At 49.2% G+C, this 101,074-nt stretch overlaps 24 protein-coding genes across 24 annotated transcripts; 11 read left to right on the forward strand and 13 right to left on the reverse strand.

Annotated features, from left to right (window-relative positions):
* Nucleotides 1–2,419: 2,419 nt before the first annotated feature.
* On the reverse strand, nucleotides 2,420–4,917 carry H6S33_006309 (uncharacterized protein; the record flags this gene model as incomplete). Its single annotated transcript, XM_044837995.1, has 5 exons — nucleotides 2,420–2,555; nucleotides 2,618–3,299; nucleotides 3,348–3,689; nucleotides 3,789–4,418; nucleotides 4,515–4,917. 5 exons carry the CDS (start codon nucleotides 4,915–4,917, stop codon nucleotides 2,420–2,422), a joined length of 2,193 nt encoding a protein of 730 aa, XP_044689836.1.
* Nucleotides 4,918–7,602: 2,685 nt separating this feature from the next.
* Nucleotides 7,603–10,134, reverse strand: H6S33_006310 (uncharacterized protein; the record flags this gene model as incomplete). Its single annotated transcript, XM_044837997.1, has 1 exon — nucleotides 7,603–10,134. The coding sequence occupies one exon, from the start codon at nucleotides 10,132–10,134 to the stop codon at nucleotides 7,603–7,605; it is 2,532 nt and encodes an 843-aa protein (XP_044689837.1).
* Nucleotides 10,135–10,594: 460 nt separating this feature from the next.
* Nucleotides 10,595–12,293, reverse strand: H6S33_006311 (uncharacterized protein; the record flags this gene model as incomplete). The annotated part of the gene is made up of 4 exons (XM_044837998.1): nucleotides 10,595–11,441; nucleotides 11,494–11,713; nucleotides 11,772–12,051; nucleotides 12,114–12,293. 4 exons carry the CDS (start codon nucleotides 12,291–12,293, stop codon nucleotides 10,595–10,597), a joined length of 1,527 nt encoding a protein of 508 aa, XP_044689838.1.
* Nucleotides 12,294–16,976: 4,683 nt separating this feature from the next.
* On the forward strand, nucleotides 16,977–26,144 carry H6S33_006312 (uncharacterized protein; the record flags this gene model as incomplete). Its single annotated transcript, XM_044837999.1, has 4 exons — nucleotides 16,977–20,142; nucleotides 20,195–25,599; nucleotides 25,656–25,869; nucleotides 25,930–26,144. 4 exons carry the CDS (start codon nucleotides 16,977–16,979, stop codon nucleotides 26,142–26,144), a joined length of 9,000 nt encoding a protein of 2,999 aa, XP_044689839.1.
* Nucleotides 26,145–26,750: 606 nt separating this feature from the next.
* Nucleotides 26,751–30,037, reverse strand: H6S33_006313 (uncharacterized protein; the record flags this gene model as incomplete). The annotated part of the gene is made up of 4 exons (XM_044838000.1): nucleotides 26,751–27,045; nucleotides 27,143–27,722; nucleotides 28,471–29,781; nucleotides 29,989–30,037. 4 exons carry the CDS (start codon nucleotides 30,035–30,037, stop codon nucleotides 26,751–26,753), a joined length of 2,235 nt encoding a protein of 744 aa, XP_044689840.1.
* Nucleotides 30,038–30,959: 922 nt separating this feature from the next.
* Nucleotides 30,960–31,614, forward strand: H6S33_006314 (uncharacterized protein; the record flags this gene model as incomplete). Its single annotated transcript, XM_044838001.1, has 2 exons — nucleotides 30,960–31,505; nucleotides 31,573–31,614. 2 exons carry the CDS (start codon nucleotides 30,960–30,962, stop codon nucleotides 31,612–31,614), a joined length of 588 nt encoding a protein of 195 aa, XP_044689841.1.
* Nucleotides 31,615–33,237: 1,623 nt separating this feature from the next.
* Nucleotides 33,238–34,530, reverse strand: H6S33_006315 (uncharacterized protein; the record flags this gene model as incomplete). Its single annotated transcript, XM_044838002.1, has 2 exons — nucleotides 33,238–34,272; nucleotides 34,342–34,530. 2 exons carry the CDS (start codon nucleotides 34,528–34,530, stop codon nucleotides 33,238–33,240), a joined length of 1,224 nt encoding a protein of 407 aa, XP_044689842.1.
* Nucleotides 34,531–36,460: 1,930 nt separating this feature from the next.
* H6S33_006316 (uncharacterized protein) lies at nucleotides 36,461–37,339 on the forward strand (the record flags this gene model as incomplete). Its single annotated transcript, XM_044838003.1, has 7 exons — nucleotides 36,461–36,467; nucleotides 36,678–36,689; nucleotides 36,758–36,827; nucleotides 36,914–36,930; nucleotides 37,044–37,106; nucleotides 37,195–37,267; nucleotides 37,330–37,339. 7 exons carry the CDS (start codon nucleotides 36,461–36,463, stop codon nucleotides 37,337–37,339), a joined length of 252 nt encoding a protein of 83 aa, XP_044689843.1.
* Nucleotides 37,340–37,871: 532 nt separating this feature from the next.
* On the reverse strand, nucleotides 37,872–39,798 carry H6S33_006317 (uncharacterized protein; the record flags this gene model as incomplete). The annotated part of the gene is made up of 4 exons (XM_044838004.1): nucleotides 37,872–38,995; nucleotides 39,054–39,226; nucleotides 39,313–39,510; nucleotides 39,599–39,798. 4 exons carry the CDS (start codon nucleotides 39,796–39,798, stop codon nucleotides 37,872–37,874), a joined length of 1,695 nt encoding a protein of 564 aa, XP_044689844.1.
* Nucleotides 39,799–41,269: 1,471 nt separating this feature from the next.
* H6S33_006318 (uncharacterized protein) lies at nucleotides 41,270–43,099 on the reverse strand (the record flags this gene model as incomplete). The annotated part of the gene is made up of 12 exons (XM_044838005.1): nucleotides 41,270–41,304; nucleotides 41,377–41,476; nucleotides 41,550–41,570; nucleotides 41,621–41,687; nucleotides 41,754–41,853; nucleotides 41,903–41,937; nucleotides 42,001–42,074; nucleotides 42,212–42,384; nucleotides 42,448–42,472; nucleotides 42,531–42,563; nucleotides 42,624–42,743; nucleotides 42,992–43,099. The coding sequence occupies 12 exons, from the start codon at nucleotides 43,097–43,099 to the stop codon at nucleotides 41,270–41,272; spliced, it is 891 nt and encodes a 296-aa protein (XP_044689845.1).
* A 1,099-nt stretch (nucleotides 43,100–44,198) lies between these two features.
* H6S33_006319 (uncharacterized protein) lies at nucleotides 44,199–46,221 on the reverse strand (the record flags this gene model as incomplete). Its single annotated transcript, XM_044838006.1, has 4 exons — nucleotides 44,199–44,998; nucleotides 45,057–45,630; nucleotides 45,681–45,970; nucleotides 46,035–46,221. 4 exons carry the CDS (start codon nucleotides 46,219–46,221, stop codon nucleotides 44,199–44,201), a joined length of 1,851 nt encoding a protein of 616 aa, XP_044689846.1.
* A 3,398-nt stretch (nucleotides 46,222–49,619) lies between these two features.
* H6S33_006320 (uncharacterized protein) lies at nucleotides 49,620–49,886 on the forward strand (the record flags this gene model as incomplete). Its single annotated transcript, XM_044838008.1, has 1 exon — nucleotides 49,620–49,886. The coding sequence occupies one exon, from the start codon at nucleotides 49,620–49,622 to the stop codon at nucleotides 49,884–49,886; it is 267 nt and encodes an 88-aa protein (XP_044689847.1).
* Nucleotides 49,887–50,759: 873 nt separating this feature from the next.
* On the reverse strand, nucleotides 50,760–54,341 carry H6S33_006321 (uncharacterized protein; the record flags this gene model as incomplete). Its single annotated transcript, XM_044838009.1, has 1 exon — nucleotides 50,760–54,341. The coding sequence occupies one exon, from the start codon at nucleotides 54,339–54,341 to the stop codon at nucleotides 50,760–50,762; it is 3,582 nt and encodes a 1,193-aa protein (XP_044689848.1).
* Nucleotides 54,342–57,658: 3,317 nt separating this feature from the next.
* On the forward strand, nucleotides 57,659–59,884 carry H6S33_006322 (uncharacterized protein; the record flags this gene model as incomplete). The annotated part of the gene is made up of 1 exon (XM_044838010.1): nucleotides 57,659–59,884. One exon carries the CDS (start codon nucleotides 57,659–57,661, stop codon nucleotides 59,882–59,884), a length of 2,226 nt encoding a protein of 741 aa, XP_044689849.1.
* Nucleotides 59,885–60,294: 410 nt separating this feature from the next.
* Nucleotides 60,295–63,813, reverse strand: H6S33_006323 (uncharacterized protein; the record flags this gene model as incomplete). The annotated part of the gene is made up of 1 exon (XM_044838011.1): nucleotides 60,295–63,813. The coding sequence occupies one exon, from the start codon at nucleotides 63,811–63,813 to the stop codon at nucleotides 60,295–60,297; it is 3,519 nt and encodes a 1,172-aa protein (XP_044689850.1).
* Nucleotides 63,814–63,851: 38 nt separating this feature from the next.
* Nucleotides 63,852–65,081, reverse strand: H6S33_006324 (uncharacterized protein; the record flags this gene model as incomplete). Its single annotated transcript, XM_044838012.1, has 1 exon — nucleotides 63,852–65,081. The coding sequence occupies one exon, from the start codon at nucleotides 65,079–65,081 to the stop codon at nucleotides 63,852–63,854; it is 1,230 nt and encodes a 409-aa protein (XP_044689851.1).
* A 3,358-nt stretch (nucleotides 65,082–68,439) lies between these two features.
* H6S33_006325 (uncharacterized protein) lies at nucleotides 68,440–69,352 on the forward strand (the record flags this gene model as incomplete). Its single annotated transcript, XM_044838013.1, has 7 exons — nucleotides 68,440–68,468; nucleotides 68,538–68,687; nucleotides 68,756–68,768; nucleotides 68,847–68,862; nucleotides 69,021–69,080; nucleotides 69,145–69,184; nucleotides 69,340–69,352. The coding sequence occupies 7 exons, from the start codon at nucleotides 68,440–68,442 to the stop codon at nucleotides 69,350–69,352; spliced, it is 321 nt and encodes a 106-aa protein (XP_044689852.1).
* A 123-nt stretch (nucleotides 69,353–69,475) lies between these two features.
* Nucleotides 69,476–70,876, forward strand: H6S33_006326 (uncharacterized protein; the record flags this gene model as incomplete). The annotated part of the gene is made up of 4 exons (XM_044838014.1): nucleotides 69,476–69,649; nucleotides 69,715–69,751; nucleotides 69,829–70,130; nucleotides 70,220–70,876. 4 exons carry the CDS (start codon nucleotides 69,476–69,478, stop codon nucleotides 70,874–70,876), a joined length of 1,170 nt encoding a protein of 389 aa, XP_044689853.1.
* Nucleotides 70,877–74,022: 3,146 nt separating this feature from the next.
* Nucleotides 74,023–74,348, forward strand: H6S33_006327 (uncharacterized protein; the record flags this gene model as incomplete). The annotated part of the gene is made up of 2 exons (XM_044838015.1): nucleotides 74,023–74,206; nucleotides 74,302–74,348. 2 exons carry the CDS (start codon nucleotides 74,023–74,025, stop codon nucleotides 74,346–74,348), a joined length of 231 nt encoding a protein of 76 aa, XP_044689854.1.
* Nucleotides 74,349–75,250: 902 nt separating this feature from the next.
* H6S33_006328 (uncharacterized protein) lies at nucleotides 75,251–78,663 on the reverse strand (the record flags this gene model as incomplete). Its single annotated transcript, XM_044838016.1, has 4 exons — nucleotides 75,251–77,405; nucleotides 77,472–77,752; nucleotides 77,823–77,893; nucleotides 77,973–78,663. The coding sequence occupies 4 exons, from the start codon at nucleotides 78,661–78,663 to the stop codon at nucleotides 75,251–75,253; spliced, it is 3,198 nt and encodes a 1,065-aa protein (XP_044689855.1).
* Nucleotides 78,664–80,916: 2,253 nt separating this feature from the next.
* Nucleotides 80,917–85,680, forward strand: H6S33_006329 (uncharacterized protein; the record flags this gene model as incomplete). Its single annotated transcript, XM_044838017.1, has 3 exons — nucleotides 80,917–81,477; nucleotides 81,550–83,191; nucleotides 83,309–85,680. 3 exons carry the CDS (start codon nucleotides 80,917–80,919, stop codon nucleotides 85,678–85,680), a joined length of 4,575 nt encoding a protein of 1,524 aa, XP_044689856.1.
* Nucleotides 85,681–89,040: 3,360 nt separating this feature from the next.
* Nucleotides 89,041–90,835, reverse strand: H6S33_006330 (uncharacterized protein; the record flags this gene model as incomplete). The annotated part of the gene is made up of 2 exons (XM_044838019.1): nucleotides 89,041–90,072; nucleotides 90,236–90,835. The coding sequence occupies 2 exons, from the start codon at nucleotides 90,833–90,835 to the stop codon at nucleotides 89,041–89,043; spliced, it is 1,632 nt and encodes a 543-aa protein (XP_044689857.1).
* A 6,816-nt stretch (nucleotides 90,836–97,651) lies between these two features.
* On the forward strand, nucleotides 97,652–98,660 carry H6S33_006331 (uncharacterized protein; the record flags this gene model as incomplete). The annotated part of the gene is made up of 6 exons (XM_044838020.1): nucleotides 97,652–97,701; nucleotides 97,775–97,789; nucleotides 98,153–98,163; nucleotides 98,328–98,389; nucleotides 98,499–98,555; nucleotides 98,616–98,660. The coding sequence occupies 6 exons, from the start codon at nucleotides 97,652–97,654 to the stop codon at nucleotides 98,658–98,660; spliced, it is 240 nt and encodes a 79-aa protein (XP_044689858.1).
* A 220-nt stretch (nucleotides 98,661–98,880) lies between these two features.
* Nucleotides 98,881–100,097, forward strand: H6S33_006332 (uncharacterized protein; the record flags this gene model as incomplete). The annotated part of the gene is made up of 2 exons (XM_044838021.1): nucleotides 98,881–99,335; nucleotides 99,392–100,097. 2 exons carry the CDS (start codon nucleotides 98,881–98,883, stop codon nucleotides 100,095–100,097), a joined length of 1,161 nt encoding a protein of 386 aa, XP_044689859.1.
* Between the last annotated feature and the right edge of the window lie 977 nt (nucleotides 100,098–101,074).

Here is a 101,074-nt window from a genome sequence, read left to right on the forward strand (position 1 = left end):
CCACTTTATGACTGCATATCTCATCTATATATGTATGCTGCGGTCTTTTTCATGGGAAACCTCATAGAAGACGGACTTTAGACTTACAAGCAAGCTGGAGTCTTTTTCTTTAGTGAACCGAGAACAACTACACATCCAGACTTGAAGATTTTCCTATTATAAAAATACGGGATAGGTAGATGTCGGTTGGTCATGTGTGATCACTCGATATCTATAAACCATAGTTTATAATTAATGAGACTTTGATGATAGAGGCTGTCCACACCACCGGCCCCCACTCTAGATCTGTAGATCTACGCGTACGTATATACCTTGTAGATAAGAGAATGCCCACAGCAAATATCAACCCCGTAACATACCTAGAGAACCATAAAGAACTATCGGTAGCACGAAAGCAATAGGCTGCATGATTCTTCTCCACGACTCCTACTTTACTAGCCTATATCATCGGCCGCGAAAATATTCAGGATTAGGGTTTGTCGAGCTTCGAACTTCCTGGGGTGCTGATGATAGAAGATATACTTGGGATGTTGTAAGGTGCTGGTATTAGAATATGTCCTGACAATTTGAGAATCGAATTCTTCGAGTCGACTTACGAGTCACATAGTATCTCGACTTTACACTCAATTGATTGATTGATTGATACAGCTGTACAGTCGACTCTCGCTATCCCTTAAGCTGTCGATGCTGACCCCCCTATAACAGAGGAATTAGATTTGTATGAGAGATCTATTATTTGATAAGAGAGATAACGAAATCTGTTAGTAAAGCCACACCAAATTTGCTTTTTTTTGGTGGGTCAGCATTTTCGCGACAGCTTAAGGGATAAGGATACGGAAATATCCAGGAAATATGACTTGTAGAGAACATACATCGTAGTACTTACATAGTATCGATCTCTCGCCCGCTCTCTCTGCCCGGCTACCCCTATCAAATGATAGTCCGTCACTTGGCGCCGGCCAGAAAGGGTACGTTTATGCCAGCTAGCTACTTCAACACTAGCTAGATTACCCCCAATTTCTTTCCTCTCCATGGATCCAGGTCAAGCACATAAAGCCAACCAAGCCTTGACTTTATAGTAGCACGAGCTTTTATGAGAACCTATGATTCGTTGGGGTATTGAATGAGGGAGTCGTAGTTGGACCTGGTGGCTAGGCCATTGGTGTCATGAATAATCACTCGAGATTTATAAGTTGACTTTTTTTTTGCAAAGGCTGATGTTCAGAGTAAATTACCAAGTCATCCAACAAGCACCAATATATTTGATTCGCATGTGGCAAAGAAAATGCAGGATACAAAATTCGAGAGTAGTTTCATCTGTCTACGGTGCGGCTGGTCTTGAAAGTGTATTAATCACAAGTCTATTTGGATCAAAAAGTATGTACTTTGACTCACCTAGAATGAGTACATGTAATTACCTTGATTTGAGCTTAAGTATATATTCCCCAATTGCAATTTCAATGTACTTGAATCCGGAGATCTGACAGGCCGATACAATACAAGTGGGTCCCAATAAAACACCGTTCCCGGCCAACCAAATGTTGTTGAGACCATGTAAACACTACAATCTGAAGCAGCGTATATATGTTGACCTTAGTTTAAACACCACTTTAATTTCTACTATTCTTTGCTGGCAACTTCCCAAGCAGTATAACGACAGAATTAACGCAAACCTACATCATGCAATATCACTCAGCCTTGGCACTTTACTCTACGTCATGGGCTGCACGACCTGGTGGGTGGCTACAGGGTAACTTTAGAAGTGCGGGTCCGTTCGTGTGCGTGCGCAGCTGGCATGGGTTCCTTTCCTCTAAGGCCTTGACCCTATGTATACTTATACCGCCTTTCGCCCTGATAGACTTCGATCCCAATATATTAGTATCATCACCACACCAGCTCTACGGCGCTAATCACTCAACTACAAAAAATTACTACTTAATCGCACAGTTATGGTCACGAACAACTGTTATAGAAATATCGATATCTATTTCTACTGATAATGGACGACATAATTATTTATGTAAGTAGCGATACGTAGCGATCGATTATGTATGTATATTCATCCAAAGATATACAGTACCGTTCATTACCACACTCTCATCTCTTCTTCCTTCCACTAATCTCCACGCCCATACTCATACTCATACTCATACTCATAGCCAATCCTATCCGCCTTTTGCGTTTTCTTTTTTCCTTCCATATCACCATCGCACATCATACATTTCATAAACTAACAATACAATCATAAACCTAGCCTAGATAACCCCCAAAGTGGAATAAGCAAAAATAAATAAACGACAGAACACCGGTGAAATCCAAAAAAGAGAAGAAAAGAAATGATCAAAAGGAATACCCGTATATCAGGGGCGCCGATTTTCGTAAAGGAATCCGACAATGCAGCCATCCAGTCCAGTCCAGATCAAGTCACCAAACAGTCTGGAATTTTCAATCCATCCTTCAAGTTCCGGTTTACATCCATGAGGCCCCATTTGTCCTCCCACTCCTTTCCAGGCTCATTGTACACCACTTTCCAGGGCTCATCAAATGCCGAAAACCTATTTTCTTCTGTTAATCCTCGTCCTCACCCATCCATTGACAAAGGGAAAATAGCACTCACCAGAAATACTCCGTCTTCCTTTTGTTCTCCGTACACAAGAAATCTTCCATAAACAGATTCATCTCGTCGATACCCGCCACACTCCCACGATCCTTACCACCACCACTCGGCCAGCCAACCTCACTGATCATGACCCTTGGTGTGGGCGTAACACCAGCCGTCAAAATCACATCATTCTCCTGGAAGAACGTGTATGTCCAATTCGCCGCTGTCTCCACCGTCACACCCGCGAAGAAGGGGTGCACGTTTGCCATCAACACATCGACGTATGGGACCATAGTAGATTTCCAGTTCGACCCTAGATCGGAGGTACCTACGGGAAGATCGATGGAGAGCGCGGTAAGGTTGGCACGCACATCGCCGATGGTTCCGAACAGTTGCGTTTCTGTTAAATCCTCGCGGAACAGGACTTCATTGCCTACAGCGACACCCTCGAAGCGGTCTGCCCCGTAGTTTGCGAGAAGGGTATAGAGATGGTTGAGCTGACGGGAATTGGTAGTAGTGTTGGAGTCTAGCCAGACACCGAGCCAAATCTTCATGGAGATTCCGAGGACATCGATGGCGTGAAGGACCATCTCGGTTTGGTTGCAGTCAGTTCCGTAGAGACGGAGCTTGTCTGTAAGGAGCGACATGACAGCGACATCCCGTGTGATGTTGTTTTGGGTCGGTGGGTTATCGATACCTGTACGGGTTAGTGGATACGAGTGATGGGATATGATGGGTAACTTACAGGCTGGATACTGCGAGTTCAACGGTGTGTAATCCATTCCATGGAATGCTTTCTTGAGGTTGGCATTATTCATGAGCGCAATGATCTCTTTTGAATCTTTATTGAGGTCGCCGTTTTGTTTGACGTCTTCGTCTGCGCTTAACCCACTTCCGCCGTTGGTGCTACCTGCACTACTTGTTGATGCGCCGCTAGAGTTGTTGTTCTTATTTCTTAGTATGACACCAGCCGCAGTACCGCCAGCTGCCGCAAGAATGATCACTAATATTACGATCCCCCAGATCCATCGTGACTTCTTCCGCTGGTGCGCCTGTTTCTGCATCCATTCCGAGGAGGGCGCCTTTTCTGTAGTCGTTGCAGGTTCCATGATCAGCGACTGGAATAAATGCGGGGATGAAAGGAGGGGGAGGATGGTGGGGAGGGTTGATCATATTATATACATACCGCTCATCATAGCTGCACCACCTGCACCACCTGCACCACCCAGCAACGCGCCCCCACCTCCACGACTTCTCGGCGGTGTGTTTGCACTTTTTCCAGCACCCAACCCTGCAGCGGCTGCGCCCCCTGTTCCTGCAGCTGCAGCTGCAATATAACCACCATTATTATACGCTGCCTGTTCCTCATCATCGCTAAATACGAAAGTTTCCGCATCCTTCGCTGTGCCATCAATTTGAACCTGGCTTGCTGACAGTTGCGGATCCCACGTGGTGCTATATCGCTTGTACGGATTATCAGTATAGTGGCCACCAACAGGGTCGTTAAGGACTGGACGGTCCGGTACTGATCCAGGCCTATATCCTTGGAGCGGAGTGGGTGGCAATGATCCTCTGATTTTTCCATGATGTAGTGGAGGAGGAGGCTGATTGTAGGCTGAGGGCGGGGATGATGGGTTTGTGAACCGATTCCCGGGGATCAGGGGAGTATTAATTTGCGATACGGGGGGCACGGAGTATCCCTGCCCATACTGATTATAAGTATCAGGTGACGGAGACGTATAGTACTGGTCGTCCGGCTCCATAAAGTTCGAAGAGCCTCCTCTTCTCCACTGGTCGTCTTCATCTCGATATCCACCTACTGGACATAATTGTTAATAAAGTTTCACGGAAGGTGCAAGTAGGCCTCGTGTCTGGGTAATGACACTTATGCCTGCACTTGGTCTCGTCTCACCTATGTTTCCACCTCCAACAGCAGCAGCGGCGGCAGCGATTGGTCTACGTGGAGCGTTATTCCCCATCGATTCTCGTTGGTGGTTCGTAACGTTTGCAGTCCTTGGCGCACGGCTAACAGACGAGTCTGTGAAACTAGAATCCGACGAACTACTACTAGAGGTTGAATCGTGTCTTGCATGCCCGTCCTGGGCGTATTGATTTAATCTTGGCTGTTGTTGCTGCTGCTGCTGCTGCGGTATTGGTGTGGTATACTGAAGACTATTCAACGGCTGTCGCTGTTCGTCATCGCTGTACCTGGGGGCGCTCTTTTGGTTCAATGGGGTGGGAGGAAGAAGTGGGTGAGTGCGGTCACGATATTCGGGGACATCGTCCTCGGCCTGGAACGAAAAGCTGCGCTGCATGGTTATAGTAGAGTATGTATGCGCTTCAAAAGGTTTTTATTTTTTGTTTTATCCAATGTAGCCCGGCCACGCAATTTCTTATTGGCGACGTGGACCGTGCAGGTAGTGGGGGGGGAGGGGGAGGGGGACTGAGTGTTTACAGTGGGAGAGACTCCTTGCTTTGTTGTTCTTACTCCTGCTTGCCTACACACTGGGATGGTGGGGAGGTCAGTGGCTATAGATTTAGGTTGTAGCTGGCACGAATAGAGTCAGCAAGTGAGAAAGATATGTGGGGGCTGGTAAGGAATAATAGTCGCATAAATGTATTAGGTAGAGGGGAAAGGGGGGGGGGGCACTTACTCGGAGAACAGACACTGCAACAGAAACACTGGGCAAGTCGAGTTCGTGTGATCTTGGGATAGAAAGGTTGTCGAAGAGGATGAAAGAAAAGAAAGAAAGAATGTCAATATAGGTCATGGAAAAGAAAAGAAAGGTAAATACACGGGAGGCCGCCTGCAGGGACAACCGTACCCACTAATTCTGGTGGCCAGCTCTTTGGCAGGAGGCTGGACGGATGACAGCAGGAGTTTCGACCAAGAGCTGCCGCTATGTTGTTGATACCATCACCAAATCTGGGGTGCGCCCGTTGCTCATGACAACCAGCGAGCGAGTTCCTGATGGGGAAATAGATGTACAATTGGCTATGGCCTCTCCCTTCTGCATGTCAAGTGTATACCTACTCTAAGTCGAAGTAAATTTTATAAGATCAGTCAGCGTTCCTGAATTCACGTACCAGCTGGAAAAGCATGACAATCCATCTAATGCCAGATCAGCTGAGACGACAGACACGCCCTACCCAGAACAACTTGAGAGTCCGCATCTCAGGAATATTTTCAGCGAGACCATTTGAGAATGAGAATTGGACAACTGGGGTTGGTCACAGTTGAAGAGAGCTTTGGCTTTGAAGGACTCGAAGATATCGATACCGATGCTGGATAACATCAATGACGTCGCCAGTTGTAGCGAGTTTCACAAACCCGGCCCTCCTTGGACCCCAATCTCTACCGTGCTAGATCAGTATGTATACAGTTTTCATCAGAACTGCCTGTACCTGCATTAAGACTCAACGGGAACAAAGAACACCCACCTCCTTCTCAGTTCTATTCCTGACCCTTAACTCAACAATACAGCCGTGATTAGTTTAATATCTATACGAGTTCATGTATATTATGAGCACGCGATTCTTACTACTTTATCCATTCCACTCAAATAGGTACCGCCCTTGTGTAACGTACCCTTCACTCTTCACCCTTATCCAGATCAGAACTCGGCTACCTGATATCCGGCATCGTGTGTTGTTGTTTTGCCTGCCAAATCTGGGGAAATCACGCTAATGCAACATCACGTGCTTGAGCTAACTTAGACTTACATAAGGTTAATACCAGATCGGCGACATGGACATGGACAGGGAAAACTCTGTCGGATGTTCGGGTAAAGTAGAATTTTAACACTCGTATTCCAAGGCAACTGCGATTGTACGTGAACTCGAAAGTATGTAAGTAGGTGTTTTTTACTCGATCTTTGGTTATCTCTCGTGGAGGAGATTTAACCTCTGTTTTTGGTGTGGTGTACCTACAGTTGCTGTCGTAAATTTGTGAACAAAAATGTTTGGTCATAAACAGATGTCATCCCTTTGTGGTGTAGTTGGTATCACACCCGGCTGTAATTGCTTGCTTACCGGTTGGTCACCAGTTCGACTCTGGTCGAAGGGACATATCTTTTTCCAACCTTTGACATTTTCATGTTTCTGTTTGTTGTTGTTGACGATGTTCTTTTTCAATGGCGTCGGCAATGATTGGTGGAATATCAAGGTGGTTGGTAGAGCGAGTGATTGGTTGTGACCGACAGACTTGCAACTAAACCAGTGCCAGCAAATCAAGGGTTGACAGATCAGTGGTTGGCTGGGTAGTGGCGTTTAGCCAATTGTTGATACACGGGCGGAGTCGCTTGATCATCAAATCTCTAACCGTTATGATCCAACTACATCATAAACATCAATAGCGGGTGGGCCTTCAATTGGTTCAACTGGCTTTGTGCAAGTGCATGATTTACGGGGCGTGGCTACACACAGTCAAATCAAGTCATCATAACCAACCTCAACCTTCCTCGTATTTCTTGGCATGGAATAATTTTCACATCTCACAAGTGGCGTTGAATAATTTTGGTTTTATGTGAGTGTCTGGGGGGCGGGTGTAGGTGTCACGTGCGTGTATAAGTACTTCTAGTTATGATAGTTGTTATATATGGCGGCCTGGTCTTGATAGGTCTTTGGGTATGAAGGGAATTCTGATCGAGATTGCGTTAATTGGTGGAGAACGCAAAGCGAAGAATACAGTAGATGAAAAGAAGGATAAGAGGTCTAGGAATGACTGTTATTCTCTGGTAGCCGAATTACAGTTCTCTTTTCCCCCTTTTGCAGCTTCCACGATGATGACCTCAAAAACCGAGTGATAATCTGTGATCACAATATTGCTATTTCATTTTATGAAAAGTCTAACTACAAGTATGTAGTGCCCATCGAACACTTCAACAATCTCAATGTGAGACTCGGATAAACCACAAAGCATACTATAAGTTAATAATAATAAAAACATCAGAATAACCGTTTCGCAAATTTGACTTTTCAAAAATGCACAAGCCCATCACTCAAATAAAAGCCGAGTGGCTTTCCATCCGCCTTTCCATAAAGACCCTCTCCTCCGCAATCGTTTCCTTCGATTTCCCCTTCCAACCCATTCCCTCCCCACCAACGACGGGCCCGAATTGCGTATTGACCGCATTCTCAATGTCCACCGTAGACATTTGAGATAGTACACTACGGGGCCTATAGACCACAGGTGGTATTCCATGCCCCTGGCTACCGGACCTGAGAAGAGCTTTGGATTTCCTTTTTCTATTCTCATTTTCGTTGTTAAGTTTGCTGCTGGTGTAGTTCTCGTTCATACCGATGCTACTAACTGTGTTTCTGGGAGTGTTCCTCGGGGTGTTGTAGTTCTCGTTCCCGGCGAGAATGCTTCTGTGATTCCAATTAGGGTTATAATCTTTGATCTTGAGACCGCTCCTGATCTTCATTTTTGGCGCAAGAGGAGCGATGGTCACTCCACGGTAGGTGTATTCACTCTGCCCCTGTGTTAGCGCTGCCATCTGGGGCGGTGGTGTATTCTCATTCGAAAATTTAGGCGTGACAGTAATGTCTGTGTAGGCACTTGATCTGCTATCGGTATCCATAATCCCCGTCGCCTTGCGGTAAGGGCTTGGAGTCGACTCCCTCACGAGTTCATCAACTGAGCTCGAGTACGGAAAAAACGTCGATGCGGACCTGGTTACACGCAGCCTTCTCCTTGCTGTATTCTGAGGGGTAATAGGGATATCCACTGGCGGCCCAGAATCTTTCTCAGACTTGATAGCCAAACCTGAAACTTGCTTAGCCAGCCCTGCAAGCTGCGAATCCACGCTCATCTGTCGTAATTCTTCATGTACAGGGGTACTAACAACCCACTCTTTCGTATTACTCTTGCTGCCCTCTCCTTGTTGATAAGACAATGGCCGCGCAGGCACAGGTGGTGGAACCCCGCCCCCGCTATTCAAGTCGCGCATCCACTTCCCACTATTCTTTCTAATAGTAGTTACTACAGTATTAGTAGATGCGGCTGTGTAGGGCCTCTCAAACATATTTTCTTCTTCTGGCCTCAAAGCTAACCCAGGTGCCATGTAGTACCCAGGTCCGTTGTACCCAGGGCCATGAACATACTCGGCTTCCTCCCTTCTTGCACTCGGCGAGCCCCGATCCAGACGTCTCATCAATGCAGAATAAACTCTCTTTGCTTCGTAGCTCTTTTGCACCTGCTGTTCTCCAACTGAAGGTGGAGAATAAATATTATCCTTGATCTTATTTGGCATGTTTTCGTCTATTATAGAGAGCCGCTTCTTCTTCAATGAAGCCCCTAATGTGGCATTCCATGTGGACTTACCATCTGTAGTCGTAGATGGAATTCTATGCGGTGGCTGTATTTTTATTGGCGGGGTTGCTTCCCCCAAAGACCCGGCGACGGAACGCAACATTTCACATGACGGAACATGTCTGAATGTCGGTGCCCTTGAGATAACAGCTGGACGGATCGTAAGATTATTCGGCTCAGGGATATCCATAATATCCTCGTGCAGCTCTGAAGGACTGACATAATCTCGAAAGTGTTGCCGGGTCGATGTGACATGTTGCTCGGGGAATGCTGGTTCAAGCTTGACCTTTTTCCCCAATGCTCTCCGCATAGTCCCGAAAAAAGAGGCTGACATTTTCCTCGCTTTTTCACCAACTGCCTTCCGTACCGAAAGAGACACCGATTGCTCTGGGTCCTTCTTTTTTCCGCGTACCGTTTCTGGAAACGTCCCATGTCTCTTAGACGCAGACAGATAAAAGGATTTACGTTCCTTTTGTGTATATTTCTCCTCCCCTAATTGCCTCCTTACTGATTCAGGCATGAAGTCTGTCCCTCCTCGTAAGAAAGATGTTGATTTTCTCCTATTCTTGCTGGACTTGCTATCGGGGGAGCGCTCAGATGAATATACAACGGAAGATGAATACTCATCCTGTGACGAATCTTTTGAGAACATTTGACCAACACTAAACATGCTTCGTGTTTTCTGGAGTCTTTTGTATGAGGATGGATTCGATGACTGGTAACTGCCTGGATAATCGTCGGTATCCGAAGTTGTGAAATTCATTGAACGGCGACCACGGGGTGTGAATCGTTGTTCTATGTTTTCATACAAACCAGATCTTCCCTCTCCTTTGGTGTTTCCCGTATCACAAGGTTCGGGAAGATCATAATCAGGAGAAGTATCGCCGTTTTCGCCCTCATTAACGAGCCTGATAGTCTTTCTCTTTGAATTCGAATTTGTAGTAGCTTGAGGATACTTAGTATCTTCAAGGTTTTCGCTACTACTAACGGGAGTCTCGAACCTGACAATCTGGGATCGACGACGCTGTATGTCATCGCCATACGCACGTTTTGCGGCAGCAACAGCCTGCTGGTTCCTTTCTTCAGGTGCCATCATTTCCGATTTTGTCAACACTGTGGCTGCATGAGAAACGGTCTTTGACCGATGGATTCGGCCATTACGGTGGATGGTCGCAGTAGCGGGGTTAGGTGATGAGACGGTGTTGCGGCGTTTTAGCATTTTGAGATGATAGGAGCACTCCCAATTTTTTTCCTGGATGTTTACTTATGAGGAGAGGAATGTAGAATAGGTGACGTATACAAAGAAGATGTGGAAGGACTCCAGTCGACACCTATCTAGAGTGGCATGTGCTCTCATCAGAATCATGAAAGATCACTCACTCACAGCATGACACAGTGTCGCGGTAACACAGAATCTTAAGCTGCACATTATTTCGAAAAACTGTTCTAGAAATGCAACATTATCACCTAGACACGGATGTACGCCAGTTGAAATCAATCATTAACTCGTTTACATGAAGATCTCACCGTTTTCGGAGAAACAAGAACAGGATGGCATTAAAGCAACAAAAAGAAAAAGAAAACCGATATCCCGCTTCCAACGTACACCATTAAGAGTAAAAACACAGTGACAGAATGAACTCCATCCCCATCCTCGCAAACCCACTATATACCTCGCCCTAAGCAAGACTTCCCATTGGATCCCAGATCGGCAATACAATTGGATCCTGTTTGAGTACGTCTAGAATCTCCTTACTAACAAATGCAGGGTCCACCACCGCTTGGTAGCAATACTCAGTCATCCAATCATCGCTCATTACCAAGTAGCCCTTCTCGCCAGAGTCTGCACCCCAAGAGTTTTCGATACGCCATTTCACGGGCTTGCCGTCGACGATATGCACACCAGTGAGGGCCATGGCATGGGTCATAGAAGACTCGTGGGTGAGGAGGCGTTGGGCTTTGTTCATACCCAGCGTGACGTTGAATCCAAGCTCGTAATCGAAAAGATTTGTATCCAAAATGCCTTTTTGGGTGTCTGCGAATTTTCCGACATCACAGCCAAAAAAGACAGGGCGCTGGGACTTGATCATGGCAATACAGGCGGCCTTCATGACGTCCATATCAACATTGACATATGTCACACCTCGAGCGCCAACAATGTTTCCAAGGCGCTCAACGGTCATGAGTCTATTGTAAGGATTTCTGGGGTCGTTGACAAGGGAGAAACGCTCGCCGATACCTTTGTCACTGCTGCTGAGAACCCCACTGACGGTATCCAACATTCCAGAAGCTCCCATAGAGCAGGTACCCATGTTGTCTTTATAGAAAGCGATTGGAGTGGTCGTAAGGGTATTGCACTTCCCGTCCTTTTCATAGTAGGTCCATGTAAACGTATCTTCTGGCTTCGGTGGGGCGCCAAGTGCGAGCACAAGGATTCCGTAGACTTGTTGGACAATCTTAGCTTTATAGGCTTGGAGCTCGTCAGACTTTTTAGTGCCAGCGGTCGAGGAGCCGGCGATATCACGGCTGTGCAAACATTAGTCTTGCACCGCACAGGGGGCAAAGTATTTACACTTACAGAACCAATGTTGCCTCACGCAGCTTTGCAGTTATGAGCCAGTTGATACGGGCCGATGCTTTGGCGTTGAAAGAATCGGGATACAAAGCTTGAGGGACCAAGCCGTATTTCTCGACTAAGTTGACCACCATGTCCCATTGGCCACCGTCGCCAACAGGACTCGTCAACAGGTACTGCATGAGTCTACCATCAAGCGGTTCATCAAGAGTATCGATAACCTCTACACAAACCTTTTAGTTAGTAATAAAGTTAGGGGGCCCTGGAGGAATTAAACTCACGCTCGAGGAAGAAGTTTGCCTTCTCGAGTTTGTCCCAGAAAAATAGGTAGCTCTGTGAAAGCTCAAAGCTTGAGAGTTTATACTTCTTGATCAATCCAATACGAAAGACATTGGTCGAAGCAAACAACCAGCATCTGCCGGACGAACGTTGATTTGTGACTGGTGTCCCCTCTAGCTCAATCTTATCACTGAATATGTGTGTATCGCTTAACAGAACGGATGGGTTCTGGAGAATCGATGTGGCTGCATGTGTACTGAGAGCGGCGAGAGCAAGCCGATTCTAGAGAAGCGTGAACGGCATGAGCAATGGTTTTATCACAGGAGGTATTAAGGGATGCCCACCTTGGGGTCTGAAAGGAGTCGCTCCTCCCACTTGACCACACTTTCTATCCGCACTGAAAGCGAAGGCTCTGCATCAATCTCTTGATCGTTTAGTGTGAGGTCGCTAAGCCTTGAATGTAACTTGGGTTTTTCGGGGTTAGGGTAGGTGGCAGAACGCGACTTGGAACTTGAGTTGCCCATTTTGTTTCTATGGCGAGGATATGGGGAATGAGCAAAATTCGAAGTGGTAGGAGAGGAAGAGTTGTTGTGGACGAACAGGAGGGAAGAGGGGAGATCACTGCTTATCAACCTCTCAAGTTACCCAGGATCACTTTCTATGCACAACCACTTGTATAGGTACGAAAACAGAGCAGATAGCAGTGTGTGATGCGGTCTAGCTATCTACACATCCGAGGGTGCTACCTAGAGTAGAGTAGAGTACATTTATGGGGCTGTAGATTGCGGGGATTGCCAGTCATTTTGCGCCCTCCAGGTCCTTTCTGCCCCTGCGGCGCGCGACATTTTTGATGTGTAGCCAACAAGGTGTTGATGGGCCCTGCAGATATCGGTGGAATCGTCCGATAAGGGAAGAGCTAGGACGGAACCCAGCTGTCACGAGTCCTTGATTGGTGCCAAGAGAAGGGCTACAGCAACACATACGGAGCGTACTCTACGCCCTGGTTTGGGGGTTCATGCGGTACAAAGAGATTTTCAGGAGGGATCAAGTCTGCCTATTATATAGATTGCTGAAGTATTAATCCAAACTACTGATCTCACTCGCAAAGGTCGCGTAGTAGGAGCCCAGTGAGCCCTTGTAATCAATGTTGTGATAGTAGCGGAATCTTGCATCAAGCGCATCTCGAAGCACTTGACTGGAACCCGATCTGGCTAAATCTTCCAAATGTTAGAAAACAAGTCCCGTGTGAAACCCCCACTCGATCACTACATCTAAGTATGTAGGTACATCTACGAAAAAGGAGCGATGCGCAGTCATACTATTGCCCAATAGCCACCCGTACGATCCTGTTGACGGGTGTATATTAATTACCTAGTGCCCGCATCTAGATTCTATATCATGGATTGGCTGTTTAATGTGGGCTTATCAAGGAGTACATGTACTGTACCTACTTAACTGGAGGCTTTTCTGGATCTATGGAGAAGTTTGGGTAGCTAGAATTCCGGACACGCTTAAAAGCTGAATCCTGGGTTTTGGACGACATGGATAGCAACATATATGTACATGGAATGTTTTTAATTAGTGGCACGGCATGTGTGTATGTACAACATAAAACACAAAGTCACCTATTATGGAGCTAGGTAACGAATTCATGCGCTACATGTATGTAGTATATGTACGGTACATTGGGTTCGATGATGGGATGGTTGGATCGGTGATGCTTAAACAGCTCGGTCATCAAATTCTGCAATCGACTGGTAAGATCGAGATGATCATCAAATAGGATTATGTGTTTTAAAACTTTAGACCTATAAAGCTTCACCTCTCAGCCGTACTGACAGCAACCAATGAGGTAATGGATTTATACCTCAAGAGCGCAAAATATCAGTAGGGGGAGGGAATAGAAAAGAAGAAAATAATATGTGGGGAATCGGATGAGGATTCACGGTGGTCCCCAGTGCTAGCTGGGCCTTACGTCATGTAGTCATGACTCATCACTCGCCAGCTCGCTAACAATGAAATAGTGAGAAAATGTGATTCCGTCTTTCCATTCCTTACATGTAGCTGGCTGGCCCTTTGATTTGTCGGGACATTCTCAACCTCAACCTCATCCACATCACCTCCGACTTATCCATCCACTATAAGTAAATATGAGCGAGGAACCTCGGCCTAGAGTTTAAAGTTTATTCAAGATTGACACCTTCACTTCGCTCCTTTTCTACCCAACACGCTCCCAGGCGGATTATATTTAACAATAGATAAACGTGTACAGTAGCCATATCGCTGGGGGTATAGATAGATCTATCATCAATGTTTTTGGAAAGTCGTTTAGATGCCAAATGACTAACTGATCAACACCGGAGTAATCAAGACCAAAGCACCAAAGTAGGCCACTACATTATGTACATGTAGCTATCAAACCGGAGAGGGCCCTTGGAGGTTAAAGTCAAGATGTAAATTTTATGTGTACTTAACCCAAGGAAATTCGCATGGTCGTTAGATCTCTCAAGTCTCTTGGAAGCTGCCGTGCACAAACCTACATGTATCCTGACTGTTTGAGGTCATTTGCACTGAAAGAAATGTCTTGGCAAAACAGCTAACGAGAATGGGATCTCTCATTATCTACGTTGCGTGTATAAAATCAAGAAGATCCCCTGGGCAGTATTTAAGCTTAATAGTAATGCTTATCAGGCCAAAAAGTGGATAGCTGCGGGATCTTCGGATAACGGTGCGGTTTCTTCTTTGCGCCATCGGTTTCTGTCTGGGTTGTTGAAACGGGGTTCGGACACCAGGTGAAACATCGCGTATAGGCACATGCACATTACCCGATGTCCAACTGGGCTGAATCCAGCATCGGCGCTTCCAGTCACCAGGACTTCCTCGGCTCGAGGTAACTGCGCGATGAATCTTCAAAAATCGAGGCACTAACTACAGTGCAGAGTCTACATTTCTATCTTCGTTGCGACTGTGAGGATTTGGTTTCACGCATGGACTACGTGTCTTACATATTTTTCAAGGTGTTCTGGTATCTTAGCGGCCGGGAAAACAATCCCATCCTTTACCTCCTGACGTTGAGGAATAGCGGTTACACATCTTACATTGGGTTTGCGAACTTCATTCTTTGCATCGACTCCATAGACACTGTCTCGCATATACAGCATCACTCCTGATCTACTCCTACGTACTAAGTTCTCCTCTTTCTCGTTTTGCAAGGTATACCGATGTCGTATAGTTATACTTTGACGTTTCCGTCTGTCATTCCGATACATCTCCAATAGACCCCAAAGATGAGTTCAAATGGTAGGTGGCCCATGCCGCACGTCGTTCCCTTCTCTCTCTTTCTTTCCCCGTTCACGCGTTCCAACGGTGACAGGCAAGCCATACTGCGATTTCCATTTTTACCTTGCGCAGGCTAGTTCTCTGCTGCATTCATACATTCTACGTTTTAATTTGTAACTTCAGGTCTTTAATTTGGTAAGTAGCTACACTTTTTTTTTTTATATTAATCAACTGTTTTTGTTTTTCTCTTCTCTTTGGCAGAAGGCTCCACTGCAAATAGACACTACACAATACGGGCCCAACGCGCCGTAGTTAAGTGGACTGAGTACATCAGTTGGATCAAGGGACCGCCTTGCAGTTGAGTTTGTTACCTGTTACCGCTTTCGTCAAGTTGGCCAATGATTTTTGCTTACTCGGGGTAGAAAAAAAGCCCTGGGCGCTTATTGTTATTCATGAGCTTACCACTCTAGGTTGATTGCCAGTAAGGACAGTAAGTGCAATAGTTATTAGTGCCCCATTCTTATCTCGTTCTTTCTTCTTTTCATTCTTCCTTTCGACTTCCGTTCTTTTTTCTGATTTTTTTTTTCTTGACGTCGTTGCTAGAGTCAACACGTACGACCAATAATTACGACTGGTTCGATTAATTCACACTACATTCTTCCGAGAAGAAGGTTTTTAATAATTGTGAATATTGTCAATAAGGAGGGATCACTCATTTAATATACCTTAAGCTGACTACGAGTGACTGAAGTCCAGTAACTTATCGGAGAAAACACGATAACAACAAATAAGCATCATGGAGGCTGCGGGCGTATTATCAACTACTTTTGGACTGTAACTGATCCATTTGATATATATCCACAATAATTCTGGTACTTAAATATGCTGACGAAGAATATTCATAGAGGGTTTCTCTTACATGCCTCCCAAGCCGCCTTCTTTACAGCCATCAATGGCCATATAAAGACATTGTTTCTCCACCGCCGAAGGCTGGTCCTTCTTTCATTCCTTTTATGCGTTTCAATATACTCTGTGTTTCAGTTTGCTACTCTGCTACTTCTGGAAGATGCATCCTGCAGCGTTATAGTCCGATTTACACTCTTTTTTGATCAAGCCGCTCGGGTATCCGTACTTGCACTTATTATTTGGAAGGTGTGTGACGAGACGGACAACACAACTGAAAAAATATGCTGGGTAGTGGTCCTTGGGCTACGGGTACTATTGGGTGGAATAATTGTTGGTTTTACGGGATGGACATTTATGCCTGTCTGCTTTCCACAGCCGATGCACTTGGCAACAGGAATTGTCAATGTGACCTTTGATGGGCTATGTTGGGGTTTTTTACTTTTTAGAATTGTTGCGATTTGGTCACTTTTCGCAGATCAAGGGAGGGGTGGGAAGGTGGACGGGAAGAGTCAGGGCTATGGGCTATTCTTGATCGTATTGAGTTTTATTGGGTGGACAGTTGTAAGTGCAGGGTTGTTGGGAAGGTGCTATTTTAAAAAGAAGCCGGGCTAATTGAGTTCAACAATATTAGGGAAGTTTTCCATATTTGATGAATGTGGGAGAGAGCATTTTCGTTAGGATGATCCCCTATATTATAACTCTCTCCTTAGCTCTTGGTAAGAATATAACCTATATTCTAGACGTATGGATAAAGAGAATAAAATGAACCTCAAACTTATCATATACTAGGTGTCCTTGGGTGCTTCCCTTCTATTGTATTCTCTGTCCCTATCTCTAGATCTAACGAATCATATAATCGGAAACTCGGTCGATTCGGCTCTTCGCCGCCCAGCATTTCAAGAGCAGGGCAGTCTATTACCTCACCCAACTCCAACCCTGGAGATATTGAGTCCAACAAAATCAATCGATTCCCGTCTCACGGAGTGGATATCGATAAAAACTTTAATGATGCGCGAACAAGTATGATGTTCCGGTCTATCATCGGTGCGCCGATAGTTCACCCTGGTACTGCCATTCCATGGTCACTAGAAACCAATAACGCGGAGAGCATTACAAGACCTAAACCTACAAAGGCTATGCCAGAAAACAGAAGACCTAGTATTGCGCCATCTCATGGTGCAAAACATAGTGTATCAAATCCAATGGGTTCAAGAGTGACAAACAGTTCAATTGACGCTGTAGAACGAATCTCTGGGGTTCCAACAAGTAATTCTTTTGGAAAGATGAGGACAGTAAGTCTGAAGACAGCAGCAGAGGCGGAACGACAACGTATCGATGCCGTGTTTGAGAGAGAGCAGGAACGAAAAAACTCCGATGCTGGGACAGTCACCACGTCAAAATCGGTGGCAGACTGTCTAAATACTGATCGTTCAACAAGCGTCAAGAGAAAGCCCTTGCTACCGCAGCTTCCGTCAGGAGCCGCTGCGCTTAGGGTATCTGCTGTCAAAAGAGAGGGAAATGGGCCAGCAAGCTCATCTAGTCTACGACAGTCTGAATTCGTAGCAGCAGAAGGGGGATCGGACTGGGGAACGAGATATAGTGTGGGTAGCCTTGGGACTGAGGATGATGATACGACGCGATATACGGCAATTTCCCATGCGCCTTACACTCTGGCTGCACCCCCAAGAATTCCAAAGATCGATTTATTGGATGATGATTCGAGGGTCATGTTTCTCAATGAAATTGTGTATGATGACCCAGCGTTGGTAAAGTCAATAATGGGGAAGACGGATATTGCTTCAACAACCTCCAGATACTCGGAATCTAAAACAGGAGCAGTCAGGAGGAGTCCTTCATCTATTACCAAGCGTCTTCCAGGTCTCTCACCGGCTAAGGAATCGAATGATTCTGTGGCCTCCTCACCGCCATACATGGATGCGTCGCCGGTTATGGACAGACCTAGGAGCGTGAAGAATATTGCGGAGAGGGGACTTTTCCCTCCGAATAGGGACTCTGACCTGGCGGCACAAATGCAATACAACAAAAAGCAGTCAAACATGCGGAGGGAATCGGAACTTCCACAAGTTGATTCAAAGCCACTACCCGAAGTTCCAGCCCAATTGCAAGGGGTGGGTACAGAAAAGAAGCGGGCAAGAGAAATTGTGTTTCCTATCCCTCCTCCTAGAGCTACTGCCAGGAAAGGCGCCCCGCCACCCATTACTGTCACCATTCCGAAGATTTTATCTCCAGAAATAATCCAAGAGATCACAGCTGCCGGTAAAGTTGGAATCACTCAGTCAATTCCCAGCCCCCAACCAGCAATTCCCGAAAAGTCAGAGAAGCGCTTGATGAGCCCGGCTACCAATGATCAAAGAGCTAGTTTTACTACTTATGAGACCGCGAAAGCGTGGGCTGAAAGCGTATCTGCTGCTAGTGATAAGCCTAGATATGCTGAAAGTATCATTGAACCTCTCCCCTCAATTGCATACGACATGTCAGACGACATAACCCCTAGAATAGCTGCAGCTATCTCGGACGGTAATCATAAGCGCAAGAGTCTGATCGCCTTGACAGTGTCCCCCCTCTTTCAAATAGAGGACGATGCGTTCACAGACATCGAAATCGACTCTGGCTCTGAGGATGGAGGTGACCAAGACCCGGAAGCGGCTAATGTGGAATCTGTATCTGATGAACAGACTCAAAGTGAAGCGGATGAAATGATCGTGAACGGAGGAGAGGGCTATTCCACAGAAGACGAGTCATATGAGGATTTCTTCACTGATAGCGAAGAAGGTTGCTACCTCGATGATGGGATCTTGATCTCGGATATGGAGGAAGGAACAAGCTATGACAAGATCACGGCCGCTGAACGAAAGCTTGATGCTAAGGTTCAAGAAAACACCGAAGCTTTAACAAACGCCACTCCCATCCCCATCCATTTTCACCTTGGAGACAGTATACCTACCTTCTCAGAGAGCAGGCGGAAATACGGAACCAAGAGGAAGCCACCACCATCTCCGATAGGTTTCTTGGTACAGCAGAAACGTATCTCTCAACAGCAGTCGATGGAGGCACGGCTAACAATTTTCGCTGGAACTCAACATCTTGCTCCTCTTGAAGATCTTATGAATAGGCTTCCAGTAAACAAGAAGGGTGACTCTCGTGTGAGTTACGTATCTGACGGTAGAAACTCTCTGTTAGCTCGGCTGGAGATGGAAATGGGACAGCAGGAAAATGAATGGATGGGAATGCATAAGACACTGGAAAGAAGCTCAATGGGATCAATCGAGGAAACTCCAGAGCAGAGAGCCTCCCGGTTATCCCGAGACATTTCAGAGTGCCGCTCATCCCTGGGAAAGGTTAATGAGGGTATTTTGATTAATAAACGGTTGAGTACTGTTGACACAGAGTCTGTTTGCTCAGATGCTCAACCGAGTGCGTGGCATGCTCAGATGAGTTATCTTGTTCAAGCACCGTTGATGAACCCTAGTGAGGTTCTAGCCAGACCGACTTCTATCCTCGAAAGTCAAAATACACCAATCTCAATAGTTTCAGACTCAGATACCGAGGCATATGCTTCCAGGGATGAGTCGCCATATGGTACAAATCACAGCGAGGTCCACACGGAATCGTACTATGGAAATGATACTTTAAACTTTATCATAGAAGAAAACGAGGGACTCGAGCACTATGCAGAATATCAAGAGACATTCGAGGACGACAGTGAGATTCAACTTCTTGAACCTACGGTGTATTGCCCGAGTACACGCTCTACCAGCATAATTTCTCATCCCAACTTTATATACTCCGTTACTTCGGAGTCATCCCCTCGAAGTGCAAGGTCACCTTCAATTTCATTTCTTTGGAACACCCGTCCCATCCAAGGAAGCTCCCCTCCCGTGAGTAGCCAGCTATGGTCATACCCTGTATTGCTGCCAAGGACCCCCCTAGCACTCCCTGCTGCATTAGATCTTCGCCCAAAACGCCGTATCTCAAGTACACCCATTGCAAAAGCTACCACAAGCCTCTGGGTAAAGGCCCACGGCCCTCAAATCCAACCCAATACAGGTTTGTGGAGAAGCCCGAGGGAACAAAAGCCGAAAAGCATCATCGCCGCTTCATTCGGGCATGGTAGAAGTCGCTCACTCAAGCTTAAAAGAGTTACATTTGTGGAGGAAGTGGTGACAGGTACTAACTCATCTTAACCTCTATTAATACCCTCATCTAATCAAGTGTGTAGTCGAGACAACTGGTTTATTCGGAAAACTTAAGAAACTTTGGGGGGGTCATACAAAGTCTCATTCAGTTGACAGTCCCGCTGCTCCAAGATATTTGAGGGATGTAGACACAGCTATAGACTCTGTTATTGTGAGATATGCAAACAAGACGCTTCCGCCTCTTCCGCCTCTTCCTCCAAGGACAGATATTATGAAGCACAAAGAGCCCGAGAATACGACCCGCAACCACCTGTGGTTACATCAATCCAGTCCTCCAGCCATTACTCAACCATCGTTACTGTGGAATCAAACACATGCACAAGAAGTCCAGAATACCCAATTGTTCATCAAAGACATCCCTTCGCTCCGTAGAAAGGCTCCTCAACAAACATTCTTGCCAAGCCTTACTTCGAACAGACTATGGGGATATGTTGAACAGCCGATGATGCCATCACTTTGGTCAATAAGCTCCGCTAGCACTAGGTATCTCTGGCCCTACGGAGAAAGAACAGCAGTTCGCAGTTATCTCTGGCCTTCTGCCCCGCCCGCCAAGAAAAATGAGGTTATTACAACCAGATCTCGATCACTCGCGATCACTCGCCTCACTCGCCTCCAGTCATCTTCGCTCTGGGTGGCTACTGCGGCTTGCAAGAATGGCGGAAACAAAGTTACTGCACTTTGGGAGCCCGCTGACTCTAGAGTAAATGCTGTAGGATCCCAGAAACATGAGCCTATGCTTTGGATTAAGAGACAGAATATTGTGCCCGTTGCTTCTGGACACTTATGGCCCAATGCGCCTGAACTTCCTATGTTACCGTCATCTTTGCTAGCTATCCGAGCTCGCGTTGCCTCAGCTGAACTCCCAATCCTCGAATCCAACCAACTATGGACCTTTGCTAAAGAAGCGCTCGGGCTGTGGTCACTCCCAGAAAGATCGACCGGGCTCTGGCCTCATGGAGGGCGTGAGAAAGTTGTTTCTTTCCTTTGGCCTTCCGCATTGACACTAAATTATATTCCTGCAAGAATTGCCTCGAAACGTTCACGGGTTATGGCAGCTGAACTTGAGAAACTTGAGTCGGAGCAATTGTGGTCCTATAGTGACGTCCAATTTGAGCCTGTTGAGGCAAAGGGAATGTGGAAAGCAGTAACTGTTGCAGTCAAGCCAACTATCGTCGAGCAGAATATGGAAACGCTCACAAGTCTACTTTGGACTGCACCCGAAGAAGTTCCGTATGTAGCTACTCCTAGCTATCTTTGGCCATTAGCTCACCCCCTTCCACCCCTTCCCTCCCCCCTCCCCCTCCCACGCGTTTCGCCTACAACGAAGGCTCGTAACCCAACCAAAAGCACAATAGTGTCACTCTCTGGAGGGCTTTGGAGCTCAGCACCAGTATTACTTCCACGTCTCTGGTCTGCGCCAGCAACTGAGTCTGGGCTCTGGCCGCACGGAAAGCTTCAACATGCGCAAACGAGGGCTCTGTGGCCGTCTGCACGCCCACTTGCGAGCACAGCGAACCAGAGTCTCCACAACGCTCGTATAATCATCACCGGCTTGCAAATAGAATCGTCGCGACTCTGGAGCGCAGAATCAGCAATAAAAGCGGAATTATGGGTTCCACCACCTAAGAAAACAGGATTGTGGCCCAATGGGCAGGTGGTTAAGAGCAAATCTGTTGGGTTATGGCCTTCTGACACTGAATTAAGGCTCCCAGAAATCGTGTTGATTCGCCAGGTCAAACAACGCAGCCCCATCAATCTAGCAACTTTGGAATCTCATGAGCTTTGGAGCAATTTCAATATCAAGCAATCACTCTGGAAACAAGCAAATGGTCAAAGTGGTCTGTGGCCCCAGGGCGCATACAATTCTGGAAAGCGGCAGCTTTGGAGCGCCGATAGTAATATGCAAACTGGCCTAAGAAGAAATCTCACATTGAAATTAGCAACTATCGAGGGAAGGAAAAGATATGAGAGAAAAGCAATAACGGCCATATTAGAATCGCGCGCGCTGTGGAGTCGAGCGGTACATATCCGACCAAAATCTGCTGGCCGGCTTTGGACAAAAGAGATTGAATATATCGGCGAATTGCCCAAAATCAAGACTGCTGAGCTGCAGGAGAAAGACGATGTCGCTTCAGTATCGCCCGGTTTATGGGCTAATCCATCTCCTGTTTCTTCTCCATCTCCTGCAAATCTAATGACGCCTGTTGCCGTACTTTGGACGGCATCCCCCCTCAAAGCACCCAGGATAGAATTCACAATCTGCCGGGAAACCATCGTAGTCGCAGTTCAACGAAGGAAGTCGGCTGGAGCTGCCAATTTGATGCTGACACCTCTGCAAGGCAATCTCTGGGTCGCAGGGATTCCGTCGCTTTTACCCGGAGGATCAACACCTCGCACCGGGATGAAGCAAGCTCCTCAGGATGGTCTGTGGAACTCGGCCAGAACGAATGCCAAGCTGGAGAAAAAAGTTCCTTTATGGCATAGGCACAATGTCATTGGCAAGGATCGAGTTGCGGTGAAGCAGCAAACATTGACAACAGACACCACTGGATCGTTCGTCGCCGTGAAATCCGATCAACTAAGGACCTTCATCTCTGCCGAAACAGAAGAGGATGGTGTCAATCATGTCCATCATGACGGGCTATGGCATCCAGCCGTAATGACAAAGCCGGCAAAAGAGAGGCCGCTCACTGCAGACACGGTTCCTCGGGAAAGGACATTTGTTACTCCGAGGACTTGCGCCCTCTGGCAAAAGAACAAAAGTGACAAACCCCTAGCACCGATATTTCCGACATCAGTAATGATAATCCCTGTAGTTCCATCGCGATCGAATAAGCGAGCAGCATCGAATATTCCTCCCCCGCTTTTCTTGGCGCCTGTAGGTGGCCCAATGTGGACGGCTGATAAAACGAGTGAATCCCGTCCGCGTGGACTATGGCGTCAAACGAAAAACGAGGGTACAGGGACGAAGAAGGGTCTTTGGCAACCCAACAACATTGATAAGTACAGCACCCTAACCGTAACCAACCAAGCTACCTTGCCGGAGAAAAAATCGAATCTTTGGAGTTTTTCCGGGACAAAACCAGAACGACAATCAATCTTCCAAAACCTGTCAGTTGAGTCCATTCGCAGGTCTACCTCTACAACCACCAGGAACCACAATTCTATCACAAATCCCATGGAGGGATCACTTTGGGTGAAATCACGCAATACTATTCCAGAAAAACCGAAGCTATGGCGCAAAGCAGAAATCCCACAGAGACTATGGTCAGCCGATAATAATGTTAATAGCAGCAGTACTTATATGACTATCACCACCAAAGCGGTTCCTACTGTCGCTACTAGGCATTTGTGGGGAAAGGACAATGTCACCACCACGCCTATTTTCGCCGACCTTTCGCTTGAGTCTTCTCGATCTCGCAGAGAGTTTACTCCCAAAGCGTTCTCTGCCCCGCCTGAAGGATTGTGGAAAATGGCACTAACCAGCGAACCGTTGGAGATGATTGCTGAAGTGCCGAAGATTGGTCTTTGGGGAGCAACAGACGCTGCCCCAATCATTGTCAAGAATGTCCCTACTAAGACACTTTGGAAGAAGGACAACACAGAAACTCCAATTTTCGCTGACCTACCCCTTGAATCCTTCCGCTCAAAGAAGGATCACTCTACGGCAACTCTTCCTGTCTTCTCAGAGGGCATGTGGAAGAAAAAGGTCGCACTCCCAGAACGCCCTCAGTTGTGGAAACCAATCCCCAAAGCAACAGGTTTATGGGACGCAAATGCAAAGACGAAAACTTTGGCTCAGATATCCTTGGAGAGGAAAGCAATGGGAACGAAGAGGCCATTATGGTCAAAGGAGAGGGCTTCAAGGACCACTGCAAAAGTTCCTCAACGATCACCGCTCGCCATTGTTCGCATCTCGGATGACCTAACCCTACCCAAAGCCACTGGTGATCTTTGGAAGCCAAAGTCTCCCGTGCGACAGGCACCAGTGCTTTGGACAGCACCGAAACCTGTTACACAGTCCGTAAAACCCGCAAAGCCAACCGCAACACTTCTCTGGGGTCAAGGGTCTGGGTCAAAGACAACTGCAGTTGCGGAGCGAACAAAGGTCCCCTTCATTCCCTCTGATGCTCCACTTGCTCAAGTTTCTGGCTCGCTGTGGGAACAAAAGTCGGCAGCTAAACCGATTGGTCTCTGGAAGCGTCCCATCAAAACGGTAGCGGTAACCACAGTCACTCCATCTGTACCTCTATGGACAGCAAGAACAGCCTCTAGGACCACCAGTGCCGTGCCTCAACGTTTGCCTGTTCCGAAAAAGAAGGATACAAGGAGTATCATCCTCCTCCCGGCAACAGGTTCGCTCTGGCAGCCGCCTAAGCGCACTCCCGAGAAGGGACTTTGGAAAGCCCCTGCCCCACCAACCCGCCGACCCCGTAGAGCAAGTCTTCTCTGGGAATCCCACTCAGCAGCACGCACAACTACTGCAACTCCGGTTCGGACTGCAGTGCCAAAACGTCTCATCGAGGAGCCCCTCAAAACTGTCAGTGGTACCCTGTGGAAGGCGCCATCCAATGAACCTAAGAAGGGTCTCTGGAAACGCACCATCCCAACAGTTGCGACATACCGCAAGACAAGTACAACTTCCCTATGGTCAAAAGAGTCCGCTTCTCGAACAACATCTGCAAAACCAGAACGTGCTCCTTTCGTTCCAAAGGTTATCGATGAAAAGTCTCTTACACTCCCACCTGCCACCGGAGATCTCTGGATGCCTACCTCGTCGGCAACACCACAAAAAGTCAGTCTCTGGTCTCGTCCAGCCACCCCCACCGGTGGTAGCGGCGTCTGGGATGCTCAAGGTCGTACGCCAACCCTGGCCGAAATCAAGCTTGCGCTTGCAACACGACGAGACAAGACAGAACTGTGGCAGCGTCGCAGCATCTTGACTTCAAAGCCCGCTATAGTTGATATCAGCAAAATCACTTCCTCTTCCACTGCCCCACAGAAGAAGGTCAAAACCGCCGAACCAACCCCCGTACCTCAGGTGGATGGCAGTCTCTGGAGACCCTGTGTAGATGGGAAGAATGAACAGGGTATCATGTGGATTACACGCTCCTCTCGTTCCTCCTCTCTGGAATCTGAGTTTATTTCTCCGGGCGTGAGCCGTGCTTCAACAATCAGCGACATGAGCGACGAGACCGAGTCCCCGCTGACAACAAGTAACGCGGATGCGTTTGAGCCAGAGGTCATGAGAATTCATAGCACAAAGGTTAGCGTCTCTTCTGCGGCTGGGGAGAATATGTGGAGGCCTATTGGGATGGCGGAGGGAAAGGGAAAGGGGGTCTCTAGGTCAGACCAGAAGGAGCAAGAGCTTCCTACGTGGGGAGCTTCACACTCGCTTTGGAGCAAACCGTCCACTGATGAAGAAAAAGTAAGAAATCCTCCTTTGTAGCTTGATAAAAGCGGGATGGCTGATTGGATTATTAGGCGGCGTTATGGGAAAACCCCAACTCATATGCATGCTCCTCAGTCTCCGACGAAGACTTCGCATCGGCTGCCTCCGAACTCAGTGAGGAATCCCACTATCACGATTTCGAAACAGGCCACGAGCCCGACAGTTACTTAAACAACATGTATCCCCCCTCTTCGTCTAACCCCCACGTATTCGTTGGACAGTTCCGTCGTGACAATTATCTTCTTCGTAAGAGTCCTCCCACAATTAGTCATACTTGACAGCAGACTGACAATCATTTCCAAATAGATCAACAATCAAACACCCAGCTCCCGGAAAACTCTCCATTTGCATCCAACCTCCGCATCAAGAGTCTCCGTCGGAAGCTAAGGCCCACGAACGGCGCCCCCGGCACAGCTGAAAGGAAGCGCCGCAACACTGAAGGAGAGGAAGAGAGAGAGCGGCTCAGGGTCGATAGTATCCCAATGGAAAGGGCGGTTTCCATGGGCGAGGAACATCTATAGGGAAATTAATCTATTTTTTTCTCACCAAAAATATATACAAATGTATTTTTCTTGTTATCTTTTTGTTAGCATGGGATCTACGGAACGGCAGGTTTTACGGAACGGGATGGTTGGCTTTTCAACGGCGCTGGGATGTTTTCTTTTGTGCATTTGTTTCACTAGCTTATTGTAATCTTTTTTTTTTCTTTTTCAGGGCTGGGTTAGTAGCTATGAGTTTATGTATATGGATTGCTGCGGATACCAGGGCATCGTCGCTCATTACGGGCTTTCTTTTGTGGATTGTTTCTTTTACGACCTGTTCTAGGAGTTTTATTTGTATAGTTAAATCTCTGAGATAAAGGTTGTTGCTCCAGTAATTAAGCATATCGCTCGCCTAATCTCGGTTCCAAGCTTTGAACTTTGATCTTTGATATCAATGCCCCTTTACGGATTAACCTCTTTGAATATGATCTCCACCTCGCAACTGATGTTTAGACATATCTCGCTGTAGTTGGCGAGTAAAACTCAACCTGGCCGGCTTTGGGTGTGCGTAGAGGGATACCCAACAGCCTAAAACACAAATGATATAATCACCGACAATCACTCAAGCCCGCGCCCACACCTTATCTAAAGAGCGATACTATTCATACCCTTGGCGACATCCTCTACATTTACTTCCACCCCACTCACCTTCTTTTTCCTATTCCTCCTATTCTTCTTTTTAATGGTGCCTTCTGCTACCTGCTCTTCCTTCACTGTCTCCTCCACCAGCGGCTTCTCACGGCGGACATACAGCGCCGTATGATTAAACGCCCTCCCACCACCAATATCCTCACTCCCATCCACGCCCGTCAAAACCACCGCATCACACTCCCGCAGGCAGTCCACAAACTCCGGATACGCTGCCGCCGCATTAATCTTCCTATCATCTCATCAGCACCCTCTCCCCTCCCCCCCCCCCCCCCCCCCCCAAAACCCCTACCCCACCAGCCTCCCCCACCGACAAGGGTAAAACTCACAAATCCATAAACGCCGCCACATCATTCGCCAGCACCACCCCCGGTCTTGCGCGCAACGCGCTCTGCAACACCTCATACTCCAAATGCGGCGCAAACAGCATCACCTCCGCGCCAATTCTTGCCTGTGCCTCAGGATCCACGAGGACCGTTGCGCCGAGCTCCTCTGTTAGGAAGCGTGTATCGGCGGTACTGAACGCGGGGTCCTGGAGGTAGAGCTTTGCATCCAGGAGCTTTGACAGTGCTAGCGCAAGAGAGAGCTGCAGTAAGCTACTGGTGTAGGTGGGTCCGTGGAGGCTTCCGAGGCCGAGGACGACGACGGAGGTGATGGGTGGTGTGGAGGTGCTTGTGAGGGCTGCTGTGAGAGTTTGGAGGAGGGGGGAGGAGTTTAGGTCGGTGGTGGCTGTAGCAAGGTTTTTGACGGCGGTGGGGTGCCAGGTGGTGTATTCGGGGGTGGTGGAGTCGGAGAGGGTGTTGTGGGGTTTTGTGAGCTCCGAGGGCTTCCGGAGGGGGGCACGCCCTTTGCCTACGATGTTGGACCAGCCATCGGCGCTGGGGGTGATTCTGTTGCGGCGCCGGGACACTGTGGGATGTTAGTTTTTGAGGACTGGGTTTTGGGGGCGGACATGTGTGACGTACTGGTGATGTTGGACCCGAGTGAAGCTTTCCGAGGCCTGGGATATGGGATTTTTCTGGAAGGGCCTTGCTGGCTGGTTACCCGGCAATTTCTGGACTGTGCAGGGTCCATCCAGGGAGAAGAAGCTTAACTCGACCTCTCCTCATGATGATGGCAGCATGCATGCGGAAGGTAAGCATCAATTTGCAGCATTTGTGGGTCGTGGTGTCAATGATCGCTTAACAGGTATTTTCTACTATGTCACGAAAAGCCACAAAAAACGAACAGAAAGAGTTTTTTTTACATCTAATATTGTTTATAATGAACTTCTAGGGAAGCTAAGAATTTTCTTCTGGCTCTGGGAAGTTTATAAACCGTCGCATTTTACAAAAACCACCCAAACTCCCCTAAACACTACGTTCCCCAAAATATACACCGAGGCCTAGCTAGCTAGCCCTGGGGCTTGAAGGAGGCTGATCTTCAGGCATCAAAAGATTGCCATATGTGCTTTGAAAAGCACGCATCCTATCACCCCCCACCAGTATAACTCTCTGCCAAGTAAACCATGCCGTGTCATGCAATATGTCTCCGCAATGTGATACAGCATTGTAATTGTATACTTCCCCCATACGTATTTGCCCATTAGGCTTGATATTTATCCGATAGAAGTTCAGATCTTGTACGGTTCGTTTTTGGTTTGTGATATTAAACCCACTCTTCGCATAGTAATCTTCGAAAAGAGTAGAGAGTCTCATTTCTCCAGGCGCCGCGATGGTTAGTCTTTCCCATGCCCCGGAGATCAGAGGGGGATCAAAGGGATCGCCGAGCCAAAAGTCAAACATGGTCACAACACTGTTACTAGGCAATTCGACATACTGGGTCATCTGGGGCGGATTATACATGGGAGGATGTATTATTGGGGGGAGATTTTCCTGTCGGGTGTTATTCTTGCCAACTTCAGGTAGTATTGGCAATTGTATATTCGCTTGCTGTGGGATAAAGAATGTCGGAGGTGGTGGTGGTGGCGGTACTGATGATGGTATCTGTGCCTGGGAAGCTACACGGGGTCCAATATGCTGTCTATTTATCATAGCTAACTGGGCCTGACGTGGATCTCCCCACCTGTGTGGAGCCTGTGGAGGATATGGGATCTGCTGAGTATGCTGAGGATTGGGGACCTGAGGATACTGAGGATACTGAGGATACGGAGGGTACTGAGGAGGCGGGGGCTGATGATACTGAGTATACGGAGAAAGCTGAGGATGCGGGGGCTGATGATACGGAGGGCGTGGATTCTGTAGATGCCGTGGGGGCCGGAAAGGCTGTGAGGGACCATGTTGGGTATGCTTCGGAGGACCGCGAGGTTTGTTGTACGTCACTCCTAGTCCCATTTGTACCTTGGATGACGGTTTAAATTCGACAGGCTCCTTGTGTATAACCAGTTTTGTCCCCTGGGGCTCCTTTTTCACCGGCAAATGTGGTTGAAATCTAGCCTTGTTCGCATCAATCTGAGCCCGACATGTTCCAGAAATCTGTGCAAGCTCCTCTTCAATATCGTCCCAGTCATATAACGCCCAGAATTCCGGATCCTCACGATCTGTAACCGTGGAGTCATCTGTTTCGAAGTTCCCTATACCATCCGTGGGCCTCTCAACAGGTATAGGTTTCGTAGCTGGCGTTACTTCTATTGTTTCTACCTTTGGAGTCTCCGTCTTAGGGGTCTTTGCTTCTAGAATAGGAAGTTCTACTTTGATGGTCTCTGTTTCTGAACTAGGAAGCTCTACGTCGGTGGTCTCTGTGTCTGGAGTAGGAAGCTCTACTTTGGTGGTATCTGCCTCTAGAGTTGGAAGCTCTACTTCGGTGACCTCTGTTCCGTCGGTGGCCTCTGTTCCTTCAGTCTCAGCCCCTGAACTCGAAGACTCCGTTCCTGAAGTAGTTGCTTTCAAAGTCTCTTCTTCCAGAGCAGCTGTTTCCTGAGTAACTACAGCAGGAATAGCTGTCTCGGAGCTCACTGGCTGTGGAGCGACTGTAGGTGGAGTAGTTACACGCGGAGTAGCTACACGCGGAGTAGCTACACGCGGAGTAGCTACACGTGGAGTAGTTACACGTGGAGTGGCTACGTATATACGTGGCGTGACGACACGAGGAGTAGCTCCACGCAGAGTAGCTACAACTAAAGTAGCTACACCCAGAGTAGCTACAACTGAAGTAGCTACACCTGGAGCAGCTATACCTGGATCAGCTACACCTGGGGCCGCTGGAACTGAAGCCACCGTCGCCATATTTGCACCTGTCGCTGTCGCTACCGCTGTACGCCTCCTCCTCCTTGATGAGTCCTGCCTACTACCAAAGTATCTATAGGTAAAGTTGTTGTGAAATTGTCCCCGTATTGGCGCAGGATCATTCCCCGGGGCAGAGAATCCGCGGGGCCGGTGGTGTTGCCTGGGTGGCATGAGTCTGGTTTTGTGAAGGTATCGAGGTTGGGGAAAGAGATGAAGTGCGCTTTATTTATTCCTGGAGAAGATATATATGGTTTTTTTGGTTGGTGTACGTGGTTGAAATAGATGCATAGAGATGTGTTCTGTTGGGCGTTGTAGAAATGTGGTTGTTTCCGTACTACATGTAATATATATAGTTTGTCGAGCGCCGAGAAAAGATGACCCTTCAATCATGGTGCACAGCCTACCCCAAGGTTATTTGGGCGAGCCCCCGGATAGAGTCTGGTACACAGGCCGTGGTATGTCTACTCAACGAAGAAGGAGTGACATGGTAAAGTTCTGGGAACGAGATTACGTTGAATACCCTGTTTACCAGTATGTAGTTATTAATTGGAGAAAATACAAACCCTAACCTTGGAATCGACCGAGTGATTTATTATGATACAAACCCCTGCTAGTTCCGTCTGGTACACACACTTACTAATCTATTCCATCAACGCAAAATTAGCTTTATCTCCAAACGTTATTGCATTCCAAGGATTTCTAGTTAGTTCCTCAATAGGGTTTTACCTAAGAGTATTCGGTCGCTTTCGGTGATCTACGTGCATCAAACTCCGAAAATACATTCAGATACTTCAAAAATGATGGAACATACCTGGTTAAGACAGAAACACTTAGAAGCTCCTGTTAATACGCATTATATAGTAGGCTGCCACTATCATGGCTATGATATATTTTCTGTCGTAACCAGCGGCCTTCGATCGTAATGTATTCCACATTGATCCCAAAGTCCTGGCCCTGGTACGACCTAGTATTCAGTTTCGTCTCCCCCCAGAACATACACCAACTCTACTACGTGCACACGCCCCCCACCCCACTCATCGAAACCCTCCCCAACGAGATTCTCCTCCTGATCACAAGATGGCTGTACATGGAAGACATCGTCAACATCATCTGCGCCGCCCCCGGCATCGGCCCCGCCTACTCCCTCGCCCTCACAATCTCCACCGAGACTGACCCCGACCTTCCCGAGACGTTTATTGCTACGAAGAATGGGCTCAGATACTGGCACCAGATCATACGTTACAAGGGGGGTGAGGCGCGCTGGTGGTCGCCGAAAACGCCGGTGGGGGTCGTGAGCTCGGAGACTTTGCAGGGGATTAGGACGCTGAAGAGGGCGTGTGGGATGAAGAACGTGGCGGTCATGAGGGTACTGGGAGTTGTGAAGTGGGTGGTGCTGTCTGAGCCGATTTTTGCGCTTTTGGATAGTAAGGAGGTGGTGGGCTCGCGCCGTCCTTCTCCGAAGAGCAACGTGGGTACTGAAAGAGGTCGAAATCCTTTGTTCCGGGGTAGTAATAGGTTGAGAGGCGGACTAATAGGGCGTGGGCGTGGGCCAATACGGCGATGAGGGCGTGGTATAAGTCATCATGTACATGTAACTAAAAAGCTATGGTCATATATGAAGAGAGGGAAGAAATCACAACAGTGTATACTTCTCCATCGTGACTTACGAAACCTTTGGCATGATTGCGGAATGTAGCTTATCACTTGAAAGATACCCGCGAGGGGACCTACTAGCAATCTCAGGCAATCATTCGCAAGAGAAGAAGTATCGAGACCGCCTATGTACCCACCAGTCTAGATGTGCACCTCAAGGCACAGCGTGTAAAGAGACAATGGCTCTAACCCGATTCCCACAGTGGTTGTTTTGGTGTCTCACTGGGGGTGGAGTTGAGCGTTTAGCATAAACTTTAAATACGCGGTTCCTGCCCGAGAGTCAATGACCACCTGTTAGGGCTTTCTACAAATAGAGCGGTCACCCCACACTAACAACTCCTCGACCACCATCTCACCTTCACCTTCCTCGTCGTCACCCACACCACCACCAACTCCTAAAACACCATCCATTCCCCACCCCGCCACCCATCAATTTATCATCTACCATATGCCTCTACATCAACCTTTTATAAATCTTCACCTCCGCCTCACACACCCACCACTTTTATCATGCAAATGGCTCTAGAAAGTTACTGACCAAACTAGAAACCCAATGACGTCCCGATAACGAATATTATTTGAGGTAGAACTGAGTCTACCAAAGCTAAAGAGGCTATGAGACCAATGAAAGAAATCTTGGTCAAAAACCATCACTAACTGGGCCATTGCAACACGTACGTCCCGTTTTGGGAGAAAACCGTTGCATAGGGCACAGCCCAAAATGCCAGATAAAAGAAAAAGAAAAAAAGACAAAGGAGAACTCTGGCCAGCAGACTCACACGCGGCGCATCCATAAGGCCGGAAGAGAGGAGCACCTGTCAAAACCTTAATAACCAAGCATGGCTTTGCATGGCCTGATACGACCCACATTTCCTCGAGGCAGGCTCCGACTAAGTATTAAAACCGGAGTCCCTGGATATATCAAGACTACAAATATGTCTAATTGGTCTAGTTCGACTCAAATAACCCATGCTATCACCGGGTGTTTACCAGTCTTTTATGACCATGGCTGACCCGCGAAAGATCGCCAATTGAGTGTATAAGAAATGCTATGAGCGAAATCGGGATTACACTTCGCTCGAGTGATACCGTGTGATTAGCTCACTCACCGATTATCACTCGTTTATTTCAAAAAACACTGCACGGCTCGCCAGAAATCAAGACCATCATAGGCGAGGCCATAAAGTCGCTGCCATATAAGTATCTACTAGTTTTGGGATCCATGCAAGATAACCTTGCATTGAACCTTAAATTCACCTGATGGTTCCTGCATACTCGAGTAGAGCGAAAAACTTACCTTTCATAGTAGTTCAAACAACACACAGAACTTTAGTATTTGTTTATTTCCCTCACACTATCTCAACCCAATTACAAAAGAAAAAATGAGAACCCAGACGCCCTACAATAAAACAGGAAATTGTCATAAAGAAAATAAAAATAGGAGAGTGAGCGGCCGTTATGCGTTACGCGTTAGTAAAAAGAGGTAAGGACAATCGTCTGCAAAGCCATTATCGGAAAGATGAGAATCAAAAGATTCTCGAACCCACTCAAACTGCCGCCGCATTTCTCCTTACAGCCAGATCCGCCATTCCTCCGGCCAACCGATTCTTATTCACAAATCCACCTTCCTTCGCACCCCCCGAATTCGACCACGTAAGATTACCGCTCCAGTCCCAAGTCTCTAAGGCCTCTTTCTGAATCCTCCACAACTCCGTCCCCATATCAATCAGCTGCTCACCAAACTCTTTCAAAACAACCTCCACATCTAGGTCCTCATCGATATCAACATGTTCGCCTAGTCCAGCCTCACCACCAAAGGTGGCCCTGTACCAGCAATCCTTCAGATGATCGACCCACGGCGCCGCTAGTTCCGGCTTGATGTTGTTTGCGACTAGATAGAAACTTGAACGATTCCTGTGCGCAGCTTTTGGCTTGAACAAGTGGATATCGGAGAACTTGTTAAACTGGTACAACATCGCTACAGTATCCCAGTGATCTGCCCCATGAAGCAGCACAATCATTGACCCCCCGGGACGCACGTGGGTTAGTCCCAGGATCAGTTGGGATAATGTTAATCTCAGCGGCTCCCACTTTCTGAGCATTCCATGCTCATGGCCTCTCAGCCTGTTTCCGTCACAAATGACGAGCCCATAGCTCCATAGCTTTGGCAACGGCCTATTCTTGCTAAATTCGTCCCTATCAGGGGAGTCTGCGGGGATGCTCGCGCCAGTTGGGAGGAATACGGTGTGCATAGTAATGTCCGTATATGTGATCGCCACATTACTTCTCCCCTGAGTTCGGAGCAGCATTTGATGTCCGCCCTGGGCAGTAGGGAGGCTAGTTCCGTCAACTACACATCGGAAGTTCTGGCGGAGTGCGTAGTCGGCAAAGCCGCCGGGGGCAATACAGAGGTCGAGCACTGATTGGCAATTTTCGTGGCTGAAGGCGTGGGTGGCATCGTTGATTTGGGCGGCGATCTTGATCATCATATTATAGAAGCCCTTTTGCTTCTGTAAGTTTGCAGTGTCGGCGGCAAACTGTCGATTCTTGAAGAATGTATCTGCCTCTTCTGATTTCCAGCCCTGGATACCATAATTCGGTAAGTTATAGATCTGGTGTAATACAGATGAAATCTAGCTTCAAATACGTACTTCTCCGCGGAAAACTTGCAGTTCTCGGTATATATTTACATTTGCCTCGAGGTACGCCTTTACAGCTGACCATTTAGGCTGCGATGGGCGAGTGTAAAACCTCGTTCTCGGCCATGGTCTCTCGGAATTACTAGAACTGGTTGAATCGCCAACTTTATCCTCAAGGACTGAAAATCGATTGGATGACATCTATTCGAATTAGTATTATATAAGCCAAAAAAGCTCGAGAAGACCGGGTTTTATACAATTAACTTGAATTCAGCTAGCGCTTATAATTACTTGAGTCGCTCCCCTAGCCTTATGCAACAACAACTAGAATCCAGTACCGGTATACCACAACTAAATAAGCTTCGCTTATTCGTAAAAGGATTCTGGATGAGAGCTCGCGGATAGTGAGGAAGAAAAGGACTATTCTCAACTGCACAATTCGGCTTCAATATATACAAGTTTAAGGCCTCCCATTTTTCGACTGAGCGAGAAGCCAACAATGTGAATCATTAGGCAAGCAGCATAGCCTCGTCCGAGTGATTCCGCGTGACGATTGGCCGCCTTATTCTTGATAGTAGATGTGATTGGTCGCATTGATCCAACAACCAGATTTCCAGTCAGAGATGGAAGCATCTGGAGTGATAGGCGGTCTCCCTTGCCTGTTAATACAATTAATTATACATATCAGGCCGCTACAACTCTCCTAAATATAAGACCTATCGCGTTGGCCAAAAAGAAATCTTGCGATCTAGAACCTCAGGAATCAGGTTGACAGGCGAGAATGCGATTCGTCGGGAATAGGCAGTTTTGAGGTGACGACGACAGCCACTCTAGAGATGTCGATCCTCAAAGAGCGACCAGGCTATCTTCCTCAAAAACGTTTCCTGAGAGCGCTAAGTTGAAACAAATACCCTAATTTGTCAAGTGTCTCCTCGGTGCCTAACTTCTGACGTCGCGTTGCACACAGCTAGGACCTTGAGGAGTGTATGTAGTTAGAAGTAAAGGCCACTCACATTCTGTTAAACTCATCCCAGCTCCCGCGATTGATTGGCTGGTAAACATCCTTCCCGAGCTGAGATTGGACAGCCTCGATCCTCAAAACAAGCATGTGCATGCACGTGTTTATCTTTGGTCTTGCAGGTTAATGGCTATATCTGGTGACAGCTTTATCAGCTCCTATATTAGGGTTATGCTACAACAGAGGCAAAGACATCACTCAGATGACCAGAGTACGTACGGTAGTGGTTGTAACTTGCAAGATGGGTTCTAGAGGTTTATATAGACGAGTGGTACGTACCATTTCTCGAGCCACGTATTCTAGACAAGACACAAGTAGGAAGAGTACAGCTCGTCTGCCATGAAAAAGACAGGAGCGTAGTTAGCCTCAGTGAGATCGGGCTGCTACTTGGAGCTTGGGCCACCACTGCGGGGCGATATACTTCAGATGCAGCCTTGTTCCACTTTGAGCTTAAATGGCGATCTCTCATTTGCCATCGAACCGCAGCGCCGTGTAAGCCTTATCTAAACCTTACGGACCCTTATCCGAATCGCAGGCTGTCTAGGAAGTCCCTCTCCATGGCGATATATATAGGCCTCTAACAAGCATCCCCCACAAGGCTACGATAAATGATTAGCAACCCATCATGCAGCACTTTAGATAAGAGCATCAGTAAGTCTTCACTTTCCCCACCGGGCCTGAGCAGTAATGTGTATTTATTGAAAAGCCAACCAGGCTAGGTTATCTAACGATCGACAGGACTCCGCCAAAAGTGAAGATTTACACGCACAGCCCCGCCCCCGGGCCCACGAGACGGGAGTCAAGCTCGATCCCAGGTTTCCTCAGTCTCGAAACCCGTCAAGGTACCCGTAACAAGTGGGAACGCTCTCGCACCCTAGCGAATGCGCAACAGTGTATTGTTAGGCTAGGGATCTGAGACTAGGCCGGTTTTATACTGGGGTTAGAATCGTTAGATACTAGAATATCCTGGTACCCTGATGAGATAGGAAGCTAGAAGTCCGAGCACTATCTTCCCTGAAAATCGCTCGTTACAAGAATCAATATCGTCCCCCACACTCAAAAGCCTAATCATGAACCATGTATATATAACTACTCGTTATATACAGGGTCAAAATGAGAGGTCTGTCAGGGTTAGGGTTCTCAATATTCACTTAGATTTCTGTCCCACTACTTCGCACAATCTACGTACTACAAGCACAACAGTAGATACAGGTACGGAAAGTTATGAGCTATTAGTAAAGCCCTTAATAGTAGGGCTATGCCGTTACTAATAGAAGAACCGTCAATGCCTGACTTGAATACCATGTTCGAGACTACAGTACCAAAAAAGGGGATGTAATAGGTACTTTAGCAATACGGAATTGCGCAAACCTTCCGAATTAAGTTGCGATTCTAACTATTATACCGTAGAAATACCGCAACCTCGCGGTATTCTGCTAGATGAGGTACTGACTCTGAATCCGATCGCTTTTTTGGTACTGTAGGTAGCTACATCAACGCTATGGATAGCTCTGTAACATGCCGGTCTGCAATGGTTACTGAAGACGGGACCGAGGGTTTATTTAGATCGATACCAGCTAGTGGTTGATCTATCAGTAGAAATCGGACTCAACTCAGTTAAGAATCATCACTATAGTCGTTCACAGGGTTCGGACGAACACTGGCTATAGACGAACAGGGGTTTTTGGACAAATAGGAAACGATGGGAAAGATCGCTTTGGCAGCTTGGCTGTTTCTTGCCATATAATTAAGAACCCTGGTTCGTCTTCACCCAATGTTCGCCCTCACCCCGTGAACGACTGTAATTAAGTTTAGAAACCACCCACCCGCGATTCAACTTTCTATAGGTCCGTCAAAAAGAAAAAAAAGACAGAGCCTCAGCCAGGAGAACCTGGGGGAGCGCCAGAGATACCGATGTTGGTATATAACTCAATTTTAAGAATCTTCTAAGACTTGAATAAATACATTGACCCCCACATTAGGGTCCACTAGTGGTCTTGGCTCACAGCCACTCACTCGCTCCGCACTAAACAACCCAACGCCAAACGTATTTCTTCTAATTACGCATTTAAAGAAACATATACTTTTAGAGGTGCTTTATATAACTCTAGACTAGGCCTGGGCGAATATTCCGCGACCTATCTGTTATCTCTTAAGCTACGGCTACTATTAGTACCTCATATCGCGATTGGGAGCCACATACACCCCCGCCGACAGAGAGGAATCCGGCTCCTGGCGCTGATGAATTCAATGATATCATAGTTTCCGGGCTGCAAGTGTGTCTATAAAGATAATTTTATATTTCTACTATAGCCAAGTGCGTACATACATAAGTCCGTTTCTCACTCCCCTCATTATTCCACCCAACCCGCAGTCATAACCATAACCATAGCCAACCGTAAGGAAAGATTTCATCACAACAAAAGAAAGCCCACCTCATCATCAGAAGCAGCAGCGCATCTCAAAACCAGACATAGAGCAAAAAACGAAACAACAAAAGAAAAGCCATCTACATCTAGCTCTTCTAAAAGAGCCAAGACACAAATGTTCTATAAAACCATCCACCGCCACGCCCGGTCTCCTTCTCCGCCTGGTTAGCCAAGAACGCTTCCTCCTCTCTATCGATCCTGTCCTTGCCGGTAAACAAGTCCGCATCCTCCGGCGCTAGCCCCGAGTTCTTGTACAAGAACTTGTATCCAAAGATCATAATCAAGTACAGCGGGATACCCAGATAACCTGTTATAAACGTCTTATAATCCCACTTGCCATATTCTCCAGGCACAAACGCATTCCAGTTCTTAAACACCGCAATCAGGATGCACATCACAAGGGCGGCATACGATCCCGCCGGTCCGAAAGGCGCCGTATACGCCAGCTGGTCGTCCGTGACGTTCTGAGCGCGGCGCGCGCGCACAAAGTAGATGTGTGTGACAAGGATCGAGATCCACGTCAGGATACCGAAGATGGTGACGAGGTTGACAAAGTACAGGAACACTGTTTTGGAGTCCTCGGCAACGTTCATGAATGCCAGCAGGGAGAAAAATGCCGATGCGGCGAGGGCGTTGTAAGGGACACCGCGGGAATCAGTTTTAGCCAGGAAGGCCGGGGCCTTTCCTTCTTTTGCGAGACCGTAGATAGTTCGTGAAGCGATGTAGAGGTCCGAGTTCGAGGCGGAGAAGACGAAGATGAGGATACACGCGTTGAGAATTCCGGGGAGGTGAGGGATGCCGCTGAGCTGGATGGCGACGACGAAGGGACTCGCGGTTGCGCCGGTGGACTGCTTGGTAGCGAAGATGAGCTCGGGGGAGTCGTAGGGGACGAGCATTCCGAGGAGGAAGACGGAGAAGACATAGAAGAAGACGATACGGTAGAATGTCAGCTTGATTGCGCGGGGGATAGTCTTTCGCGGGTTCTGGGCCTCGCCGACGGTCACACCGACGAGCTCAGTCCCGAGATAGGCGAAGGTTGCGCTGATGAAGGTGGACCAGAGAGCGAGGAAGCGGCCAGTGTCGCCAGTGTCCACGTAGGTTTTGAAGGCGCCGGGATTCTTCCAGTAGCGGAAACCTTTGCGGTCGTGGTCGGGGCCGCCGCCGAGCACGAGGACGACGGAGAGGATGATGAGGGCGACGATGGTCACGACTTTGATACCTGTGGGAGGGTTAGAGGGTATTCATGGATTACTCGGGGGGTGAGGGGGATTTCGTACTGGATAGCCAGAATTCAAACTCTCCGAAAAAGCGGATTCCAAAGTAGTTGATGCAGACGATAACAACCAGAAAGATAACAATCCAGACTCCCGGATTGACTCTGTCTCGATCAACCCAATACTGTATCACCAGCGCCGCAGCCGTCAATTGATTTGGCGTGACAATGATATATCTATTCACGCACCAGAGCCATCAGCACTTGATATCCCAGGAAGAAGTACTAATACTAAAGAAAATAGCAATGGAAAAAGTACATACTTAAACCAATACGTATACCCCAAAGCAAACCCTAGAGCCGGATCACAAAACCTCGTCGCATACCCTGTAAACCCCGAAGACATTGGCAGCCACGCCGCCATCTCGCCCAGCGCACACATTACCAAATACACCAAGAAGCCCACAATCGAATATGAGATCAATATAGACGCAGGTCCCGCACGGGTCAGCGCCGATCCGCTAGTACACACATCGAGTTAGCACCTTTCCGTCCATCCTACACATACATGTAATTATAAAGCTTAACGCCAGGCGCATTGACACTCACGTTCCAATAATTAATCCTGTCCCGATAGCACCACCGATAGCAATCATAGTGATGTGTCTCGCCTTGAGCCCACGATGCAGGTCCATCTCGCCCTCATTGGGCAACTCTGTGACTGGCTCATCGATCTTCTCGTTGCTGCGGGTGCCCCGCTGCTCCGATGAGGAGGAGGAGATACTGGTGCCGTTTCCTCTGCGGTTCATGGTGGTGGTTGGCGAGAAAGAAAGCTGGATCTCTATGTCTGTTTGGTCTGGTCGCGTATATTTATAAGTATATGTTATTTTTCCAGCGGAGAGGGTGCAGTGCCGTCATGCAGTGGTAATGATATGATGGAGAGGAGAGGAAACTAACCAGGCAAGTGAAGAACGACAATCCCAAGTGAGCTACTCTAGAGAATGGAAAATACACCTGTGCGGGGGGAGGGGAGGTAAGATATAGTCAGTCCAGTTCTGGGGACGTGATACAAAGAAAATAAAGCACAAGGCAGGGAGAGGTAGGCAGGTAGGCGGGTGCTGACAGGGAAAGTGATTTTTAATTTGCCTCACTGGTGAATCTCTGCTGCTGCTGCTGCTGCTGCTTCTACGAGGCGCTCTCTATCTCCTTCCTAAAATGTACACACAGTTGAGAATACCTACCTACCACAGCTGTGCCCAGAAGATAACCATGAAGCTAGAGTATCAACTTACCTACATACTCCACCAACGTACTCCTATGCCCAGGTTAGCTTCCTTCCAAGTACCCCAACTTCTCGAAAGCCTTGGGAAGTTGCCTCTCTCCCTCTCGTTTCGCCAAAAGCAACCAAAAAGCAAAACATATGTATGTATCCCGGAGATCTATCTCGATCCAGTAACGTTCTCCCCAACCCTAATTTCAACAATCAAATAAGCTCCCGACGAAAAGCGAACCTCCTCCCCCCGCAACCAATCCTCGTATTATGTAGTGGTAGTACTCGCGACAGGCATGAAGTACCCGAATATGCAGCTGCAAGTTTTTGGTGTATTTTTGACTTCTAATCCAATGGAAATTGCAGATTAGGACGTGCATTTTCGGGTACTTGTTACCTGCTGCGAGTAGTGGTAGAAGCAGCTAATTCAGTAATAGAAAATCAGAATAGATTTCAAAACAGCACTTCTCTCCCTCCTATCATCAACAGAGGATGAAACCACCAGCCTGTGTAACCAAACCCCTCCACGAATCAGTACCGCCGCTAGGGATGTTGCACAAACACCACCGACCGGAATGCCCCCGCAGTTGCAGCGAGATCTTGTGGTGGAAAGGCGTCCATTTGTCCGTGCGCCAGCCAGCCATCAAGCCTCTGCCCCCAAGAAAGCCGTTGCCAACTCTGCTTCTTTTTCTTATCAGGTATCAGGGCCGACCGACGTATGATGCCAGCGGTCAACTGAGCGAGAAACATAGGAAAACATACGGCCATATCTCTTGACTAACAGAGCTCGTATGCAAGAGAATTTACATTACTTTTTCAAACGCATTTTATCCGGCTGGGCTCGCGAAGCTCCTCCTCATCCTCCTCACCAGCTCTCTTGGCGGGCGGTAAACAAGATTCCTCAGCATTCATCGGGAAGGTCCCGTTGCCAGAGATCTCTGGGCTGACGAGTTCCCTCCGTCGCGTGTTCGGTTTACTATTCAGGATGGAGCAGCTATGTACTCTAGACTTTAGAGTAAGTAGACTACATGTAGACAGCCGTACTCTATCGTACCTCCCCGTAGAGATTAGACAAAACTAGCTAGTTAGTAATCTATCGCGAAACTAGAGCACCTACTACCGCGGTCCCTGCACGCTGATACTGCGGTACGCCATCCTTGGAGACCACAACCCGCGCCCTCTACTTGAACCCTAGCTCCCGCTAACCATAGCCCCCGCTAAAACAAAGGCTTCAGTAGAGATAGGAACTGTATCGCGAGGAAATATGTAGATATTGACTACTGTACTTACTAACAAGTACTCTACCGATTTCTGCGCGCCTATCGTGAACGAAACCCTCTACCCTCATAACCCATCCCTACCGCGCCCCACTTCACGCGCGGCCATAGATGATAGAATAGGATGATCCCTGCCACGAGATCCACCTCCCTATCACAAATGATAAGTACATACCATCTTGACAGTTAGAAATGTGATAAATCATCAGATATGTACCCGTTCGAAACCGCGCCTTCCAGAACGCCTTGGGAGAACGGGAATCGGTGTTGCACAACGTTGGACGAAGAGATCCAGCCGCTAGATAGATAGATAGGGCCTAGCCTGATAGCGAGGCTCAACTTCATAGGTGCCTAGTATGTACATACAAGGTATGAGCAATTGAGACAGGTACCCTGTGACACTGGCCCTTGAGTCAGGTACCCAACCACTCACTCTTCACTCTCGGAGGGAGGCATTGTTATACCCAATCGATAAAGATCTGCTCTGTGTGACCTGTGTGTGTACCACGCCTGTACCACCCCCGCTGGTGGTACGAGTCTAAGCCACGGCGCACATGTACCACTGACTTGTACAATGCTCTCGGCATCCCCGTATGTACATTTACATGTACATACTTGTAAAAGTCGCGCAATATAACATGTATATCAATTGGGAGATCTCGAGAGTCTATTTACGTTTGCAGCCTTGTTCGTGGCGCGAGTGACGTGCTGTGAAGATATGTAGGCAGGAGCAGCCTTGGTTGAAGCTAGTGACTGGTATGATATATGATAGTTCGGGGAAGCCTTGGTGGAAGCTAATAGGACGGTAGGAGCCGATATGGGCTTTCGAGAAAGCCTTGTTGAATAATCTACACTAGTCAACACCAACAAACATAACATATAGCCATGAATCAATAAGGATTATAACATGCCGCTAGCTACATGTAGTGAGCACTTCTGGAAGCAACCATTTACATATTTGATGCTATTGGACGTTAGTCGAAAGACCCCGCACATGATATCCGGATTGAAGTCGAATTGTAACACCCTGCTAGCTAGTTAGCACGTCTTGAACACGTATGTACGAGATAGATACCGAAATAACAACCATATCTAATGCCATTCGAAGATAGTCGAAAACCCCCTCCGAGTTGGGGCCGAATACAATACGAGACGTGGACCGAACAGCCCCACGCATCGATACGAGCCCAACCGCACTTCCATTCGACTGGAAAGCACACCATCTTGTAATGATCAGGTGCCAGCATGCCACGGATCCGGTTCTCTGCGAGAGACTCTGGAAGTGGAATGCTCGAATGTTGGCTCTGAAACAGCGAAATCCGACAGGTAGAGAGAAAGGGATCGATCGAGAGGATTGAGATATGAGACTCTTTCACGGGTCAATGAATAGATATTACGTTACGTGTCACGTCAGGAGCGGCCCACCAGAAACGAACATGTACACGAAAAACAAACCTTAAACTTTACAACGTCACTCGACCCCCACATGTCCCTTCCACCACTCTTCACAAGAATAACCCAAGTATCATCGTAGATGAATTCGAATTCGAGGAAAACATCCATGCAGGGAAAAGAGGAGAGACTACGAAATAGATGAGTATTATGCCCTCCATCTATCCGCCAGGAAAGCCCTTTTAATCGCATTTTCCTCGCCGCAAATATACTGGCTTTGTTATGGTATTTTTACAATACATATAAGCAGATCAGTTCAGCGGCCAGCTAGATAAACCTCTAGCTCTGGCATCTCTTAAAATTCATCAATACTCTTCACACCCCGTCTTAATACTACACACTACTCAAGAACATAATTAAACAACCGCCCCCGCAAACGCAAGTCCCGGCATAACCATCCGCTAATTCTCTATAAACGCAACGCAGTATCCAAGTACATTGTCCATGCCTGGCAGAAACTCAACACAGGAGGCCACATCCCCAAATTCCAAGCCCTATATCCAGGCCGCGTATATGATCCTGTCCGTACTTGCAAGTAGTCTCTTTCAACGTACAAAGTGAGCATCGCCAACATATACAGCAATCAAAGGTTTGACGCTACATACAGTTCTCCATCACAGGCTGTTTCTGTCATACAGTGAGAAGATATGAGTGAGTACGATGCAATAACAGTGACTACATATAGTTTTCTGCTTGCCCCTGTATGTACACAAAATAGAACCTCATGCTCAGGCCCTTAGAAATAAAAAATGCAGAATAAAAACAGTTTCATTTCCTGAATTCGCGCGTGTAGATATATACGGAGGAAAGCCTATTGATTCGGCGTAGGGACTCGTACTCGAACGCGTGATCTCAAATCCCAATGACAACAGAGTCTGCGTAATAGTCATTACATCTCCGGGGATGGAAGTAGGTGGTCCTAGAGAAGCATTTGTAGCGCAATCTTACATGTAGGTAGGTACCCATGCCTCAAGGTGATAGCTGAGCGCCAAGGCCCGAGTGATATGTTATGATTACAATTCTGGGCACGAGCATGCATGGCAACAAGTTTTTCTTCGCATTTAGCGCAATGCGGATTCTTGATGGTTGAATCGTATTATTTAATCTATTATGATGAAGAAGAAATCCTACTTAAACTAGATGGTACATATTGTTACATGATAAAAGTACACCGCCCCAACTTCATTCCCCCATCCCCACTCATGACCACTCACTGCCTACTCTTGATGATATCTGCCGCCTTCTCCGCCACAGCATACACTGTACTTTGAATGTGTGTCGCAGGAGTCATCGGAATAATTGACGCATCCACAATACTCAGATTATTCACTCCATACACCTTCAACGTACTATCCACCACACCTCCATACTCCCTCCTCATCATCGAGCACGTCGAACTCGGGTGCGCAAAAGTCGGGGTTAGCGTTGCTCTAATCGCTGCCTTGATTGCATCATCCGAGTTATTCGCTGGGTCTGGTGTGAGCGCCTTTGCACCTAGCGCCTGGAGGGCTGGGGTATCATATAGCTTCCACACAAAGCGGATGAGCTGCACCATCATGTCCATATCCACCGGGTTACTCATAACACCGTAGTCAACGACGGGAGCAGCCCATGGGTCGGTAGAGTTGATGTTGATGCTACCACGTGAGAACGACTTCTCGAGGCCATTTCCACCGCCGGCGGAACCACCAAAGGCGATTTCTTGGACGGCGACACGGCCGCTGGAGATATAGTTCGCAAGGAGCTCTGTTTGGCGCTTGTGACCCTCTAGGATAGTGGAGTCAGTGCCGGCGGGGTAGAAGTCGGCTGGGTTCTGAGAGAGGGCTGTTTGCATAAGACTGTTGGCGATCGACTGGGAGCTGAGCTGGGGGAGAGTGTTGAAGGCGACCGAGTTACCACGGGAGATGGTGTATGGGCCCTCACGCTTTGAACGGTATAACGCTAGTTGCTCGGCGGCATATGTAGCGTTTGAGGTAAGGAGTGCAGGGGTGATCGGGTAGTCGTTTGAGACTAGGGTTAAGATTAGAACTAATTCTTCCAGAAGAATTATATGATGAAGGGTACTTACATGATCCTGAGAAGTAGAGCACAGGATGGTCCTGGAAGTTGCTTCCCACACCGGGAAGATCAACCACCGTCTTGATCCCCAAGCTCTCCAGCAGCTTCTTCGGCCCAATTCCGGCCAACTGAAGAAGCTGTGGCGTATGTCCTGTTCCGGCCGCCAATACAACCTCCTTCTTCGCAGAAACCTTAGTAGCAGTTTCACTTGCACTTCCGGCAAACTCAACACCTGTAACAGTGGTGCCGGACAGGACAAGTTTTGTCACTGTCTTTCCGGTAATAAGATGATAGTTCGACCTCCCCTTGGCCTCTTCGTAATAGCGTCTTGCATAGGAGCGTGTTTGGTTGTCATTGTCCAGAGAGTTAGAGACCCAGAATGCACCGATAGCATCACCGCCGGAGCCGTCTTGAGGAGTGGGAATACCAAGCTGCTTGAAAGCTTTGAACCAGTCCTTGACAGCTTGATACTGGAACTTTGGGAAACTAGACTTGATGACGCCCTGGTAGCCGTGGGCGCTCGCATCGTAGGTGATATTGAACTCGTCTGCTAACGCCTTATCCGGAGGAGAGAATGTTTCACTCTGAATAACTGTCAGCTTGAGCTCCCTGGAAATCGTATAAAGATACCTACCTTCTTGAAATATGGGAATATCCCGCTCCAGCCCCAACCAGGGTTACCTAGCGCCTCCCACAGGTCATAATCGCCCCTTGAACCTCGATCAAAGAACATCCCGTTCACGACGGTCCCCCCACCAACGACATGTGCAGCCAGGAGACTGTATGTGCGGTTATTGATATTTTTCTGGGGGATACAGGTAATGTTATACATGTACTTCTTTCCTGTACCACCCGCCATGCCAGGAACTAGAACTCCATCTTCCTGGTCATCCAAATTACCGGATTCAATTACCAGCACGGTTTCTAGTTACCAACGTCAAAAGTCAGAAAAAAGAAGAGGGTTAAAGTTAGGGAGAAGAAAACTGACTGGACGAGTTCTCAGTAAGCCTGTCGGCGACAATCAGACCACTAGTCCCACCACCAACAATAACATAGTCGTAAGACGCTAGGAGCGAGGTATCTCGTCCCACAAGCTGCGCCTTTGCAATTGGAGATGCTAGGGCAACTGATGCCAGTGATAGAGCAGAAACTAGGTAGGAGGATAAACCAGGCATTATGAATGAACGAATGTGAGAATGCGAAGAACGAGTGTGTGTATATTCTGAGAGATACTTAGAAATTGATGAGGGGAAAAAAGGAAGACCCAGAAGAGAACTTATATACAAAGACCGTACTCGTACTCACAATACCATATCATACAGTATAGCTATTAGTGGGGTACGCCACGTTTTTCGGTGACCGGGTATCGCGGTTTCCTCGTGGCCAAAGAGGTGAGAGTACTGATGAGGGCATCTTCGGCTTGAAGCGAGCGCAGAGTTTCACAGACACTCTGTGAGCTCTGAGGAAGTACCTATTAGTAGGGTATGCAGGGGATAATTATTAGATGTACCTACTACAGAGTTAAGATGAATGTTACCTGGGATCGTATTAACAATCTGCCTAGACCTGGGAACGCCTATCTCTACTGGAATAAGACTCCCTAGAAATTACAGCAGTGTCATATTAAACAGTGAAGGATCAGGGACATCTGGCTACCCATGTCGTGCGTATATCCCTTTACCCCACTGGCTTTCCCGAGTTTTTTATTCTTGGGCTTTTTAAATGGAAACTCGTTGACTAGACGGACTGACTTATACGGAAGAGGTTCATAAAGAGTCCCTCATAGACTTTCAAAATGTATCCTCTTCTACATGCCACCTGATAGGGAAAACCTCCACTCAAAGAAAAGAATGTTATCACGTTGTCAGAGCACCCTATGTGTATGTAGTCTATAATCGTTATATTTACATGTATATGTAGTTCTAATGGTCTTTTCGACCCAGGACAGAATTAGAGAATAGCCAGACTAGTGAAAAAGAGCTAAAGGAGAAGACTGACATCGCGTGTTTAGATGTAGATTAAAGGGAATACTTTAGCATGTAGTTACGGGCTCGCGGGGCTGGGGTAGCTGACAAAGGGGGCCGATACGTCTATTTGATTTGACATATATGCATGGGAGTCACTGGATCCATGGTCTTTGAGAACCAGTACTTTAGATATGATGGGCGAACAAAACAGCGCAGGCTAAAGTGAGTAGCAAGTCACATCGAGGTTTGTGCACGGAATAGCGCCACTAAAGCATCTCTATTTGAAGATTAGTATTAATATTCTAATACCTAGCTAGGATCTTTACCTAAAGATTTCTAATACACAGCCAGGGTATACCCAACTGGAAGGAGACTCTGATACACGTACTTCAGAGGGCATGATCAACGTCCTGGCGATAGATTTTTCAAATGAAAAAAACTAAACTCACATACTTCTTGAGCCAGGCTCGTTTCATCGGGTGATTTTGTGCCGATTGACGTCAACAACCTATATATCTAGAACAGTTCCTATCGTGAGCTCTCCTTTACATCTCAATATCAGTTTAAGCCCCTATAGAAAGACCTTCTATGAGTCGTAACCCCCGTACCATTTCTTTACGCTCGGCCGGCATCCGACACCTCATCCTGACACCATTCACCACCATCACGACGGAACCCGGTACGACCCAGTCCCGATCCCCTCGGTAAAGGAATGCAGCGCATTGCAGTAGCAAAATACGCCTCCCCGCCTAGTTGTGTAGAGTATAAATTATTTATCAAGTTAGGTACCTTTTGTTCCTGCACCGGCTTGAGATTTCGGAGATCGTTCTGAACTAGAGGGAGCCGAGTTTGAACGCCGGTGATGAATTTTTATGTAGGTACCCTCCAATGTATGTAGAGTAGTGCCTGCCTAGCTGCGCCCTGCATGTCCTTAAAGGTTTTTAGAAGCAAAGTCTCCCAGAAGAGGATCTCGACAAAGAAGGAAAGATGAAAGAGGATCGAACCCCTCCTACGGCCCGTCCTTCCTGTGAGAAGGTCCATTTAGACTATCCTGGTCCAGTAGTGTGAAGTAACGTAACGCATAAACCTAGAGCACATGTACTCTAGATAGTCTCATTAAACGAGCCTAACTAGTAGAGTACCTGGAGTTCAACCCCAAAGAACTTTAGCTACTCTGCGGGCCAATCCCTGATCCCAGCCACATATTAGAGTAAAATGTCGTACGTTGGGGGCGGGGGGCGCACACAAGCATTAATACCCAGTACCGCCTCCTTTTTGAACTTCTCGGGGTACGTTGAGGGGCCGCTTGGCGGGTGGCCGCCACACTTTATTTCGACGTCTCTATGGACCAATCGAATGCCACTCAATTATGACAAGGAATAAATAAAAGTAATTCAATCACGAGATTCACGGCGGTGAGGCGAGTGCTTAGTATTCCCTCTATCCCATAATATCGTTTATGAACTTTGGAGGCTGGCTGAAGGGGAAAGGTAGCTTGCGCTTGTTTACTTATCTATTCAGCGTTTAGGGTAAGATTAGCCGGAATGGCGCTTGTGATACGTATAGTGCGGGTTGATATTGGTAAGAACTAGTGGTGACGCGTTTAAGTAATTGAGTAAAGATTCACCGCCCGTCTCATCATGCCATGGATAATTAGAAATGCACGCACGCACGCAATGCACTGGCCAGCTGGACTCCATTACCGGGAGAATCTATCAAGAGACTATCGAGCAGTTTACTTACTACCTACGGATACTTGTAGCTAGAGTACATATACTCACCTACGTCCTTCTCAATTACGCAGCTTGGGCTAGTAGTAGGTCAGTACTCACGGGTCATATCTATCTCCATTTATTTCCATTTATTTATTTATATTTCATTTTCAAATGTGTCCTGTTAAACCCTCTATTTTACAGACTCTCATCAATGTGCCAGCAGAAGTGTTATCACTTTTTTACTAACTGAAAGCACATATATGTGGTCTAATCAGATCTAGACAGAGTGCCACTCAAGCCACGATTCATGAGGTGTCTCATTTTCCACCACCGCCGTAGTATGACATCAAATATCAGCTGAGGAATCTAATGAATCTCTCCTCTGTTGAAAGGTCCGGGTGCAGTAAACCATGAAAAATTCGATCTTACCGTGCCGCCTACCATTGTTCCGGGATAGCGGTTTCTCCATCTAGAATGCCTGTGTATCCTGACATCGATGAAGCCACAAATTCTCCGCCCTTCGTCTTGTAAAAAATATGGCATTGCGACATCGGTTATGTATGGTAATTACTCATGTATAAGGGATGACTCATAGTTGGAACAAGGAGGCTTAGCGCTAGGATTATGTAATCAGGGGATCACGTGGTACTAAGAACTATCTGTATATAAGGAGCAACAAACTCCCATAATTGTCGCTGGAACTCAGCAGCGCAATAGTATCTTCTTTGCACTATAAACATATTCCTCACAAAGGTCACGTGTTCAAACCCTCCTCAAGTCGTCTATTCTCCCACACTCCAATTCACAGGTTATGAGCCCGGGTTCTGCCAAATAGAATCCGCACTACACCATCGCCACCTCGCTTAACTCAACAACACTTCATACAACATCATGCCTTCAGGTGGAGAATCGTCATCCAGTGCTGCTGAGACTAAACCCTCAGAGACCACAGCCACCAGTAACATTCGTCTCAAGTTTGATGGACTCCCTAAACTTCAAGGGCAATCCAACTACCAAACTTGGGCGAGTGCCTGGAGGATAACGTTCGACGCTGTAGACTGGTGGGAAGCATTGAGCATCGAGAACCCTGACGAGAATGACACCGAACTCAGCAAAACCGAGATAAAGAAGGCTCGTTGTAACGGGGGTCCTTTCTAAGAGAAATAGATTTGTATAGAATAAAGACGGCCGTGCAAGATAGACAATCAGGTTGCAGATTATTCAAAGATACTATCGCTAGAACTCAATAATCTTTAAGGGCTCTGCTACCGATGAGAACTTGGTTTTTCTTTCTGATGAAGACTGGAGAGAATAGGACTGAAGGGCGGGAATGAACCTGAGTACTTATACTCCGAAGGCCTCTGTTCTCTGCTCCTAACTCCTTTACTAAGTTCCGGTGGGCCTTCCCTCAGTACCGGAAACAATACCACCGCTACCCCGCTTTTCTCTAAGCGTCAGCAGGTGTTTCCGATACCCAAGGCAACCACCCTTAGTCAAAGCCTTTGTAACACCTGCAGCCTTGGTTGCCACACAACTGAGGACCTGCATGAATGAGCTGCCGCTCAGGTGTAAGCTTAATCATTGCTGTAGAGCTTTCGCTTATTGTAGACTTCCCTAGCATAGTCCCTGCCCTTCGGCGGACTTATAATGCACCGAGGATACAGAGGATCACCGGTCAATCAGAGCTTCACTCTGGCCGGTCTTCTAGTCACTGGCGAGGCATAGACTCGTCAGTCATTGCTCCCATGAATAGATCCTCTTCCTAGCGCCCGGAATGTAGTTACTCTAACAGCTGGTAGCTAACCACACTGCCGGTACTTGCATATCACCGTGCAACTGGCTTCTAACAATAGCTCTCAGCATGTAACCGGGCCCTGTGTGTACTCATACACCAGACAGTTGAAATGGCTCCGTTACACCACTCCCCTCTTCCAGGATCTTGGTCTCCGAGATCTATAACCATTCTATTACCATTCTATATGACAAGAAACTCCGTGATATGCAAGGAAATGAAAACCCAAAGGAAATAATCTACACCCCAACAATCCGCTTGTCCTTGGGTTTCTTAGGATACCTCATATGGAAATCCCGAAGGGCTTCTTCAGCACTCTTCTTGAGATGCTCCCAAGGTTCCCATGTAGCATCCTCGTTCTCATAACCTTCCCACAGCACTAGATATTCCACTCGTCTTCTCTTCTTATTGACCCGGCTATCAGCTACCTCTCGGACAACCCAGTTCTGTTCTCCCTCAACCTCTTCGGGTTCCGGTGGGGGAACTCTTCTCTCAGGATCTACCGGTGCTCTGTAGGGTTCTAGGAGAGAGACGTGAAAGACCGGGTGGATTCCCATCTGGGGGGGAAGAGAGAGCTTGTAGGCACGGGTACCAATAGCTTCTAAGACCTTAAAGGGTCCCATCTTCTTCTGATCCAATTTTCCCAAAGGCCGCTTTGTTTGCACATTGCGCCGGTCCAACATAACTTCATCTCCGGGCTTGATTTCAGGTGGTGCCAGGGCATGAGCATCATACCACCGGGCCATCCTTAATCTAGCTTTACCCAAGCTGGCGTTCATAGCCTGCCAGATAGATTCCCATTGAGAAATCATGACCTCACTTGCTGGATTGTTCCATTCTACTCCTTCCTTTGGGGCCGGCCAGTTGGTCCTGGGTTCATATCCATAGTTGGCATAAAAAGCCGATACTTTGGTAGACTCAGAGACCGCCGAGTTATAAGCATACTCTGCCAAAGGCAAGAGTTCTGCCCAGTCATCCTGTTGATATGAACAATAACTCCGCAAGTAATGTTCCAGGGTCTGATTAACTCTTTCTGTTTGACCGTCCGTCTGGGGGTGGAAAGATGTGGACATCTTCAGCTTCACATTGAGGAGGCTCATGAGAGATTGCCAAAAGTGAGAAATGAACCTGCTATCTCTGTCCGAGACTATGTCATCAGGCAAACCATGGAGTCTCCAAACTTCCTTCAAGAACAATTTAGCCAAATCTTCCGTTTTATTGAGGGTAGGAAGAGGGATGTAGTGTGCCATCTTCGAAAAGCGGTCCACTATTACCCAGATCTTTGTAAACCCACTAGATTCCGGTAGTCCCACAATGAAGTCCATAGAGATGGAAGTCCATGGCCGATAGGGTATCTCCAACGGTTGGAGCATACCAAACTTCTTGTGTCTTGAGGTCTTATTCCTCTGGCAGCTGTCACAGCTCCGGACATATTCCTCAACATCCTTATCCATGTTGGGCCAAAAGAAGTTATTTTTCACCCGCTCTAGTGTCTTAAATTGGCCAAAATGACCAGCCACCTTAGAGTCATGGGTATCGGACAGTATTTCCATCTGAAGCTTCTTGTCCTTGGGTATGTACCATCTATTCTTGTAGAAGATGAGACCGTTCTTGACCGACAAGTTCTGGTCCAAATTTGGTTTCCTTTCAACCAGGGAGCGGTGCAATTCCTGCCAGAAACTATCCTCTTTAGCAGCCGTGTATAGGCGCTCTAAGAATGTATTCTGCAATTGATTCACCCTGACAGCCCCTAGCTTTGCAGGATCCAAAACCAATTGACCTGGCCTAAAAAAGATCTGTGGCTCCGGCTGCAGAGTTTCACCTCCCTCTCCAAGGCGGTGATCCCAGCGCCTAGATAGCACATCAGTCTTGCCATTCTTTTCTCCCGGTCTGTAGACAACTTTAAAATTGTAGCCTGCGAGGTCCTCAGACCATCTAGCTTGCCGCCTAGTGAGAACCTTGGTAGAATTAAAGTACTCCAAGTTCTTGTGGTCTGTAAAAACCGTGATCTCTTGCTCACAAGATTTGAGCATGTGTTCCCATTCCCGGAAAGAGGCTACAATAGCTCCCATTTCCTTATCATGAATGTCATAGTTGATCTCAGCAGGGGAGAACTTCTTAGAATAGAATGCCACCGGATGTAGCTTCCCATCATCCCCATACTGAGAGAGCACCGCTCCCTTGGCAAAATCACTGGCATCTGTCTCGACCACCGTTCTCCTACTAGGGTCAAAATGAAGGAGGATTGGAGCGCTTATAAACAGCCTCTTGAGTTCTTCAAAGGCCTGCTCATGTGCTGCTGTCCAATACCATTTCTTGTCTTTTTGCAGGAGGTCAGTTAGTGGTTTGCAAACCTTACTGAAGCCTTCAATAAAGCGGCGATAGAAGTTTGCAAATCCGAGGAATGCCTGTACTGCCTTGATATTCTCAGGGACCGGCCATTCCTTAACTGCCTCCACCTTGTCTTCTGACATAGATACTCCTTGTTCCGAGATATGATAGCCTAGGTATTCTACTTCTCGGACATGGAAGGATGTCTTATTGATCGAGGCACAGAGCTTAGCTTCCCTAAGCTTCTGTAGTACCTTCTTGACCAATAGCTCATGCTCTTTCTCAGTCTCCGAGTAGATGAGGATGTCATCGATATAGACAACTACTCCTTCATCCAGTAGTTCCTTTAGCACATCATTGATCATTGCCTGGAAAGCGGAGGGAGCATTGCATAGGCCAAATGGCATCACATTGTACTGATACAGTCCATAGCGGGTTCTGAAAGCGGTTTTCCACTCATCACCTTCGGCTATCCTGATCAAATTGAAGCCATTCTTCAGGTCTATCTTTGTGAAGATCTTGGCCTTGAACAACCTGTCTCTGAGCTCACTCATGATAGGCAGCGGGTACTTGTCCTTGACAGTGACCTTGTTCAAACCTCTATAATCCACACAAATCCGCAAAGTCCCGTCCTTCTTAGGAATGAACAGTATGGGTGCCGCAGCAGGGCTATTCGATCTAGAGATCTTTCCTGAAGACAACTCTTTGTCCAGGTACTCTCGGAGGGCCTTCAACTCTGGAGCGGAGCATGGGTATAGCGGGCCAAATGGGGGAGCGGTCCCAGGCAAGAGTTTGATCTTCAGATCATTATGGGAATGCGGCGGCATTTCCTCAATCTTCTCTTGACTGAACACATCAGCCCAATCCCGGTATAGGTGGTGTATTTTCTCGGCAATATCACCTCCGTCCTCATCATGCCATACTGAACCAACCAATTGATAGACTGTCTCTTCTTCTTCCAACATTTGGTATGGAGAGATCAGTTCAATCTTGGTGGCCGCTGGGAGACAATTCTGCTTGCAGTAGTCACTCCTCCAGCTCATGGTGTTGAGTTCCCAGTTGATGTCCGGGTTATGCTTCCTAGCCCAACTAATTGGCAGGTAACCGGTCATTCCTTCTTCCAGTGTAGCCACCTCCCATCGGAGTGTCTCTTTATGATCTCCCATAGTCATGCGGACCGGGTGAGTGTAATACTCGCCTCCTCCCATCATGACATCTCCTTGAGCATCAAACATTGTCAGAGGTTGATCCCGCCGCACTAAGGGAATTCCATGTTTCCTGACAAAACTCTGGTTGAGGATAGCTCCTGTACAACCGGTGTCAAACAGAAAAGACCCTTGGGCGCCTTCATCCTTTCCTTTGACCGTCCATGACAGTCCTGCCTTTAGTATAGGTCTTTTTCCATGTACTGGTAAGGAGGGAAGCCTCTGTTCCAACCTTCTTTGCTTAACAGCGGGTTCTGAACTTGTTTCTCTTTGTCTTTTCAACATAGCTAATAGCTTCGGGCACTACTAAGATCAGAGATCCTTTGGTTCTATTCCCAAGCGGTAATATAGCAGATATATTGTGTAGTAGTCTTTTTAGCAGTGGTTTGGAAGTGTCTTGGTAGCAAAATGTAACTTTGGTAGAGCACTGACAGACCAGCTGTTTCGGGTCTTAAACCCATCCTCAGAGTGCTTGGAGCAATCAAATAGGCGGAAACACAATCATAATTTATTCAAGAGAAACATAGAAACCAAAAACCCATATAAAAGAAAACTAGTAAACATAGACTAAAACAGACACTTTTTCTACCAGATGATTTCATTGTCCGAGTCTTGCTCAGGCTGAAAAACAAAATCTTCTGTAACCTCCGGGAGTACAACAAGTGGATCTTCTGCTACTACAGCAGCCACTTTAGCCTTCTTCTGAGAGTTGGATTTGCCATTCCCTCTTTTCCGTTTTTGTACTCTCACTGCTGCCACTCGGACAACAGTAGGTTCCTTGGACCAACAATCGGTCCATTTGTGTCTGGACTTGCCGCACTATTGCACAAGTCAGTCTATGCACTCTACCAATAGGGAGTACCGGAAGGTCATACCTTCAAGCATACTTCTGCTTTCCTTCTTTCTTCTAGAATATCCCCCGGGATACCCTTCAGTTCCACCGCTTTGTCTTTAGGTCCTGGAGTCTTCTGAGGTCCGGAGGAGCTCGCAGCTTCTCTTTTCCTCTTAGGCTGCTGGTCCTTCTGAGTGGGAGGATCTTTCTTGGTCCGAGGGTGCGCTTTCTCAGCTGCCATCCCTTGGTACCTCTCATGGGTATGCCCTAACTCTCTTAGAGCAGCTATCCGCTCCATCAAGGACTTTGGCTTGGGGTTGAAAAGAGCCCAACTCATGCCTAGGTCCGGAAGGAGGGAGTTATGGATCTTATCATCCACCAACTGACCCTCATAGCCAGTCTTCCACATCAGCTGAATAATAGTATTCAGGAAGAGGTCTATTCCTCCTCGAGCTGTGTGGGTGAGGGTATTCCATTGGGCTACAGCATCATCTCTAGAGATGGCTTCACCGAAGGCAGCTCTAAAAGCATCCACAAAGGAATCCCAGCGCTTCCATCTCTGATCCAACTGCACCGGTATTCCAGCAAGGCGGTTGGCGGAGGCTTGATCAATTGAATTGTGGTATGCCTCATACCATCGGATCGCTGCCTCCCCTTCCATCAAGTTGCCTGCATATCGGATCTTAACCTCCTCAGAGGTAAATGACAGGCTCTCAATGGAGAACACATTCTCACATTGCCGGATGAAGGTTTCCACTTGCTCCGCCTTGCCTTGGAACTTTGATGGTGGTGGTGCCTTTGGTTCTCGAGCTCTGGTGGAAGTAGAAGGGTGGGAGGTGGTCGGAGGTTGATACTGCTGGGACATCATTGCCAACAGATTCTTCTGTTGCTTCTCCAACTTCTTCTTAAGGTATCTCCGCCAACCTCTTCTGTTATTACCTTCTGGTTCCGAGTCTGAGCTGTCAGAATTATCCGAATCTCCTGGGATGGGAGCACGGGCTGCTGGAGGTGGAGGGTTCTGATTTCCGCCACTTCCTCCTTGTGCCTGAGGTGGAGGGGGAGCAGCGGCCGCAGCAGGAGGGGCCACAGGTGCTACTGGTGCCGGGTTGCTAGCCAGTGGTGAGGTTGCTGCTGGTTGAGCAGCCCCAGACATGGTAAACCTTCCTGGGTTCCTGGCTAGCGGACTAGGAGGTCCTCGGCCTGCACCTGAGAAGAACTCTCCTTCATAGTCAAAGGATCGGTCGGCTCCTCCAAGGAGTGGATGTGTTCCACCGAAGCGGCTAGGTGGTAAGGGTGAAGCCCCCACCGCTGGCTGTACAATAGGGATAACTCTCCTAGTGGATCGGACCGGAAATGCTGCAAAGGGGCTGGTCTTCCGCTGCATTGTTCTGGTAGCTGCTCTGGAAGAGGACCTGGAGACTGAAAGTGGTGCCGGAGTTGCTGGTCTACCCACCACCAACCTTCCTTCATCAAGAGCTCTCTGTATCTCGGCAACAAAGTCTGGTGGAGTGGCCGGATTTGTCCACTCAATCTCCATGGCATCAACATCGGCATTTAGTTCATCTCTTTCTGCATACTTCCGGAGCTCTTCCTGAACAGAGTTGACTTCCGACCTCATGTACTCTAGAGCTTCTGCCATCAGAGCATTCTGTGCTGCCTGGCGCTCTTGTACAATGAGCAGTGCCTGACTGCCTCGGTTCAACTGACTCTGCAAGCTATGCTGGAGGTAGGTCTGAAGCTCTGTGAAGAACTGTTGTAAGGGAACCTCATCGGTATCCTGCCAGGCAGGCTCACAGCCGGGAATATAGGCCTGTAGAGCGGTCCTGGGTTTCTTAACAAGCTGTGTCTGCCCGGTGGCATCAAGCTGGAGGGGCACCGGCTGCCATTCAATCTGAAGGGGTGCATCTGGAGCCGAGAGGGCGGACATTTTGTATAGAGGAAGAATAATCTGAAGGTGACTTGAGCCTTAAAGATTATCTGTAACGGGGGTCCTTTCTAAGAGAAATAGATTTGTATAGAATAAAGACGGCCGTGCAAGATAGACAATCAGGTTGCAGATTATTCAAAGATACTATCGCTAGAACTCAATAATCTTTAAGGGCTCTGCTACCGATGAGAACTTGGTTTTTCTTTCTGATGAAGACTGGAGAGAATAGGACTGAAGGGCGGGAATGAACCTGAGTACTTATACTCCGAAGGCCTCTGTTCTCTGCTCCTAACTCCTTTACTAAGTTCCGGTGGGCCTTCCCTCAGTACCGGAAACAATACCACCGCTACCCCGCTTTTCTCTAAGCGTCAGCAGGTGTTTCCGATACCCAAGGCAACCACCCTTAGTCAAAGCCTTTGTAACACCTGCAGCCTTGGTTGCCACACAACTGAGGACCTGCATGAATGAGCTGCCGCTCAGGTGTAAGCTTAATCATTGCTGTAGAGCTTTCGCTTATTGTAGACTTCCCTAGCATAGTCCCTGCCCTTCGGCGGACTTATAATGCACCGAGGATACAGAGGATCACCGGTCAATCAGAGCTTCACTCTGGCCGGTCTTCTAGTCACTGGCGAGGCATAGACTCGTCAGTCATTGCTCCCATGAATAGATCCTCTTCCTAGCGCCCGGAATGTAGTTACTCTAACAGCTGGTAGCTAACCACACTGCCGGTACTTGCATATCACCGTGCAACTGGCTTCTAACAATAGCTCTCAGCATGTAACCGGGCCCTGTGTGTACTCATACACCAGACAGTTGAAATGGCTCCGTTACACTCGTAAACAAATGCACAGCCTTCTCATCTCTGCTGTATGCGAAGAAATACAACCAACAGTCGTCTCCGCCGAAAATGCATTCTACGCATGGAAGGCGCTCAAAGACCTCTACGATCGTGTCTCACCCAACACCACGATCACCCTCCTCAGCCGCGTCCTAGACACGAAGATGCAAGAAGGCGGATCACTGACCGAGCATCTCGCGACCTTCGATGCGAACTGGAATACTCTCAAGTCCAGATGCCAAAGCGCAGACCACAAACTCGCTCAGGCTCTCCTACCCCTCACCAAATCTAACGAAGCCATGGCGGCATTCCTCCTAAGTTCCCTACCCAAATCGATGAGCAACGTCGTCGACAACATCCAAACCAAACAGGATGTTACCTACGAAGACGTACGCCAACGACTACAGAACCTGGATGAGGTAGCCCCTCAAACAGGGAACAAGGTACTCCATACCAGGAGTACCACAAGCGACAAGGAATGCACCTGGTGCAAGAAAAGGGGACAGCCTTACAAAGGCCACGAGTACACGGAGTGCAGAAAGCTCAAAGAACAGAACAAGAACAGAAAGGGAAGGAGAAAGGACAACTCGGCATCGGTTGTAGTAAATGACTCTACAACCACTATCTGTATGGTACGCCACGACATCTCCCAACCCCTTACTTGGATCCTTGATTCTGGAGCGACCTCTCACGTCACACCCTTCCAAGACCAACTCATCAACATCCGACCTCACACCGGCAATGTCCGAACAGCTGATGGAACCAACCACGCTGTCACCGGAATGGGAAGCGCTAGTTTCAGCTGCCACCTTCCCGATGGAAGTAGATCTTCCATTATCCTCACCGATGTGCTGTTGGTCCCAACCTTGGGAAATGTGGGATTGGTCTCCGAAACCGTGCTCGACAAAAAGGGATTTAGAACGGAGTCAGGAGGAGGAAGCAAGTTGGTTACAAAAGAAAAGAAAGGAATAATTTGGGCAAAATTGGAGAAGGGACTTTGGAATGTACAAGTAGTTAGCAATACAGTTCGTTTGACCTCTTACGATGAATGGCATCAAGCGTTAGGCCACCCTGCGACACTAGAAAACTTGTATCACGACATTCAAAGGCTGCCTCCCAAACCAGAAAGTTTCCACTGCAGTCAATGTGCACTATCAAAAAGCGTACATAAGAAACCTGCACCAATTAGTACTAGATCCAAACGACCATTCGAACTAATCCACTCCGATCTATCTGGAAAGTTCAGTATACAGTCACAAGGAAAATCTCAGTACTATATGTCCTTCATCGATGATTTCACCCGCTTCGCATGGATATACCTCCTGAAACAGAAAGAAGACGCAAAAAAGGCCATCAAGGATTACGTTACAAGGATCGAGAAACAGTATAGCACAACAATACTGAGATTCAGAACGGATGGTGGTGGTGAATACATCAACAAGGACATAACGAACTACTTCGATTCACAAGGAATAGTTCACGAACAGACTCCCCCATACACTCCTGAATCTAATGGAGTTGCAGAACGATTCAACAGGACGGTAACCACAATGGTCAGGTGCATGATCATGGACCACCCTAAGTCGTTATGGGGGGAAGCATATGCAACAGCTGTCTACCTCAAAAACAGGCTACCTCACAGTACGCTTAAGGGAAAAACCCCCTTTGAAGCCCTGAAAGGAACCAAGCCAAGTATACAACACCTTCAACCATTCGGCAAAAAATGCTATGTCCACATCCCAGAAAACTCTAGGCCAGCAGGAAGCAAACTAGCACCCCGAGCGTATGAAGGAATCATAGTTGGATACTCAGACAGTAATAAAATATACCGTATCTGGATAGGAACACAACATAGGGTAATTGAAAGTCGGGACGTCACATTCCCCCCTCCTGAATCAGGGGAAGTCTCAGTGGAACTCGACTTCATCCCCAGCCTGAAACCAGAAACGGCAAATGCACCATCAGACGACGGATACGAATCAGAAGACAGGTCTGATCCAGAACCCGAGTCAAATGCAATCGAAGAGAACCGTACAGAAATGCCAGGATTGTTCCCGGAATCACCGGAACTGGTTAGAAAACCACCACCGGCTACACCAGACAAGGGAAAACAACCTGCCGTACCTATGGGACAATCGCGAGACCCAAGAGACAACTGGGAGAAAATTCCAGCACCAGTCGTACCATTCAAAGGTTTCAAAGGAAAATATCACGGGGACTGTAGGCGATAGACTATGGTGCCAAGGAATACAACCTAGGTAGTGACGTAGACGTGAACGTAGACGTAAAGGTATACTTTGACTATGGACTATGGGGCGGCTCTACCTGGTATGATAAACCGGTTGGAGCCCTATGACGTAGTACGGACAAAGAATAGTATTCGTGGAATAAAATACAGAGGTTGCGTAAGGAAGAAAGAGAAGAAGGAGAACAGACAAAAGCACAAGACAACGCCCCCTTATATATCCAGCCATAATCCAACGATGACTAATACCTTCGCGTAACAGAAACCCAAAGAACATAACAGAAATCCCCATTACAAATCCTAATTCCACTGCACGATACCTCCTTCCCTCATCCCAGTTCATCACCTAGCCGAAATACGTAGCTGCCGTTACAGACCACGCCCCCCCTCTAAGGCCTACCTCCTGGTAGGCTTAGGCTTCTCTGGATAACGCTCATGGAATCGACTAATAATTTCAGGTGAATGTTCAAGGTTCGATAGCGGTTGCCAGGAGGCTTCGTCATATCCCATATATCGTACCAAATATTCAAATCTTCCTCTTCGTTTCCTCGAATCCAAAATATCTTCGACTTCCCATTCTTCCTCCCCTTCGATTTCAACCGGAGGTGGTGGTAATCGTTGTTGTCCTGGTAAAGGATCATTCGCTTCAGGTGACAATAACGAAACGTGAAATACTGGATGAATTTTCATCGACCGGGGAAGTTCCAATTCGTAAGCATAGGGATTAACGATTCGTTTAACGCTATAAGGTCCAATACGTTTCCAGTCGAATTTCTTAGAGGGTCGCTTTGTTAGAATATGACGGGTCGATAGAAAAACCTTATCTCCTAAATAATATCGAGGAGCTGGAGTTCGATTCCTATTGGCTGATTCTTCTTGTATCCTTTGCGCCCGGAACATTTCTTCTCTTAGGAAATCCACCACATCCTTCATTTCCCTTGCAATACGATTCGCTTGATCCTCCGCCGTCGTTCGACCATGTTCCAAAGGCCCAAATGTTATCCTAGGATTCCTTCCCGAATTAGCATAAAAGGGGGAAACTTTTGTTGTTTCGGAAACGTGGTTGTTGGTTGCAAATTCAGCCATCGGTAGCCATCGGACCCAGTCATCTTGTTGATAGGAAACGTAGCTTCGGAGGTATTGTTCCATTATGGCATTAATTCTTTCTGTCTGTCCATCTGTTTGGGGGTGGAATGCAGTAGAAAACTTTGGCGAGATTTTCAATCGATCACAAAGGGACCTCCAGAATTCCGCGACGAACTGTGTTCCTCGATCGGATACCATAGTGTCAGGTAATCCATGTAGCTTCCAGACGTTATCAATATATAGCCTTGCTACTTCCTGTGAGTCCGCCTCCTTTGTTGTTGGTATCAGATGTCGCATTTTGGTTAGTCTATCTACCACGACCAAAATCGCATTATACCCATCACTCTCAGGAAGATCAGTCACAAAGTCCATCGAGACATCTGTCCAGGGTCCATCGGGAATTGGCATAGGGCGAAGTACTCCATAAGGTGCATTGTGTGATGCCTTGCTACGGGTGCACACATTGCAATTCCTAATATACTGATCGACAAACTTCCGCATCTGTGGCCAGTAATATTCTCGACTTAGGAGCTCCAAAGTCTTCGCTCTACCCGGATGTCCTGCAGATGGTTTATCATGATATTCTTTTAAAAGCCTTAGTCGAAGGTCATCGTCGTCTGGTACATATAGCATGCCTCGATAAAGCAGCCGACCGTTGTTATCTTCTATACATTCGGCAAGTGAGATTTTGTTTGAGTGGCGTATGCCATTCCGAAGCATATTGAGGACCTTGTTTGGGAAACTATCCACTTGGTAAGCTTTTGAAAATAACTTCTCTACAGTGGACGCTCCTTCAGCGGATTCATTTGACAAAGAACCCGCGAACAAACTTAGCTTGGTATCCAAATTTTTTCGCTTCAGAATCACTTGACTCTGATGCGTTAACCGTTCATCCCCCTCTTTAGGTAGGTCACCTGACCTCCTAGTCAATGCATCTGGTTTTGTTCCTTGTTTTCCTGGCCGAAATTGTATAACGAAATCGAAGCGTGAAAGAAATTCGGACCAACGGGCTTGTCGACGATTTAACAATTTTGTTGTCATAAAATACTCAAGATTCCGATGGTCGCTAAGAACTTCAATTGGAAATTGAGCTCCCTCCAGATGATGTCGCCATTCTTCAAAACATCGTATAATTGCTAAAAGTTCTTTATCATAGATTTCGTAGTTGCATTCTGCGGGAGAGTGTTTCTTGGAAAAGAAAGCAACTGGATGTAGGATTCCTTCGTTGTCACGTTGAGATAGGATTCCTGCTGAAACATAGTCGGATGCATCAGTCTCTATGACAATTTTTCGATCTGGATTGAAATGAGCTAGTATCGGTGCCGTTGTAAACATCTTTTTCAAAGTCTGAAATGCTTCCTCCCTTTCATCCGTCCATTCAAATTTAACGTTTTTCTTTGTCAAGGTTGTAAGCGGGGCAACAATTTTCGAATATCCCAAAATAAACCGTCGGTAGAAATTTGCAAATCCTAGGAATACTTGAACATCACGAAGGTTTGTCGGTGTAGTCCATTCCAAAACATCGATAACTTTCTTTGGATCCATTCTATTCCCATTCGGAGCAAGGATTAAACCAAGATATTTTGTTTCCTGAACCATAAATTCACATTTTTCAGGTTTAAGGTGAACATGATTTTCATCAAGTACCTTTAGAACCTTCTGAATATGTTCTTTATGTTCTGATAGGGTCTCGGAATAGATAAGGATATCGTCTAAGTATGCTGTTACGAATTGATCAAGGTAGGGACGTAGAATATCATTGATCCAATGCTGAAATGTGGCAGGGGCATTAGCTAATCCAAACGGCATTACTGTATATTCGAAATGTCCATATCGAGTTCGGAATGCTGTTTTCCATTCATCTCCCTCCGCTATCCTGATTTGATTATATCCCCATCGTAAATCCAACTTAGTATAGTATTGTGCTCTTGACAACTTAGCCAGAGTTTCTTTCAACAATGGTAATGGATATCGATTTTTAATTGTAATCGCATTTAGGCCTCGATAGTCAACACAAAGTCGAAGGGTTCCATCGCTTTTCTTCACAAACAGTATGGGTGCTCCCGCTGGTGATTCACTGGCTCGAATAAATCCTTTGGGTAAATTTTCATCAAGATATTCTCGTAGTGCTTTTAACTCAATTTGAGATAATCCATATATAGGTCCATATGGTGGTCGTTTGCCTTCCTCTAATATTATCTCGATGTCATGAGATGGTCGATGTGGTGGGAGAATTGAAGCATCATATTCTTTGAACATATGAAGACGATGGTGAAATTCTTTCGGTACTAATTGTTCGATATCGATAGTGGATTTCTCGGTTGCTGAAACGATGACTGTATGGTGTTCCGGTAGGGGGATCGAGATACCATGAACAATAACTGCAGTTCCACTGAGTGAACAGTGTTGACAACAGCTTCGAGAGTCAAAAACAAGTAGATTTTCTTTTGGTCGAATCGTAACATCGTGTCGTCGCATCCAAGGTATCCCCATCACAATCGGATAATGTCCTAACTTCGTTACAAAACATGGCGCCGTCTCCCGATGACCATGAATGTCTAGCGAGACATCGACAATATGGGTAATTTTTCCTGACTTAATAGGCCTTCCGTCTATAACGTCTACATGGCGAGGTATTTTAAGGGGGGTCATTGTAAGATTGTTGTGGCGTGCAAAGGATTCATCAATGAAAGCATATCCTGATGCTCCGGTATCAACGAGAGCGTAGGTAGGTATAAACGAATTTTTATTCTGTGAAATCGAACAAGTTACTACAAGTTGATTTCCATCCATTTCCTCCTCTGATACCGAAAAACCAGAAATACGCATCCTGGAAAAATCCTTAAACGGTCCCTGGGCTAAGCCACTTAGTGCAGGGACAAATCTTTTGCCGACTCATTATCGCTTCCATCATTTTCTTCCACTGTCAACGCCGCTCCTCTCATCACAGGCCTCCTTGGTTGATTTCCAGTTGCCCTCGCTTGGGGGCAATTTCTAACCATATGCCCGACACCTCCGCAATAGAAACATCGGCCCTCAGCTAACCGGGCGTTTCTTTCGGCAGGGGTAGGGCGACGACGTCCTCCAGACAGATCCATGGGTACATCACCTCCAGGACGGAACGAGGGGTGATTCTCAGTGGCAGGTGGGTTGGCAGCAGGGGCAGCAGGACGGGGAGCAGGAACAGGATTTGTTGGTGGAGGACGCGGAGCCGGGGTCGCAGTAGTAGTCCAAGGTTTTTTACTACCTCGCTTAGCTTCCGCCGCCCGTCGTCGGTTATCCAATCGTTGCAAGAGTGTTGCACAACCATCTACCGTTGCAGGAGTCTCATGGTGTATCATCGATTCGTCCAGTTCCCCATTAATTCCTTCCATCAAAGCCTCAATCCGAGAGACTTCATCCATACCCGACTCAGCAGCATACCGTTGGAACTCAGCAAAATAATCGGCAAAAGTTCGAGTGCGTTGTCTGATGTTCCGAAGATTTCTTCTAGCTGTACGCATTCGATCGGGGTCCCCAAAAGCTGTATCCAGAATCTCATAAAACCGTGTCATAGAAGGTAAGGCAATACCTTCTTCTCCCATGTACTGTAAAAACTGATTGGCAGCAGCACCTTCCAATCTGCTGAACGCGTACGATAACTTAGACTGTAGTGTAGGATAGCGATCGGCATTTCCTAATAGCTTAAGTTTCATTTGTTGCTTAAATAAGTGTAGCCTTTCCCGGTCACGATCTCCCCTGAACACATCGGGGTCTGGGAGTTTCTCCGACCGATAGGTGGTACCGGTAACTGGTGGTACTGGGGGTACAGGTGGAGCATTGTTTCCAATAGGTTCTTCGTCAGGGGCCACAACCTGAACAGCAGTTTGTTGAGCTCGGGCAGCAGTAAGATCTCGTTCAAACATTCTTCTTGCCCTCTCAGCCTCCGCTTCTACCTCTTGTAAATCCATTGCATATTGAGTGAGACCGTTTTGACACTGTTGAAGAAGCGCATAAGCTTCAGCTCCGACAACATGATCGACCTGTGGATGCGCTTCAAAAAATCTTTGGAGGTTATCGTTGAGTTGTTGATGATCGACATGGACATGTTCCGACATTGTAGGCTATGGTGTTGTATTGGTTGGCGATAGAGGACGCAACCTACGTATCACGGGGACTGTAGGCGATAGACTATGGTGCCAAGGAATACAACCTAGGTAGTGACGTAGACGTGAACGTAGACGTAAAGGTATACTTTGACTATGGACTATGGGGCGGCTCTACCTGGTATGATAAACCGGTTGGAGCCCTATGACGTAGTACGGACAAAGAATAGTATTCGTGGAATAAAATACAGAGGTTGCGTAAGGAAGAAAGAGAAGAAGGAGAACAGACAAAAGCACAAGACAACGCCCCCTTATATATCCAGCCATAATCCAACGATGACTAATACCTTCGCGTAACAGAAACCCAAAGAACATAACAGAAATCCCCATTACAAATCCTAATTCCACTGCACGATACCTCCTTCCCTCATCCCAGTTCATCACCTAGCCGAAATACGTAGCTGCCGTTACAGAAAACCACTTGTGTCAACGACACCCAAAGGTACACCACCACAACCTCCAAAACGATCAGATCGAATACGCCAGCGAAAAAATAGAGAAATTGAAATAGAAGTACGAAGGAAGGAGTATGACGAGAAGGTAGTAGAACAACAGAAGTTACTTACAAGTTATATCGAAGATGTGAAAGAAAATGGCCCAGGAAACAAAGCCACTGAACAAGAATTAATCGATCAATACAAAGAAGACTTCAGACGTTATAGGGCTGAGTTAGACACGGAATATCAAGACGTATCCAAACTCCCCCCGAACTACCATATACACCTCGTAACAGAACCTTCCACCTTCAATCAAGCTATGCAGAGCGACGATCAACACCTATGGAAAAAGGCGATACAGACTGAGAAAGACGCCCTTGACAAAGCCCATACCTGGGATATTGTCAACAGACCATCCAACCGAGCAGTAGTCAAAGGAAAATGGGTATTCAAAGTGAAACACAACGCGGACGGAACAATCGAGCGGTACAAAGCAAGGTACGTTGCTAAAGGCTTCACCCAAGTACAGTACCAAGACTACGATGAGACCTTCGCCCCCGTTGCACGATATGATTCTCTACGGCTCCTACTGGCACTAGCTGCACACAACGGTTGGATACCACAACAAATGGACGTGAAGTCAGCCTTCCTGTATGGTGTACTCAAGGAGGAAATCTACATGGAACTGCCTGAAGGCTACAGGCAGGACAACAAGGTTTGTAAACTTCGAAAATGCATATACGGACTAAAGCAATCACCCCGTGAATGGTATGCTTGCCTAGCAGACTCCCTTCAACGGAAAGGATTCGTCCCAGCCAAATTCGACCCATGTGTCTTCATACATAAGAACCACCATCTATACATATCGGTGTATGTAGATGACATCATGATATTCGGACCCGACTCCCCATTCAGAAAAGAAATCAGACAACTACTTAAGGCAGATTTCGAATGTACGGATCTCGGTAACTCGAAGTTCATACTGGGAATAGAAATAACGGTAACCAATAACGGTATCACACTATCACAACGCGCATACATCAACAAGATCTTGGATAAATTTGGAATGAGTAACTGCAAACCAGTTGGTACACCACTCGAACCGAACCTCAACCTTCACAAAGGCGAACCGGAAGACCAAATCGAGAAACCAACTGAGTACCAATCCATAATAGAATCACTGATGTACGCGAGTATAGCTACCAGACCTGATATCACCCATGCCGTTACTGCTCTCTCCCAGTACTCCTCATGTCCAACCGAGGACCACTTACGAGCAGCCAAGCGAACTCTCCGATACCTTAACGGAACCAAAGACTGGAACCTGTTCTACCCGAAGGGGAATACTAGAACACTCGACGGATTCTCAGACAGTTCCTACGCTTCAGACCTAGATGACAGAAAATCGTTCTCAGGATACGTGTTCAGACTAGGGAAGTCAGCTATCAGCTGGAGAAGCCGGAAGCAGAAATCAGTCGCAGTCTCAACAACAGAAGCCGAATACATGGCCCTGTCTCTCGCAGCTCGACAACTGGTATGGATTCGTAACGCCTTGCTCGAACTCCAACAACAATACCAGTACTTCATACACGCCGACAACACAGGTTCTATCGAACTCTGTCGGAACCCACGCATCCACGACCGGTCCAAGCACATCGACGTTCACTACCACTATACACGTGAACAACTCGAAGCCGGAACCTTTGAAATCCTCTACGTCCCTACCGAAGACAATGTCGCGGACATAATGACCAAAGGACTACCAAAACCAGCTCACCAAAAATTGTCAGAATTGATACGATGTGGCAAGTGAGGGGAAGTGTAAAAAATATGGCATTGCGACATCGGTTATGTATGGTAATTACTCATGTATAAGGGATGACTCATAGTTGGAACAAGGAGGCTTAGCGCTAGGATTATGTAATCAGGGGATCACGTGGTACTAAGAACTATCTGTATATAAGGAGCAACAAACTCCCATAATTGTCGCTGGAACTCAGCAGCGCAATAGTATCTTCTTTGCACTATAAACATATTCCTCACAAAGGTCACGTGTTCAAACCCTCCTCAAGTCGTCTATTCTCCCACACTCCAATTCACACGTCTTCCGTTAACTTCCCTTTTGTCTGCCCCCGGACACCTAAACGGGTGTTTTGTTGGGTCCTTTAGATGGCTACCGCAAGGCAATTCCAGCAAAATTGCACGCCTTGCATTTCCTACAGCATAACAAGCTTTCCCAGGGCACTGTTCTTGGGAAGCTATAGGTATTCTAGGTGTGCTCTACCTACATGTGCCGCAGTTCAATGATTACTTAGGCACTATACTTCGCCTATGTATGCATTCAAGCACTGAAACAACTTGTAGAGAATGATCGGTTACCTATGAGACATGAATCAGGTTTCTCTGGACTTAGTCCCCTGGCGTTACATCTCTTCGCTAATTTATGTAACGAGACTGGCCAATGTCACGGACCGCTAGTTCCAGCAGAGGAGAAAAATAACCCGAGGAATTTCACCCCCGGAATCTTCCCGGACAGCTGGGGTAAGAGACATGAGACATTGCATCATGGATGGTGTGAATAAATCAGGATTCTTTGGCGCAATATGGGGCAATCGAATCATTTACAGTCGCACCTCGTTATGCCGTTAGCGTATTCTGGGAGCCAAACCCCTACGAGATAGCAAATATACGAGACAGCAAATAGTTTTTGGTAGAGAAGGGCAGTACCTGTCCCGCAAATCCGTACGAGACAGAAAGAGATCCGAGATATCGAATTACGAGATAGCGAGGTGCGGCTGTACGTGCTTTTTTGCCATAGGAACAGACACGAAACTGAAGATACCTAGATACAGCAGTACTTACACTCATAAAATATGTACTATGATCTATTCTACATATCCACGTGTGTAATTCATTTCCCACGACCGTTATTTTGGTCATTGAAGTGTCGACTTAACTAACTAGGTACTAGGTACTATCTGTGGATTAATGTAGTGAGCTCCAGGCCGGCTCCAGATGACCCGGCCCCGCGGCCGCGAGACATATATTTGTTTTTCCTGCATTTGGCTCAGGAGCAGAGACATGCCCGTTTTGCCTACCTACCTGCGTGGTCGGTTACCAAGTAAGTGAGATACAATCTGAGAAGGTAGTGGTCTGCGTAGCTATTGTCAACTGAAACATCTGCCGAAGCGAGTCTTACCAAGTTGTCTCTAGCGAAGGTCGCGCAAGTCTCTCTACATGGATCTACCGATGAATCGACATCTCTCATGAAGCCGTGAAGATTATTTACCACAATGGTATTTTTCCTTCGTAGATCGGTTTACGCCAGAATATCTCCGTATGCTTCGGAATTCACACGCGGTCGTGCACGAGCAGAATCATCAAAATTTGATCCTATTGAAAAGAAGGGTGACTGTCTTGGATTACATACATGTCAAATACTTACAAGGTGAAGGTCTGAGGGTTGAGCAGGATAGCAAATCTTACCTACCTAGGATCGGGGCACTACTACTATGTATGCATACTTTAGAGTACAACACCAGGGGCACAGATAAAAACCAGGCTAAAAACAGCCATAGGTAGGGATATTACTACCCAGGCGGACAATTCATCCAGAAGGTGGGGACCAAATCGATCAGAAGGTTCTTGTGTGCTTCATTTGCTACTTTTCTGCGGAAGAATCTATTGTTTCTGTACCTTCACCTTTCCTTCTCAATTCCCTGCACTGGCTGGCAGCGGTACGGTGTTGGTACTAATACATATTCGATACCAAGATCCACAATCTAGAAATTCGATCACATATTCCTCAACTATCCCACTTGTCTTCAGTTCTTCCATTTGTTCGCCCGCCATAACCTTAATTCCTTCTTCACTAGGCCTTTGAGCCTTCCATCTCGTCTCTAGCCAGCCATGGCGACAACCCCTACACCAAACTACATTGATCCGCCCTCGCGCGCAGCAATGGTTGTGGGCACAAACACGGGCATGATATGTGCTGCTGGTTTTTTTGTGGGGTTGAGAGTTTTTACGAGGTACAGACTCACGAATTTGGGGAGTGACGATATCTTGATATGTGTGGCTTGGGTATACAATGTCTTTTCTAAGAAATATAGGTTGCATTGATAGTTACTGACATACAACTTGAACAGCTTCTCTCATTCTGCATGACAATGGCCATCATCTTCTGTATGTTCTCTCCATCTTCGTTATATTCACATCAATACTAAATAATACGAACTCTTACACTAACAAGCCCCATCTAGCGACTAAATATGGCAACGGCCGGCACACCTGGGATGTACCCCCAGAATGGCGCTCAATGTCGGGGAAACTGGGATACACATTCACAGCCCTTTACAACCCAACTCTCATGATGACCAAGACGTCTATCCTCGCATTTTATATCAACAAGTTGGGCAGCGAAGAAACCTTCCGCAAGGTGTGCTGGGTCACAATGGGATATGTTATTTGCAGCAGTACAAGTATCTTTTTCTCGAATATATTCCAGTGCTCGCCAATACGAGGCGGATGGGACTATACGGCTCCAGGGCGGAAGTGTATCAACGTAAGATCCCATATGCATGCTAGAATGAAGAAACCAAGGAGGTCAATATATCGTGAAGCAAGAGGCTAACTTGAAGGTTTGTCAATTAGACTACCCCTCTGTACTATTTCTCAGGCGCAAACAACCTCATAACGGACCTCGTCCTCCTATTCCTCCCCATGCCCGTGATTTGGAAGCTGCGTCTCCCTCTTCGCCAGAAGCTCGGCCTCGTAATGGTCTTCTCCATGGGTATTTTTGTCACCTGCGTTAGCATAGTCCGCATCCACATGGTCAGCGTCGCGATGGTGAGCAAAGATCTCTCCTGGACCGGCTCCGTCTCAAGTACCTGGTCCGCCGTCGAACTCAACGTCGCTATTATTTGTGCGTGCACACCTGCTTTCAAGCAGTTTCTCACATGGGTTGCACCGGGCATCCTGGGCACTAGTATCAAGAAAAGTGCATATTATGGTAGCGGCGGGTTGAGATACCATACGAATGATGGCACCGGCGGAGTGGCGGTTGGGACGAGAAAGAGTCACTTAGGAGGGCTTGGGAGGACGGCGGGCGCCGGTGCGACATGCACCATCACCGCCACGCATAATAACGACAGCGAGGAGTATATCATGCATGATCTGGCGGGGGAGCCGCATCAGGGAATGGGCATCAGCGTTAACAAGACGGTTGAAGTTGTGGTACAAAGTGAGTCTGTGAAGGACGATTCGACGAGTTCCCAGGGAAGAAATGTTGCGAGAGTGGGCAGTTGGTAGGCTTCTCTCTATCTCTCTCTCACTATTTATTTATTTTGTATATTTATAGGCGCAGTTGATTTTGTGGATGTGTTGACGTCTCTGTAGACCAAGTGCAGCGTTGGTTTTTGTAAGTTTTTTGACGGCGCAGGCGTGGGTCTACTCAGTTTAGTCGGGGAAGCTACCTCTCCCTCTGATTATTGTCCCTTTCCTTTGTATTCTTTCTCTGTATGTACAAGATATTTTAGTTCTTAATCCCCGACGAGGCCAGAAATGTATATAACGATTATCAAACAAATAAACACAAACTAATCAAACATTGACAGCGGGTCGGCTCGTCCGAAGTGCCAAGATGCCCATGCCCGGCCGGCCCAGCCCATCTCCAAGACCTGTGAATGGACGTAGCCTCTCAAAGTTTAAACACCAAGCCAAGCCTTCGTGTTCGTCTTCTCGGGTATGCTCCCGCAGCGGTAACCCGGCAGCGGTTGAATTTGTCAACATCAAACGGAACCCCCACCTTGGCACGACATCCACCGCGCATACACTACAGTAGGTACCCTTACTCTCCAGTCGGTCATCCCGCAAAGTAGATATAGGGGTGGGGGGTGTCATGGAGATAAACTTTTATTCGCCTGCCTGAAGCGGATGTGATGCAGTGGGCCTGTAACTATAAAGCAGATAACGTAATGCCGGATCCTTGTAGCTGTATGGAGATGGGGCGCCGAGGGGTCTTTTTGAAACTAGGTAAATGGGCGGGGCGGGGATTTCTGGTCGTTTGGCGCGGTAGCAATGTGGGGGGGATGGGGTGGATTACAGGAGTGGTTACGATATGCGTTACGTAGATGTGGTTTCTCGGGACGAGTGAGATCTTGTGATGGCTACCTTCTAGTGGCCGGGGGGTGGAGGTTTACAAGGGTGTGTGTGGTCGGAGTAGAGAAGGATAATCCTGCATGGTTACGATATCGGTGAGTATTGTGCACCTAGTAATATGTATATGCTTTGTGGAGGCGCAATATTCTGCGCCATTATTTTTGAAGGTAGCGTTGCTTTTATAATATATCCTCGAGCATGCGTAGCTCCAGCTCAAACATTATAGCCCAGTAGTAAAGGCACCAATTCTCGATCGGTCGGTGTTGGTGCATTCAGCGAGCCAGTTCAAGCTGAGATTTACGTATATCTAGAACTGGATCGTAATATGTAGGATTGGGCTCGATTCGCTCGTCAAAGCTCGAGCTTTTTGGGTCTACCAGGAGGGCATTGAGGCCCCTTATTTATGACCTGTAGTAAGAGAAAACAGAATGATAGTCAGTTTCATAGCTGACAGCCAGTGCCAATTTTGTTAATAATCTCAATGTTAAGACGAGTTGGCTCAATCCGAGCAAGGTATTAAATTCGACCCAGGCTTGTAAGGGCTTAAGACAAAAATCCCGAGCCGAAGCTCGGTTCGGCTTATCTCGTGGACCCGGCCCGACTCCGACTTGACGTTGGAATGGCCAATTTTTGGCGCAATCCCGGAATGTTATGTTGTCTAGTACCCAAAACCCGGACACCCACAGCAGGCAGCTACATACTCGCCAGGAGTCATCCCACATGACTAGGTCTGATATCTTAGAATGATATGCATCAGCCAGCGTTATGGCAGGCATGGCCGGTCCTTGAAGATTTTTCTTCCAGTCTGTTATGAACAGAGCAGCTTTAGTATCTGCTCAATAGTCCGATAGTAGAACAGTGAGCTCGGACATGGCGAGCTTATTGATTTGTAAGCTCGAGCTAAAGAACCAGACATTTGTAACCGTACGGTTCTACTCCAGGTGCTCCCAGGATAGAGGTAATAGCTTATTCTGTGCTGCCTTTCAAGCAATCGAAACACCCGCCTCAGAAGACCTTGCGCGGAGCCGAATTCACACAGACTTAGCGGTCCAAAAGTTATTTGAGCCGATAAAGCTACAGAGCGGGATCAGTACCAGGCATTGGGTCGGTTGGGAATCTGTCTCATATGCCTTTGCAGAGATAATCGAGAACTGAAGTTCTCCACGTAGACAAATCTGGCAGTATCTACCGTTGTGGTACAGGTTTCGTGTATAGGTGTTGTGCCACGATTCAGCGGTTGCGTGGCTGGACTCGGTCAGGCATATCTGTTAGTTTCTCAGACTCTATACAACTAGGCTTCGGCATCGACTTAATACAATCATCATCACTCCGTCATACTCATATCCGAGCATGGCCTATGGTAGCGAGATCACGATCACGAATAGCCTGAAAACGCCCGTCTTAGAAGACCTTGAGTGGAGCCAAGCTCACACACACAAACTCTGTGGCCCAAAACCTATTTGGGTCTGTATAGAAGGCGAGGTCAGTATCAGGTCTTGGGCTGTTTGCATCCTGGAGCCGTCGGTTGGGAATCTGTCTCCTATGCTTTTTGTATAGGGGAGCGAGAACTGGAATTCTCCACGTAGGAAAATCCAGTAGTACGTAACGTGTCAGGACCCCAGGACCAGCTTATCAATCTACATGTAGTTGTGGTGCGTTGCACTAACGTAACCACCTCTGTCTTATGGCAGAGTGTTTGTTTTCCCTTAAAACGGACTGAGCGTTGTTGTCCGGAGAGGCCGACGAGAATCTAGAAAACCAAGATCCAATCATATCTTCCTTTTTTCTCTTTTCGTATCTTTTTTTTTTTTTTTTGATGGTTAACGCTTAGCTTAGGCAAGCTCGATCTAGCATTTTCCCTTTATGCTTTGTGGCCCTGTATCTAGGGCGTTGTGTTTGTTGGTAGATGGAAAGGGTGAGCGCGAGCAGCGGTTGAGGTTGATGATAAACCGTGGGGTGAATTGACAGAAAGACGAGATGAGTTGATGATGGTAAGAGAAGAGAGTCGGTAGATGGGGAATGTGGGACTTTTATCTGCCCAGTCGGCGCCATCTAGCTTTGGACCAGTGGACCACATACACCCACCATAATCCCGCCAGCCACCACTAGACCCCATCACACCCCATCACTCGCCCTTATCGCGATAACCCCACCACACCACTCACAAGCACCACCTAGTTACCCTACCATCCCTTCCACCTTCCACCCCCAACCAACCAACCAACCAACCCCAATTACACCTCCAATCCCACACCAATTCGCACCCCCGATACCAAACACACAGCACACACGCAACCATGACAACCCCCTACTTCTGGAACCAGCCGCTGCGCTACATGCGCTACGCATCGCACACCAGCCCCGCCCTCTTCTGGTCCGTCATGCTTGGCGCCGCGGGCCCCGTCGTGTTCTTTGCGAGTATCCCGTTGAAGCGCAAGTTGGGCATTGCGGATAAGGAGGTGGTGCCGCAGACGTATCCTAGTAGGTTCCCTTTTCCTTCCTTGGGGGTAGTGGGGCGAGGGGAGGGAGGGAGGAGGTGGGGAGAGAGGAGAGGGCTAACGAGGGTGGTGTTGTAGTTCCGAATCGCCCGAGAAAGATACCGGTGGGCTTTGATGATGAGTAGGAGGGATTTGATTGAGGGGGATTGTGGGGTTGTAATGGAGAGAGGGAGGGAGGGGATGTGTATATTGTGAGAACGAGGGATAGCTGGAGATGGAGAATAGATGGACCTAGGACCTGCCTCTACCTACTGATTGTCGTTGCAATTACTTCGGGTGAAAGCGCCCCCGGACACCGCGGATCACTCGGTGGTGTCTCGGGATTTTTGAGCTGTGCTGCTTTGCTTGCTTATGTGAACATCTGGTAGCTAGCTCCGGATCGGGGTGAGCTATATATCACGTACCCAGAGATACATATGTGCTTCAAATTAAGACCGCGCATTGTACCGCTCCAATGCTTTGTTGTAGCACTCCTTCCCCCCAATTGACATTCTGTAATTATAACAAAACCACCCCCAACCGCCAAAGTTTCAACACCCACATCATAGCACCCCGTATCCCAAAACCCACACCTAGACCATCCTTAAATTCCACTACGTACGTGACAAACCGAATACTTAGCTCTAGATGATCTCTGCTTTCAATTCCATACCCTACCTACCTACCCTACATACATGTACCCTACCCCGCCCCCCCCCTCCCCCCAACCTCAATCGAACCATACCATATATCGTGATTGCTAGATCTCATTCGAGTCGGTCGCATTCACATTACTACACTACGTACCAGCACCACCCGCAAGCAAGTAAGCAAGTAATCGATGATGATGATGGTAGTTCAAACGTACGGGACAGAGAAGAAGCACACCAGTCATTGTTGAAAAAGAACAAGAAAGTCGAAAAAAAAAAAAGGAAAAGAGAAAAATCCACCAATAAAAGAAAGAGAGAAAAAAAATATAACTACGAAAAAAAAAGAAAAACACTAAAAGAAAACTAAATATACACCGCCCACACTCCCCCCCGCTCCCCTAACTCTCAAACTCCACAGTCCTCCCCTCACTAACACTCCTCCTCCCGCCCTCCACCTGCGGCGGCAGCCCCAACCCCCCCCTCTTCCCCACCACCAACCTCTCCCCCTCCTCCTCCCCCTCCTCCCCCTCCTCCTCGGGCGCCTTCTCCACAATCGTCTCCGCCTCCGCCCCCTTCAACAAGTCCCTATCCGTCTCCATAATACTCTTACTATCCGCGCCCGCGCCCCCCTCCTCATCCTCCTCCTCCGCCGCGGCCACCGCACGCCCATCCATATCCTCCATGCGCTTCTTGAGCTCCGTCGTGACGCGGTGTATGCTATCATTCACCATATTATCCAGCACGCCGCGCAGGCCCTTCGCCGTGCCCGTGACAATGGCCGGCGAGGTTGGCAGCGCCGGCAGCGCCGGCATGCGGCCGCCGAGCGCGGTGGTCTGCACCGCGATGCCGGGGCGCTGGTTCGGGCCCGCTGGCGTCGGCTGCAGGACTGACGCGGTGGTGCCGTCCGTGCTGACGAGGGCGAACGTCTCGGCGAAGCCGCGCTCGAAGAAGCGCTCGAGCACCTCGTCGGCGAGCACGACCATGCGGAAGGTGGGCAGCGTGATGTGCAGCGGGTTGCTGGGGTCCAGGGCGAGGTTGGCCTTCTCGCTGGGTGTGGGGGGCGGCCGGTCGATGTCGCAGGGCGAGAGCGGGTCCTCTGGGTCGAGGAGGTCGAGGAGGTCCTCTTCGGCCGCCACTTTCTCGTTGAACGAGCGGGGCTTCGTGGAGTGCGGTCGGTCGGGGTCGGCGTACTCGAAGCACATGCGCGTGAAGCCGCTGACGGCGCTGAGGACGCGCCCCTCGTCGAAGTCGCTGTCGGCATCGCCGCCGCCGCCGCCGGACGTCTCGTCGCCGCGCCCGTAGCCGCGGCGTGTGACGAACAGCAGCGCCTCCGTGATCCTGAGGATGCCCTCGCGGTCAACCTTGCCGTCGCCGTCGTCGTCGTACAGCTCGAACCAGTAGTTGATCATGCCCATGATGTCCTTCTTGCCGCCCACAACGCTGGCCAGCCCCGTCACCACGTTCGCGAGCGTCAGCTGCCCGCGCATGCCCGTGTCCCACCGCCGGAACAGCCGCTTCAGGAACTCGTGGTCCGCCGGCTCCGGGTTCCCGGCCCCCCAGGGGTTCAGCAGGTTCTTCCGCGCGGCCGCCGTCGCCGCCGCCGCCGCGCTCGTCGTGATCCCGTACCCAAAGAACCCGCCCGCCTGCTGTGGCGGCTCAGGCGCCGACGGCGGCGTGGCACTATGCGGTGTTGCTATGGCCCACGGCGCAATGCCCGTCATGAACTCGCGGAAGCAGTCATAATCCATTCCCGTCTCCCCCGGCGTCGGCCCCAGCCCCACGCGGCCCCGCTCCCCATTCCCCGCGCCCGCCCCCGGCAGCCCCGGCGACGAGTTCTTCCGCGCGGCAATCTTCTCGAGCTCCTCCGCGATGTTCTGCAGGCGCGCCTGGCGCTCATAGAGCACGCCGTAGTAGCGGTCGTAGACCACGCTGAGCTCCGGGGGCGTGAGGCGCTTCGACTCGGGGCCGAGGTTGCGCAGCTGCGTGCGCTTTGCGAAGGACTCGATGGACGAGAGGACGGCGTCCTTGTGGCGCGCGCGCTGCTCCATGATTGTGCTCTGGGTGATGCCGGCGAACTCTTTGAAGGCCACGACCATGAGCTCCTGGAAGCGGGTGACGGCGCGGAGCTTCTCGTTGTCGCTGCGCGGGTGGGCGCTCTCGTCGAGGCGGCCGAAGTAGCCTTTGAGGATGGAGATGAAGGCGCCGTCGTCGGTGGCGTCGAGGAGCTCTTCGCCGTTGATGCGGAGGATGGCGAGGCCGATCTGGAAGAGGACTTTGGGGCCCTCGAGGAAGAAGACGTCGAGGACGCGGAAGGCGAAGACGAGTGGCATGGAGTTGATGTATAGTGAGAGGAACCACGGCAGCGAGACTACGGATAGCTGCACGTCGGATTTCACGAGGTGCTCCCACAGGATTGGCATGGTCTTCTCGACCAGCGATTCGAACACGCGCTGGTCCAGGAGGGTGCCGTACATGGTCTTACTGTAGTATCCCGGCACCAGGCGGTCGCAAAGCGTCGAGAGGAGGAAAAACGCCTGTGCCTCCGACATGTATCTGTTCCCGGTGTTAGCCGCCCATAATTTCCTGTCAAAACGATCATTGAACTGGGTGGGACCATACATCAATAACGCTGCCGTCACAATATTCATAGCTTGGCAGTAGCCCACTTCCTCATTCCGCCAGCTGTAAGCTCCAAGCACTCGCCGTAGTCTGCTGATGCCCTCGTCGTTCTGGAAGCCGCGGTATTCCGGGAGCGACCGGTTCAGGTCCTTCTCGATCTCTTCGATGCTGTGGGAATGCCGGCCCTCGTACTCGGCGAGGATGTCGGTATATAGTGTCGGGGAAAACAGGCGTAGATAGATCGACCCCGACGACAGCTCCCACATCTCACCCCGCAGCCGCTGCCAAGAAAGACCGTCAGCGAACGCTCCAAGCTGCAGAAAGAAAGGGGGGGGGGGGCAATATACACACATTCGGAAGCCCCACACGTATCAACTTATGAAACGTCGGCTGTCTCACCAGCGTGACATTCCTACCATTCTCTGCCACCCCGCCATCAAGTCAAGTCAGCCACAATTCCCCCCCCCGGCACACCACCAGCACCACCACAATAATACACACCTCTAAGATACTCCGCCCACAGCCTCATCTTGCTCTTATCCCTCAACTTCCTCGCATCCCCGGGATACTTAAACAGCAGCCCCAACCCCGCATCCGGCACCACCCTCTCCCTCCTCTTCCCGCCCTCGCCCCCGCCCTCCTCGCCCCCCCGTCCCTCCCCCAGCAAAAACTCACTATAGCAGCTCTCCACCAGCGTCCGCAGATTCCGCACCTCGGCCATCTGCGTGCGCAGCCCGCGCTTCAGCCGATCACAGAACGCCTCACACGCATTGCGCATGCCAACGAACTGCAGCGTGATGCGCTCCTCCTTTGCTCCGCCGCCGGCACCAACGCCGTGCCACGTCGTGATGGCGAGCGCAAACATGTAGCTGCGGCTGTGCAGGCGCTCGACGCGGCGCACGGCGCACAGCGGCAGCGTGAAGCCGACGCCGGCGGTGGCGGCGGCGGCGGACGTGGCGGTGGGCGGGTTGGGCGAGAAGCAGAGGAAGGACTCGGAGAGGTAGAGCTTGCCGGTGTAGTGCTCGCCCGAGGGGAGGGTGAGCTCGCAGGTGATCTCCTGCAGCGGGGACTGGCTGTCGGGCAGGCGGAAGTGTGTGCGGAAGAGGACGGTCTTGGTGGGGCGGGAGGAGGGCGGCGGTGGCGGCGGCTCGGTGAGGAGGGAGGTGGCTTTGGCGAGGAGGGAGGTCAGCATTGTGGGTGTGGGTGGGTGAGCTTGTGGGGCTCGGTGTGGGAGTCAGGAGAACGGGTGGTTAGGAGTTCCCGGATGGTGTACTGTGGTGAGGTTTGGTGTATGTAGAGTGTGGTTTCCCCGGCTGCTCGTGGTGTGGTTTGAAGCGGGAGAGCCCCAAGCACCCTGGATCCTTTGGAACAATGGAGAGGTCCGATTAACGATGGCTCCGGTATCGATCTATATGTATATGTAATGTAGTATAGCTATGTAGTATAGTGTAGTGTAGTGTAGTGCAGTGCAGTGCAGTGTAGTGTAGTGTAGTGTAGTGTAGTGTAGTGTAGTGCAGTGTAGTGTAGTGTAGTGCAGTGTAGTGCAGTGTAGTGTAGTGTAGTGTAGTGTAGATGTAGTTCCTCGCTCGCTCGAGACTTAAGCACCAAGGACGTACGCAGACTGAGAGGTCAAGCTTCCTGCCGGCCCCTCTGATTAACGAACGGATGCACACCACCGAGCTACGCAGCAGCAGGAGCAGCAGCAGCAGTCAACAGCTCAGTATTCCGAGTATGTACGTTTTCGATTCGACGGTTGGGTCTTGTCTTGTCTTGTCGTGCTGTGGTGGTGGTGGTGGTGGTGGTGGATGATGTATGGCTACAACCAGAGTAGTATTTCCCCGGGAGCAGACTGACAGACGAGAGAGCTGAACGTACTCATCGCTTAGTCAGTAAACGGGGCCGGGCGGGATTGTGGGCAGGGATGGTGGGTACTGCTGTGTGTGTATGTTACTGGCTGGGCTGGGCTGGGCTGGGTTGCACCCGTGCCGCTTCCAGAAGAGAAGAGAGGGATATTCTTAGTGACGGACGGCACTGACGGGCACAATGAACAGCGTCCACCGGGGCCGAGGGCCGGAGGCATTCAATGTCGAGATCGAGTGTGTATGCTAATTTGTTTGGGCGCGGGCAATACATCAGAGGCTCTTTCTTACAGTTCTTGGTCAGAGACAGACAGCTGCCATCCAACTGAATTGTACCTGCTCTGGCAGTAGCAAAAGCTCTGGTGATATCATAGCAGAGCTTCACTCACGCACATGCAGAGCTACATGTATCTACCGAACAACAAACAAAAACAAAAACAAAGCTGCACACGTGAGGTCCAAAGAAGTAATTTGGCAGCAAAACCTCGCTCACGGGCCCCATGGCCCACGAAAGCTCATCTCACGAGTTCAAGTAGAGCTTATAGTATATAGCTCTTGGTAGCCAGTGCTCTGCATCTACATGTATCTATTCCCAGGCCAGTCTCAGGGTCTGCAAATTGTGTGTCTTCCCAGGTCCAAATAGAAATAGCAAACCACCCATCCCGTCCGGCCCAATCTTGACCCTTCACTTGCGGCCCCCCGATCTCCCCCAGATGCAGATTTGCCCCCCTTCGAATCCGTCGAATAGAGTAGGTAGCCGAGACCAAGATCCCTCGCTTCCCTTCCCCAGCCAGCCGAGACCGCACCTTGATCCTCCTCTCGCGATAAGATAAGATGCGCCAAGCCCCCGTCCCCCGTCCCCTGTCCAACCCAGTGTCAGGGCCAGGGTTACCACCGCGCCGCAGAGCCCCAGCTCGCGCAAACACGTCGTCCCAAACCTCTCTCTCTCTCACTTTCCCGGTGCTTCTTCCCCATCCTCGACGTCCCCGCCCCACCCCACCCCATCCCACCCCACCCCCGACGATGCGCGCGCGACTGGGCCCACGGAACAGGAACAGGCACAGCACCAGGGACCGGAAGAAGAAGCATCAGCGAACAAGGGAGGGGTGTGTGTGCACTGGGGAGACAATAGACGTGCAGCAGCTCGGGGTCAAAGAAACACTGCGATTGTTTGTCCCCTTCGATTCTTGTCTTGTTTGTGCGGAGGGGGGGGCAATGGCTTTGTGGTGCGAGAGGTGTGCTGAGTAGCTTTATAGTTTCAATTAGGCAATACACTGCCAGTGAGTGTAGTTTCGTCCACGCAGTCGCGAGCAAGTAGGGACGCCTGGACAGCTTTGGCACCCAAGCTTCTTCTTGCACCACCAAACAACTTCACCTCACCACCGAACATCGACACATCTACACACATCCACACACCTCCACACACACACTCTCTCTCACACCCTCACACCCTCACACTCCCACTCTCTCCCTCCACTACACCACACTCCACCACCACCTTCTCACAACCACCTCTCCCACAACCAATTCTCACCACAAACAAAGCCCCATCCTTTGTCCAACAAAGAACCCCCCAAACCACCACCATGTCCTCCCCCCACCGCCCACCGGGCCTCCCCCTCTCCCTCTCCTCCACAAAACCCCACCTCATACCTCCCCTCTCGCCCTCCCACGCACCACCGCAATCGCCCTCGCCCTCGCGCCGCACCGCAGCTCTCGCCCTCACGCCGCTCAAGACCTCCAACCTCCCGCGCAAACGCACCAGCAACGCAACGCACGGCACCGGCCTCGGCACCAACCCCAGCTTCGGCAACGGCTACACTCTCTCGCCACGGCCCTCGCCGCCCTCGCGCCCGCTCCTGCGCAGCACGGTATCCTCTGGAAGCAGCGGGTCGCCGGACAGAGACAGAGACAGCGACAGAGGCCGCACGCGCATCCGAGAGCGCAAGCGAAAGAAAGGGCGCGAGAAGGAGGTAGACGTAGAAGAGGAAGCAGAAGCGCAGCGAAGCAGTGGTAGTGACAGCAGAGCAAGCAGCGAGGAGGTCAGGCGGAAACTATTTAGTGAACGACAACAGCAGAGCAATTGGAGCGCCATGGCGATGTTCTCCGCAATATTCAAGCGCTTCGACCCCAACGGCACCGGGAGTGTAAGGCAGCCAGCTAGCCCCCTTCCTTCTCTCCCATCTAGTGTGATGTGCGAGTGCTAACCCATGAACCAGATCTCCATCCGCGACTTCATCCCGCTCATCCGCGAGATCGAAGCCTCGCTCCCCGGCTGCCCAAAATACGGCATCCTGCAGCAAGCCTCCGAACCCACAATCCACCAGACCATCGACAAGGCGCCCGACCTCCTGCTCACGGAGGACGAGTTCATCCGCGCCTTCGACGACATCAACAAAGACCAGGGCATCCTGGAGCTCATGGAGCTCGTGCGCACTGTCGGGCAGGCAGAGGAGGAGGTCTACGAGGCCGTCGGCGACCCCGCCATGATCGCGCGGGACGGCCCCCCGTTCAGCGCGGGCTCGCCCCCGCTCTCCCCCTGCTTCCATGAAGACGCGGAGGGCAACTCGCTCTGGCACGCACTTGTGGGCCCCGTGCCCCCCTCCCCCCGTAGCTTCGCATACAACGACGACACGACCGGCATCCTCTCCACCCCGCTGAGCACCTCCACCCCTCTCGGCGCCACCACCCCCAGCCGCCGCGCCCTCCCCGGCGTCACAACACCCCGCCGCTACTCTAGCCCCAACCGCCCCGGCACCAACCCAACCCTCCGCTCCGGCTCCCCACGCCCGCTCTCCCGCGGCGGCGGCCCCACAGAAAGAAGCATCTTCCCGGGCCCCCCACGCATGGCGCCCCTCCGCCCCGCCGGCGACGACCGCGACCACTCCACCTCGCGCCCCAGCTCCCGCGGCCGTTCCCGCGGCGGCTCCAGCAGCTCCCGCAGCCGCCGCAGACGCAGTCTTACAGGCCTGGCCCCGTTCGAGCTCGACATGGAGCTGGCGCTGTTCCGGCCGAACCTACTCTCGCTGGAGACGCCGACGACAATCGAGAACCTGCAGGCGCTGACGGCGCTCGACGTCATGACCGTGCTCACGGACTTCCGGTACGCGTGGGCCGTGGCCGAGGCGCGGTCGCGCGAGCTGCGCGAGCTGCAGGCGCACGTGGGGGCGCTTGAGAGCCGCGCGGTCGAGAGCGCGGAGTACGAGGAGGGGCGGCTGGGCGAGCTGCAGCGCAAGTGCGAGGAGGCCGAGGGCGCGGTGGGGGTGGTGTATGAGCATAACGCCGTGCTGATCCGGGATCTGGGCAGGATTGAGGCGCTGTATGTGGCGCTGGAGAAGGACATGGAGCGGGTGTGCAAGGAGCGCGACGAGGCTGTGCGTGCGGCGGAGCGGGAGCGCGGTGAGAGGGCGCGGGTGGGCGAGAAGCTGGCAAGGCTGCAGAAGCATCTGGGGAGGGTGGAGGAGGACGGGCTCGACTCGCTGAGGGTGCTGGATCGGAACAAGGACGAGGCGACAAAGTATGTTGCGCGCATCAGCAGCCTCAAGGAGGCGGTCGAGACGCGCGACGAGATCATCCGCGGCGTCAAGAGCGAGCTGGAGGCGTCGCATGAGAAGATGGCGGTGCTGAGCGGCGAGCTGGCGGCGTGTAGAGCGGACGTGGAGCATCTGACGCCGGGCGTCTCGCCGGGTAAGGGGACGTTCCGGCGGACGCGGACGTCGCTGGGGGCCATGCTGGGCGGCGTGAAACTTGACGGCCCGAGCGACGACGAGAACAGGTGGGGGTACAACTCGGAGCCGTCGGCGAGCGATGGCAGCGGCAGCTTCGGCAGCTTGGGCAGCGTGGGTTATGATACAACGATCGGTGAGTACCCGCACGGCTTCCGCGAGAAGGACTGGGAGGGCTATGTGCCGCCACCGGCGGCGCCCAGAGACGACGGTGAAGATGAAAATGAAGATGAAGCTAAGACCTTAGACAAAGTGGCCGAAGAGGAGGAAGAAGACGCGGAGCTGCAGCAGCAGCAGCAGCAGCAGCAGGGGAAGCTACGCGATGTGACGACGCCGACGCAGGAGACGTCGGGCGGCGAGAAGACGCTGCTGGAAGTAGCAGGAGTAGGATTGGGGGGTGCGGAAACGCCGATGGCGAGACGGGATGTCGTGACGCAGACGAGGCTGCTGAAGCTGGAGGCCGTCAAGGAGATGGCGAAGGACTACCCGTACCGCGAGCTTGTCCTCGACATGGCGCGCGACTACCCGTTCGCGCAGCTGATTGCCGACCTCGCGGGCGAGTACCCGGGGCTGCTCACGCCGCTGCCCCCCGTAGGCAAGGACGACGAACGGCTCTCTGAGCCCGAGGACCTGGGCGAGCTGAGTGGCTCGAGCGAAGGCGGGGATCTGACGTTCTCGGAGGACGAGCTGGAGCGGGTGGACCTGGACGTGGAGGAGGAGGAGGAGGAGGAGGAGGAGGAAGACCTAGAAGAGCACCTTGAAGAAACTGAGGACGGGGATAAAGCAGCCATCAAGGCACCACCAACACCGTCGGAAACGGCACTGCCGCCCTCGAGGACCCCGACGCCGGAGAGTAAGCTGCTGTCGCCGGGAGGGTCGCCGAGTAGTGTGGATAGCGCTTCGCAGACGGATCCGGCCCCGAGCCTTGCTAGTGGTAATCTTAGGGGCGGGTGGGCGGGGCATGGAGCGCCGGGTGTTGCTGGCGGAGGAGATGCTGGTGGTGACGGTGGTGGTGGTGGTGGTGGTGGTGGTGGTGGTGGGGTTCCAGTCCCAGCCCCGGCCCCAGTCCCAGTGCCGGCCCCAGTCCCAGTCCCGGCCCCAGTCCCAGTCCCAATTCCAGTCCCGCCAGCCCCAGTCCCAGTCCCGCCAGCCCCAGTCCCACCAGTCCCAGTCCCAGTTCCAGTTCCAGACGGCGGCGGCGGCGGTGATACCAGCGGCGTATCATCAGACGAAGCCCGAAACCGCCGAGCCAAACGCAGAGGATTCCGCGACCAACCCCGCTCCCAATGGCCGCACCCGCACGACTACGGCATGGGCATCCCCCCGGACCGTGAGCCCGTCGTTGCCGGCGCCCTCCCGCGCGACCCGCAACTCTTCCCGCCCCGCGACCGCGGCCAGCACGAGCCCTACGCCGACTACATGCAGTACTACTACGGCAACTACCTGACCGTCGACCAACGCATCCCGCGCGGCGCCGCCGGCCGCAACTACGAGGCCTACCGCCAGTACTACTTCGGCGCCTACATGCGCGCGCCCGCAGACCGGGCCGCAGCCGGCCAGCCCGGCGAGCGCGACCCCCGGCGCCGCGCCTTCGTGGCCGGGCGCGAGCGGGCCGCGGCAATGGGCGACGGCGCATACATCGGCAAGTTCCGCATCCCCGCGCCCGACGGCGAGTACGTGGAGCGCATCAGCACCACGCTCGAGACGCGGGTGCGGCTGCAGCAGCTCAACGAGCAGGCGCGCCTCACCATCGACGAGGCCCACGAGGTTGCGCGCTTCGTCGAGAGCCAGTTCAGCCCGCCGGAGAACGTGCTGCTGAAGACGATCTGGCTGCTGGCGGGGCGGGTGGAGAGGGCGTCGCGGCGCGCGGTGCGGCAGGCGGAGTGGCCGAGGGAGGAGAGGCTGGAGACGATGGTGCCGTATCATAACCCGCTCGGTGTTCTTGCGTGGCCGTGGAGGATGCTGTGGCATATCCTGAGGTCGATGGACTGGGCCGACTACCAGGCGCTGGCCAGCAACGACAACATCATGCTCGTGATGAAGAACAACGGCCTGATCGGCCTCGACAACTTCCCCACCGCCGCCGTCCCGCCAGAAGGCCCCGCTCCGCCACCTGTCCCTCCCGCCCCCGCCCCCGTTCCTGCCGCTGCCGCTGCCGCTGCCGCTGCCGGAGACGGACCTCCTCCTCCCCCCGCCGCCGCCGGCGCAGGCGCCCCGCAGACACCCACCTACCTCGTCGACCCCATGACGGGCCTACGTCTCCACCACGCCAACGCACGCCGCATCCCGCTCGGGCGCTCCGCCGACCTTCTGCGCGCGGGCCCCCGCCCCTCCGCGGCCTGGAGCATCCTGAGCTTCTTGCTCATCAGCGGGCTGGTCGCGCTGACCATGTTCAACGTGTACATGTACACGCGGCTCAAGGAGCAGCAGCGCGTGTGGGAGGACTCGCTGGGCGTGTACACGAACCGGCCCAACTGGTACGATGCGTGCTATATGAGCTGCCGGCACGACCAGTATCAGTATGCGGCGCCCCGGGGGCTGCTGCATGTTTATGACCGGTTGGTGGATTATGTGGGGCCGCTGTTGGGGTATGATGAGGATTGTATGGCGCCGCCGCCGACGTAGAAAGGGGGGGGGTGGTTTTTGTTTTGGGTTTGATGGTGTTGGATAGGTTTTTGTTTTCGGTTTTCGGTTTCTTTTGTTTTGATGGAAGTGTAGACATATCCTTTGTAGCTTTTAGGGCCATGTCTGCTGTTATATCGGTGCCTGTTTGTCTTTTGTTCTGTTCTGTTTCTTCTTTTTTCTTTCTACTACGTCTGTGTTTACCGGTTCTCCCACTAATCTGCTCGCACGCGGGGCGGAGTTTGTTCGGGCGATACATCAAAATCGGAGGAGGGGGTTTTGGGGGGGGGGGGGGAAAGGCAAAAACAGAGATATCCATTACATTACGGTCTTAATCATTTCTTTTCCTTTTTCTATTCTATTCTTCTGGTTGCGGTGCACGATATCATTCTGTTTCTTTTTATTAACTATTATTATTACTTGCTTGCTGTGGATATACATATACCTACATATCTGTAACTTTTTTTTTTGCTACGATGGAGGCTCCAAGGGGTGGAAGTTTGTATTTCTACGCTTCGGAGAAAGGGGGCCGGCCGGGGGGGGGGGGGGGGGGGGGGGGGGAGGGGGCTATATTGACGGTGACGGTGACGGGATGTGGGATGATGGCATGCACTGTCTGTATCTTATCTAGGATGTACGTAGTTACGGGACCACATAAAATACCATTGATGTCTTTACTTGAACCGGCAGTACGTCTCTGTAGACGCTGGGTACGTACGTATGGGTCAGCATGGTGGTATGGGTGGGGTCAATCTCAGCTATACGCAGGTCTAGGATCGACGGACTGCTTTTGGGGAGGGGGGGAATCACATACACGCCCCCGTGCTGGCCCTATGTACCCCATGGAGGCGTCTAGTTGGAAATTTGTAACCTTTTGTTTTTTTCAGCGCATAGGGCTTGGCTTGTTTGTTGTATACCAAGTGACGAGCTATCCTCAGATTAGGGAAGGGGGGAAGGGGTAATGATATTCCGACCCATAAACGCAGAAGCCCGGATATCTGGGAAGAGGAATAGAGCCCATCAGTATTACGATCTAAATCTACATTACAGGTACTCTATTCATGATCCGGGAGCGTGCATACATATATATACCAGAGATCCCACCCCAGAAGATCTGCCAAGAGATTGTAGCTGTGATAACGGGAGATAAGGAGGCACATGTAGTCTTAGCGTGGACCCCGGTGCTGTAGAACACGAGTGAGATACTGTGATTGCTACACGCGTAGATCGCTCCCTAGCTGGTGGGGAGGATGGTGGTGCTCTTTCGGCGTGTGGTATCAATGATTGAAAGGTCTATTCTTCCTACAACAACCGGTGACCGACCTACCTTCTGGATGTAGACATGGCATGATAATTACTAAGCGCTAGACATGCAATGCAGGCGTCCTCGCGAATTTACGTCATGGTATATCACTCGATATCTACTAGGTTCGCAAACTGTCTTTTCAAACATCGAACCCGTATACGTACCTGAAAACTGTCCAAACGTGTCATATCGACACCTATCACTGCCATATCGACACTTGTCCAATCCGCGGCTATATATTTCGCTAATTGGGCTCTTTGTCGATACATGCAACTCAACTCACTTAACTCTACCCCTACAAGTTAACACTTGGGCGGAATCATTACCGTTACTTTCCTTTCCTTTCCTTTCCTTCCTAAGTGTTTACTCGGCTCCCCAGTGTTGACCTTATCCTACCCGTTCTAGAAATACTCTACCTCCCCCGCTCTAGGCAGCGCCTCGGGCTGTCTTTCGGCACACAACCTGAGATGTGCAGCGAAACTTACCCGCCCCCATCCACAGCGCCGGGACTGATATCCTCACTGAACACCCAGTTTGTCAGGCGCCACAGGCTCAGTCAGCGCAGGAACAGTCATCGCCGGGGAAAGATGCCAATCCGACCAATCAGAACCCGCTTGTTTGCTGCGGGCAAACGCACACACCTAGCTAGGCAACCACAACCGTCTGGCCTAACCCAGCCCTCCGCACCACCAACCCTATCCCCAGGCCAGTACAACCAACAGCAGCAGCAGCAGCAGCAGCAGCACCAGAACTATAACCACAACCACTCCGGCCTGAGGAACCCCCTCCCCTCCCCGCACCCACCAGACGCCCAGCACTCAGGCAAAACAAAACGAGTCAGCACCCCTTATCTAATTCCAAAACTGGAACCATACACTGATGACTATGTAATTTCAGATCCCGAACACATCGTGAACGACACATCCATCACAGGATATCACTCGCCACCAATCCAGCCCAACCCGCCGTTATCAGACCGCACCGCACGGACTGGCACATTGTATGTATTGCGTCGCATGAATACATGTGTCATTCCAGGCCATGATCGATATCTACATACACCTCTCCAACCAATACTATCTCTACCCTGAAGCCCCCGTGAACCGCAAAGATAAGAAAGAGGGAAAGGAAAAGAATAAAAAAGAAACCTCCAGGGTATCATCAATCCCGCCGAAAAAAAAAACACCCAACCAGAAAGCCGAAAACCAGAAACCAAACAAGAACCGGGGGGAGAAGAAAACGGTTTATAATATATCACGTAAAAAAAAAAGTTAAAAAAAAAAGCGACTGATAGATGTGGATGGATGATTGCCAGATCGAAAAGACAGCCCATTGAACAAACAGAAAAAGTAAATAGAAACAAAACTCCGTTTTTTTTTTTAACCCCCTTCCCTGTCCCCCTGGTTCCCGCACGCGTGGTTCCCGCAAAATGAACTTTTTTTTTTAAGATTTTTCCGGATATCCCCCCCCCCCCCAAAATGCCATGCCAATGCCAATGATCATATGAATGAATGCTCCCAACCAATTTTCCCGATTTTTTTTTCATCGATCTCTCCCCCCTTCCCCCCATGAGTTTTTCCCCCGTCGTCAGACCAGACTAGATATATAGAAATGAAATTTTAGAACGAGCGTGAAAGGAGAAAGAAGAAAAGATGACAATATATATGTAGAGATATATGGCGATCTGCAAAAAAGATCCAGCGGGCTATAGAAAAAATTGAGGGCAGGGAAGGAAAACGAAGGAAAGGGGATTGTAGCCGATGTATTTAGTAAGTAGTAGTAGGGCTAAACTCGCCCCAACTCAATCTTAGTTGGGAAACAAAAAAAAATCCAAAACGATAGATACTCCCAACACACGGCCAGTGGTAAAATGCACCAACAACCACAACAACCACAACAACAAACCAGGTCCAAGCCAAGCCGAACAAAAGAAGAGGGGAACAAACGCCGCAAAAAAAAAAAGGAAAAAAAGAAAAGAGAAAAAAGCACCGTCACAAACACCTAGAACACCACTCCAACAAAGTCCGTTTCGCCACCTTCCCCTACCCTACCCCACCCTATCCCATAGTCTGCCAGTTATCATCCTCATCATCCTCCTCCTGCGCGCCCTGCCCCTGCGGAGCCCCGATGCGCCCCCGCCCGCGCCCGCCCTGCCCCCCGCCCACGGCGCTCTTCCGCCGCTCCACAATCATCTTGCTCAGCCCGTCGAGGCTCTTCCCGCCACGGACCTCCTCGACCTCCTCCACGGCGCGCCACGCCTCCATGCCCGTGCTGATGCGCTTCGTAATCTCCTCGATGATGACCTTGCGCCTGCTGTAGAACTTGCGCTCCGCCTGCGACGTGCGCCATTTGGGCCCGTAGCGGGCCTCGAGGCTCTCGACGGACGGCTCGGTGCCCAGCCCCTGCTTCCACTCCTGCCACAGCCCGGCCACCGTCGACAGCGAGCGCGACATCTTGTACATCGGTATCTGAGTCGCGGCGGGCGCGGGGGCCGGGAACGACAGCCCGGCGGAGATGGATGTGAGGGGCGACGAGGACTGTGTTGACGGTGTTGACGAGGTGTGGAGCGGCGGGGAGTAGGGTGTTGGTGGGTTCTGCGCGGGGGGGAGCGGCTGCGACGGGAATGTTGGGGAGGGGATTATGCCGTTTGCGTTGCCGCCGCCGCCGTTGTTGTTGTTGCTGTTGCTGTTGCCGCCGCCGGGGCCGCCGCCGCCGTTGACGCCGTTGACGTTGCCGTTGGTGTTGGAGGCGCTGATTCCGGGGTTGAGGTTGCTGGCGGTGATTGTGAGCGGGGGCGGCACGGGGGATGGGTGGTGGGATTGCTGCTGTTGCTGCTGCTGTTGCTGCAGCTGCGGGGGTGCCGGGACGTGGGTCTGTTGCGGCGCTTGCACTACCGGTTGGGGTACTACCACGGTCTGCTGCTGCGGGTGGGGGGGTGCGTGGTCGTCGAAGGCGACAGAGAGGTGGACGCCGTCCTTGAGGAAGTGCTTGATCAGCGGCTTGATTATGGTGTCGCCGCGGTGCGTCTTCAGTTTCGGCGTCGAGTGCGGAGGCTTTGCGAACAGCTCTCGGAGAACGGTTACGAGCGTCTGTGCGGCGCACGTGTTAGATGACCTTTCTTTCTACGTTGGGGGGGGGGGGGGGGGAGGAACAAAAAGCATGGCTTTTGAATCTTCAACAATACGGCAATATGGATGAGACATATCGGGTAGGACAGGAGAAGAAGAAGAAGAAGAGGAAGGGTCTACAAACATCCCAATTCGACACCGCCGCGAGGGGCAGCGCAAATGTCTCACTGGACCCCTGCTCCTGGACGCGCAGAAACGGCACGCTCGAACTCGACGTCGCACTCACAGGCGACGTGACCGCCGGCGGGGCCGCCGGAGGGGGTGGCGGCGGCGGGGGTGGGGGCTGCACAATGGTCGGCTGGGGCGGCGGGTCCGTCTTTGGCTGTTGGTGGTGACGCTGGTGGATCTGCTGCTGTTGCTGTGGGTGTGCGACATTGACCGCCTGGGGCGGGAATTTCATGTTCGAGGCGTTGGTCCGCTGTCGCTTGACCGGGCGCTCATGATCCTGGGGCTCCGATGCGTGTGCGGCGGGGGACGATGAGCTGCTGGATGGGTTTGAGGGCGCGGCAGCAGCAGCGAGGTAGGGCATTACAGGAGATGGGGAGGGATTTATGGGATGGTTGGGTTGTTTTGTGGAGGGACGCTGCTGCTGCTGATGGTGTACAGCGTGGTGCTGCTGCTGCTGCTGCTGTTGTTGCTGCTGTTGGTGCTGTTGGTGTTGTTGGAGCAGCAGCTGATGGTGTTGGGGGTGAAGATGATGGGGGTTATGGGAAGAAGAGGCCATGGTGGGTCTGGTGTATGTGGATTTGGGGGGGGGGGGGGGGGGGGTTCGGTGGTGGTGGTAGGAGAAGGTAAGAAAGGATTCCTTTCTGCTAACTATATTGCAGGGCCTTAGTATCGACGGGGGAGAGGAGTATCGTCGTTCACGGTCACTGCACTACTGCCTGCCTCTACCTGCCTGCCTGCCTGCCTTCCTTCCTTCCTGCCTGCCTGCCTGCCTGCCTGTGGGTCTGTCCTGTCTGCCCGTGGACGATCAGACGAGGGAGGGATAAGGAAAGAGAGGAGGGGATGTGAGGGGATGTGAGGGGAAAGGACACAGGTACTCTGTGTGGGAGGTCCGTGCTTGCAGGTGAGTGGACCCCCGAGGTGATCAGTGAATGGATGAATGGCTGAGTGGTATGGTTGTGATTATTGAGGTGGAGGTGGTGGTGGTGGTGGTGGTGGTGGTGTTCGTGATGGTGTTCGTGGTCGTGGTCGCGGTGGTCGTGGCCGTTGTCGTTGTCGTCGTTGTGAGGGAGCGACGGTATTGACTACTAACTAAGAAAAAACTGACAAGGCGGCGGGATGCACTGGTGGAAAAAAGGGTTGTGGGAAGAGAGAGTGGGTGGGTTGTGATTGTGGACGCTGCGGTGGTGGTGGTGTCGTGGAAAAGGTCTCCAGACTTCTTCGTCCTCCCCCGACAGCTACTACTAGGTAATGAAAGGTAGAATGTATGTGTGGGTGTATGGATGTATGGATGTATGGATGTATGGATGTGTGGATCTGTGGATGTGTGGATATATGGATGGTAGGGAAGCAACGTTGTTCGGGTTCAGAGATCAAGCAACAGTGGGTAGTGGGTAAGGTGTGGTATGTAGGTATGTAGCAGCAGTATGTATGCGAGTGGATTGTGGGATTCGGCGCAACTGATCAGATCTAAGGACAGACAGACACGCAGAGGCAGAGCGGGGCACAAAGACAGACAGAGGCAGGCAGGTAAGTAGGTAGTAGGCAGCGACACCTAGACCCAGACAGCGAAAAAAAAAAAAAAAAAGCCAAAAAGACACACCAGATAGAAATGGTAGTATCGATCGGTGTTGTTGAGGAGCTAGAACTGTAGTGAGAGCGGAGTAGTCGACTCGTTGGAAAGGCGACCGACTGAAGACTACCTAATTCTCTTCTTCTTCTTCTTCCTCTTCTACCTATGATATGAAACGACCTACTTTTACCAGGTGCTTCTTCTTCTTCTTCTTCTCATTCACAGGAATATGAGGAGCGAGAGGAGGGCAAGTAAAAAAACGTAGAGAGTACAGTACAGTACAGCAGGGTGTTGTTGTTGGTTGTGGAGTGCTCAAGCGAAACGGAGTAGAGTGGAGGAAGCGGCGGGTGTGTGAGTGAGAGCGAGAATCGTGCGAGTGACTTTTTCCTTGACTCTGACTGGACTCACTTGACAGACTCCGCTTTTCCATGGATCTAATCGACGATTCGAACTTTCGAATTCCCCCTCCCTTCCGGTCCTTGGCGAACAAGAAGTGAGCCGCCTACATACTTGCAGGGTTATGTAAGAACCCTCCCACTCCCATGCTGCAGTCACTTGACCCTGCTTTTCCCTTTGCGAATTGGACTCGCTCTCTCTCGCTCCCTCTCTCTCTTGTTCTCACTACGAGTCTCTCTTTCTCGAAAAAGAAACCATTTTTTCGCCCATTATTTTTTTTTCTCCCACTCGCTCAACTGGAACAAGGAAATGAAATGAACGTGACCCCTACTGTAGGCATACAAACCTTTTCCAAGCGGGGGGAGAGAACAAAAAAAAGGTTTCTGTCAAGAAAAAAAAAGGTTTCATACAGAACCTACGAATGACCCCACAGGGCAGTCACACCCGTCGCGCCAAGAATAGCAAGACTTGCTGTCGTTCACTCGGACCCTACCGGACAGCGCAACCAACCCCCCCCCCCCCCCCCCGGGGTCCTTGCTTTCTCCCCTCTTCCTTGACCCAAAGCTTGATACTTAGTGGAGAATTAGTGTATTACCCACTGTCATACCTACGAGTCGGAGTCTTACTTAGCAACCGAACGAGTGATCACTTATGAGCCTGCGCGGCGGGCGGCGGCCCATATTGAGGACGCTTCTCTCAAAAATTGGGAAAACTCTGCTTATTCCCGACGTCAGTCTGATGTCACCCGCCCATTCAGCCGCTTGTGAGTTGTTTTGTTCCAGCTCTTCCTCCTGGATCTACAGACCTGCAGCGAGTAACAGAAAATACCTATACCACGCAACCGTGAAGGAAGAAAAAGGTTCCTTCTATCTGACCATGCCATCGTAATTAACGGTAGACAGCAAGCAGGACCTCCATGATTTCCCGGCATCGAATAATAAACATCACACTCCTCGATGAGAACGAAAAATCTTCCGAGCACTCTGCATGCATACCATGCACGCCTTTCTAACCTAAGCAGATATCAGTAATTTACCCTCCTCTCGTCACAAAAAGGCTCTTCAGGATCACAGAGCTGCACTTTTATGGGGGCACATTCATCGTACTTCACCAAGAAACCCCCCATACGATACCCGCCCACCGGAGACGGGAGAGGCTTGAACTAGTAAAGTATGCTGGGAGAACCACAACTACATGTATGTAATCTACTAAATTCGCCCTCCAGCCAGTAGCAATACTGCTTATGGTTTCGCTTTCGAGTTGATGACGCCTTAACTGCACCGCCGCTGTCGTTTTATCCAAGGGTTTGGCTCTAGCTCTGCGAGCCCCATAACCAAAAAATAAAAATAATAATAAGCAGATCACGTGGATCACTCACGTGCGAGAGATTTGAATTGGGAGCGTCCTCGGGGTCTCGACTCTGAATGGGCCTATGTAGTAAAATTAAAGACGGCAGACCAGCTAATTGCACCCTCAAGAGATAGACTTCAGGCGCAGAGCCGACCTAGCGCCTAATAACGGGCGAATAGGTAAATGTCTAAACATGTAAGATTCAACGTCGTGCAAGTTTCCGTGAATCTCAACGTACATGAGCTCTGTGTGTTCTTACTCGCCAACGCGTGGTCGCGTGAGATGAGTTTCCGGGTATGTGAATAATGCACAAATATGCACTCAGCATGCCTGTATGAGGATCAAGTGCTTTTCATTAGTATAACGAATTTAATGTCAATGACAAACAATTTCGTTTCTAGATTTCGTTTCGAGAATAAAAGGTTAATCACATCGTGAAGCTCTATCCTGGAAGCGTTCGCACTGCCAGCCGCTCAGTATTAAGATAACCAATCGCTATGCAGCATATGAACAGAGTGCATGTTTCTTTCTGTTTACGTTGAGTTGCAGCCATTGGATCTAGTTCAACATATCGTTCTAGAGCCCACGTTGTGTTGAGTTGAGTTCGCACATGTGCGAAATGCGTTATTCAGATACATGTGCATATATATATCGTGGCATGAGCCGTAGCTTCAATTTCATTGAATGATATGTAGCGATTATAGATACTGTTAATAGATTATCGCAAGAGGATGGGGCGGATGGGACTATCACATACTGATTGAGCACCGCGCTCAGAACATCTCCATGTCAGTTGCCCAATCCCAAGAGTATTCCTTCTTTTCTTTCCTCTTCTTCTCAATGTTAATGCAGCTGTCGTCAACTAGAATCCACGAATGCACCGGCTTCTGCGCACAATATATATCTGCTTGAGGATGATGGGAGAAGCAGGAATAAGACGAAGATGAATAAGACGAAGATGAAGAGGATGATGATGATGATGACGATGATGATGAAAACGTGCATGATTAATAGACTTCGATCCTTGCATACTCGCCAGGAGATATTGACTGCTTAATTCGCACGATAACGACTTTATGTGCATTTCCATAGCTGGTTCGCCTATTCTGCCTTGAGAAATCTTTTTATAGAGTTAGGCGACAAGCTTAAGTACTGTGCGCAATAGAGCCTTCATAGTCTGTAATAGTAATGTCCAGCCGGTGGTAAATCTCGCTTTATGAGGATCTTTGATCATTCTTTTTTTCTTTTTTTATCTATTCTTCGATAGCCCATGCCTCACGAACGTTAAGAGAGCTTCTAGATGCACGTTACCTGAGAATTCGTCGTCGGGCTGCGGCTATGCCGTGTCATATTTCGGCAGGCCTTCATTAATGGTAAAAATGACATTACGACCGGCACCATTTCAATTGCCCACCACGTGAATCATCGCCGGACTCTCCAGCCCCGAAAGAATATCCCCGCTTCTTCCATCTGGTTGCATAGGGAGAACTGTAAATGTATACCCTGTTTACTGAGATATCACCGGAAGTAGAGTACACTGGCCGACGCACAAATAATAGGTTAGCAGCAGTAGAATATATCCTTTGATTGCCTAAATTGCCAGCCTACCTGGGGAAACTCGCTTTCCCCGTCATATCAATGACTGCTTTTACACAGTTACTTTCCAAGCAAGGCATTGGGGAAACATGAATATATACCTTTGAGCCTTGATAACCTTCAAACCCGAAACAGGAATGTCCAGGCTGGTTTCTCATGACCTCAACGAAGCCTTCCGTGCTTCCATCTTTGCTTTTAGTTTCCATCGGATTTGTGTAGTAGGATGCCATGAAAATTGTTTAGATTTTTAACCTATGCGTATCTAGTATCATAGTAATTCTCACAAAATTCGTGGGGGATGTGAATAGACTTTACTTCTCCTTCTCTCTCTCCTTATCCTCCTGCTCATTATGGCCAGGCCATCCGGAAGTGACTAATGTAACCTTCGTATATCATTGGATCCCAAAGGAGGAAATCTGTGTAGTAGCTATTGCTGCGGTGCGATATCTGTACGTATACTATCAACGCGAGGATGTATGTAGTTCGTTGTGTTTTCACGAGATATCTATGTGAAGGCAAGGCTAGTGTGAAAGACATCCCCTAGAAACCCGAGTCAGCTAGAGGCTTTCGCAATGTTAGAATGGCTCTCATTGAAGTAAATACTAGAGTTTTAATCAGAACACAACGTGCGCTCTGATCACTAAAATATTTATATCAAGTGGTAGGCCGGTGACTTACAGAGTAGGTCATGTGAAATATACCATGGATCCGTAACAATCGAAACGCAAGCTTAATTAAGGGGACTTGGGTGGTAGAGATAATAAGCGTGAACAAGGGTTGAATTTGATTTTGATTTTGGTGTTGATAGAAGAAGTACATGTAGTTAAGTAACAATGCTCTTCATCAGATCATGGTATAAAGTCAATCTCAGATGTTGATGACGTTGCACAAGGGCGTTTCCTAGATTTGCGACCACGTCCCAGAAACTTCCCCGCCCAAGGCTGTCGATACAATGTAAGCTAACGCTACTTACACGTATCTGGGATTCATGTTCTTAGTTGCCGCTAGTTGCTTTCGGATAAATTTTAGTTCTCAATTACGTACATGTAGCTAGTAACGCACTTGCAGTACACTCACACATACACATAAGTAAGCACGTGTAGCGGTTGTTTTGGGGCGGAATCAAAAAGAACCCTCAGCTACTTGTTATCCTCATTTACTATTACTAGAAAAGTCCACTGAAAGAGAAATATCAACCCATGGCTTCATTTCTCCACAATGTCCAGGGCAATATAAGGGGTCTGGTACCATCGAGTGAGAAGCCGTGATTGGATGTATCAAAACCTCGACATATTTCATCTCATTAACTTTAAGAATACTACTACATGTATATACTCACAACACAACTCGGTTGTCAGAGTATTATTGGATCTGTCTAGAATTCAACGGACCACCATAGGTTTCCATTTTTTTATGCATTAAGCAAGACAGTATACATATGGAAAGGCAGCACTTCCCCAAGCCTACAACGTACCATAGAACATTTCTTTCCGATTTGAGTTACAGTAACCGGTATTGTGACTACTTGTAATTATGTAGAATTACTAATGTATTCGGGGCCTCTACTACATACACATAACGTCAGTTGATCAGATCATTCTTGAAATCAAATCACTAAAGATTTATAGACTATCATATCAGAGATCAGTAGAAAACCGAGTGACATAATATGATCAAATCGACATCACCCTTGTCGACTGATGACATCAATAATCAATATGTAATCAGCCAGTTCAGTGGCTTCAGCGTCTTCAGCCAGAATTTCCGCATGACAAGCGCCATTCATTTCCCGGGTTGCGAAATGTTCTATTTCCATCACTTCGCCTGGTGAGGCTCTCAAAAGCTTGGCCCTAGCTTTAGGCTGCCGCGCGCGTAGTCGGAACCCTGGCTCATCACAAATTAAAGCAACCGGCCCTCAGGTTTCCTCCCTTTTTAATGGACGATCTTCGCAACTGGCGCGCGGGGAGCTGATTTCATGGGTAGGTCTTGCATTACGTTGCAAGTGGCTTGCATCCCAACCTGATATGGAGAAGAAACGCATACTGAGTTGCATAGGAGTCGCTAATTGCTAGTGCATGTTTGGCAGTTGAAATTGCATCTCGTGGGTTGAACGATGCATAGAAATGCCTAGTACTACTCACTGGCTCCATGGGATCCAAGCAGTAGCACTTTCAGTGGGATTGACACGATCTACGAACTATAGGAGCTGAATACGGTGTACCCACATCACTCGACTGGCCGGTGAAAAGAAGTTCAAAGAAGAATTCTCGAAATGTTCGACACCGCCATGCCCGAGGTGCTGAAGAGCAAAAGAAATAAAATAATCTGATTCCACTACTATTGTGAGAAAGCTGGTTGGATGTGCCAGCGATAAGGCTGAAGCTGTCATCTCAACGTTTCACTACGTGACTACGTACCTCTACTATATTTTTAACTGGGCTGAACCGAGGTCAATCCTAAATGCGATTTTCACTACGGAGATCCCGTGATTTGGCAATCTTGGAGTACACGTGAGGACTATCTGATGCGGAGATTAAAAAAAGGTGTAGTATTATAATAACGCTGATCACATTCCTAGGTCAGTCAGTATACGTATAGGTACGTCACTTTTTGCAAGAGGCCTACTACGTACTGATACCAGTGCAATGTCTCCGGAGCGCAAACACTTGCATATCAAAAAATACTCTAGATTAGAGAGGAAGCAAACTGTAATTACTTGGCAGGGAGTCAGAACCCTTGACAGATACATGTACTTGTATCGCTTAAGTAGGCCTTTGGCGTTATATGCGAAACATATGTGATATTTGTGTGCGCACACGTGCTAGCTAGAATGCACCACAATTTAATCTCAGAGTTGCATACAAAAGCTTGGATTGGGAAGCTATTGGCCTTTTCAAATTCCTCTCTATTGTGATGATTATTAGACTCTTCTACTTTGAGTACTTTATGATGCGGGGTAAGGTGGAATCAAGGTGAGCTATTTGTATTTACTTAACTTTTCTTATGTAGTCATTTCCGGGCTACTCAGTTCCTCGCCATCCTTACGCCGTTGACCCTTTCATAGAATACGTGCAAGTTCTTATCCATCGGTATCGCAATGTCAAAGCTTCTGTCCTTGCTAATTATAACTGATTAGGTATTCATATGCGCTCTTTGCTTGAGTTCTTGGAGCTTAAGAGCCTGGGCTCCATGGGTACGGTTAATCCACTCAGTCAATTAGTTACTCTAGCTCCGTACCTAAGGTGCGGTCAACGGAAAGGTTCTGCCTACTGGATTTGGCAGAAAACCTATCGTGGCTTGGTACTAGGCCGCAGCAGCACAAGCCCCATCGGCCATCCCAGAAATCGAGAACCAAAAAACAATTGTACAACAGAAATGCATTATCTCTCTATCGTGCATTGCTAATGGGAATATTCTTGGATAGAACGTCTTTTATGCAATTTTCATGGGGAGTGAGACTCTCGCTTAATACTTGTTGATCTGCCAACCTAAGCAACCTGCCCCCCGCCGACACAACAACAACGGCCAACCCCCCGTCGACGATTGACAGAATTAAGATTCGGGTCTCTATTATTATCGATTAAGCCGCACAAACAAAAAAAAAGTACTCTTCCTTTTTGGCACTTAAAAAATCGAGAGTATAAGTGATTTTGTTTCTAACATATTCTTCCAATTATAGACATTATAAGATGCCTCGCCCCTTCAAATGGGCTGAATACTTCAATAAAGACGCCGCGCTCCAGAATCGCTCCAACAAATATCAAGTGTCATGTATACGCTGTCATAAAAAGATCCCAAAGGGCCGTTCGGAAGAGCGGACTCGTCATCTCGTCGATGAATGCACGGGTCTCACACCAGAGGAGCGAGAACAAATCATCCGCGTGGAGGCGAAAGAAGCCGAAGCCGCCGCGGCGGGAACTCCAAAGCCAAGGGCTGGGAAGACCTCCAAAGGCGGGGGAGGAGGAGGAGGAGGAGGAACAGGGCTTGGGGAGACCGAGATCGAGGAACTCCTTCGGCTTGCGAGATTGCATTCAGTAGAGGGCGGGAGCCAAGAGGGGTGGCAAGGCGTCACAGAAGAGTATAACAACTGGGCTGAAAGTAACGGCTTTAAAACCCGCACAAGTGACGCGTTACAGAAACAATGGTATGCAAAATATATCATAGATAACCAAAATAAAAACTGCGACTGATGTAGCACAGGGATTCACGCGTCACCAGTAATAGTAATAGTAACAACCGCCTCCAAGGGCCAGCAAACTTCTCATGGGACGCAGAGGCCCGGGTTATCCCTTGGGAGATCGGTGGGCTCGGCGCCTTTGATGAGGACGAAGGCGGTGATACCACCACTGACCATGACGCCCTCGCAACAGACCTCGGTGGAGATGGCGGTGGTCCATCATCAGGATATAATATCCCCCCCCATCCCCCACGCTTTGACCCCGAACTATCTGCACTTCGCGATACCACCCCGCCGGCAAATTTGTCGCCGCCGCAATCCACAAACTCTAGCCAAAGGCGGCAGTATCGCCAAACAGAATATTCATCACGCCCTCCTCCTCCACTACCCCCACCACAACCTACGGCTAAGGAGCCAATGATGAATATCGCTGACCCGCGGTCCTCGTCATCATTGATCGAGCTACTACAATACGAGAACACACAGAAAGAGAAACGGATCGAGAGGCTAGAGGCACGGGAGGATAAACTGCAAGAGAAGATTGATAGGCTAGAAAGCAGGAACAGGAAGTTAGAGGAGCAAAATAGGAAGCTTGAAAGCCAAAACCAGGTGCTGAAGATGCGGTTCATGATCACCGAGGGCAGCGGCGCTACGAGTGCGAAGAGAAAGAGGGGGGGTTCTGATTTCCTCATGACGGATCTGCAGGACGTTGTGGAGAGTCAAGTGTAGACATAGAGGTCGGGGCCGGGGGTGATGGAGACGATCACGTAGCTGTACTAGCGTGTAAAGATTTAGAGACTTGAACTTGAACGGCAACTGAGGTTTCAGCATAATTGATTATTGAAAATGTCGCTTGTGGTCTAATTTTCTTGTCATATTATTGTGCTCACTTGTTTTGATTTTCGAATTTCGCATTCACAGTTCCCTTCTCGGACAGGGTAATGATTTCGAAAGTGTATAGATTTCCTATAACGTTAATTGCATTATAATTACCAGATATCGTAAACATAAGCGAGGAAATTTAAGGGCTGCAATTATTGGCAATACATGAAATAAACAATCGTCATAGACTAGCTAGGCAGATACACATCCCAACAAGGGTGCGTCAATTCAACTGTTTTGCCGCTGGCCATGGCTATGAAAATATCATATGATATAGGAAACGCAAGAAGCCGATGCCCAGATGCACACTGCACATCATAACCAACGAGTAAAAGGCAATGATGTGCACTGCTGAGGAGTTTTACCAGGTATATACAAATGTTAATTCTACGTGCGGTTCCAATGATACGTGTAGCTGATTTTATTGGCAGTATACATACCTGACCAGGGTTTTTGGCCCCCAGAGCTGAAAGAAGCGAGATTAATCAACCTTTAGCTAAGCCTTGCACACTAGTACATGTTAGATAAAACGTTGGTATTGTACTTAGAGGACTAGTACGAACCCCAATTGAATTCAAGGGGGTGAAATTTTCCTTAGCCAGACCCTGAGATAGGTACCTAGGTTTAATTATGGAGTCAGTATTAAGTTATTGTGATGCTTGTTTAGCCACATCATCACCACCGATATATCGTCATGGTTGACTTAATAGCTGGTATATACAAAATAAACGCACCTCAGTAGAATGTTCTATGATCATTCACCACCGTGCACGGATGTAGAAAGAGTCAATAATCACTGCTGCAAGGTATTTTCTATATAGTCA

Source organism: Morchella sextelata, assembly GCF_020137385.1.
Source record: "Morchella sextelata strain SCLS chromosome Unknown scls_20, whole genome shotgun sequence".
In the NCBI taxonomy this organism is placed as follows: Eukaryota; Fungi; Ascomycota; class Pezizomycetes; order Pezizales; family Morchellaceae; genus Morchella; species Morchella sextelata.